General features: G+C 42.9%; 3 protein-coding genes across 7 annotated transcripts; 2 read left to right on the top strand and 1 right to left on the bottom strand.

Moving 5' to 3' along the window:
• The first annotated feature begins 46,850 nt into the window (after positions 1-46,850).
• Positions 46,851-81,249, top strand: kirrel3l (kirre like nephrin family adhesion molecule 3, like). Of its 2 annotated transcripts, none has more exons than XM_080039060.1 (15): positions 46,851-47,366; positions 68,991-69,146; positions 69,840-69,989; positions 71,973-72,130; positions 73,591-73,741; positions 73,940-74,045; positions 74,395-74,543; positions 74,669-74,796; positions 76,171-76,297; positions 76,468-76,568; positions 77,277-77,475; positions 78,334-78,441; positions 78,599-78,708; positions 78,844-78,933; positions 79,056-81,249. In XM_080039060.1, the coding sequence occupies exons 1-15, from the start codon at positions 47,285-47,287 to the stop codon at positions 79,545-79,547; spliced, it is 2,307 nt and encodes a 768-aa protein (XP_079895186.1). In that variant the 5' UTR covers positions 46,851-47,284; the 3' UTR covers positions 79,548-81,249. The 2 variants fall into 2 exon arrangements, with proteins under 2 accessions (XP_079895186.1, XP_079895185.1); XM_080039059.1 differs by having other exon boundaries at positions 78,334-78,453.
• A 584-nt stretch (positions 81,250-81,833) lies between these two features.
• st14 (ST14 transmembrane serine protease matriptase) lies at positions 81,834-105,100 on the bottom strand. 2 transcript variants are annotated; one of them, XM_080039377.1, is made up of 19 exons: positions 104,873-105,100; positions 97,701-97,848; positions 96,881-97,041; positions 95,790-95,860; positions 94,697-94,872; positions 93,951-93,986; positions 93,184-93,412; positions 91,721-91,860; positions 91,507-91,610; positions 90,992-91,101; positions 90,530-90,660; positions 89,928-90,032; positions 88,329-88,436; positions 87,868-87,981; positions 87,115-87,234; positions 86,461-86,641; positions 84,459-84,727; positions 83,758-83,894; positions 81,834-83,621 (listed from the first exon to the last, which is right to left on the bottom strand). In XM_080039377.1, the coding sequence occupies exons 1-19, from the start codon at positions 104,891-104,893 to the stop codon at positions 83,460-83,462; spliced, it is 2,523 nt and encodes an 840-aa protein (XP_079895503.1). In that variant the 5' UTR covers positions 104,894-105,100; the 3' UTR covers positions 81,834-83,459. The 2 variants fall into 2 exon arrangements, with proteins under 2 accessions (XP_079895503.1, XP_079895504.1); XM_080039378.1 differs by having other exon boundaries at positions 93,184-93,409.
• A 2,612-nt stretch (positions 105,101-107,712) lies between these two features.
• aplp1 (amyloid beta (A4) precursor-like protein 1) lies at positions 107,713-143,506 on the top strand. Of its 3 annotated transcripts, none has more exons than XM_080040291.1 (17): positions 107,713-107,979; positions 127,242-127,421; positions 128,546-128,675; positions 130,126-130,238; positions 130,700-130,884; positions 131,328-131,647; positions 132,956-133,083; positions 135,219-135,293; positions 135,399-135,557; positions 135,719-135,847; positions 136,908-137,007; positions 137,596-137,763; positions 137,887-137,907; positions 138,012-138,076; positions 138,252-138,317; positions 139,199-139,342; positions 140,449-143,506. In XM_080040291.1, the coding sequence occupies exons 1-17, from the start codon at positions 107,914-107,916 to the stop codon at positions 140,548-140,550; spliced, it is 2,151 nt and encodes a 716-aa protein (XP_079896417.1). In that variant the 5' UTR covers positions 107,713-107,913; the 3' UTR covers positions 140,551-143,506. The 3 variants fall into 3 exon arrangements, with proteins under 3 accessions (XP_079896417.1, XP_079896418.1, XP_079896416.1); XM_080040292.1 differs by having other exon boundaries at positions 138,009-138,076; positions 140,452-143,506; XM_080040290.1 differs by having other exon boundaries at positions 138,009-138,076.
• The last annotated feature ends 673 nt before the right edge of the window (positions 143,507-144,179 follow it).

Genomic DNA, 144,179 nt, shown 5'->3' with positions numbered 1-144,179 from the left:
ACATTACTGAATACGACTAATTGCTCAGACCTGTGCATGGCCAGTTGACTCCCCAGTTGTTAGGGATTCTAAAGGAGCTTTCGCACCTAAAAGTCCCCACCAAGTTCCAAACCAAAGTTTTTTTGTATACACTATATGGATTTGATCTGCTTAGGTTTGGTGTCACATTGCAGTTTTGCCAGCGCACTAAAGAACTTTCAAACAAGGTAGGTATGAATGTCAATGCCCCTTAATGAATGACAAAGAGCAAACCCGAAGGGATATTGGTCTATTTCTCCATCTATCTAGACATCTAAACGACAGTACATTTATATTAATTTAGGTTGTTCAAGGCTTGTGGTTCCTTGACAGGGGGGTTTTAAGTCAATCATCTACAGTGCAGTACTGTAGATATGGTGTCAGGTTCCACTCTGTAACATTTGCCTCCAGAAGTGTGTGTATTGCTCGCTTTTGATCTGAAGCTGACAAATGTAAGTGTTGTTGTGACACCAGCTCGAATACCCAACCTCAACCAGCTCTCTCTTGTCACAAAGAAAACCAAAATACACAACAACAAAATTAGACATGTGGTGAGTGCTCAGGTGCAGCAGCAAAGAAAGCATTGACTTTGGAGAACTGAATCGTCGATCAGACTGTTTTCAATTTCATTGCCGTCTGCTTTGAGTTACCTTAAGAGTGGCCTACCACAAGATGGAGATTATATGGAGGCCACAGCACTTAAATGAAAAAGCAGCTGGGATGGAAATCCTATTGGGATGGGATTTTGTAATGTGAGGCTGACATACCTTTTTAAATGACTTTAGCTTCTTTATCATTTCTGTGAAAATGTAAGCATTACATAATAGTTACAAGCTCATGGTATATTTATGTTTTCACAAGTGTAATGTCTTTAAGTAAAAGGTGAAGACAATAGCCAGGAGGTAAGCAGAGAGAGTATAGGAGAAGGAAGTGGGCAGAAAAAAAATGAGAAGGGAGTTTTATGTGATAGCTGTTGTCTGACCAGAGGCTTCCTGGGCAGAGCAGAGATGATCTCTGAGTCTCACAGTCTGGATCCCACACACCCTTCACCACACAAACAGCATGAGTTCTGTGCACTGACGTATGCTCCCACACAGTATGTGCCATGCCTTCTAGACACACTCTCACTCACTCACACACACAAACACACACACACGCACGCACACACACACACACACACACACACACACACACACACACACACACACACACACACACACACACACACACACACACACACACACACACACACACACACACACACACACACACACACACACACACACAGAAAGCATCACTAACAGCAAGACCTCAAACTCTTCAAGAAATTGTATCCAGTGCGTTCTTATTATAATCATCAAAGTAGTCATCTTAATCCGGAGCAAAACAAACCATAAATACAATTTATTTCCATTCAGATTAGACTTCGAGGATGATGCAGTTCCTTGTTGTCTACGCGGAAACATCAAATCAGAAACATAACTGTAGTGCAGGGAAGCCGCAGCTGGATGTCAGAAATTGCCAAGCAAGCGATATCTACATTCTAGTATTCAGTATCAGCCTGTGACTGTGACTTTTATCGAGCAGGAAATGACTGTTATTGCATTGGGCTTTGTTTTCCCCTGGACGTAATACCAAAACATTTGCATAAATGTGTGCTTTCACTGCGTGCAACAATCTCTTCAAATTTACTGTCGGACCTAAACATTTTTTTACCTCACCTCAGAAATAATACATCTGCTGGCACTACACGTACTCGCTACGTCTGCTCATGTTTTCTTTTGTACAACGGTGTAATTGTGAGCTATGTTGTTTGTGACCCCACCCTCATTGTTGTTACACCTTCTGCTCGTACCTTGGTAAGGTTAACCCGTCTCTCATGGGGTATTATGTGATGTTCTGTACCTTATACACAATATAACAAAGAGAACACCATCTGTATGGGTTTGGAAGAAAGAAAGGTGAGTGTGTGTGTGTGTGTGTGTGTGTGTGTGTGTGTGTGTGTGTGTGTGTGTGTGTGTGTGTGTGTGTGTGTGTGTGTGTGTGTGTGTGTGTGCGTGCACATGCACACATATATCTGAGCATGAAGGCACACAGCCATCCCCTTATGCCCCATTGTTTTGGAAGGGCATGACTTGTGTACCCCTCCTGTGGATGTTGGGGGAATACAGCACAGTCTGGCTAATATTTAACTAATGACTGTGCCTTCCAGACTCGACCGCCCTCCACTCTCACCAACTGCCAGACCTGAGCCATCTCTGCAGCGAACAGTCGATGAAGTGTGGCTGTGTGAAATAGAATGTGGAGGGATGGGGCTCTGTGCAGTATCGTGGGAGAGGGGGAGAGGGTAGAGGGGGGAAAGTAACTGTTGGAGAGCCCATAAAGGAGCCGTGAGTGAGGAAGAGATGGATGCATGGTGCTGTGTGGGAGGCCAACAAGTCCAGCACTCTGAGAGAATGCCATATGCTACCTTGAGGCAGAGCAGAGTCTAGCAAAAGGCGAAGGAGAAGCACAGTTAGACAGCAGTGGCTGGTTTCCATCAGCGCTGATTATATGTGCCTGGCCTTCACATTTCTCATCAAGGAGCACACTTATAGATGGAGGCTATGCTACTGACAAAGAGGGGAAACCAGACATGGGAAGAGTGAGCAGGAAAAGCACAATTAGACAACTCTGTGTACGTCAAGTGGGAAAGACAGAAGGGAAAAAATGACATCTTTGAGGGCAAAATAACAAAAAAAGATCGGAAGATGGGGAAAGTGAAGAGGGGTAGATACATTTTAAAGATGTAGCAGAGCTGATTATTGTTATGGTGCCACCAATATGGACTGTAGCCCCTGGTGCTGCCAGGCAAATGTAGTATTAGTCACTTCAATAATTAATCACCCTGGGAGCGTGTCGTTGCAGCCTTGCACTGACCCATTTCTCTAATATTTTTTTCTCTAACAGTAACATACCCACAGAGCCCCGCTTCTCCCATATCTTCATTGACTAAGGTGGGGGAGCCGGCCCATATCCTCTTGGGTCAAGCCTGGTCATTTATTAGCCACATTTCTCAGGAGACATAAAAAGTCATCTCACTGCTGGTCTCAAAGGCTGGGAACCATGCAGGGAGACTGAATAGTGGCCTCGGCTGTGGCCCAATGGGCCTTTCTGACTGTCTGTCCTGGTGAAATATGAAGCCCATATGTAGGACGGCCATCTGAAAGAGGGACCCAACAGGGCTCCTTCAGGCTTTGATGCTCATCACCACAAAAGCAGATGGCTGTGTCCTGGTCTTAAAACTTTTTTTGCAACAACCCCCCCTCTTCTTTTATCCAATTCTATCCGGCCTATTAGCCCCCTGCCTGTCATGGTCTAGCAGCCTATGCTTAGCCCCCAGGGGGCTTCCAAAGCTATGGAATGAAGTCAAGCTTCCCCATTGACACAGGTCTCACTGGATAGCTTTGAATAGAAGTCAACCGAGTGAAAAGGCATGTTTTAGAGGACAAAATGGAATAAGGTGTGAGGTGGATCAATACTGCAGGGTTGTTTGGACTTGAAATGCTTTGGTCTCTGTATGCTCAGACAAAGCAGTGCTGACTGCAGGTGGCAAAGAATGTTTCCGGACATTGGGTAAAATGTAACAAAGGCTGTTTAATGGAAGAGAAACCTGCATGCATCTGTCTGAAAGATTGGGATCAAAGCTGAGAGATAACCCGCTGTGTGTGCTCTCCATGTATTCACACCCTCTTCACTTAAACATGTTGGATATGTCACCAAGGTCCAATTCCAACCTGTGTGTTGCTCGCACCCAAGCAATTTCTGAACCAGAAAGGCAATCAAGGACTTAAAGTCAGACACAATGCAAATAGGTCTGCAAGCCCATCTGCAGTAATCCAACAGTCCCTCTTGCACCGGTCTGCTCTTTTCGTCTCAGCCTCTCTGTGGCACAAGCCAATTAACTGTTTGATTCAGAGCCGGTGATGAACACACTAATTGATTACATGGCGATAGTCAATTCAATTATCAATTTAGGCACAAAAAGCTGAGCAGGGATGCAAAGCCCGGAAGTTTGCTGAATGAGTTCCTCAGTACCTTGGCAGCAAAATCGCTGTGTATGTTTGTTTAAGCGCAGGAAAGAAAAGTCAAGAATGAACGCAGGGAAGGGGTGGAAGAGAGGCAGGGAGACTGACAATATACAGTAGCTACTGCAGGTTGTTTACTTGCAGACTCTGACTAACACCTCTCCTCTGCTTCTTCTTCCTCCTCAACACAGACATTCTTCGCTGCCTGAAGCGCACAAAGAAACACACACAGACAGAGAGAGATAGAAAGGCACACACACACACACACACACACAGATATAAAAACACACATTCACACAAATATTTGTATTAATAGAAACACCCAAACACAGAAATAGGCTTAAATATAAGATATTATTGTAAACACACACACACACAAACACACACACACACACACACACACACACACACACACACACACACACACACACACACACACACACACACACACACACACACACACACACACACACACACACACACAAACACACACACACACACAAACACACACACACAGGAAAAACATTTGTATATACACGTATTTAAACAAAGAGAAACACACTCAAGCATTACTACTTCTATAGGCACAAATAAATGGACACACAAACCACACGGGTGTTCAGGGATTTTCAGCCATTGAATAACATCATGCCTGTGATTGTGCTTTGTTTACTCTGTCATGGAGAGTTGCTCCGTTCGATCAGGCTGGAGAGGCACTAGGTTGGGTGGTTGCGCTAACGAAGTCTCAATGTGCCGTCTGTTCGACAGGGTAATTTCCCAGGATAGCTCTGTGTTCTCACTTATCGCCGTTCTGCTGGTAAAGATAGAGGGGGATCAGCACCTGAGTCATTTTCGAGGAGAAACCAAGTGGGTGCAGATTGCTGCCACCATCCACTGTCCTCCCTCAAGGTCTCAGCTCACCTATTTCACTAATCACTATAGCCTGCAAAAAACATGTTTTTCTTGTGGACCTGCTCACACTGTCCAGACTATAAATGTGCACATACTGTGGGGCTCTTATTGTTATAACGGGACCTGTCATTTCACTCCAGCACTGTAGTTGGCGCTGCAGACAGATTTGCAACAAGCACATTTGAAAAAACGTGATCGCATTCCTGTGTTTACATCGTACTCAATTACTGAAAATAATTGAACTAGACATGTTATAAAATATTAGACATGTTAATGCATCTTTTAAAGAGTTAATCAAGTTATCATGTACTGCCACACTCACAATATTAACTATTGATATGAAAGAGCGCAGTATACGCACCATATACTGTGCATTAATAACATGAATAATAAAGTACATCTGATTGCTTGGGATAAGTCCAGAGGGGATAGCATGTGAGAGAAAGCTTATCATGCAGCAGGATGATCATTTAAAGGTGAAGTAAGAGATTTATTTATGTTAAGTGTTAAATCGTTCTTTATTCGTACAGTGATCACTTATATAGTGTGCGCGTTTTATAAAGCCGATCTCTCAGTCACTCGCTCTGCATGTAATCGGCAAATACACTTTTCGGGGATCCCACTTTTAGTAACCAATCAGAAGAGAGAACGCTACAAACCGGCACCCGTCTCACTGCCGGTGCACGTGCAGAGCAACAGATGGGTGAATGTATATACGCCTAAAATGGCGGAGCAGGTAAAACTCCTTCCCAATGTCTGTTTTGATGGTTCATCATGTTTTATCACACTAATGGATCTGAGATGATGCTAGATAACTGGCTACTTGAAGACCGCAGTGCATTAATGCGGTGACCTGGGGACGAGCGAGGGGACTGCTAACTGCAGTCACTGACAGGAAGTTAGCTAAACTGACCATTCCGCTTACAGAACCTTTAACAAGACTAGGTGAACCTAAATGGCTGGACTGCAATTGGCTCTTTTCTCACTTTCTTTCGGATTAGACACAATTCTCTGTTGATAGTTTGGTGCTGTTTAAATTAGTCATCATATATCAAAAAGAAAAGTACATGGAGCTATATACAGATACATTGTTTTTTGTATAAAGACGTTGGTTGCACAGAATTATATGCCAAAGAGCTGCACACAGCTGGAACAACTACAGACGATGAAGTGTAAAATGTTGAAAGGCAAGCACAAGCTGCAATGGTGTAATTAGGATGTTCACACTTAAATGTCCCATAGCACATGGACCAGTAGAGGCATACAGTGGCACTCACTTCCTTCCGTCTACTGTAAAGTGCTGGCTGAAAGATAAGACTGTCTTTCTGTCATTATATACCTGTCTACCACCGATGGCTGTTCACACAATGACCAATAAGTTACGCCCCTTTTCCATTAACAGGGAACAATGGGCTGCACTAGCTGTGCAGGAGGGAGACAAGGAGGTGTGAAAGAAAGAGTACACAGACAGTTGGGTGTGCTCGGGAGGACCTGTGTTGAAACATTCTTTAAAAAAGTTGTTAGAAAGATAAAATAAAACAAAGTGTGCCACAGGGACTTCTCCATCAATCTGACAGGGTCCTCCCTTGCCCAGCATGGACTTCTAAGGATGCTGTGTATGTGGGAACACAAGGGTGCGCGGCAGGGGGTCTCGTGGATATAAAGCACTGCAAGTGGTCCTCCCAGATGGTTGTGTCCCAGTGCCGGTAGGAGGTCTGCAGCCTTTATCTATGACAGGCAGTGGGTCTTAACATCCTCCACACACGCTGGCCAGCTCCAAGCCTGGAGGCCCACTGGGTCCCAAGTTATGAGAAAAGGCATGGTGTGTCCCAGCACTGTAACAATTCCCTGTTTCCCCTCAGTCTTTTGAGAAAGAAAATACCGCAATGACAGCCACTGCTCTGAAAACGCCGGGGACTTTAGGATGCTCATTCTGTTCTTTGGCAAGGACTATCTTCCCCCTAACTGCCGCACAAACATGCCCCACAAATGCCTGCACACATTGACATGCACAAATGCCCCAGCATGGCTTCTTCTTCTTCTTCCTCCTTTGAGGCTTGAAGCTGGTCCACAGAGTCAGCATTGTTGGAGAGAGGCTTAGTGAGGAGAGAAAAGAAAGAATAAGTCTACTGCATGGCTGTGAGAGAGAAATGGAGAGACAGACACAGATACCAGGAGACACTGAACCACAACATATTCCTAATCGACTTGCTGCCGAGTTGCAAATCCAGCGTTCTCATCTGGTTTATTGCAAGGTCAACTGTGAGATGTACTGCAACAAACCGAGGGAGACAGAGGGAAGGGAGATGGGGGACGGACTGGATGAGTAACTGGTGCAGTGAGTAACTGTTGTTAATAGAGAGAGGTGACAGCATCTAGATTTAGGAATTTAGGACAGTGTTTCGGCTGCTACATAAGGTGTATTTTTTTTAAAGTTGTTCGCTTCAGTGTCCTCCACAATGCCACCTTGCTACCACTCAAATCTACGGGAAGTCATTTTTCAGAGAGACCGTTGTGTGTGTGTGTGTGTGTGTGTGTGTGTGTGTGTGTGTGTGTGTGTGTGTGTGTGTGTGTGTGTGTGTGTGTGTGTGTGTGTGTGTGAGTCATAGCAGATAGGGGTTATTCTTTCATCCTTTGACCCAGATTTGAGGCAGAGCTGAACAGGGGGACATGAAAGACACAGACCTCCCAGCAGAGCCAGGGTCATGTGCGAACCTGAACACAGGCGCACACCGGCACAGCCAGCCGAGCAGAAAACACTATTATGCATACTTAACACAGTCCAGGGCAGACACACAGAGCGCACATGCTCGCCCAAAAAAGCACGCATGCACTCACACACACACACACACACACACACACACACACACACACACACACACACACCTTCAAAACAGTGAACAGTGCACCTGACATAGAAATTCAGTCATCAGACACACCTGCCACAGCTAACCACAACAAAGCCCGTTCCTTAAAACCCCCCATTCAAAACGCACACAGCGTATTAGCTTTAATGAGGCTGACATGTAATCACATATGTGTAACACTGATTATTATTACCACAATAACCATTCTCTATACACACAATCTAACCCATTCCCATCCATCCAAATGTCGGCCACAGCTTTAAGCATTTCAGTACATTTTGACGATTGCGGCTCTGCATCCATGACAATTTTCAGTTACACAAGCAAAGCAATTAAATAGCTTTTCAAAACGTGACAAAAGTCAGCAGCGAGCATGGCAAAGGTGAAGGAGAACAAAATCAGTCTTTCCTTATACAACCTATGAATGACTGTTACGAGATTGTCGTGATTGAATAAGTGAAAAGGGTCTAACGACAGGTTGCACAACAGGGCTAAGGTAAGCATGTGTGTGACAGATGCAGTCTTTCCTCTTGATTGCAATGTGAGTAGGATTTGATAACACAGTGTAAAAGGAGAGAAAGGTTGTGGCGGGCAAACAAATGAATGGTTATTTTCTGTGTGCCCTTGCTCGTCAATACCCAAAGGAGTGAAAAAAATAGTGAATATTAGGTGCAAACACATTATTTGTTAGGTGCAAAAATTGCCAAAGCTAAATGAACAGATTCACAGGGCGGAAAATCATGATGCAATGGAGACACAATATTGGTCCTCCGCCAGTGTTAAATATGGTCCCTCACCTACAACCAGATGGTTCCTCACTTCTGACCGTAATCGCCATAATTCTATCTCTCTCCCTCTGTTAATTTTTGTCTCTCCAACACTCTCATATCTTTCCCCCATGGAGGGTAATAGCTAAATGCTGTCATTTTTTGCCACTCTAGGTAGTGCCACAAGCGATTGTGCTGTCACAAAAAAAAGGTCTTTGTTCTGTATATGAGCAACATTCTTTGGCCAGGCTCCCACGACTACAGCTTATGACCACTGAATTCCCTTAAGGTACACTTCTTGTTAGAGGTGACAAGTCTGCTTGGAGAAGAAAGCCATTACCGGGGAAAGAAAGGTATCAGGCAGCCTCCTGCCGATATAAATTGAAACCAAATACAATGGCTCCGAGCCAAGGCAGTATACTGGGAAATCTAATATTGCCATTTCCTTGCCTGGCTGGTAATCTTTACTTTACCTTTGGTGATTAATGTATGTGGAAGGAGTATTTTCCCTTTAGAATTGAAGATTGTGTTTGTTTTTATTCTTTTATTCAATTAATTTATAAAGTATTTAATCAAAGAGGAATGTCTCATGAAGTAGTTCAAGCTAATATTTCTACAATGTGCATTTGTCATTAGCTAACTGAATTTTAGAAATCCCTTGTCACTGACTTAGTAATTGCAGCCCTCCTCTCTAGTCACAGTAAAGCCTGGGAGCTTGGCCACATGGTTCAGGGCCGGGCTACAATGCACAAGGACGGGGTGGGGGAATGAGGAAACTGGTGGGGGTTTAGATGCATAAAAGTTCCTTTCTTCTCCACCCTTTGCCTGCTTCTTTGAGCCAGAACAGAGGGTTGCCACGGCGATGAGGTTGGTCTGTCTCCCACGGCGTGGTCTGGGAAGAGCAGCAGCTTGCTCTGACATTTACTCAGGCTGGAGGAAACAGAGACTATAGAGGGAGAGAGAGAAACACACACAGACGTGCACACATACACATATACTGTACAGAGCCAGAAGAGAGAGGCCCACGCATTAGCCACTGGCAGCTGCAGAAAGTGGATGGATTAAATGATAACCACTGCAACATCAGAGGGCTGACACACACACGCAGAACTGCCTTTATAGAACCCTTTTACCTTCTTCTTCAGTGTCCATTCATCCCCAACTTCTATTCCTAGCCTCTTTTAATTTTTATTTGCTCTCATTTGGATCTGGCCAGCATGCAAGTAAGCCAACAACACTATACTTTCATCCTAATCACACTCACTGCCAAACTCATTCAAAGACCCGATCAAGACACATGTGCACACACAAACAAACAACAACAAATCTATGGCCATCCTACTGAGAAGCCCACTAACGTCAGGTGCCAACAATAATGAAGTCAAAACTGGAATTTTTTTTTTCAATTTTCTTGAAGATTCTCGTGAATGCACCACTCAACAGCTTTTGTTTCTCATTCATGAAAGGTTGATCCTGGAAAATAGCTCTAGAGGAGATTCCTTTAACACTTATCTCCTGTTATGTGTGTGCGCATGCTTGAGTGCTTGTGCACCCATTTCATTGTGCACATTCGTGGCTATCTGACATGTACAGATCATGGATCTTGCATCCTTCAACAAGTCAACGTAGAAGATCTCCAAGCTGAAAATCCTGTGACGCTTGAAAGCCCCCAGCAAGTCAAAAACACCTTTTTTTAATCAAAAGCTGTTCAAACACTGTCTGTTTCTGATGGAAGGAGACAATAGGGCAGCCGTATCAGTTAATACAAGCAAGGAAATGGAGGTGAGAAGGAAATGACTGAAGATAAGCTTGAGTACAGCATGCTGCTGTCACATTTAAAACCGAAATGGCTAAATGTTTCGCCTCCCAATGGATCATTTTGCATTCAATCTACAAGAGGCAGATAAAAAAGAGGAGATACACATAATGCAAGTCATGCAACATTCACCACGCTGCGGATGAAATTGGCAGCATTTTCACATCCATATGCGTCACTTTAGGGAACTTCAGCACAAATATGCTAATGCACACGTCTCTCTGACGCTGAAATAAACAGGGCCCTCTGTCAGTTGTGAATGAGCTGTGTATTCCCAAAGACTGGAGCTCCAGTGGAAATGTTCACTTTAAACCTCCTTCTGATTCTTCTGAATTTAAAAAAAGGGCAAATTGTATTGGGATCCTCCTTGTTACCATTACCCACATGAACACAGAGGCATAACAACAAAGTTCTCCCAACATGACGAGCAAAAGCTTCCCTCTTCTCACTCAGTGGCAGTTTGTCTATGGAGCTCACACCATGAAGGAAACTGGAAAAAACTCAAAAGCAAAATGTTAAAAAAATAAAATAATCCTCAGCGATAATAATCCAGAGACCTCATTGTAAACAGTTTTAAAACTACTTTATATCAACTGTCCATATGTATGGAGTAGAACAACATTGTCAACAAGGTCTGTGGGTTATCACAAGCAACTGTGTCACTGTATTTCCAAAGACACTTTGATTTGTGGCCAAACAGTGAGAATAGAAAATATAACTCCAAAATGCCCCATCGAAATTGAAATAGAAAAGTCCCCTTTATAGGCCATACAGTATATTTTTGCCTTTCAATGCTGCTTTATGATTTTTAACAACCATCAAAATAAAAAGGAGACTGAAAAACCCACTTGGCCATGATCCTCAGTGTATACAGGCTACCCGTTGAATGCACCAAAAGAATGAATAGGCCTATTGAAATTAATAGGCCTATTTGGAAAAAAATAAAATAATAATAAGATAGAATTCTATTAAAACGCTCATCTGTAAAAGAACTATATGCAAGGCACAACTTCATTATGTAAAAAATACACAAAGTTCCCAATATTCACAGCATCGTTGTTGTTTACTTATGCCGTTCAAGATAGGGGGCTTTCACATGTTTGTTTCAAACTATCTGACTTTCCACTCCAAACCTTAATTACAGGTGTGAAACCTTCCCCTGACCATAGTCTGGACCATGTAGAATTTGTTTTGATGAAAAGAGCAGATCTCAGTCCAGAACTAACTAAACCATGGCTCGGTTCGTGTCTGCTAAGGAAAATTTTTTTAATGTGTTGGCCAAATAACATCTGCAGTCGCAAAGACGAAAAACGGGTCGCAGCACATAGGGAAAGGATCAACCAAAGTTCCTATTTGAAATGTTGTCGGATGGCGACAAGGATTTTCATTCGTCACATTTGAACTAGTAGCGGACTGACTTAGTGCCTAAATTTTTCTTAAATCATACACTCAAACTAAGGCCACCAAATTGACAACACGTAGACGCGCGACCATCTGCAAACCAATCAATGTCCAGTATAGGGAGACACAGCCCACATAGATGTTGACAACAGGACATATGTCAAGTAAAGTTTTGTTTAGTGTGCTCGCATAATTACATTGGAAACCAAATACAATACAACCATGGTTTCGGACTCAATGAGTGAAAAGGTTTTGTTCTCTTTCATTGACCAAGACAAGCCAGGAGTCCTCTCCTCACTACTCAAACTATCCCAGTAGGCCTATATTTGGAATACAAAATTAAAATAATTTCTGTTCCCTTAGAGACACTAATTATTTCGTTATTACAGTATATCCATAAATTCCCCACTTTGCACTGTGATTACTGCAAGTGAGTGAAACAGTCCTATGGTTTGGAGCTGCTGATAAGAGGTGCAGTTGGCAGTTGATTAAAAACCCCATGATAATATTAGAACAGCTATTGTCACTGTAGTGTTCTCATGCAGTGTTGAAACTCTGACTTAACACCGAGGTTAAACTGCAGCCAATGAAGACGGAGTCAGAGAAAGGTTGCCCAAACTGTCACACTTCTTCATTAACATGCTGGGGAAAACTGTAAATAAAATAATGCAAAAATAGTGTGTGTACATTTTTGACTAAGCATTACTTTGCACAAAGTTTTAAAGATTAATATTCAGTCTCTACAATACATTATAATTGCCATCAAAAACGTTTTTTACACAACTTATCAAACATAATTTCTAACTAAATCCTAGTAGGCTATAATACTTTTAACATGTCCTCTATCAATAAAGTAAACGCACGGCATTACCTATTTGATGCTGTTGTGGATAATAGCAGATCACATTCAGTCAATGCCATAGCCCATGTCTGTCACTCCCTCTACAGAACCAGGTAAGGCTAAACAGGAAGTGACTACACAGGAAGTGACGTCGCGGCATGAATAAAACTTCAAAATAATATTGATTGATTGTCTTTATTTCGAACATGCGAGCAATACAAAAATAGATGAATAAATTAAAAAAACAAACAAAAGCAAAAAAAAAGAAATAGAATTCTAAAAAAAACAGACACACTTTCTACATGCTCGAAAGGGGGTAGGAGGAAGTAAAACACTTATCTAGTCCTACCCCTTAACAGATCAATTTGGCTTGGATAGATTATGTTATTAGCATGTCAGTATAATAAAAAGCTATAATAATGCATATATACATGAATACCGAATCATGTTGTGTGTATATATTAGAGGTGGGCATAGATTAATTTTTTTAATCTAGATTAATCTAGATTAATTTTGGAATTAATCTAGATTAATCTAGATTAAAATGGCTCATTTGAATTCATTCATAATATGTGTGTGCTCCTAAATAATGACTCAAAGTAAGTCTGTGTGCTCCCTAAATAATGACTCAAAGTAAGTCTTTGAGAACGTGTTTCTCAAGCCAGGTGGCGCATCAGACCAGGGGCTCATCTCCTGTTTCCAACATGCATCACAAACTGCTTGAGGAAGCTGTTCTACTATGATAATTGGTGATGAAAATAAATAATGTTCAACAAGATGTTACATAGTAACGCGTTACCGGCATCGGACCTCTTTTTTCAGTAACGAGTAATCTAACGCGTTACTATCTCCAAACCAGTAATCAGATTGAAGTTACTCATCAAAATCACTGTGCGTTACTTTTTCTGTCATTTTCCTTAGTGAAACATTTTACATAACTGCACAAGTGACTGCGATTGCGATTTTATGTAAATAAATGTGCGCGCATGTGTCTCTAAACTCTCCAACTGCTCCAACCGCTCCTCTCGTCTTTTTGGTAGCGCCCCTCGTCTCTGCCATGCAGCGTGTGTGTGTGCCTGTGTCTGTGTGTGTGTGTGTGTGTGTGTGTGCAGCAGCATTACGGCCGAGTCGAACTGTGGCGCAAAACCCCGATGAAATATAGCGTCTGCTATGGGGATATTTAGGATTCGGGTACGGTGACGTTGACGTTGAAGAGATAGAAGTGTTTAAAACTTGGAAACTTATAGTCACGTGGCGACCGGTGGCCACACACACCCACCCTGCGTTCCAATACCCGATTGTGTGGGCAAGTGATGGAGAGAGAGAGAGCGGCGGGTGTGTGAGAGAAGCTTCGCCCCTCGTCTCTGACATGCAGCGTGTGTGTCTGTGTGTGTGTGTGTGTGTGTGTGTGTGCGTGTGTGTGTGCGTGTGTGTGTGCGTGTGTGTGTGTGTGTGTGTGTGTGTGCGTGTGCAGCAGCATTACGGCCGAGTTTAAGCTGAACTGTACAAATGACTGGCTCCCTGAGCCGAACAGGAGGTGGAATAAGAGATTAACGGCGATATTTTTTTTATCGCCGATAAGAGTCTTGCGTTAACGCAGCACGTTAACGCCGATAACGGCCCACCACTAGTATATATATATATATATATATACATACACATACATACATACCTACATACATCCACAAATCAATATAATCACATACAGATATTATAAACAATTATATATATATATATATATACTATAAACAATTTATATTACATTATAAATACCCATACATGTATAATATGAATTCATATATTGGCTTATTTAACTGTTAAGTAATTATTCACATGGAAATGGACAGGTCGCTGGAGGAGAACCACAACAAAAACCTCTGAAATGAATTGTGAACAGACATATTCACAATTAAACATCTTGGAATGGAAACCAGCAGAGGAGTGTTAGCTGGTTTTCCAGTGCTGCTAATGATATCAGCTACTGTGTATGTGCAAGACTAGCTAGCTAGCTAGCATCCTCAGCAAATAAAGAACAAAGAAGAAGTTGATTAAGGTAAATTACACCCTCTGTCTTTGTCTGCTCAATGTGTCCAGTTATTGTCTGTGTGATAATTTAACTCGTCGCTGTGTTGTTGAGGTTATATCAGACCCTGTTTCCACCTGGGATTAACATCTGACTTTTTGAATCTGGTTACAAGTGGCCAGCTCTCAGTCCGTGTGTTCACAAATGTGACTTCTTTGTCTACTTGTGATCCGATTCCATTTACCCGTGCTGTATTTAAATCAACACGTACATAATTTCAGTTTACATTGCTGTTTTTAACCGGTGGGGTTCAAACAAGTAAACATACAGGGCTGTAGAGTGCCACAGTTTTATCGAATTTGCTATTAACATGCATTACATGCAAAGATAATTATCAGTCTAGGTTGACGAGATAGCTAGCCTACTGTCTCATTTAGACAAGGAGGAGCGATGCACAACACTGCTTAGAGGGCTCTACATTAACACTCGCCAAATGCGGCTAAATATCATAGATAGTATAAAAGTAAAAAGTCTTAGGCGAGGCGAGTAAGGTATTACGCCACTTTGGCTGGTGAAAGATGTGTGCTCGCCGGGTGGCTTTTCTAACGTCTGATACACTCTTCACCAGTACACGGCTTTATGCAGTTAAGTTACTTTACGTGCGAACAGAATATTGCCTGTGCGCCTTCACATTAAAAGCCTGTTACTAGCCAAACGCGAGTTGACTTTTATTTTTAAGCAGATAAGAACAGGAAGTCGTTGCCTTGCAGCTCTCCAGTCAATAGCAGCGATTTTCGTGTTTTCAGATTTACGCAGTGAAATGAAAACAGAGGACAGAAAGCTTGTCATTTGCAATACTGGCGGATGCAACTAACGTTCATGAGGCTTCTATAAAAGCTGCATGAACGCCAGTGATGCATTTTCAACGTATTTTCCGCTCAGGCAGGTGGCGGCAGTTGAGTAGGAGGTCCCTAATGTGGACAGAAGTCACATTGGTGTTCCCACTACCAAATAAATGCGGACACATCCGACACAACCGACGTAAACCACCTCCGAATGTGGTTTTTGTGATCCGATCTCAATGCGTCTTGAGAGTGTTTTCACCTGTAGTTAGAGCTGTATTCACGTGATCGGATCACAAAAACCACATGTTAAAGACAAATGGAAACGGGGTCTCACACACTGTAGCTGTTATAGCTTATAACCATGCATACAGCAAGTAGGCCTACCAAACACCTACAGGCCTTTGAATCATTTAGAATATTCTCAATTTTGCAATTATTTGCCGATGAGTAACCTGTTGACTGTGTTTGATTTGTAAATGCATATGTTTGTGGGATTTTCTACATTCTTCTTTTGGGTTTAAACTGTGCTGTGACTGAAATAATCTAGGCCTTTGTGGGATTTTGTTTTCCAAACATGTCTTCAATACATGCATTGTTTCTGTTCATGTTTGTTAAAATTCTGCATTTTCCTTACTAATTGTGCTGATCAATACAAGTGCTTAGTTCAGAGTTGCTAGTTTTGGCGCTAAATTTGTATGTTTTTGTACTGTTTATGTTTTCTCTTATTTGCCCAACACAAATATAAACTCAACAATGTATTACCATTCCATATCTGTTGGTTACAGGTCAGGGGTTTCATTTTTCATTGTGCCAATTAAAAATAAAAATGACAAATTCAGAATGTTCCTGTTAAAATGGAACAAAACTGCTTAGTGAAAACACACTATACCCCCCTCCCCTTGTTAAAACGCACAGTTCTGCCGGCATTAGGACATTTCAGAAAATATCAAAAATCATAAATTGAACTATGCCTTTAATTTAAATATTTCTCTAACTTTTATTACGATGCTACTTTCTTCATTCTGATACTTAGACTCCCATGATGGACACATGCTGACATGCTCTTGGTTTTATTTGTATGTAATCTGTCTTTTTAGTAGAAGTGGTCACTCCCATGGTGATATGAGGATAAAGATGGACCAACTGATGCTTTGTAGCAGATATTATCATTCATTGTCCATGATCTTATCACTTGCCAAAGGCACTTTGCTACAGACCAACGGGCCTAGTATCTAGCCCTCAGTCTCGGGGGGTCAGTCATTCTGCCGAGGCTGAACTCAGGGGGATAGGAGCAAGATGAGCCTAGAAGGGATCTCCTCACCCTGAGACGAGTGATTACTTCGCTGGGACTAAGTTATGCTAATGCATTCATCTCCAAAAGCATCGTGATTATTTAGAGTTCCTCACCAACTGTTTTAGATTTTGCTCGCTTGCTATTTTATGCAAAGATGCTTTTTTTCCCTCTCCCAGCGCTCCGTTGGCACAGCGCTTGCCGAGCTGAGGGAGATAAGAGGGGAGAAAATTCAGAAGATTGTTGAATTCTTTGCCCTTATTTTAATATGCCCTTGATGTGTGAACGAATGCAAATCAAAATGTCTACTTTTCTTATTTTTTTTCTTGCTGAAAGTATCGTGTGTTGCAATTCCGCAAAAATGACAGTGAGGTTGAATAGAGCAGATGTTATATTGCATACGGTATATAATTTTTATTATTTCTCTGGCCCTCTAAATTGCCATATGTTTTATTAAAAAGGTTCCAACATTTTCTCTTTCAATCTATGAAAACGTATTTCCTTCCTTTCCCTCCATGCCTCACAACTGAACCCGCTTGTCGTCCCTCTTGGCCAGATGCCGTATTCCACCTAGTGCTGTGCATGTTGTTCGCGGTGAAGCAGCGTCTCTGCCTGGCTGTGGTGTTCCTGTGAAGCGACGTCAGGGGATATCAGCATAATACCAGGCTGAATATGTTAGAGCATATTCCCTCTAATCCTTAGCACACTGTAATCAGAGGAGACTGGGCTTCCTACCTCTGCGACCGCACCAACGCATGCCATTGGTCTGCTGAACTATGCAAAGGTGTGTGTGTGTGTGGGTGTGGGTGTGGGATGGGTTCGCCAGTTGGGAGCTTGAGGAAGTTGAGGTTATAGGGCACTGAAGAATTGAAGAACTTTTTGAGGGAGGCAGCAAAAATATAAATCTTAAGAAAGCTAGTGAGAGAGAAAATAATGCTGTATCAGATGTAGGGGAGGAGGAGAAATCGGGAGTGAGGCAAGTGAGGTAGATGGTCAAGAAACACAGGGAGATGGGAGAAAGTTGCAGAGAGATTTAAAAGGATACTGAAGGACTGCAGGGATTTGCAGAGACTTTGGAGGAGATTTCTGGAAATGAGAGCACTGCCCAGATGCGCCACAGAAAGCAGCATCTGCAGCATTAATTACAATAGCCCTCCCCCCTCCCTCATACCCAGCCGCACTCCGCCACCTGTTTCCCTTTCAATGGCCCCACTATACGTGAGTGAAATCCAGGAATCCACATTCAGCACTATGGCTGATGCAATCGCATACAACCTGCAGCCCCCCTCCCGGACCCTCCAATCGCCACCCATTCACCCACACATAGGCAGCAACACACCACCACCACATCCCCTGCGGGTATCTTGATGTCTCATCTATTAGGATGCGAAAGTGAGAAAGAGAGCAAATAAAGGCTCCCTGTCACCTAAGATGTCTTGTGTACGCCGCACATTCCTTCCTCGCCTGCTGAATTGGTTTGGCGAGTGAGCCGCTTCACTGATGGAGAGATTGTCGGCCCCGAGAGGACAGAAGCACCCTTTTTCGTCAGGGCTGTGTTGTGCCAGTGTTGTGGTCCGTATATTGGTGCTATCTGAATCCCAAGATTACATCGGCTCGGCCACGGATTGTTTTTATACTACCCCCATGAAAGAGAAGGACTGTGAATTTTGTATCACAGATTAAACCTAACCTACTTCACGACATGCTTGCCAACGATGAGCTAAGATATGGGATGGATCTTTACCACACTTGTCTTGGGGTGAGAGGAGGAAAGTGTCCATAATGTTAGACAGATGGTGATAGAGTACGTCAAATGTCTCTAAAAAGAAAGGTCTGCAAAGAGGATTTGTGGTAAAAGAGAGAGAGAAAAAAGCATGAGATCAACTCTCAGTGTCGCCAGACCGAGTGGTAAAGGCCTGCATGGGCTTATCTGAATCGAGGTGAAGGATTGATGCGGGGGATGCAAAAGCAGTACAAGCCTCTTATAATTGAAGTTCTCTTGCAGAGAGAGAGAGAGAGAGAGAGAGAGAGAGAGAGAGAGCGAGAGAGCATGCTCATGTGACAGACTGCACCTAACCTGCAGGCTTGTCAGCTGTGTTGCCCTTTCTGGCCCAGATACTGCTGGGCTTTTTCCAACTGATCAATTAAACAATTTATTGGCAATTTAGACATTTTCTGGTTAGATGTTGGATCGATGTTGCATCTGACACGTGGCAGTGGAACCAGCAGGATTCTTTCTTTCCTCTCTCTCTTTTATATTGGCCCACATCTGTGCACCTAGGGATCTCAAGCAGGAGAAGGATCTATAGATGGAGATCAACCACAGACCATGTAATAAGTTAGAGTATAGGCTGCAGTGGAAATGATATCAGCTGCTACAGCGCTAATGAACACCAACGTGCAGGCAGAATAGAGAAAACTACATTTCCCTCCCCCCCCCCGCTTGACCTCCTGCTGAGGCTTTAATTCTCCTGGTGATGTTGGGATCCAAACAGCTACAGTGAATAAACAAGATTACCCATTTGGACATGCCAGTAAATCTTATCATATTGGAGCAGGGCGCGGGGCTGGGAAAACACGACCAAAGCAATAAGGTTGACAGAGGCCAAGACGCAGGCAGCCATGGTTGCTGCACACAATTCCTTTCTCAAACAAATCTTTTTCTTTTTCTTTTGTGACATACTGTAGATTCTGTTCTTCGGTGGCGGGGGGGAGACGTTGATGTTTCATATGTTGTGGCAGCATAAATGATCTCTCTTCATAGGCGTGAGTCATGTGCTACTGTGTCAAATATATTTCCCTGTCAGATATTCATGATCACTTTTTTTTCTTCCCCTTCATTTAATTTCATTGTCAAAACATAAAATCTTTGAAGAATGAAACTCTCTTAGTATATTTGCCGCTATAGGAAAAAGGAAAGCTGTACAACCGTTGTACTTGAGCATATTCTCATCTGTTGGAATCGGATTGGGCAAGGATAAGAAGGGGCAAGTTTCACTGGGAATATGCTCAGATTATAGCCTAATTGTCTTTGAAAACGTAAAGCGATATAGCATGCAAGCCTCTTGTTGTTAAGCGGCCTTGTGACAGATTTGGTTGTTAGCGTGAAGCAAAAGGAAACTGTGCAGAGCACTAGAGGGCTCAGAGCATTGAAGGTCGGGGGAAGTCAGAGGCGGCAAAATGCACCAGTTTCCAGACACATGATTAATTCTTGCGACTGAGATCATCTAAGGCAGTTTTTATAGGACCATAACCTGTAAATAAGATGATTACAACAGCAAACATAATGTGGGCTGTGGGGGTTAGGCAAGAAACATCCCTGCACTAAGCAAACATGACAACAACAGTGATAAAGGATTTGGGGCTTATGAGAGAAAAATATGTGGGACTTGTTACCACAATATATTTGACATGAACATGCAAAAAAAGATTACACTCACACATAGACACACAACCATACACACACAACCATACACAACAAGATTTCTGTCTTTCTCTCTGAGCATACGCTGATCCAACCCTGGCTGATCTTCACAAATCCCTGTGTATTGCTTGTTAAATCCGTATAATGTGTATTGAGATGTGTTGACACACACACACACACACACACACACACACACACACACACACACACACACACACACACACACACGTATACATATGTGGATATATGGATTTAAATGTGTGTGTGCTAAGATTCTGTCACTTTCTATACCTTTGCTAGATAAGCCAAACCATGGGATTCTTCTTTGTTTATTTCTATCCATAAACTATTCCTTTATTGATTCTCCTAAATAATGCATTATGTACCATTTACATGAATCTATCCATGCACCTCTCTTTTACTGCGATACAAGGTAAGGAAAGAGCGTGACTGTGAAACATAGACAAGCACTTAGAAAACATATTCACATGCAGATATGCAAGATGTGCCCCCCCCCCTCCCCTCCCACACACAAACACACACACACACACACACACACACACGCATACACACACATCATTGATGCCACTTAATCCCCATTCTGTGCAGCCTGTCACCCGCTGTCCATTAGGGCAAGCTTTTTTCCCCCATCAGCCACCAAATCCTCTTCCTTTCAGCTTGACACTAAAAAAAGATGCAGCTACTCCATAATTCCCTAGGGAGTCACACAGTCAAAGAGCCATTTCTCCTTCTATCATTCACTCACCTCAGATTCACAAAGGGCATTTTCAATCATCAAATTAAACCCTTCAAGTCAATCAGGGTTCCACTTGCTACTTCCTTATCCCGCATCAATTCTGAAACCTGTGTTCTTGCTGCTATTATCTTATAATGACTTCCATTTGTGTCATGGCCTCCTGCCGTGAACATAGTTATAAAAAACCCACACTGAATTATGACTTGACAGACAAAAACAAAAACATGCTGCTGCAGAAATCGCAGCGGCAAAGATGTAAATATTTTCCTAGCCATAGTAATGAATAAATAACCAGTCAGTCCTTCCTTAAAATGTGTGTTGAACCCCTGCTAGTGGCTGTGATGTTTTCATCCCAGGGATAAATAGCAGCCAGGTGAAAATGGTGTTTTCTACTGGCTCCACCGTGGAGACTGTGGCTCAACCCACCAAAAGAGCTAGCAGCTGTCAGCTGCAGGTGAGCATAAGGCTGGAAAGCCGGTGAAGTAATGAATACACTAGATATGAGAGACTTTCTGAGACATGCTTGGAATATTTTTTGAAAAAGCACAATGGTGCTGGTAATTCTTAGTCAGCGCCCCAACACACACAAACAACCCTCAGCCATTTCACTCAATGTCTGATACCTTATGATCTCTGTAGGAGTAGAGTGCAAGATACAAGAGTGGGAAAAGATAGAAATAGATGGAAAGACTGTTTGGTTTTGGAATATTTTTGTGTGAGCAATCTGGACATTGTGTATCAATCTCATATAGCACAACCACAATGTCTTGTATATCCAGTATGTTCCCAGTAACTGTCTACTCCATGTGCATCTCCAGTGTCACACAAGATCTTCATTATGTGTCAGTGTACGTACAGCAAGATACTACAAATTGGTGTGTGCATGTCTGTGTGTGCGTGTCCATGTTAATATTTGTGTGCACAGGGGGGTCGAATGAATTGAGCTGCTTTTGATACAACCAGTGATCTAGTCTTGGCAGGGAGAATGACCACACTTATTGAATGGCTGCCTGAGGACTCTAATGAGGTAATATTACCACACCAAATGATGAAAAATTCATGTTACAAGTTGGTGTCGGTGCAGACGGCTCTCAGGAATTTCATTTGCTCTTTGATATTCTTACTTGCCAGCTCAGCATGCACTATTGTATGATTGGAAGAGCAAAAAAACACACTTAGGGCTGAAAGCCCAAGCTATTACCGTGAATAGCCTGTAGACAGAGCTACACAAGTGGAAAAGTGTGTCGGGGTGTGCGCCTCTGTGCTTTGTGTATGTGAGTGTGTGTACTGTAGGTGTATGCGTGTGATTGTTTGTTGTATCTGTGGGCAGCGCAGGTGAAGGCATACATACTGAATGCTAAGTGATCATCCTGCCCATCTCATTGGTATTGGAGAGCTTGTACAGGTCTGATAAGTGCATTTATGGAAAAGTCAGCAGAGCTTTATCTCATCATTGCAGGTTAGATCGCAGATAAAAGGATTGGACTCTAAAAAGTAAATAAAAAAAATCAAGCCAGAGATAAGACACCAGCTTCTAAGCTGTACCAGCTTGCTTCAGAGTCACACCGCTCATCAATATGGCCCCTATCACTAACCCCGGGCTCTGTATGGAGCCTCAGTGAGGCCGTCGGGGATGGTTGAGATAACATTTTCCTAGAGAAAGCATTGATGTTAGATTGTGCTGCTTATAGTTGTCTTGGACTGATTTTTGAAGTCTCATGCAAAATACCCCCTCCCTCTCCCTCCCCTAGGCTACAGTGAAGCAATCATCCTGGCTAAATGTTTGCCGGTATGTAAATTCTGACAGCTATACCTTCAAAGCATTTAATAACACTCTCCCATCCGGTTTACAATTATTTCTTCCACACACTCGGTCTATTTCCCGTCTACATTATTCTCTGCATGTTCTTTTCTGCATCACTTTGATACATTCCTTCCTCTCAACCCATTCCTCTGAAAACCTTCTTTCTCCCTGTTATCCCCGTCCATTTCTATGCCCCCAAACTCTCTCTGTCCCTCCTTCCCTCTATGTGTCGAAATAAGACTCCAGCAGTGGACCCTTAGGGTGATGGGGATGGAATGCATTTGGGGGTCCCGCAGCTTTCTCTCTCCAACCTGCATGCAAAATCATCCCAATGGGGAATCGCTGGCTCCTGTTTACTACACTGAAAGGGGTGCAAGCACCATGGTAACACCACTGCTCTCCCTAAAATCCTTGACAGGGAGGTCTTTTACAATCACCCCCAGTTAAAACGTTTTACTTTTGGATAAAGACGAAAGCTGAGAAGAATAAAAAATTGGCTCATAGTATGCTGGCACAAATCCAGCCACATTGAAAGTCTGTTTTTTAATTCCGGTTTCATGTGTTTTTTTCTTAGAAATTTAATTTATGAGCATCACAGAATGCAAAATGCCTTTTATAGTACTGTACACAGAAATCCCCCTGGAATCAAGTAGTAAAGTACACTGTACACACACCCAAAAAGTACAGTCAACAGTGCAAAGGGCACATCAAAGGGCTCATAACAGAAAACCTCGAATGCACATATGCACATGTGAAAAAATGTACTCACACACACTCAATTCTGTCAGGAATTGAGGCTTTTTCTCCCTAGCTGAGTGCTCAAGAGATTAAGCTCAGGGCAATTCATAGCATTTTTTCGTGAGACTAAATGCTTTGCCCAGGTTTCCATTAAAAAGGAAAAACAATTTATTGATTTCCACTGTGGAATTTTGCCGAGTGACCCCGGCAGTTAAATATTCATAAGCCATTAAAAAATAAAAGATGCACATTTTGTACGTTTGACCTGCTGTTATGTATGGCACAGTCTATAATCTGTTCAATTCAGTATACTGTCCCACTCAGAGGTGAAGCGGGCACTGTTTTGCAAACAGAAAAACACCATTAGTTTCCCACATGTTCAGCGTTGATTAGAACTGGATGAAGGAGCCTGGAATCTCCTCATTTGGTAGATAGCGAGGTCCACAAATATCTTCATAGCATTATGTTGTTGCGGTTGTTGTTCAAAAAATGATTTTTCTTTCCTTCAGATTTAGAAAATTGCTTTCCATTACAGCATTTGGACAAAATAACCGAATAGGAATACAATATGAAACTTAGGAAAGCCATAAACACTTTAATTAAGATGTGGATGAGTGTGAGAAGAGAGAATTGCAGTGTATTTATGAGCGTCCCTTTATGGCGAGTGAGGGGAACAAAGGAGAAGACGGAATGATGCAGAAAGCAGGTGAAACAGGAGACAGACAAATAAAGAGGTGAACCTCATTCCTTTTGCAAAACAGAAAATATCCAGCCTCTCTTTATCCAATGAGGAGTATTAACTTGAATTCTACTAAACTGGCCACTCTATCTGACTGTGTCAAAGCAAGCAAAAGTCCAATCTTGTTTTTCCCCCTCCTCTGCTGTGTACTGTCTTATTTAGCTCTCCAATAAGCGTTTCACGTCTGCTGTTGCAGGATAGGGACTCACTGACTCAGTGTGAGTCCCCCCCATCTTGAGAAATTATGCATTGGTTGCGATGCTCCCTGCCGAATCCCTGCTGGGGCTGAGCGGTGTTCTGGGATGCAACCTATGTCTAATCATCCGATACAAGTTTAAAAGTAGCTATGGGTAGTTTTTTCGTTTGGTGGCAAGGAGGGACCACCAGGAGAGGGGCCTGCAGAGATGCTCTGCAGGGGCAGTAGACAGCTCTATCCAACTGCCCTCACATGAAGCAGGGCTACTAATGAAAGGCATCAGACGCAGTAGATGACTGATCTGCTTGCAGGACTCACCGGTCTACTTGATTAGCGCTTTTGTGCTTCTGTGTGTTCCGACTGTGTATGTGTGCAATTTAGATTTCTGCCATCATTAAATCGCTCACTTTCGCTCCAGACGCCTCAATGCCTTATCCATTTCATATGGGAACATTTTGTCCATCTCAGCTGTCTTATACGCATGATGTGACCACTTATGCATCCTGCATTACCATGCAAATGTGTGCACACGTTTGCAACCATGCAAATGTGTGCACACGTTTGCATAATCAGGAAACTGATTTGGATCTTTTGTCTTTCTATGCAACGTCACACTACTATTGTCCACGTACGTAGCAGAAATAGTAATAGTAGTAGAGTTCATTTATTTATTCCTTTATAGACATCTAATGTAATGGTTTTATTATCCTGTCCCTGTTTTGTTATCATAGCTGTAAAGCACGAGTATGACTGTAGCATGAGAATTAATGAGTGCCTGTTCTTTATTCCATATTGTTGTCCTTCTAATACTCTTTTGTCATCAGATTAGTGGCCTCAAACATATATTGTGGGAAAGGGGTTAAAACCAGGGTCAGAGTCTGATTAGTAAAGATGATTAGTGCTCAACCAATGTAATTGTCACAATCCTTTAACCAGTTTTGGTCTGCCACTGGGTCCAGTGTAACTGCTAACTCTGGGCTCAGGAAGAATTTACCTTTTATGTGGGAAAGGGCCCCAAATCAAGATGCTACAGTATTCATGAGTGATGGCATGTGATAAAAAACTGCCTGGTACTGAGCAGCACAGTTCGATTCAGCACTGCACGGTTTGGTACGTAACGGTAACCCTAGATCTGGATTGGGTTTCCACTACTGACAGTACCCATACTGTTACCAGTATGTGATACCCGTGGTCTAGGTCATAGACATTTAGCGGCACCTTGGTTGTTATCGTGACATTGTAGCAGCGGCACTCAGTGTAGCTCGCTGATTAACTCAAGAGGAAAGATGCCACACAATAAACAAAGAGATGTGCGCAAATGTTTTTTTCACTAAACACATAACTCCAGGTGACTATACAGGGCGGTCTATCTCTCACAAGGAAATTACTATTGTGCTTGTTACCCGAAAGTGGGGTGAAATAGGTACTGGAACGGTCTGCTTATGTTGGTACCCTTCTCAACTTTTGACAGTGGAAATGCAAATGAATGTGTGGCGTGCCATACTGACTGCATTGCTCAGTGGAACGAGGCTTAAGTGGGAGCCAGCATTTGCTGACATAAATAATAACCAGTCCACATAGCAGACTAAGAAAGAAATCATTCATAGACCCGCAATACCTTTGGTAGGTCATTGCAAGTAGCCCCCACTCTCTGACTGCAATAAAGTAAGACAAGAAACAGATCACCCTTCCCCACTCCTCTCCTATCTCACATCCCTTTATCCTCTTGTCATTTACTCCTGATCCCTGCTTTCTTTTGTAAGCCGACTTCAGTTGGATAACCCTGTTAATGCTTTGAGATTCAATGAGGTTATCATTCCTGAATATGCTTAATTTCAGGCATGGCTGTGGATAACATGGATGTGTTTACACCAAATCGGGCAAAAACACAAGGACAGATAAACAATCAAGATATAGGGCAGATGACTTAAGATGTCCCTAACATCATGTTTTCGGCCCATCACTCAACAACGGTGAGGAGCTGCACATCATTAATACATAATATTCTAACCCATAGAGATGTCATCAACTGTATGTCTTTCAATTGTGATGTTGTGTTTGTTTATTAGTAGCTGTGACTCATGGAAGCCTACCAGTTGGAGATAAGGTAACCCTGCCTGTCAGGGGCATCAATGTTAGGCTTCTCAAAAAACACAGTTGTGTGCTACTGGACTGGGTCTGAGCTTTGATGCAGGTCCAGTTCCGAAAAGCAATACAACCCATTCCTGATTCCCTCTGCTAGCCGCTCACTTCTACACCATGCAGCAAACACAAACTCATAACACTGAATGAGGTTTCTGCATCAAGGTGTATTTTGGAGCTACCTACATGATGCGTTGTTCACATCCTCAGAAATGCAATTCCAGTAAACATCTGGGCTACAGGGATGTGTGGTGACCGAAATAATTGGTATTGACCCTTGTAAGCTCCTTTGAGTTTACACCACAACATTTCCAGTGCTAGTAGTATTAGTTGATAGTGGAGACAACATGCAGCAGGTCAAGGGAAAGGTTAAGTAATTTTCTCGTTTGCAGTTATGGTAAGCAATTTCGTGCTCAAACCTACCTGCTGCATTTGTTGTTCTCTATCAATAAGTGAGTGAGGTTGGCCATATTTACACTGTGACCATTGCAAGCACATTGATTAGAAGCATAATTCAGCCTTCGGTGTCTTCATGCTGGGGATGCAGCTGCTCAGTGGATGTATAGGCATTTCAACCCTACAAATGATTTAACTTTTTTACAGAGAGTTTCTTTTCATTTTCTTTTTTAACAGCATCTCTGACATCTCTGGTGCTTGGGAGAAATAACAGAAAGTTAATCTGCCCCTGATTCCAATGGCTTGGCCCTACTCCCCCCTTTTAATAAACTAGGTCGCAACTAAGCAGAGCCAATCTTCCAGAAGAAAAGGCCCCAGCAACTAAAAATAAAAAAATGTGGTACAAAAAGGAAAGAAAACAAAAACAACAATGTTAAAGGAATCAAAATTGGATCTCTTTGTTCTAGAATTTGGCTCGTGCACAACTTCATACTTGCGCAGCGGTGTGAAAGGGAGGAACTGCTCGTTGGCCAAGAACACAATTGTCTTTGGACTTAACAACACGAGAAGAAAGCCCTGCATAGCCTACACACCCGCAGCCTTACACAGAAACACCAAGCTGGTTATAACCGACTATAGACATAAGCTGCTCGATGTAATTGAAGCAGTGCTGACAGCAGTGCAAAAGACGAAACACGGACCCGACTGAGGGAGGGTGAAAAAGACAGCAGATGGTAACTTTTTATGTGGTTTGTGATGCTATGAGAATTTGTGTTCAGTTTTTCTGGGGTCATCTGTTCTGTTGAAAATATGGGGGGGGACATTTTCCTCTGTCATCTCTGATAACACAATAGTTAGGTTTGTCTGCTGGCCACCTCTCTTCTCCACTTCTATCCTTTCCTCTCCTCTCTCGGGTCCTTCCAGCACTTTGTCGTGGCAACCCTGCAGGCATGCTGTCTCTTTCCTCCCGAGCTCAAAGATTCCGCTGCACCTTGGATGTGCCTCTCGTGGGAAAGTAGAAGGAAAAGAGAGCCTAAGAGCTGGAGAAAAAAAAGAGTAGCGTGTTGGAGAGGCAAAAGATGAGCTAGATGGGGGGGAAATGAGTTGTGTTTTCATGTTCACAGCCTGTCCTTTTGATGTACACACCAAAACAACCTCAGGCCCACAGCAGCCAATCCCAGTGGCTAACATGACAGTCGGCTTGGCAGCTGCTCAGCACGCTTGAGACTCCACTCCACCTCTACTATCCCACCCTGTCCTGTCCTGCCGTGCGTCGCTGCCATCTCCTCCCCGATCCCCTAACTTCATGGCGTCCCCCCCACTTCCCAACTACCCAACCCCTTCCATCTCACACATGCCAAAGCTCATTTGGCACCCCAGGACCAAGTCTTCCGTTTCTGCCAAGCAGTCTCACTATGATGCCAATGGCTTTGGAAACAACACCGCACCATAAACCTGGCACACCGTACGCCACAGAAAATACTGCCCACACCTACACTCAACTTTCTAAATAAAAACGATAGGCGGGGAGAATCCTCTTTGTGTGAGAGATCTCCTCCATTGTGCTGGTCCAAAAATGGCAAATGAAAGAAGGAGGAGGCACAATGTATGGCGCAGACCCACATCCAGCACAGCTGCACACACAGACACATAGGCTCACACTTTTCATTTTCATTACAGAATTGTAATAACAATGATAAGGCCGGGACCAAATAAAAATAATTACAACAAAGGGAAAGAATAATTAAAATATGGATAGTCATTATATGCAAACGCAGACAGCGGTGTTGTGATCATCACTGTTATTGTTTTTTATTGTCTTTCATCTCTGTTAAGAGGCGATGAAAATCAATGGCAGCCTCTCCCTGCGGCTTGGCAACCGACTGTGCAACCCACTGAAGAGGATGGAGATAGCTCTCTGTTATGGCTCTCTCCTTCAACACACACACACACACACACACACACAGTCAGGCATGTCCACATGTGTACTCACAAATTGTGTGCACACACACACACACACACACACACACACACACACACACACACAGTCAGGCATGACCACATGTGTACTCACAAATTGTGCACATACACACACACACAAGCTCCTCTCCCCATTGGCTGCTGCGGAGGGAGATTGCTATCGGGGTGAGGCAGGGTTTTAATTGATCTTGGTCACAGTTTAATGTGAGGCAAGGATTAGCTGTTATCGTGGAAGGGAAGAGGGAGAGGGAAGGGTTTGGGGTGGAGATATCAGAGTCCCTGACGTTAAAACCCGCCGCCCTTGATGACAGGAATTCTGTGATGTGACCCACAAAGATGTGAGAGCGCTGCTGGGAGAGTGCGAGTGGAAATCTGGGCAGTCGAGAGGCCGGCGACATCAAGCTGAACTTAATCCTGATTTCCCTGCGACGTTTTGGGCCAGATCATGTCTATTTCTATCCGTATGTGGAGCAAAGAGACAGAGCTAAGGGCCAGGGTTTGGCCTGTGCTATTTAAATACACGACTTGTTATTACGTTTTATTCGAGCAAGTATGCACAAGACATGAAAGTGAGCCACGGTATGATTATTGGCAGGTGCATCACGAGAGAGCTAAAGGGCATGAATGAACCGTGTGGGAAGAGGTATGAGACTCTCCCTTCTCTTCATACTCACGCACGACCCGGATCCAGAGTCTTAGTTTCTGCAGCCTTTGCGATTACCTATGGTTCAATAAAGCAGGCTATGAATAAGGAACGGCAGACAGGATCAACATTAATCAGCAAATTAAACAGGTTTAAAACATAGTGGTGTGTCTCATGGGCCCGCCACACATCATTAGGGACACGTATAGCTTTTTTTTGAGCCAATGATTTCAAAGAGTGCTTAAATGCAAGGGCAACATGAGAAAAGCAGTAGTGTGCCAGTTGGTGAAGCTTCAAACTGAATGGAAAAAAACATCATAGCTGAATAGGAATGGCTGTTTCATTGTTTCTCTGTTTATTTATTTTTTTCATCAAAGTGAACATTGTGAAATTCCTGATCAGAACGAAAGAAACAGGGAACTTTTGAAAAGAGGCTGTAAGCATACACAGATAGCAGAGAAGCTACATAGTGGTAAAGCAGCTTACCCACTCCATGACTTTGTACATGGGCATGGGGCTATATGCATGGTTTGGGTTTTACTCAAGTGTTTTTTTCATTGATAGCTGAAGCTGGCGGCTTGAGGGGGTGAAGACAAGCAAAACAAACCATCCTAGCCATGAATCTTGTGCTTCTTCGGCATCTCTTTTCTTCTCTTGGACAGTTTTCTCATTCAGCACTCTCCACTGACAGTAGACAATAGTTCAAGAGCCTCTTAACAGTCTCCCTCACCCCACTCCACCCCCAGCTGCCTGCTTTTCTCCGAGTTCCCAAGACAACGCTTAACCCAAAGGATGGATGAGAAATCAGAGACAGCAGAATGTTCAATTTCTCCGCAGAGGGATCCAGAAAATGAGCCGGAATCTGATTTGAGCGTGTTGTGTTGCATTAGATGCGTTTGTAACTTTGTTGTGCCAGTGTTTCAACACAGTGTATAGTAATAGAATGCCTCTGCAAGACAGACTGAGAAATAAGATAGTATTTGCAATTAAGTCCTTTTTTTACATGGATGTTACACCCTTTATGATGTATAACACACTGGACTATGATTGACATGCTATTGATTTTCATATTGAATAAGCTAATTAAATTAGGAATGTTTTATGACCTCCAGTATAGCATTGCAGTCAAACACACACATACAAACAGACACACACACACACACACATACATGCACGCACACACACACACACACACACACACACACACACACACACACACACACACACACACACACACACACACACACACACACACACACACACACACCTACACACATACACACATACACAAGCGCACTCACACACACACACACACACACACACACACACACACACACACACACACACACACACACACACACACATACACCACACACACACACACACACACACACAGACACACACCTTTATGAGCACCAAACATCTCTCTGTGCCCCAACTCATTCAGGGCCATAAAAACATATTTATGAGAGCATCAGGCCATTGAGCCACAGCAATGTTTGCCATTTTCTCTGCGCTCTATGATTCCATTCGAGCGTCAAGATTGATTCTGAGAGCTCCCACTGCGTCACCCTCCATAAGGAATATGTATAATTCAACATCCTGTCCCCCCCATTTCCCCCCCCCCCCCCCCCCCCCCCTTATATTTTTTTATTTTTTTTATAAACATACACTCATACCATTACCAGCCTTCAGCGACAAAGCCATCCAAGGAAAAAAGAGGATTGTCTGCTTGGGGGATGGTGGGGGGGAGGAGGGAGGGGGGTGGTGGTGGTGTTGGTGGCAGGGAGATGCTGGTGTTGGTGGGTTAGTGTGGCTTTTTATTCCCAAGGATGCCCAGAGAGTGCTGCAAATACAAAGTCCCATGTTGTTCTTCGTGGAGAGACACTAACAGACTGTCACACGGTGGGAAACTGCCAGCTGAACAATCACCAACACCAATCCTGCCTGGAACTTGTCAGCCTGTCATTTCTAATGGCCACGCTGGACCAGATGCTCACAGAAATAGGCAGGGTACTTGAACACGCGCAGTAGCCAAGGCTTTGTACCTGAGCCGAGAGGGGGGTAGCCAATTCTGAGCGTGTGGTTCAGTGTGTAGGCACCGGTGTGCACTGTACCCTTTAGGGGGGGGGGACAACTGACTGTGTACAGTAGAAGTGGTGTTATTTTGTGCAAGTGTGTGTGTGTGTGTGTGTGTGTGTGTGTGTGTGTGTGTGTGTGTGTGTGTGTGTGTGTGTGAATGGATGAATGAATGTGTACACGCATGGTGTGTGTGTGTGTGTGTGCTTGTGTCTGACATTGCAGGCCCGGTAAGTGTGCTTTTTTTCTGTCAAGCGCCTTCCCAGCAAACGGAGGGCTCACTGGGCTAGGCAGGACTACAGTCATTACATCCACGCTCTTGCACAAGCAGATGGCAAAACAGATGATCCTCGCTCATCTCACTCATGACCATCCATATTTATTTCATGGTTGCTGGCCCACAGACTCCCCATGCCTATCACTTCTCCATGAGTGCCTTGGCAGGGAGAGGGGCTGCCGACGCACACAAGTGTTTGGAAAACAAAATAGGCATGAAAAAGGAAGCAAGTGAGAAGAAAAAAAAGGTGTTGAGCGAATACAAGACAAAGCTCTGGAGGCCAAAAAGGGGAAACAATGTTACTCGTCGACGTTTGCCCGTCAACGTTGTTAAATAACTTCACATTTATCAAAGACAGCAGCAAATCCATGTGTTGTTGTGAGCTACTCTTTATGACTAAGGCTCTGGTCGATGCTGGATGATGTGATTTACACTGCTTCTTGGAGTGCCAATAGCTGAAAGGTCTGATTGGGCTCGAGTAGAACTGGACAGAATGGCTCTTTACTCACTGCCTTTGATCGGCTACTTACTTGGGAAATGAGCAACCTAGCCCAAGACAAACTCACAGAAAGCCCATACATTACCATCCTATCCCCTGGAGTTAGGCCAGAGCTAAAAAGCCTAAATTGGTCCACATCAATGCTGTTTTAATGGAACTGGGTATGACAAGGGGCCATTTTTAAATCCACATGACCAGCTCAGTGCAAAAGGTGCAACATCTATGCAGTATAGCTTTTGCTGAGGCAGGGAAGTTGGACGTTTCACCAAGTATCCTAATTATCTTCCTCCTCACTCCTCTGTTTTATATAGATGCATTGCATTAACGGGTGGATTTATTCTGCCGCAATCATCAAATCTTACCTTGGCCTTCTGCTCACCCCTTTCCATTTCCTCTCCTTGCTCTTTTAGTGTGGATGTCTCAACACATACTTCTTGGCCTCACCAGATCTGGCAGCAGTCGTGGACGATGGATGAAATTTAGGTTAATCATAGGAAGTGACACAGAGGTGTCCCCCCAGGGCCAGTGGCTGAGTGAGCAACTCAATTAAGAGCAAAACATCCTCGGACAGGGCCACCCATGCAGGCTTGATCTCTGTGGGCTTCAGGGGAGAGGGAGAGGAGATTTCAGCAAAGTCTTGCCTGCCCTCTCTTAACTCTCCCTGGGCAGGCGATGGATTCAGCACTGGCACTGGCAGGGCAGAGCCAGCGGGCACAGTGACCGTGTGCTCCAGTTACTCTGTCGCAGATGATTCACCACAACTGAGGGAAGTTTGGAGTAGGACATGTGACACACACACAGATGAGTGGACAGCAGCTTTGTTCCATTATCAGTCAGCCATGGGATTCAGGGAGTGGGAGGGTGGGGAGCAGGAAAGGGCAGGGAAGAGCGGGAATCATAAACATGATTCAAACCATCATTTCCCTTTACCATCCTTTCCCTTGAGCCAGACGCAGAGCGGGGGCCATGTTGGGGTAAGTGATAAGGGTAGATTGTGGCCATACTGTTAGCATGGGTATATAAAGAGCCAAGAGGCTCAGCCTAGATAGCTAGCTCTATCAATGCTAAGAATGGGCCCTTGAGTCCAACTGCCATCATTTCCAATAGCAACAAGCAGATAAAAACAGCTGGTGCCCGTGGCAAAACTCTCTTACTGATTTGTTTAACCCAAGGACAGAAGACGGGTAACATTTTTAAAAAATGCTGTTTTTCCAGAGTAACAGACTCCTTTTTTATCATTGCGAATATACTGTATATGTTTCTCTTTTTCCTTAAATATAGTGGAACAATTGTGGTATTAATAATGGAGGAACTCTTGCAAATTAAGCTGTTCAAGCATATTAAATGCATCTCAGTCCGTCTTAATTGTGAATGAGAAAGAAAATAGAATTTTCTGTCAATAGGTGTTCATAATAGGCTGTCCATTAGCATGTCAGTGAAAGTGGGAGGACCAAAGAGTCATTCAACAGTGTTGTGCTCCTGGACAAACAGAATTCAAATAATGGGCAAATTTGACAACATCAAGATATCAGTCTCCTTAGGTGATTGTGGACAGGAGAAGAGCATGCAACCGTGGCTGCTGCCTCATTATGACATATGACACATGCAAAGTTCACCTGAGAGGAAACAGATGGTTCTGAAAGCTACACTCAGAATAACATAACATATCAATTTGTCCTTGTGAATAGACATTTTTGGTGAATTTAGTTTTTTACCCTCATCCATGTAGCTGTCGGAGATTGCATTAAAGTTAAAACCTGCATTTGAAAAACCTTTAAGAAAAATAGGTCTAAGAGATTCAGATGTGCCTAAAGTAAACAGACTGCATTACCATCATTAATGAAAACCAATTCATAGTGACTGGTGCCTGTCTGCTCTTCTCATCTCATCCTTCTCATCTCGTCCTCGCTCATCAGCAAAAAATATATAAGAGCAAAAGAGCGTAATGTTCTGTCTCACGTCACCTCTGAGTTCTGCGGGTCCTGTTGCTGTGGCGATTTGCAGAGGGCAGGTTGTGGTGCCCTGACCTGTAGTCTCTCCAAAAGGATAATGAGCCTCATGGCTCACCAAATGAACAGCGTGGGTGGCCAAGGTTCAGTCTGTTTCCCCATAATGAGCTTCCATCCTTTCAACAAAAAGCCACACAAGCCTTTTATTTTATTGTTTTGCCTTTTTAATTTCTTCCCCATCCCAACCAATTCTTTAGGAAATAACTATGGATGAAAAAGATCAAACATGCACAGAGCCTTAAGCGTGGTCATGCACATGCACCAGTTTGTAGCACGGGGAGAGTAAACAATAAGAAATGCAACACCAGCTGACATTTTGAGGTCGGCATCATTCTGCTCTTCATCTCTGGCTCCTCACCATTTTCTGATTAGCTGCAGTGGCTTTGAGGGGGCCCGTCCTAAGTCTTTGTCCGCAGAGCTAATTAAGAGCGACACAACAAAAGCAACAAACAAAACAACATATCAGCTACATTAAATCTCTTCTGAAGGCGCTGAGCAGTACAAACATGCCACTCACTCAACTCCCTCACTATATAAGCCCCCCCACCCCCACCCATGCCACCCTCGGGCCGTGGTGTGATTGCTGCTGAGGAGACAGAGAAGGTAGATGGTGCAGTGATTTTGGCCATCAAACACATGTCATCTTCCCCGAGTGGGCAGGCAACAGAGGAGGCTGAGGGAGACAGTTGTTGCAACACACTATTGCGAGTGTGTGTGTGTGTGTGTGTGTGTGTGTGTGTGTGTGTGTGTGTGTGTGTGTGTGTGTGTGTGTGTGTGTGTGTGTGTGTGTGTGTGTGTGTGTGTGTTGCGCGGGCTGAGGGGAGCAGATAAGGGGTAGACAGGAGACAGAGAGAGGACAGTCGCTCACAGAACATGGACTTTTCAAGTGCGAGCCTGTCAAGCATGGACTCCCGTGACAGCCAGACTGAACTCCTACTATTTCTTCTTCCATGGTCAAGATTACAATGATTGTCCTCACTGCAAAAAGGCCACCCATAAATACACAGTCACAGATGTTATGGGCATGGCTGAATTCCCTTGCGTCTGTGTTCTCTTGTATTTCTGTGCAGAGGAACTCTCTCAATACATCGTAGGGTAGCCGTGTGACACTTTGACTTTCCTGTGGTGAAGAATACAAGCGCGTATTTATAAATTAACATTCAAGACCATTCAATTATGCTCAGGGTCTTGGGAGTGGAAATAGCGCTAGTTCACCTGAAACCATCCACTTGATTATAAAAAGCCAAGTTGAACTAATACCTTCATGGAAAAAGTATATTTAACTTACCGTTCTGTGTGAGATTCATTACTGTGTCCTGCCGGGGAGAGGAAATGTCCCAATACCAGTTTCATTAGAATAAAGACACCTGTGGAGCAGTGATTGAAATAACGTCTTTGATACCATCATGAATTCAAAAACTGCCCTCTTATTCACCGTATTGACCGATAGTTAGTGGCTGATATCGGTGTGAACTACGCCAAGTTGAATGACTACTGAGCAGCAGTATCCATGGGAGCGCGGTTGGATTGAGGGAGATCTGGAAACTGGCCCCTGCAGACTGTCAAACAGCCCTATAATGACAGCTCTCTGCAAGACTCTGATTTCATTGAGGCTTTGATGTGACCGCTAATAGCTGCTGACAGACCACACCCCCGCACATTGCCTTTGCTCCTTATTGTATTTTCCCCAGCCACATTTTGACTCGAGCTCTAGCTTTACCAAGAATTGATTCAACCTGACCTTTTCCGGAGTTGTGTTAAATCCACATTAACCTGTCTAGGATTAATGAAGGGAGTAAGAAAACAGAATCTATTTGGTATAGTGATCCAACAACGATAGCTGAAGCTGGTGACATTACCTCTGGATGTGACATCCCCACGTGTTATTACATTCCCCTGGTTCACACAGCCTTCAGTAACCCACGGCCTGTACCATCGTCTGCCTCTGGACAGATTTACACCATGCCATTTTGTTTATAAAACGTGCAAAGAAATGTTGAGGAACACTCCGCTGCTGTCATGTTGTATTATGTTTCATGTCAACCGATGGAAAAATACAGACCATCGTTTCACGCCCACATTCATACGAATACAAGCACATGCACACATATAGGCATACATGCTCTGCCACAAATGGACATGCAGTGTCTCACACACAGCCATTGGTTCCATAGTAGACTGTTTATTTATATGTCTCCCACCCTACTTGAGCTGTGGCCTGGCCAGCCAACCATAATATTTGCCATGTGGCAGTCACAACAGGTTTGACTCTTCATTCGGCCCCAGTCCGTGCACATTGAGTTAACAGGTTTCAGCTGAATTGAAGGTATGTCAACCCAAGAATGCTCTAATCAATCATATTTCACTTCAAGCACGCTCCGGCTAAACCGCAGCCTGCCATCATGCACCCTCCCTCCCACGGTTCCCTCTTTCTTTGCTTTCTCTGTGTCTCTTGAGCACATAGTGCGGGAAACACTTAATGAATCAGACAAGCTGTTCACATGCACAATAATGAGCAGGTTTTGGTTGAGGGGAACCACAATTTCTGGTTTCCACTAAGGTACTTGAGCTAGTGTTACAACAATAATGAATAGTACCACAGGGATCACTATTAACGATACTCTTATTAAAAGGTCAGCACTGCACCAGCCATGCATAGGGAGGAGTGTTTGGCAAATGCATACAACATTGTATGTTACTAACTTGACGTCTTAGGGATGTAATGCTTAAACTGTGTTCAGGAATTCCTTTCAGCTCACTAAATTAGGTTATATAATGTAAACAATGAAATAGCATATCTGCAGCAATAAGCCACTTTAGAGCGCTTTGATGTATTCATGGATAAATTGCCATATCCCCCACCCCCTGCAGTGGCCCTCAGGACAACATCTTAACTGATATAAATCAGCTTTACTGCAACTGGTCAAAATTTACTTATTCACATCACAGAGCTTTCAAGTGATCATCTATCAGCAAAGCTAATCTATTTTCCTCTCAAAAGGGGCCCTTTTTCATTTCCATTCATGGGCCCACTTAATTTGAGCACAACCTGTTTTAATACAACACGTTTTATGTGGAACGGTTGTACCCTTGAGCAATGTACTTTACCTGCATTTCTCTGGTGCAAAGCTCAGCTTTGCAAATGGGTTCCAGAATTTGTGAGTCACTTGGGATGAAAGTCTGTGCCAAGCCATGAAATAATAACACTAATATTTACATAAGGTCTCAATTCCTCCAACCTCTTTCATTTTCTACCAGGTATAATGGTTTGGGAACGCTGACTGTCGATTCATGTAATCCATGTGTTATTGGCTGTGCTTTTGACAGGCACCAGGCCACAACCTTGGCTTACAGCCTCCTGTGTAAGATATTTATATATCTATTTAATTAAGTCACAAAGGTAATTGGGGTGTGTCTCGATGGAAGTTTGGGCCATGTTGCTTTGGTGTTGCAAGGGCATTATGAACTTCCTCTCAGATCCTATTTTCGAAAAACAGTCCCAATAATAGTGAGGACGTGGCCTTTTACAGGAACTGCCAGGGAAAGTACAAAGCACACAAGAACCGGGGACGCAGTTAAGACAGGGAGGAAAAATGCAATCAGGAAATACTGTAAGGAAGGAAGAGAGCAAGTGGCCGGCTAATAATAGAGCCGATATGAGAGAAGTGTAACCCAAACAATTCGCAATACGACTAACGGCTTTTAAACTGGTCTCGCAGGGACAATAAGTTTGCATAAACGCGACTCGAGCAGTCCCCATGACCTAGATGTGCTGATGAAATATGACCAATGTTCTAAGGTAGTCTTTTCACAAGATAAGAAGATTAATCTAACAACTTCAGTATGACATCATAAAAATGATCAGAGAAACAGTAAATGTCAGTACAGGGTGATTTCAAATTTGGAAAAAAAAACAATGGTAATGTTTGCTATTTTTTTTTTGCAAACAAAAGAAATTGGTGATTCACATTTTTCCAATCTAGAATCCGCCTACGCAATCTCCCTTGAAAATCATAATTTGTTATATCCTCCACATGGGCAAATAGGCGAGGTCAAGACTAACAGGAAGCCTGTGCAGGAAATCACACCTTCTTTTTGAATCAAAACAACCTTTCCCTCACCCCCCTACACAATCTGTTTTAGGCTGTCCTACAGTATCTTCCAAGATGTCCCCAGTAACAGATGCTTATTTTGAGCCTTTCTAGAAAAGATGAAGCAAAAGGAACCGGCACTCCAGATGTGTTAAAAACAAAACAAAGGCCATGTTTTTTTATTTTATTTTAGACCTGCTGTTTCTTATTAAAAAATAAAACAACTTAATCCGAGCTGGCATCTGTTGTTGAATAGTTGAAATTACGATAGATGATATCAAAGAGAAGCTGGAATCCATTTTTTGACTCGGTGTTGTCTTTCATAACATCGATTTACCAATGCTGACCTGTCCATGGCACAACAGCAGGGGCTGTAGGCTCATTTAGTGGGATGGAAAGGATCTATTGACCCTTAAGACAGCTGAGGTACACTAGTAGATCTTTAGCTTCCTTTCTTGGCTAGTCTTTAGCCCTGAACACAAGGGACCTTTGTGTCTCTCTGTCCTGTGCCTGGCAGCTGTGTGTGTGTGTGCTAGGCGGTCATCCATATATCTAGACATTTGCAACTTTGAAGAGGTAGCAGCCAGCAACACCACTCTATCATATTTGTTTCTCCTTTTTTTCTAATCTTAGAAATCTCTGAAAGGAGGCACACTAAGCACCGCCAGGGGAGGTTGATTATTCAGGCTATGTATTTGCATGTTTTTTTTTCATCAGACATGCTGCTTTTCCTTGCCAAAGAGCTCCAAAAATAACAAGAAGACAGGAAGTGGAGGAATGATGGACGGCAACAGTGATGTTTTCCCTTTACATTATAGACGTAATGGTTTCACTTTACATTATAGTATGTCTAAATAGTCATGCTTATGAGAGATGATTACGGCAAATGCGAGTGGTTATGATAACCACAGGAAAAGTATAGATACGTGTTTACGCTTGCCCTGAAAGGAATGTGGAATTGATTTAGAGCATTTAGGTATTAACTTACAGGCTTTAGACATAAGTAGGGGATATACTTTTGCTGTGGCATTTTGTGTTTATATCTTTGCCATACTCGTACGGCCGTGAAGGTATGTTGAGTGAGTATGTCAAAGCCATTCCAGATGTTACATTTTAAATCATGTCATCTCCACTTAGTGTAACAGTCCAGGGAACTCCATTTGAGAGTAAATGCCCCTTAAATACGGTTTGGTGGGATCAGCAGTATTTGATCCTCTCTCTTCCCTCCCTATACCGTTTTGCTCCCCTGACCTTTCGCAAACCCAATCAGACATCCACCCTTTTTGAGCTATAAGACAATTTGACAAATAAGTGATGACCGCTCACATTTTTTATTTAGGGAGTATGATGAAAAATTAACCATGGCCAACTCAAGACCTTGATTTTCAAGCAAACCGCCGACAGCCAGCCTATCTTTCCCACCCTCCTTCTTCTCTCTCCACCATCGATCTCGTTTGCTCTCTCTCTCTCTCAGTCCCTCCATTTGCGCCCCGCACCTCTGCTGATCATTTCCTCCGTTTCCCCCCAGTCCTCCCTCTCCTGCCCCTTCCTGCCCCATAACTAATCCTTATTATGCCTCTCACATAAACTGTGGATCTGGCACTATAGACTGGCCAGCCACACACACACACAATAGGAGCAAGGCGAGGGGAAGAGATTGGTGGAGGATTCTTGAGTCTGGTTAGGGGCCGGAGTGGCACAAGAGATGCTCCACAGACCGTGTTTCCTTCCCCTTATTTGGTACTTCATCCATTATATTCCTCTGTCATCCCCTACTCAGCATAATAACTCCTGAAAGGTAGATAACTATTAATAGAGTTTGCACAGCACTGCAGTCATATGGATTGCCCCACAGCGCTGTGACTAAGTAGAACTGATGTCTCCTGTGACAAGCGCTCGTGTTGCTGTCATCCAGGACGTGCAGACACTCTGCATACATTACTGACTGCTGCCCCCCCCCCCTCTGTCTCTGCCCCCCCCCCCTTTTTGGATGGCACCACAGCTGTCCCAAAGTGAATCCCAAATGAGAGTATCTGTCAGGGTTTGTTTGCTGCAGGCCTTGATTTGATGCTATTACTCTGCAGATGGAGAGAACCCGGCTCAGTCAGCGGGAGCCGAGAGCTGCTGGTGGACAGCACTTGCCTCAGGCCTGGCCCCGGTGACACCCAACACATTTTGAAACAAACAGAGAACTGAAACTGATAAGGGCTCGCGAACAGTTTTTTTTTTTTTTTGCTTCCTCGCTGTCTCGCCCAGAAACAACATTCTCCTCTGATTCTGATGTGTTTGTATTGCACAGGCCAAACAGCAAAGTCTATCCCTTGCGTTTCCCCTCCAGCCAGATGTTCTTCATTCATATTTCTTAGACTGCAGCTGCTTATGTAAATAATCCATGCTTTTCTCCTGCAGGATGGGTTGTTTCTAGGGGCATATTGTGTGTCTGTGTTTGAGAAAGCAGTTGTGTGCCAGTGTGGGTGTGTGTGGACCTGTTTCTAACTTTAAAGCAATGCTGTTTTTTCATTGGGTCCAGGGGCGACAGATAGTCTGTGTCAAGATGATGAGGTCAATCTCGAAACAAATTCCCTGGCAGCACATTTAGCACAGGTTATCTAACACAAGCAGACAGATGACATCTTAGCTGAAAGTGCTAAGCTACCTGTTCCGGGTCAGGGCAAGATTACAGAGCTTGCTGTATATCAGCCATCTTGTTCCAGGCCTCCCCCAAAGCATCTCTTTGTTCCCTGTGGCAACCATCAACTGCGCTAACCCAGAGAAAGACTGACAGCCGGCCCACTGAAGAGGTGTGCAGGCAAGTCGACCAGAACAATAACAAAACTGGAGTCAGAGGCAGAAAGGGGGAAGAGGATAGACCCTAATAATGGCCAGGCCGTGGCTTGACGTGCTATGAAAAGTGACAGGGGACGAATCATCCATTATTTATAGCCGTGCAGAACTGGGTTATTTATTTTTTCAGCAGCATGAGCAGCAAGGGATCATGGCACAAAACAAGCAGCCAGTCGTGGCCTATTCATGTGATTGTCAGCAGACAGCGAGGTGCTGGGCCCAGTGGTGAAGGAAGCTGTGGCTGTAGTTGTGGCTTTGTGTGGATATACCCAGGACAGGATTTACCTTGACTTTTGCTGACCCTGGGTCTGTGCCTCTCGTTGTGTCTCTTTCATGTCACAGTGAGGAGAGATCAATTGCAATTCTGCATTGGACAAAACAATGTGGCTACTTATCACTGCATTTGTAACGGTACGATGATGCTCTTGACTGCTGCATGAATGAAAGTGCATTGTTGGAATTTAATTATATCCATCCCATTGTTATGGAGCTAACTGCATTAGGGCTGTAACTAACGATTATTTTGATAATCGATTAATATGTCGATTATTTTCTCGATTAATCGATTATTAATCGATTAGTGTTTTGGTCCGTAAAATTTAAGAACATGGTGAAAAATGTTGACGTCCTCAAATGTATTTTTATGTCAAAACACACAGATATTTCAGTTTACTGTCATAATGGGATTAAAGAAACCTGAAAATATTTACATTTGAGAAGCTGAAATCAGAGAATTTGGAATTTTTTTATAAAAAAATTACTCAAAGCGATTAATCGATTATCAAAATAGTTGCCGATTATTTTAATAATCGATTAATAATCGATTCGTCGATTAATCGTTGCAGCACTAAACTGCATTAATGCCTTGGCAGCTTATTTAAGTATTTTGTATCATGACACATACGACTGTGTTGTGCTGGAGTCATAGTGGAAGACTCAACGAATAATCATGAACTGTTGATAGAGTCAACAATCAACTGACACATTCATCAGTGCGTGGCAGAATTGCTGATCTCAGTGTGGGACTACAGTGGCAAATCAATGTGTATGGATCAGCAGAAGTGTTCAATAGTTGTGCCCAGGCAACTGGAGCTCTATGGCTGTCTCAGATATTTATCGTGGATGAGTGTGTCTGGCCGGGGCTTAGTGCAGCAGAGATGCCACGGATGCCATTCTGGCACACAGGAATGCGCATGACATCAGGAACAGATGTTGCACATGGCGAGGCCCATCAAGGGACGACAACTCTGCATCAGCGCATGAATATTTTAGACAGCTTACTGCTGTATTTATCAGCAAAAACACGGCCAGGCTGGCCAAGTACCCAGTCAATCTGATCTTAAATTTTGGGGGATGTTGTCATCACTTTATTGAGGAAGCGGGGGAAAGCGCACACCAGGCTGATGAAGTGCTGGCTTGCAAAAAAAGAGAGGAAGGTGCTCTTTTAGCTCCGATGCATTTTTATTAGATGATGACAAAACTGGTTCAAATTCTGACAGTTTTGTCAAAACTTTGGTCTATATCCTCATAAATATGCATTGGAGCAACAGAGTTTGTGCCTTCACATCCTTTTATGTCGTATTGACTTTATCACCATGTGAGCCTCTACCTTAGAGTCACCATAAACAGAAGTATGGTAATGTCAGACAGTCTGTCCATCTTCCCTATAGATATCTGTAGAAACCAGGGTTCAGAGCAACATTCATGTAATGCACACCTTTGTCTAAGCGCAGCTTGAACCAGGAGCCTCAACCTCTCCTTGACCCATGAGGAAAAGTATCCCTCAACCAGATCCCCAGAGAGACTTTCATTTCAGACAAAACAAAATCCATGGGTGGCCAGAGTCATATTCTGATATTAGGGCAGAGGACACGGATTTGATATGAGGCTGGAAATAGTCGTATAGACTGCAGTGAGCCCCAGGTCCATGTTGAGCTTTAACGGCCCTCCTCCCGCTCGTCAATCACACATAAAGAAAATGCTTAATTGCACATTTCCGACCAGTGCAGTGGACTGACGTCATATTATTGGAATGGGAGAGGGAGACAGGTTTTGAATTGCTCACAAGCCGGGCAGATGGATACCACTGCCTAGCAAAGGTATATGTCCTTATGAGTTATGAGCTTGTAGCGGCATTTAGAGTTATGGTTGACACAGATCAGCTCAACATTCAATATCACAATTACAGTAAAAGCTGGTGTAATGTTTCTCATATGGATAGCTGCATAAACCTTAGACCCCTAGAGGAACCCAAACACTGCAGCGTGGATATAATACAATACAGTATATACAGCAGGATGTTAATATGCATCAATGTAGCAGGTTATCTTTCAAATCCCATGACTAATCTTATTAATTATGATACAGATCCAGTAGGGGGGAAAAAATGTGTTTTAACAATGAAACTTGATTATTTCATATGCTAATACAAAATGTTTGTACAATATGTATTATTATTGAAAACTATGTGGAGCTTTCCCATAGCACTAGAAGGTTTTGAAAGAAAACAAAGCACTCATTCCTGGTCGCCCAGCTCATGTTTTACCAAGTTTACTTTGGGGAGGGGGAAAAAACCGTCTTCTTTTCCTGTGGTACTGTAGATAATGAGGTTGATTTTATTCTGTTTAATATTCATTCAAAACTAAACACACGGTTTGTGTCAGTATGAATACATTTTCCTCCACTCCAACGTTAGATCCTGTTTTCCAGCCATACAAAAGAGAAAAGCTAGCGATTGTAATTTTTAGGCCCTTGCATGCATGTCGTTTACCACGGCTGACATCTCTTTTTTTAATTGACCCCGGGTCAAATAGGGAATGGGATAATATTTTGTTAAATTATTCTCATTTCCCTGTGAATCACATTTCCATATATCTCCACTTCATGCCTTATTTATTACCTCCTTACAATTACCATGCAAACGACGTCTTAACTGTCACCCCTTTCTCCCTCTGAACAGTTTAGTAAATATCAAACCATATTTATTATTAATAAACCCACAGCTGAAAACCCCCTTTTTATGTATAAATTATTCACACACTCAAAAGCTCGGGGAGTATGGGCGCCCTCCGTTCAATTGCCACAGAGGCCGGCATAATTAAGACTATTGGCTCAACCTGATGCTGGTGCATGTTTCATCTGTTTTGCCCTTGTCTGTCTGTCCATCTGTGTGAGCCATAGGAGATCATGCATTTCAATGACAGCATCTTGCCTGGCGACAGACTTTGCACAATGGATGTTTATTTTATTATCACAGCACAACTAGTGAAAGACACCCTGCTGTTTTACTGCTCATGCAAGCCCCCCCATCCTTCAGTCACTCGTTGAAGGTTCCACATGTGCATCCTATGGCTTGAAAACAAACCCAAGAACAAAAAGCACGGTATCTTTATATTACTCTCTGTCTCTCAGATTCAAGCTCCTAAATGTCACTTAAATCGCACTCTGACGTGTACAAAAACGTGCAAAAGCATACACAAAAAAAGAACATGCATCCTTTCCTTCACACATGCGCACAAACAAACAAACATTCAGACGTACTCATTTGCCCATGTGCTTACTCACACTAACCTGGGTTGGCTTCCCAGCTGTGCAAGCTGTTTCTTCCATCAACATGTGTTTACTGGCAGGGGACCCTTATGTTTGCATTACAGGGAGGCAATAAACAGGAAGGCCAGCCCCGGGGTTTGAAAACTTCTGTTTGGGGGGGAACCCTCATGAGGAGAGTGAGCCCTAATCATTGTGTTGTTGAGCCTTTAATTAAATGTAGTGTGAAATGTCACACAGAAAGACTCTCATGTTGGTGGATGAGGTTTTCTGGGATACACACATACTAAAGGCCACAGTGGCCACATTTTCACCCCTTTCCTTCACTGTCTGATGGAGCAATTACCACCTGGTTGAGTAAACAAGGTGCATGTGTGTGTGAGTCTTTGCGTGTGTGTGTGTGTGTGTGTGTGTGTGTGTGTGTGTGTGTGTGTGTGTGTGTGTGTGTGTGTGTGTGTGTGTGTGTGTGTGTGTGTGTGTGTGTGTGTGTGTGTGAAGGGGGGAAGTATAAACATTAAATTAAATACAATACACATACAAGTGAAAGACTGATTAACCAGATGACTGCAAGTCCTATTATTTTGGTTAATCAATAGGTCCTTGAATAACTAATGAACAACATCAAAGAACAAGCCTATAAACAGCCACAGGCAAGTGATTGCACTGTTTTCATCTCTTTATAAAAACCCTAGCTTTTGTTGAAATATGATAATGATTCTGTTCTCTTATGTTCATTTTAGCACCCACTGTATGAGAATGAATAATAGGCTCCTTTTAGATCAAACTGCACCTGAAAAATATTTTCTTTGAGTAAACTTCAAAGAAAATTATCTGCAAAAAATACTTAATAAGCCTGTGAAATCTACACCGCTATTAATTTACCTAAATTAAAAACCTGTTGTTTGTGAATTAACAGAATGAAATACATAGTTAGAAATAATAATGTTTGCTTCTGGGGTGAAGCTAAGTTAACAAAAGATAAGTTAATCAACAAATGTTGAAATTCTGAAAGGGTGTGTTACCTCTGAAAGTTCTACTGGATAGTGACTATTTCACCAGTTGGTAAAGCATCTGCAGCTGATTCTTCTCTAATGCAGCCACTTACACATCATTCACCCTAATTCATTTTCACATCTGTTAATGCAGGAAAGCCAGATGCTTATTTTCAACGTGGCTCAAAAGTTTCAGATACAATGAAGTGTGTTCTTAAATTTCAGCATGACGTTTAGTGACTGAGTACTTCAGCTTCTGTTGTTATGTCGCATGACATGATAAAATCAGAAAGCTGTCGTTATAAAGTGAAATTAAGATTAATATTGAACATTTTGAAAATGTCAGTTTATTTTGAGTTGGTTACAGTGAACGGAATCACAAACGCTGGGATATTTCCATTGGGTTGTATCACAACACTGTAATATTCTCCTTGGATACTATAGCTGATTTGAAGTGGCTCCAATCTCCAGATTACAACAATATATTTTTATGACAAAACACGGACCATAATACATTATCATCATTTCCAAGTCTCCTACAACACCCAAAAATGTTAAGGTAGTCACTCAACTCAGAGCGAAGTGAATACCCTCCCAGTGACCCGCTCAACCAATAAACGGGCCCCTGGGGGCGGGGGCCGTTGGGGCCCCCTCCTGGCAATCATCTGAAACAGGGGGGTCTCCTACGACTCAGCCTCTGCCAAATGTGGTGTGTACCCCCTCTCCCCACCAGATGACTGTCAGAGCGCATATCCTATCGGCAAGAGGGAGTGTGAAGTAAACAGAAGAGACGAGCAGTTGAAGAGACCTGTGTGCGAGAGACGGAGCGAGCGTGTTACAGTGGGAACAGAGCGAGAGCAGAGGGGGCGACAGCCAGGCAACTTCCCCGGGGTTTATCACTACGCACTGTCTAAGAGGAGAGATCGCCTTTAAACGCAGCATGCTCACGCAGGTTCAAAAGTGGACTGTAGAAGAACCTATACTGTTTGAAACACCCGAGTCACTAATGGACTGTCAGTGAGAGGTTTCGCCTAGAAGCTGCGCCAGCGTGCCAGGGAACGGACACTGGAGAAGGGGCAGATGCAGTGGGGAAAGTTACCATCTGCGGAGATGCTTTGTTAACTGAGAGTTTACAGACTGTTCGGGACCATACCAGTGTAATTTCTTTAAACTGGATGCTACTATAGACGAATCCCAGCAGTGCGCGTTTCCTTCCGGTGATATTCTGGTACCGCGGTGGACCACAACCAACCCAGTCTCATATTAGACGGAGCCAGTGAATGTCTTCAACGCCACACAATCAGCGGCCAGAGCTACTAGAAATGACGGCGTTATACTTCATCTTTTGCCTTATGGCCACAGGTAAGACCTGTCTTTGTGCTGCTTTATGTGATTAAGAATGCGGGTCTTTCTCTATCAATGGAGAGGATGGACCGCGCTCCACTCAGGAGCGCTGCGTCAAGCCATCCAGTGCGCTGTTGTGGAGGGGCAACTAATATGCTGCAGTGCTACAGTTCCACTGCTGTTAATTACCAGTAGCCTAAATGTTTAATTAGTTCAGACATTATTATTACACCAGGAGCTTTCACTGGCTTCAAGTCGACCCGGAGCAAGAATGTTGGCACTGCGTAATTTAGCCGTGATGTTTTCTGTTCTGGTTCAGATTTCAGGTGAGTGATAAAGAGTCCATCTCTCTGTTTCAGTGAATGGACATACGGTTACTAATGCAAGTTGCGCGAACGGAAAGTTTAATTTAGACTATAGTTATTTTATATTTTTTTTTACGCGGCGGATTAGTTGTTCCGGACTGCAACGTGCGTGCGTATACCGCCCTGTGTCCATTCACAAGGGATTCTCTATGTGTGAAATGCGTGGGCATTTAAGCATGTGTGTGTAACTGAAGCGCTGAAAAATGAGACAGCGCCGTACATAGCTCTGCATCCCCATTCCCCCGAAGTTAGTCAGTAGCCTAGAATGTTTTCTATCCAACAAAAAAAACGCGATGGTTTAGTCTGATGAAACGATATGCGTTTGGTATTGGGTCTGAAGTTTTTTCTCTTCGAGTCCAACATAATAGTGGTCGACATGCGTAAGCAGATAAAGGTACGCATAGTCTGTATCGGAGGGAATACAGACTTACGGCTTCTGAATTTGTGGTGGATCAACGCAGATACAGAGACAGATAGAGTGAGTGAGAGGGGCAGAGAGATGGAGAGTGAGTAAGAAAGGGATAGAGGCAGAGAGAGTGTGTGTGGGACTCAAAGAGAAAGGGCAGCATTTTATTTTTCTAGAGACAGGCTTAGACATAACACACCTGTCTGCCCCCCCCCCCCCCCCCCCTCCTTACACACACACACCACCCCCTGCTGCTGCCTTTTGTTTGTAGAATTGATTGAAATACAGTAGTTTGTTTATATAAACACCCTTGCTTTTACTCAATACCCATCAATCTTTCTTTTGAAAATTAAAAAAAAAATGAATTACTTTTTGAGAAACCTTTGATTTGTGTGTCATTTGAATGCATATCTGTCTTATAAAGGCAGGTTTTCCAGCTTCATAGGCTACAGTGTCTAGGTTATTATTAAAGTGATCCTGTAATAGAATTAGCATATGAGAGGGATAACTGAACATCAATGTTTTTTTGTTCAGTATAGATATCATCATCATTAACAGGCAGGCTCCCTTAGCAGCTGGTCTAATGATTAAGCACTGTAAATGCCTTGGAAAAAATAAGTCTTTCAGCAATTAACACTAAGCAACTGTTGACTTATCAGCATTTCTCAGAGTTGCTTACTGGTGCGTGGTATTAACAATTTGAGAGAAAATAATGACATTAAGTGGAAGAGAATACATAAGAGCACTACACTGACACAGATCTTGTCTGTATGGGACAAAAAGATGGAATAATCATCCCTTTAAGCTTTTTTTTCTTCTCTCTGACTTGTCTAGAAACAGTGTTTACAGCTGTCAGGCTGAATCCCATGCCGTTTCATACCAGCTTTCAAGACCACAAATGGCAAAGCTTGCTTAATAGCCCATTTGTTGTGAGTAAATCTTTACCTTGAGCTCCGGTTCCGCATGGTTTTGTCATTATTCAAAGCTTGGGGGGAGGGATATGACACCAGTAGACCTCTGCTCCCTGACAGATCAGCAACAGCTGGATAAGACAAGGCGGTAGCCAGACAGTGGCATATTTCCCTCAATCCCCAACATACACACACACACACACACACACACACACTGTCTCCCCCTCTCTCTCTCTCTCTCTCCCACACACACACAAATAATGAAAAATGGTAACAGCTGCCCTAATTAGAACCTAAGAGACCCTAGACCTCATTTATGGTGTCGGTCTTACACGGGAATTAGAATGTGGCCACATCGCATGCAGGCTACACTTTGAAATGTGGTGTATGGCATATAGCATACATTTGTATGTACTATGTAGTCTTGTACGGCACAGATAATTTACTTTTCTCGGGAAGGTCCCCTGGGCTCCCGGAGGAATTGGATTCCACACTGCATCAGTATTCTGAGTGATCTTCAGTGAGCTCTTCTTTGGAACCTTTTGCTTTGGGTCGGCTGCGTCTCATCGGGGCCAAGTTCAAAGGCTGTGAGCTGAGATTACAAGTTTTCACTACCTTCCTCTTAAGTCGGGGGGGTTGCATGTCACGTCTTACTATAGTAGTGGAAACGCCGTGGAAATGTTTCACCTTTCTCCTTCTCACAACTCTTTTTTTCCTGCTTGCCTTAGAATGTGTGACTATGGGGGGGTGGGGGGGAGATACGTATACCTGCTTAATGGGCCGGAAGCAGGTGGCAGACTTTTACCAAAAGGTTGAAAGCTTGTTGTTATACTACACACATAATACTTTCTATCCAAGCACACACAGACACGAAAAGAGAACTGATGGAGAGAGCCCTGACCAAGCTCTCTCCACACCCCCCTCCTCCCATTACCAGGGAGTTATCTTTCCCTCACGCTGTGCCCGTTATGTTGGTGGACGCAGTGGCAGCAGCATTGGCCCCAGAGGTTGGTTTTAGGGGAACTGTGCATATTGTTCTGCTGCTCTCTTTGAATTCTTCTTGTGGAGGGAGATTCCGGATTGGGAAGAGAGGGAAACAGAGAGAGTTGATTCTGAGGAAGGGGGGATGGATGGAGAGTTGGAGGGAGAGTGGAGTCTTGTTGCAGCAGGGATAAAACTCTGATGTGTCACCATTGTCTGTGATGATTGAGCTGACAAGCGGAGCAGGGAAACACCGCCGAGTCTCGTTAACCTTTCCTCCGTCCCTGTTACTCTTGTCTCTCTCTCTCTCTCTCTCTCTCTCTCCCTCTCTCTCTCTGTCTGTCGCACACAAACTCAAACATAAGAAACTAACACAAACAAACGTATGCTCTCGAATCTCGTTCTTTTTAGTTCTGTGTTTGCTACCTCCACTATCAATTTCATCGCTTGTCTGCCTCTGTGATACAAAAAGATTGAGGATTAAGTAGGTAAGTGGGAGGACGCTTGGTGGCAAGGGCCCAAGTGTTAGATACGAGGTTCGCAATAGTGCAGACGCAGCAGAATCCGTACCACAGCCAAGTCTTGAACAGAAGTGTCTTGCATTATTTAGGAGACATATTCATGGGAAAGATATAGATGAATTTTGGCCCGCTTTGATTTCCTGTCTATGTGAGCTCAGTGTAATGGCTCTGCTGCGGGGGCCTTATACGGCGCGCTGTGTCAGGATTAACTAAATTGACTTGTGGCCAGAAAATTGTAAAGATCTTTAAATTTGTTGTAGCTATAGTTACATCTTAATCTATATCAAACAAATGTGTTTCACTCCTCCTGGGGCATTTTAACTGAACAACTAAAAAGTTATAGTTTGAATGGTGTTGAATGTTTCTCGTAGAACGCCTCTAGAGTTTTACATTCACAAATCATTTTGTCCATGCAGAGTATGGACTCACTAACCGTAATGAATCATCAAGATCCTACACACTGCCCGTGCTGTTTTTTTTCTCCCATCCTGAAGACGTGTCCAGTGCACGTTCCATTGTCTCTCTGTCCTTCTCCATAAACAGATATCTCCTCATATCCCTTCCCTTCCTACACACGCACATGTACGGAAGGGGAAGCTGGAAGAAGAAGAAAGGACACAATGGGGGCTTCATAATGTTGCCTGTCTCTAATCAGTGTTGCCACGCGGGTAAACATAGATACAGATCTTGGCAGTGTGTTCTGAGGCTTTGTTATCAGCTCTTCGAAAACTCCGAGTGGATGTGCACGTTGTGGTATGGCTCCACACAGGAAGCCTGTGGTCAGGTAGCAAACAGTGGATGGCACTTGGCCTCTTCCAGTCTTATTTTTACCCAAGTCCGCCCATCCTCTTTTTTGTCTTTGCTTTTTTCCTTTTGTCTGACCATGCACATCCTCACCTTGTCTTCCTCTGAGGGCAGTTTGAGGATCCAGGGAGGAAATGACAGGGAATAAGACAATGTGTGTGTGTGTGTGTGCGTGTGTGTGTGTGTGTGTGCGTGTGTGTGTGTGTGTGTGTGTGTGTGCGTGTGCGTGTGCACGTGGGAGAGGGGGGGAGACATTTGTCAGCTTCCTGCCATTGCCTGGGGTCTAGCTCCTTCCCCAGTTACGGCCCTTGAGGCAGCATCATCAGCATACAGACTGGTGGGGACGGTGCAAACTTGTTTACTCTTTAATTCCTCTGTACAAACACAGTAATGAAAAGAATGGGGAGAGGGGAGAACAGCAGGATTCTGTGCATGTCATTAAAACAGCCCCCCAAGGGAAATAGTCACGGATGTACAATAGCAGCAAGTTTTTTAAAAAAAATACTTGGATTGCATTTATCTCCCCCCCTAAAATGCGTGTCACTTCCTTCCAGATAGATGAATCACCATTTCAAAAAGGACCCTAAGCCAAGAAACCAACATACAACAGGGATAGTAATCGCAGACATACTAGAACACACATTCATTTTTATTTTCCAATCAATTCCTGCCCTGCAAGACAAGAATTTCATATCGCCTGCCGAGACACAGAAAACCAATAGCAAATTGAAATGCATCTTCTGCGGTGCAGCAATATCTGTGTCTGTGTTATCTTCACCCGCCGCACTCCTTAACCCTATATTAAAGATAGTTGTCTTGGAGAATTGGAGATTCTGGCACCTGCGAAGTGGCTAAGGAAATATAAAAGCTCAGATAGGGAAAACCAAACCAAAATGGTATTTAACACTAGATTTATTTCACTTCTCTTTTACTCTCCATATACGACATTTGATTGTCAATAGCAGTGTCTGAACAGTGGCGCATAATCCAGAAATGACTCACAAAGAGCCCATGGAAGGAACACCCTTAACATACATACACATACACTTGGGGGTCAAGGGCATGGGCAGAGGATGACAAGATGAAATTAGTGTTTGTCATCTGTGTGGATGTGTGCCCTTTCCAGAGTGATTAGTCAAAAGTCCAACTGTCTAATTAATGATGCTCCAGCTCTCAGGATATGTCATCTCCTTAAGCAAGGGTTAGAAACACATTCAAGGAATTAAGAGATTGCCATGCCTGATGCCTACTGTATCAGTTATGGAAGCAGTGCATACCCCTTATGGGACTAAGTACTACTTGTTTCTTGAAGGTTCAGCCCCCACCCACTTCCTTTTTCTTTTCATCTCTCCTTCCTGTCGGTTCACACTGCCTGGAACTACAGGGCTAATATTGTTAGTGACTCAACCATTAACTAAAATAGTGGGTTGGATGTGTTCTTCAATCTCTTCTTCCATCTGCACAATAAAAAAAGAGTGCTCTGTGTAGTTGTAGGAGGCTGGGTTGAAGGGTTGGACTAAGTGTAGCGATGTCTTTTATTTCCATTTTTCCATTTCGGACACAGGGTTGAGAACATTTGCCATGGGAGGTCTGCGAAAGGAGGCAGCCAATTTAGCATGGAGTGAAGGGTGTCAGTCAAAGCGTTATCGATTGAGCTTTTAGCTGTGGCTCCCTCCATGGCAAAACATGTTAATGTTATTGAGCCGTGTGGGGACATGGGGAACGGTGAAGCGCGTGGGCGGGTTGAGGTGGGTGGCGGTTGATCCAGTAGGTTGAGATGTCTCTCCCTCTCTCTCTCTCCCTCCATCCTCTCTCTCTCTCTCGCTCTCTCGCCTGCCGGCCTGTTTGGCCAAAGAAAGCCCATGCAAGACAGACAGCAATGAGCTCAGTGTGAGAATAGGGGGAGGGAGGGAGTGAAAAAGAAAAGAGAAGAGAAGAAAGGCAGGAGGGGTCACAGGGATTTACTGCCAGGAGCCTAGCATTTCAGGTAATGGATATGCTTGTTTTTGTTGTAAACCAAAACCTGCTGTTTTTTCTTCCAGTATGGGCAGAGGTGAAAAACAACAAAGGTGTAACGGACTGCAAGTCTGAGGGGGATTAATAAGAAAGCTGATATTTCAACACCCCGGGCTACACGTTCGATCTCAGGTGTACACTTGGACATGCAGAACGGGAGGCTGTGTGCGTGCATGAGGTTGTGTGTGTGTGTCAGAGTGCGAACATGGATATGTAGAAAGGGGGTGCACTTGGGTGAGGTAAAGGAAGGCTTATAGTGTGTGTGTGTGGGGGGGGGGGGGGGGGCTTTTCGGCTTCTGCCACATTCCTGTGAACCTGCAGCAATAAGGGCAAGAAACACATGGCTAAGTGCTTATCAAGCTGGCTGAGGTGAACCTAACACCTCTCCAGGAGGAAGCAGCCCAACCATTGTTCCAGCACATTGCACCCGTCTCACCGAGGCATCCTGCTGCTGCTGTGTGGATCCCAAGGGGGCCGAAGAGAGAGAGAGAGAACGAGGCAGAGGAGGAGAAGAGGGACTGATTGTTCCCCCGCTCAGACTATCCACAGATGGGGCTATACGGCACAGGATGCTTGGCTGTTTGCTTTAGAAAGTCCCAGGCGTTTGCTTTTTGCAGTCGTGGTGTATAGAATGCTCTGGGGGATAGAGGAGGAGAGAGAGTGTGCCAGTGGAGACAACAGCAGGAGGAAAGGGAAAGAGGGAGTGGAGCGGAGAGAAAGAAGGGAGAAAAGTATAGAAAAAGAGGGGACCTTGCCTAATATGAAGTCAGTGTGAATATAGTGTCAGTGCCAAGAAGGGAAGACAGATGATACAGCAATACAATGATAGGGTAGTTGGGGCAGAGAGAGAGAGAGAGAGAGAGAGAGAGAGAGAGAGAGAGAGAGAGAGAGTGCTCAAGTCCTCTCCCCTGTTTCCAAACAGAGACGTATAGAGCTGGAGATAATGGAGAAGGGAGGGAGAGTAAAGAGAGTAAGCGGGGAAAGGGAAAAGGGAAAGGGATGAGTCGCAGGGAAAGCCAGGCTGCATCCATCATGTGGTTTGGTGCAGAAGCCATTTGTACCTATTGTTCTCCATAATTTGTTTTTCTTAGAGCCTGCAACGGGAAGGGTGAGGGGGGGGGGCAAAGCTATAGCAAGCCATTTATTTTTGCACTAATTACATAAGTGAGACAGCATAATTAGACGTATAGCTAAATAGACAATAGGCTGCGGGGAGAGAGGCACATAAGGGAGATAGACAGGGAGGGTGTACGTGAATTCAAATAGATGAGAGGCATGGATGGGCCCTCTCTCTGTTTCACATTCACTTTAGTGCAAGGGAACATTTCTAAAAAGGAGTAAGAGGGGATGGAGTGGGATAAAGGGAGAGGAAAAGGATATGGGGGCGATGGAAACGGATAAAAGATAAGAAGGGAAGGAGCGAAAAGCTCTCTTCACAGGCTGCACTTTGAAAGTGTGGCCCCCGATGCTGCCGGAATAGTCACCTCATTTAATACACCTGCCCAGTGTGAGGGAGAAAGAGAGAGATATAAGTACAAGGGGATGTCGTCAAGAAAAGAGGCAAGGGGGCAAAATGTGTACAGAGGAAAAGAGGAGATCAGATCTCATTTCGGCATCTACAGATCAAAGGCAGAGAGTGGCTACAGAAAGCTGTGGCTTGTTTGGGGAGGGTCTCTGTCTGTCTGTCTGTGGGGTTATGTTTTGACCTGGCCTGATGTTTTTTTTCCCCGGCGCCATTTCACTTCAACACAGTCAGCCACATGCCTAACCCTCGGAAGGCATCACATAGGCTACAGGGCCTGGGGGGCGGTCTTTTTTTCTGGAAAGATCTGGTGACGTTTTCTGAAGTAGTAAAAAAGCTGGGAGTTCGGTCTGTGGTGTATAAGACGAGAATGACAAGTTGAAAGTTTGCTAAAACCACAACCTTAAAGAGGACCTATGATGCTTTTTGACTTGTATGACCTATAAACGTTGTTATGATGATTCATAGTCATGCTTAACCATACTAAATTATCAAATAATGACTTACATGCATTTCGACGTATTCCCTGCTGACCGTCTGGGGTGTCTGTGCAGAGCACTAAACACTATTCTAGCCAGTCGAGAAGTCACGTCTTCAAAGCGGTCTACCCTTTCATAATTTGTGACGTCGCATAAAAATTTGTGACGTGACCACGCGGATGTTTCCATGTATGGTAATGCTGTCACTTCCCTGTTCGCGTCTGCCTCGCGCCCTTATAGGTCCATGCTCGCGCTTCCCGTCACTGAAAGTGTTCCGGAAGGAAGGTAACCAATCACAACGGAGTGGGGTTTGCAGGAGGGGGGGGAGGGTAGCGGAGATGGCCGATGCACAGGCGGAGGGAGCGGAGATTGCCGAAGCACACACACTCAAGTGTTGACAGGACGTGCTGGATCGCCAAAATAAGAGAAAGAGCTTCCCGAAAATCTACATAGTTTTTTGTGATGTGATTCGTGTCAGGTTGCTCTATAGCAGTGTAAAACAAGAAATTAAGACCAGAAAAGTAGTATAATAGGTCCTCTTTAAGAAAAGAAGAGATTTTGGGATGTTTTTCAACTAACTGAAAAGAACCATGCACTCAGCTCTAGTGGATGTTGTGTGTTGTGTTGTGATGTGTGATGTTCGGCGTGTGTGTGCTAATGCAGTTGTGTGCATCTACTCAGGTTTGGTGTGTGTGTGTGTGTGTGTGTGTGTGTGTGTGTGTGTGTAGGCGGTGCGTGGGTGTGTTGAGCATGTCACCGGTCTTTCAGGGCAATGATAAAGTGGAAGATAAATAGGCACTTAATGAAGCCACTCAATCAGGAGCAAGTTAAAACAGCTGACCAAAGATTGAGGGGCAGTCGGCAGCCCGATTGGAGGCTCATTGAAGCCCGGTTGACAGAAGCTCTTGAGCCGTCACACTTCAGATTAACCATTCACTGCACCATAGAGCTCGTCCTAACTATCCTTCTTTTCTCTCTAAACAGTCCTCTGACACCACTATATAGTGGCCCAAGTCAACTCCCTGATTGTGCCAGGGAGTTCTTTAAAAGCCAATTTAAACTCAGTCCTTTGTTTAACTCCCCAGGAACTCAAAGCTGGGGCCATATTGTGTGTGTGTGTGTGTGTGTGTGTGTGTGTGTGTGTGTGTGTGGAGGTGGGTGGGTGGGTGTGTGTGTGTGTGTGTGTGTGTGTGTGTGTGTGTGTGTGTGTGTGTGTGTGTGTGAGTGTGTGTGTGTGTGTGTGTGTGCGCGCGCACGTTCTCTTTTGTGGGCTGAGGTTGAGGTTTTGTGCGAGCAGCCCTTTGAGCATGTGATGTTTGGTTAAAAAAGAACTCGGTGTATCTCAGAACTGGCACAGACTAGTTTGTTGGGTGAAAGCGAGGGTGCATGAGAGAAATCAATGGCTCGATTCAACCTATTTCAGCCATGACTGTTGCTGTAATGGTGTGGAAATGGACAGTGGTCATGTGGATCCCTTTTATACCTCCAGGCTTGGATCTCAACTGAAGCTCCGATTCATTTCCTCCCCAGCTTTGATTTAAAAAAGAAGAAAAAAAAGAAAAAATGCTCCGAGGATTTCAAAGACTCTCACATGATGGTGACGAGGGGAGAGATGCTTCCGTTCTTCTGAAACGGATTAGACCCCTTTGCTGCCAAGTTTGCCCAAGGACAAACATAACACTGGCCTGTAATTTTCCTCAACAAATAATGAGTCCTCTGGTCCTATCTGTCTTCTGGGCTTTGCCTCTTTGATCCCTGGTAATGTGTTAACGAGCAAACGGGTTCACGGAATGCCCATAAGATTGGTATGTGTATTTGCACGTACCAATGTCCACTATACACAGGTGTGAGAGTGTGTGCTTGTGTGTTTTTTCACACTTATTAATGAATTGCTTTTGACGCCCGCTGAGCTGACGATGGCCTGTCTCTACAGCAGGGCATTGCTTTTTTTTCTTCCCTTCTGTGTTGCCCTAAATCCACAGTGGCCCGTGCGCCCTCTCTCTCTCACACACACACACACACACACACTAACACATTAATGAGAGCGGTCTAATTAGTCCTTGTAGTTACATGCGTGGGACCAAGGAGACCACCAAAGCACCATTGAGAGTTGGTTGGACGTGAGGGGACCACTCAACCACACAGAGGACCCACACTGCAGCAGTGAGAAAGTTCACACATATGGGAGACCTGCTGGAACTCACACTCAAATTAGCATCCCGGTTAATTGGTATAGCAGTAAAAAAAACGCACTGGTCGTTATTTCACATATGTGACCACAGAGGTTCAGCTCTTCACCCACTCCTTCCAGTAGTGTACCTCTATGGGGTTGATGCAACAAAAAGTATTCATCCCCTCTCCCTCACGCCAGATAATGCGATCTGTTCAATATCAAATAATCTCTCCCAATTTTGCAGCCTGTTTTAACTTTATCGCTGAAACAGCTACCTCTAGGGGGATGAGCCCCGTTCCACCTTGTTAAAAAAGGGGGGGGAGGGGTTGAAGACAGGAGGAGATGTGGCCCAGGAAAGAGGGATGGCAAATATCTCTCGGAGGAGCGCTTCAAAAAGCCTCTGTTTGCTATTCTCATGGGCCTTATGTGAAAACAGCGAGCGAGTAGATTGAAAGAGAGGAGAGTAGTGGTGATATGGAGACACATAGAGGAAGATAAAGGAAGACAGGACACAATCTAAAGGAAAGGAGGGGAGTGTCAGTGATGCGGCTATGTGGTGGTACTTAAATTCTAGGGGCTCTAACTTGGGTCCCACAGCACTTAACATGCCCCTAGCCATCTCTCCTGGCAGTTAATTAGAATCCAATAAGGTTGCCGCCTGTTGGTCATTGTTCCTCCAGTTTGTTTACCCTTTGCAGAGGCTCCATTCGCTGCCTAATCTGCCGAGAAGCTGAAAGTCAATAGGTCAGGCTAAGACTCCAGAGAGAGAGAGACAGAGAGAGAGAGAGAGAGAGAGAGAGAGAGAGAGAGAGAGAGAGAGGATCTGGAGGGATGAAGAAAAGGGGTCATTTCTCTCTCTCACTCTCTCTCTCCTCTCAATATTTTTCTTTGCTGTTCAATTCTCGTTGTTGTTTTTCCCCCTCCCCTCCCTTCCCTTTTCCTCTCCTCTCCTCTTCTTTTCTTCTCACTTCTAATCCGTCCTCTTGATTGTTCTAAGCTGCTTTCAGACAGCCCCTGGGAGGGTAGAGGGGGTTTCGGAGTCTGTTTTAATTAAGATTTAAAAGACGACTCTCAAGAAAGAGATTTGAGATCAGGATGGACCGAGCTAAAGTAAATGCATGAAGGTATAGGACAGATTGTGTAGGCTCAAGACATATCAGAAATCAGTCAAAGAGTATTAAAAAAAGCTCTTATTTTTAGATGCACACGCTGCACACACCCACGCCTTCACACGAACACAGCCAGACTCCGAGGCATTTGAGTGGCTAAGCCAAATGGGATTCTTTTTTTTTTCATTTGTAATCAAGTGGCACAATCTATATGAATCGATCTCAACGTTCTGTGATTCATACCGTATCCTGCGAGGGTGATATGGGATCAGCGCTTTGCCAGCAGGCAAGCTGAGGGAGTTATCTCCACACTCTGTCTAATGATCGATCATCTCACCAGATGGGCTTAAGAGCATGTAACGCTCCACTTGTTTATCAGAGCCCAAAACCTGAGGCCCCTCAGTAGATGTGACCTGCACAGAAAGTCTTGTTTTGCAGACAGACGATGTGTTTGGAAAGGTTCAAAGTTAGCTTTAGTTTCCTGCGTAGTATGAGCAGCCATGTGCATGGCGGCTGAACTTATTTCCTTGTATAATATGGTTCTGTTTGGGTGGCAGTGTCACCACAGCTGAAGCTTGAGACGTTCCTGTTAGACACTTAATTAACAGTCTTGTCGCACCAGGACAAAAGGAGATTTCTTTGTTCAAGTCTGGCCATCCAAGATACAGCCACTTTAACCGTCCGGCATTGCTTTCTTAACACTTTGTTACTGCCGATGTGTGTGTCAATCTGTGTGTGTGTGTGTCACTGCAGACCAAGAAAAGGCACCTGCTCCTTGTTTTGGCAACAGACATCTGCCCCTATAGTACAAACCATACATTCTTCATCCAGAGTAAAATCCCAAAGAAAACACACCCCAAAAAACAGACTCCACAATGAAGTGTTTAAGTTCATCAAGCCACAGACTTTTGGGGCAGCCTGTAAGGTGTTAAAGGTCAGGCAAGGGTCAAGAGCCCAACCCACGGCATTCTAGGCCTTGATACATCCCAACACACTGCCACCATATGTCCACGGTTTCACAGTCAATGAACAAACCCACCCAGCATGACAAAGACCTATTCACACCCAGTTGACTCGGAGGAAATCTGCAATGCCATGGTATGATTAGGACAGAATGCAGCACTAGTCCAGCCAGTGGCAGTTAGAAAGAAAACAACAATAGAGTAAAAGATACAGAGAAGTAAAAGGGGTGTTAAGGAAAAGCGTGCATAAACAAAGAACTTTACAAAGCTCTTTGAGCAGATAAATGTAAGCATGATCTTGCCCCTCAGCTTGCTGCAGCTCCAGTGCTTTGCTTGCCTCCATCAAAGCCCCCTGAGATTCCCCCAGCACACTCTGCCTCCGTCACTCAAAACTGTTAATAAGGCCAGCAGTAAACACCAGGAAAGATATGCAGGGATGAAAGATCCCTTCTCTCATGTGCTCGCTTTGAGGATGTGTTTCCGGGTGCCAAGGGGAGAGAAAAAATGCAGCTTTATAGAGTAATGCTGCATTTTAATGGAAACAATAAACCCATCTGCTTATAAAATAATATGTGTTGTCCCATATCCTGTTGTTCAGGGGACTTTAGTCAGATATGAACCCCCCCCCCCCCCCCCACCTCTGGCAAGTTAAAGGTATGGAATGAGCCCATGCCAAAGAATAAAGTGTGTGGAGCTCCAGGGGGAGGGATATATCACACATACATTCTTTCACTGCAGCGATTAATATCCGGGAAAAAAAGGTCAAACTTGACTTGAAACGGTCCAGTATATCACAGTTACATTCGGAGCCTGCGTTTCATACATCAATCCCTGCTGTGATCTCTCATCAGCGTGGTCACACAGGAGAGACCCACATGGCACATTATCAAAGATTGATGGTGTGTCCTAGTTAAAGACAGGGGGGAGGAGAGATGACTGCTTAGAAGAAGGGAACTTTGCCTCACTTTGAGCCTTTTCAGATTTGTTTACTGTGGGTCGCGTGGCCTTTTATAGCCCACTGCAAACATCACCACTGCAGTTGGCAAATGTTATGGCAGGCTTCACTGCTGCGTAACCTAAAGACCTTACATCAAGATATATGGGGGAACTTGCAAATGCAGCATTTTGAGGTTAGTGCTCTCTTACACTATAAGCTCAAATTGAGGGCTGAGCCTGCCATCTCCTCCCATCCACCTCCTTCCCCAGCCTCCCCTGTAACAGGAAGACAAAACAAACTGACAGAACAAACAGGCAGATTACCCTAAATCCTTTTTTCTCTAGCACACAACCTAACCATCTCTTATACCCACTGTTCACCGTCATCCTACCCGTTTCTTGTTCAGAGTGCTTGCTTAATAATTAATTGATTAATTAGTTCGCTCATTAATTCATTAATCATTTATTCATTAATCATGGCCTGATTTTTCTAGAGGAAGCGGCACAATCTGAAAAAACCCTGACTTCACATTTCACTCTAATTATGCTCCTATTACTAATCAGCGCTTAAGAAAAGGAGTTTCAGGAAATGAGTTTCCCCCCTTTCCTTCTTTTTCTCAACACAAAGCAGGATGTATTGAGGTCGGCAGGTAACATTTTTTTTCCTTTCCCTTTCTTGTGTCCTCCCAGAAGCTCTTAGTCATCACTAATTTGAAAGGTTTGATTCAAGTAACAGGCAATCTGATGAACAGCATAAAAGTGTGACGTTAAATTAAAACTTGCCTTGTCTCCACCTCTAGATGAAAAGGGAACAGGAATTCTGGTCACAGACTAACCGCGAACATTGATTAATAAATGGCAATTTGAAGGCAGTTTGTAAGAACAGAGAGGTGGCAGCGTTGTGAATCACACACTTATTGTTTCCACTGGATCCCTGGCTCTCCGGGGAGAGGAGGTAATTTGTTTAATCGCCATGAGTTATGTTCTCTGGACAGAGCGATGGTTAGATAGGATAGTTCAGAAATGCCTTCTGTAATGCGGACTGCAAGTGAAAATGAAAAGTGAAAACGCTTTCAAACAGGTTTAATCGGAGGTGTTTTAGTATACCCTTGTGTCCGCGTCAGATGCAGAGAGTTCACGACACAGCTCAGCCCATTTCTCTTAAGGAGCTGCAGACAAAAAAAGAATTATGCATCAAATTAAAGAGAGCTCCAGTGAAATGGAGGCAAGTCGGGCATTAACCTCTAAGCTTTAAAAAGTACACATATTAGGCAACACTAATGAGACTCTCGTTGAGCTAGCTCTGTTTTACATTCAAACACACACAAAAGCACAGCTCTGATTTCAATGTGCCATTGCTGCTTCTGAATGAGGTTGTCTCTCTTATTCATCTCAACAGCAGCGAACACTACAGAGGAGAACAATAGCGTAGATGGCCCTTTTAATCTAATGAGATGCGTACATTTACAACATTACCACCCTCATTAAAAAATAATAATAATAAAGGGGAAAAAAAGTATTAATTATGAAACGCACTACTTCCTATCTTGAAGAGCCAAGGGGGTCTCCAATGGGCTCAATTAGGAAGAGTAGGCCGCAAATCCCTAGACTAAATTAATTGACACCCCAGGGCATTAGGCCCAGAGTTCCAGTACAGAATCTATGTAGAGAATTCCTTTGTTTTCCTTTCCAGCGCTTTTTAGAAAAAGCAAGAGATGGGAGGCAATTTTAACATGAGCTCTTTATTTTTGGATTGTTTTTCTTTTAAACCTTTTATTTATTTGTTTCATTTGCTTGTCATCATGGCTGCGGCAGCGAATGAAGAGTTTGACATTTAAAAGCCAAAATAGATTCTTCTCCCATCTCTGAGAGGCCATTCCGTCACATGTTGCACCCCATTGCTGCTCCATCCACCATGTCAGCTGTTATGCACACACACTAAACCAGGGCTTTTGCAAACAGCACAAGAAGTTAATGATTTAAAAGCACCGTAAATTATACTGAAAGCCCATCCATCCAAACACTGGTGAACTGAGGGGGGAGGGAGCCAGAGTCGGAAATTGGGATACAGGCACAGAAAGAAAAGGCGAGGGAGAGACAGAGAGAGAGAGTAGGGACAGAAGAGGGCTGGAACTGTGACACAGATCCAGCCAGCAGCTGTCTTGCAGAAGGAACACCAGGGGGTAAGCAGGAATGACACAAAATGACAAGACTAGCTCAATCAACATCTTGTCAACATGGCTGGCTGATGTGTACAGACAATTTCATACCGCCACCACCGACTCCCTCCCCTTTTCTCTCTTTTTTTATATGGCTTTTTATTTCCTGTCCTCCTGCCAGCCAGCCAGCCAGTCACTTGCTATCTGTCTACATGGAGTCAGTGCTCAGCTCTTTGGCTCTTGGCTTCAGAGTGGGGGGGTGGGAGCTGTTTTAAAAAGCTGTGCTGAAATTATACTCGGAGAGATGCTTCTGCCCACTAGAAAAAACCCTAAAGATATGGGACTGTGACAGTGAGCGTGCATCTGTGTGTGTGTGTGTGTGTGTGTGTGTGTGTGTGTGTGTGTGTGTGTGTGTGTGTGTTGTGCGTATGTTATTGTCGCAAGTGGGAGAAGACAGTATAAGAATGAGTGTATTTAAGGCATATTTCATGGGCACTGCAGCACAGTGGCTGGGTGAACCATTCACATCCACTCACACACTGACTATGTCACATCAGGACTCTTGTCTCCCCACGCCACCCACCCAGCCCCCCGCCCCCCTTCTCCTTGTATGCATACCACTCTATTACTCTATTCATTGCGTCTGCTGTAGCAGGTACCTGGGGAGACACTCTGCCACTGCTCGCCCATGCGATCAGCCTTGCCGCTGCCCCGATGTGAGCAGTGCCCCTATTCCAGCAGAGAAAAACCTTGTGGTGACAGCCTTGCAGACAGACTGATTACAGCGTTCCATCAATCCCCTCTCATGCCCTGCTCCTTTGCAATTGGATGCTGACAGGAGCCCACTTTTCCATTTTTACCTTTTTCTCAGTTTTTCCGGTCTTTCAAACATGTAGTAGAGTTTTTTTTTCTCCCTTTTTTCTTGCTGTACTTCCCACTACCCTGCTTTCTTGAGTGTTGTGTTGACAAGCTGACACAAACCCCTGTGATTTTCACACCAGGGGATGCACAGAGCAAGAGGTAAAAAAAAAAAAAAAAAAAAAAAGAAGGACAGGGGATACAGAGGAGGAAGAGGGAAAGAGATGGGGAGAGAAAGTGCAATGGAGAGGCTCGCAAGGGATGACAGCTGACACAGAGTCTGGAGAAAGTGGAGTGATGGCAGAAAGAGCCGTGGAGAAAGCAAATCAACAATTAGTAACACCTTATATAACTCTTGAGGGGGGGCTGCTTTGATTTCAGGGATCACGGTTCACTGACAGTGGGCGAACGAGTGATAAACAGAGGAATGAGAGGATGGGGCTGGATTGTGGAGGGATTCAGGAATGGAAGAGAGAATGCCCTGGGTCTGGGTATCAGCAGAGAAGCAGGGGGGGCCTGGGCGGATGAGCGGGCGCACTCTCCAAAAAGGGTTCTAGGTCTGAGCCAAGATTTTCACAATGGAATAAAGGCTGGAATGGGAGGCTAGGAGGATTAAACTCCAGCAAAACAGCTCTTAAAAAGCTGTTAGACTGCAATTTGGGCACAAAAAAACACAGAATGGGAGGAAAGATAGTGAGGCTGGGTGGGAGTGCGGCTGGAATGCAACGTGGGGGAGAAAGGATTTCGAGAGAGGCCGGCGCGCATTAAGGTGTGAGAGAGGAGGCCATCTGCAGAGTGGGGCACAAGCCGAAGCTGTTTGCCACAGTCCAAGTCAAAGAAAAACACAGAGGTTCTCACGCATGTAGTAGTGCATGTGTTGGTGCCATACTGCATTGGTTGGTGGGTGGTAGTTGTTGTTAGCCCCTTTAGAGCCCTTAGAAGTTTTGTTGGGAGTTATATTTTAATGAGCTTAGTAGCCAGAACATACATGAGATGGGTGCAGGGTCCCCCATTGGGAGATACTCTTTTAGGTTCCGCTACCTTAGCACTACTGTTTGCTTATGTATACACACACACACACACACACAAGGAGTGGAAGACAAAAGAGATTGACTCAAAACAAAGGGATAATAATTCCATACAGAGAGAAATGGAGCTTGCATTTTCCAGACCGATTTAGAAGCCTTATCTAGACAAGGCACAATGGATGGCATTTGGGGAAAGGGGTTGTTTATTCCAAGCATGACACTTTTTTTGCCAATTGCCTTGTTTTGTGCTGCGTTTTTTTCTTCTGCTTTCTTTTCTGTGTGTCTGCTTTTCCTCCTCTCCGGCTCTTATTGTGGAGGACTCACACACCAGCTGGGCGCAGGTTTTCTGCCTCCACCACCGGGGCAGAAATGCAAGTAGATATCGGGCGCTATTTTTTAACATTTTGAATTATTACTGCACAGAACAAATTGTCCAGTCAAGTCGAGAGCACTTGTATTTATAGACCCCACAGGACTTGATGTTGCACTCTTTGAACAGGATGGGAATGAGGACATGGAATAAAATCAGGACTAAAATAGAGACTCTCAGCTTGGAGCCTTTTAGAGTGAATGAACATTTGCAGTTGAGTGTCATTGTAAACACACAGGGAAATGGACAAAGTGCATCGCTTGAGCTGTTGCAAACAAGAGACTGATTTTATTTTTATTTTTTTTGAATGCTTGGTTACATTTTTTTTTTTTTTGCATGTTTGTTATTTCGCCAGATTACCAAAATGGCATAGCAGATTATGACTGTGGTGGCTTGATAATAAGTGCAGTGTACTGTGTGTGTTACATCCACATTTGATCTAAAGGTCATCTGGCAGTGCTATTATCTTTCTCAGTCTTTAGTATCATTGCCGGCACTTGCACATTCAAATTCTCCATATACATTACACACACACACACACACACACACACACACACACACACACACACACACACACACACACACACACACACACACACACACACACACACACACACACACACAAACTGGTTCAAACTAATTCTATCAAGGCAGATGTCCAGTGGTGGACAGATCATTGCTGACATCTGTCCATCTCTTCCTGATCCGTCCCGAAGTGAATGAATCCACATCAGTTCAGATGAGAGAGAGAGAGAGAGAGAGAGAGAGAGAGAGAGAGAGAGAGAGAGAGAGAGAGAGCAGTGCCAGGGTCAACGCAAAGCTCTTTAATAGGTTGTGTCCAAGTCGAAGAGGGTGTTATGCACTTAACTCCGACCATGTGATGAAAGCAGCAAAGTCACTGTCAAAGTAAGTGCTAAATGTGCCCTCCAGTGCCTGACAAGTTGCTTTCCCTATTAGGACTGCCCCACCCTCCACACACATTCACACATTCAGATGCACACACATACACACATTCACACACACACACACACACATTCACACACACACACGGACTTAAACATCAATGGCAAATTTTAGATTAAAACAAACACACACACACACACGCTTAGCTCACAGAACCGGGCAGAAATATTCACACATAAACTTAGCTCCATGCATCCATCGGCGTAAAATGATATTCCATTTTGAGAAATCCGGATTAAAAAGTAACAGGCTAAATGTGTTTTGACCTTGTTACTGGGGGATGGAAAAGCACAGAACGCATATATACACACACAAACACACACAAACACACACACACACACACACACACACAGACACACACACACACACACACACACACACACACACAGACACACACACACACACACACACTCATACAAGCGCATACACACACTCAGTAAAGGTAAGAACAAGAGTGAATGTTGGATTTTTTGTCATAGGGACATGTAAATCTCAATTTTAACTGCCTTTTAAAGTAACAATAAGCACACTGCATGTGGTCCAACTAATCTACACGGTACATACAGTATTTATCTGCATACATACATTCAAGACAACAAACATGGTGTAAGTGACACTGCAGCACACCAAGAACAAGCCTCTTCACAGCCTCAGCTCCCTACTTTTTTCTGGCTGCCTCTCCTCCACTGTCTCTTTGTATGGTTCTGTTCCTCCCTCTCTCCCAGCTAGAAATGTATTCATGTAATTAAGCTGCTAATACACCGTCAAAGAATTGTCTAATTCGGCAAGGAGGAATTAAAGGAATCTGGCATGAGTCATTAGCCAGTCGAGATGTTCTGTTGAGCATTTTCAATAAGGGATCTTGAGAGAGCAATGAATCACTCATACGGTGTGAAGACATTCGCTACAGCACATACGCTTGTACCATATATCTGTGCTCCTGCATTTTTATGTGTGAGCGCGCGTGGCGTTAATTGCCATATGCGAGCGTGAGAAATTGTATGTGGGTGAGGTAAAGAGAAACAATTCAATGCATGTAATCCATCTGAACAATCAACCAATGAAGTGAATTATTACCCATTGTAAACCTTTAGATACTCTGGGCCAGATACTTAATTGCAATCAATGTTTGAACTGCTGCGAGTACAAAGAGGAAAAATCCCCAACTCGCTCTGCGAAAAAGGGAGGGGGGCATATGAAAAAAGAAGCGCTCCATTGCTCATAAAGGCAGAACATTAGGGACAGGCAGGCAGACTGTAAAAACAGAATTTTCTGAAGGTATGGGAAAATGCCAGCCTCCACTAAATGCCTAATAGCCTGAGCTAGAAGACGTTTCACTTCTCATTGACGCTCTCAAATAGGCCTCTTTTGATCCACAGTGCGTGACACACATACAGCCTACCTGTTTGCATCCACAGCTCAATACGCCTTTCCAACACTTTAGAATTATGCAATGGGAGACGTTATTACAGCTGAGCTAACACCCATTGTTCTCTGATCTTTGTTTTTTTTCTGCTGGACTATCTATTAGCATCTATTATGGCCCAGATGGAGGGTGAGGGAGAAGTGGGGCGCATGTGAAAATAAAGGGGTTTTGAGGCAGTTGTTGAGAAGAACTCTGAGACGTGGTAAACTCACGTTTCTGATGACCTCAGTGTTTGGCGGCTTTAATTGTGCTGCCGGGTGAAGCAGGAGGAGGGGGGGGGGGCAGGGTTCAGTCCACGGTGCACCCTGAGATGAAGTGGATAATTGAGTGCGGAATAAACTCTGCCAACAAACCTTGGAAGCCCCCTATTCAAAAAAGAAAGAAAAAACTATAGAGCGGGGGCGGAGATGGGGAAAAAAAGAGAAAAGGGGTGAGAGCGAGAGAGAAAATCCCAGCTACCCTCTGGGGGGGAAAGCTGCTATTGAAAAGCTATTAAACTTGCATTTAGCAGGATTGATTGGAAATGAAGAGGCCTATTAAAAGAGAGGGACAAGGGGACAATAGCGCGTCTCTGGCCGCCGTATGTTGCCCTCCTTTCAGCAGCTTTTTTTACTGGGAGGGGGGGGGGGGGCAACCCTGTCTGTTTAAGCGCTCCCACCAAGAGAAGCAGTTCAGGGGGGGCTTAGCACTGCCTGAATAGAACCCTTTTTATCTTCCCCTGTCCCCCTTTCCCTTCCATTCTCCATTGAGCAACAAAGAAAAGAAAGAATGAGGGAGTTTTTTTTAAGTCCTCTTCCCGACGCACACAGACACTCCACTTAGATAACCAACCAACTGCCTCCACCTACCTTCCCCCTGTGGATTAGTTACTCTGGAGTGCTGCCATCTTCCCCCTGCCAGTAGGGTTTGTAATACTCCATCTTAAACATAGTGGCACAAACAGTTGGAAAACGTGGATCCCACATTCACGCTGTGTCTCTGTCTCATGTGTGTGAAGGCGGGCCAGCCAATCCGGTGAGACCGTGTGTGCCATACTTAAACACAGCGGCGGAACGGCGGCAGGTGTCTCCGCTGACTTACAGCAGGCTCAAACGGATGGGTCCTCCGGGAACTTTAATGGAGTTTTGATTGTTTAACATCCATTTTTACAAAAAGCATACTGAAAGAGTGGCAGGTTTTTCTCCCCAGAAGTGAGTTTGCTTCATGTCAGCGAGTGTATAACCATATGGTCTTGGAAAAAGAGTTAAATAAGTTATGAGGCGCAGCTGACTCTTTCTCTTCGGAGCCACATTTGTAGAAAAAAACATGTTCACAAATGCCATGCCTTGTCCATTCTTTCAGCATGTTTAAAAAAAAGGAGAGCTGACCGGTTCATGGGATTCTGCTCTCTTTCATGCCTGCTTTTTTCACACCCCTTACAGTGCAAAATTCCACCGTTCTCGTGTATACACCCCTGCTAGCACTGCAGAAACGTAGCCTACTGCCATTACATTCACGGGAATGCCATTAGCAGTATTCGGTGTACCTTTTTGTTTTTGATGGACATTGTGTGAATATCAGTCTTATTTGCCCATCTGTTGCATTAATACAAAGTGTGAATTCCAAGAGATGTTATATTCACTTTGTGCTTTTTGCTCTATGTTCTCCCATCAGCAGCCACCCAAGCAGCCTACTTTTCCCAGCAGCCCCAAGACCAAGTGGTTGTGTCTGGCCAGTCGGTGAATCTACCCTGTGTAATTGTGGGTTATCGGGGAATGGTTCAATGGACCAAAGATGGCTTGGCACTGGGCGGCGAAAGAGACCTACCAGGTACTATCACTGTCTTCTTTATATCTGGCTGTCTCATACCCCTCTCCTTTTCTCTACAACTTTCTGTGCGTGTCCCTCTGTCTCTGTCGGCCTCACCGCGATCAATGCCAGGTCTCATTAGAAACATAATGTGGGCATTAAAGTGTCCCTCTGTCAAACGTTGGAGTTTTACAAAAAAATATGTTTAAAGAGAACAATGTGCCGCAAACAGGTCAGCCACTGTGCTGCTACACACACAAGCTTTAATTTGTTGCTTCAGTATTTTAAGGTCTTGTAAGAAGGTAGATAATCAATTGGCTTTTGCTATGCGCTGACATTTAAATATGTGGCGGATAGAGAGAGAGTGGAGAGGCTTGCTCTTGACCTTAGCCACCCCATCTTTATTGTGTCTGTCTTTTAAAGGACAGTCTCCTCTTGCAGCAGCATGCAGTCCGTATACTCTCACCACGTGTTGAATTCCCAGCCTTCACGCTGCTCTGCTAACACAACGGCCCAATGCATGACCGGCCCAGTTTAGGAGATGCTGCTTTGCTTTTAATTCATGGCTTGCCTAGCCTTGCCACGTTTCCCTACTCCTTTGTTGATGGCACAAGTCTGTTAATTTTATAGTCCACCTTTCATTATGTGTTTGTTGTTGTTGTCGCTTGGTTTGTTTGTCTCTGACTCTCTATTCTCTGTGCCGGCTTCACGCAGGGTGGACGCGCTATTCCTTAATGGGCGACCCGCTATCAGGCGAACACAGCTTGCTGATCGATTCGGCAGACTTGGTGGATGACGCGGTGTATGAGTGTCAGGCTACACAGGCGGGCCTGCGCTCCCACCGTGCCAAGCTCACTGTACTAGGTAAGATACACAGCTCACGCATGATCTGCTCACAGCTGGCCCTAGTGACAGGGCCTGCAGGGGGGTGTCTTCATCGCAAAACACATGTGGCCAAATATTGAAGCACAATACACAAAACATAACCACATTCAAAACCCAACCTATCCTAGACATATACAAAAATACAAACAAAACACTATTCAGGTGATTTTCCATTTGTTAAGCAATCTCCTATGAGTCCTTAATATCCTCACTCAAAGAAAGCCACCCATTGTAAATCTAGTTTACTGTCCTGAAAGTAGAATTTAAAACCAAGCAAAGGCTCAGCCAAGAGATTCGGTAAAAAAAAAAAGAAGAAAAGGGAAAACTCTCTGCTCTTATAGCAGTAATCAAGACTGTGTGGACATCTGAGATAATTTGATTGCTGCTGCAGTCGCAAATGACTTGCGCAGTCGGTCTGAAAGTCAGGGTCTGCACAGTTAGCACATTTTACAGTGAGCCACAACATTTGTCAACCGCAAGGCGTTTTTTTACATTAACATGATGTGAGTGATGTACTTCTCCACACAGACATTAAGAAGTGGAGTGGGAGAGAGGGACGGGTGGTGAGGAGGAGGAGGAGGGCCAAGTCTTGTGGGAATTGGAATCGGCAAAGCACTGCTGGCATCTGGTGGCATGCAGAGGAATATCACTCTGTTAATTGGTCCTGTCAATTGTCCCTGTATTCACCTACAAGCGAGTATTACACAGAGAGAGAGGTGTAAAGTCACTGGTGCCCTTGAATCTTTTCTGTTACCACAGAGGTGTTCATTGAGGCAGGGTGACGAGCGACAAAAGGGTTGCCATGGAAAGGCAAGCAGATTATGGATCACAAGAATATGTAGGAACATTTCAACTAAATGAATAGACTCAGAGAGCTCACCTGTGTTCATCAGAACCCCATTATATGGTGTGTAGTGTCGCTGTCAAACTAGCACCGAGCTGCCCCAAAGCGGTTTGGTCATTACATGCCCACACACAGCCATAACGATGCCAGCAAAACAAAGTTGCTAAAACAGTTTTTCTACATTAAATCATTAAATGCACTCTGAATGACCTATAGGCGCATGAAGCGGGAGCATTTTATGAATTTTATAAACATACAAATGAATTCAGGTGCACCGATCAGGAACCTGCTGCGTATGCTTATGTGGGGACATAAGGAGCGCTAAAAAGAGTAAGGGGGCTTTTTCTGTGTGTGTTTGTGTGTGCGTGTGCGTGTGCACAACATGCCTGTGCGTGTGTGTGTGTGTGTGTGTGTGTATGTTTAAATCAATGTGGCCAGATGAGACCAAAGCAATCCTGCAGTCAAAAGAGTCAACGGGCGGGAGTGCAGTCAGGGGAATCGGCATGGAAATTAAAATCACCTAGCACTCGGATTCCATTAGTGTCCGTGCTGCGGCGGCGGAAGGACCTCTGACAATTCAGATACACACAGTGAAATTGGTTCGTGTTGGGAGCGAGAAAAGGCCAGCACAAACCCCCATGTTTACGCCTTCTGTTATTGGTTGGGGAGAAAGACGCCTTCATCAGGGGTTGGCACGCTTGGCTTGCCAGTGGCGCGTGCGAAACCATGCAAATAAATGAACAAATAAGCAATTCGGTTGAAAACATCACTCTGCAACAGTAAGAGCAAATAGACTCTAGAGTAATAACGCTAGTTCCCCAGAAAGGAAATAAATAAGGTTGAGTTTTGTTTTTTTTGGTACCAAATGACAACTGTTCCCTGTGTTTGTTTCCCCATGTCTGAAAATGACACCTTGTTAAACAGACACAGCTATAATCATAAGATAGTGTTTGCCTCTTTGGCTGTTGCGATATATATTGATGCTGAGCTAAGAGCAACAGCAACACTCAATATATCAGTATGACTTCTTTGTAACTCTGTACAGGCCCGGAGCTATAATGAGTTTTTCTTTTTTGTATTGAATTGTGTGATTGTTTTTTTTTTGTTTTTTTTTACAGTTCCTCCTTCAGACCCTGTGGTGGAAGGTGGACCCGTGGTTCGTCTCAAGGCCCACACAGCGCACAACCTCACCTGCAAAGCCTCAGGAGCCAAACCTGCTGCTGAGATCACCTGGTACAGAGATGGGGAGGTCATGGAGAACGCAATTTATTCCAAGGTATACAGTCAGCGAGAGCAGCAGATCTATCGCCTGGCATTATCATTTAATAACTTTAACACCTACACAATATTACAAAACACAACAGTGGGCATAAATAAATTCCTTAAGCTATTCAATGTAGAAATATTTTCTCTTAGGGCATAATGCTCCTCTTTTTTTTCTCATCTTTATTCCATGCTCTTGCAGTTTTTTTTGTTGTAGCGCCATCCTACTCTCTCGCACGATTTGTTCACTCACTCTTTTTCTGCAGTCCCCCTCCCATTTTCACTCATGCCTGACCCCCCTCCCCGCACACACACACACACACACACACGCACACACACACACACACACACACACACACACACACACACACACACACACACACACACACACTCCCACTCCCTAAAAAACCCTCCACCCCCCTGTGCTCGCTAATGCAGCGACACTACAGCATAACTGGAGCATGCCAAAGCTCAGACAGGCATGAGTGTTTCATACAGTGGAGTTTCTGCTGAGGAGAAATCACCCACAACAATGCAGAAACACAATGGGGGGATGCGCCGGAGCGTAAGCCGGCCACGGCTGGGAAAGTGTCACATTTTTCATGCTCCCTGACCACGCTAAATGCCGCTAAACGCCACATTTAAAGGAGGGGAGAGCCCGCAGTGGGAAGGGAGGGATGAGCATCTGAGGTGGGAGGAGGGAGAGGAGAGGAGAGAAATGGAGAGGAAAAGAGGAATACAGGGTGAAAAAAGAATATAGAGAGATCTAGTGAAAATGCTTTGTGAAAAAAACAGGGAATTTACAATATTAGGAAGTGAGACTAGGGGGATTAGAGAGAAAAACGTGGTAAAAGAAGGGACATCTGTGATTTGATCTAGCATCAAAATGCTTTTTGTGTGTCTGGATAAGGAAGTGGAAGCCTGCGTCCATTGGCAGTCCAGGGAAAAGGCTCAGCTTGCCCTTGCTCTTTTTTTCAAATTTGTGCAACACCTCTTCCTCCCTATACTGTCACCCCTGAAAAAAAACAGACACACAGGCGCCCTGGCCATCACAGTTTTTATTTTTGCGCTCGTGTGCATGAGGAAGAGAGGGGAAAAGTAAGAGAGCAGTGAGCCATATCCTCAGAATCTACACCTTTCCTCACTTAGGCGTATTGATTTCTGTGAGCAGTAAATAGATTTAAAAGATGATGACAAACAACGAGCGCTGACGGGGAACACTCTCAGAAATGTGGGAACAGCACAATATCCCCTACTGCATCATAAAATATATGATTTAACTGCCATGCCAAAGAACGGGGGATGGCAATTTTAATGCATCACACATGAAAAAATAAGACCTGCTGCAGTGTCATAGAGATATTCCAAAGTGGTGAGAAATGGCAAGTGACTTGGGCAATGGGCAACACTGAGCTGAGCTTCCGTTTCTACTCCATTGTTCTAACAGTTACTATGCATTTTGTTATTCCACAGACACTGTTGGAGGATGGAAAGAGGGAGTCAGCTGTCAGCATGCTTCCAATCATTCCTGAGGATAGCGACTCTGGACGCACCTACACCTGCAGGGTTCTTAACCCAGCCGCCCCTGCTGGACGACAGACATCCGTCACTATCAATGTCCAGCGTGAGTGTCACGGCATTAGCCTTTGTATAAAGATTCGCCTGAATATCACAATACATTGTTGCAGAGAACATGCTTTCTACGGTATAACCCATGAAGCAAATTTTACTCCTTAAAGCACTGTTTAAATATCAATAAGATTTCAAATCCCAAAGAATTGTTTTTCCGTGTCAGTAACAGAACATGTTTTCTTTCTCACAGACCCTCCTTCAGTGACACTATCAGTCCAGCCTCAGACTGTGACTGAGGGAGCCAAGGTTCTCTTCATCTGCTCTGCTTCGGCTAATCCCGAAATCACTGGATACAGGTATCCATCCTTTGCTTTAATCTAATAAACTCAGAAATTCAGAGCTTGCCACCATATAGACAGGCATGCAGCAAAAAAAAAAAATATATATATATATATAGCTATAATAAAAAGAAAAGAAAAAAAGATGACGATACAGTACCACAGTAAAGATTCCATCCAGAAAAGCAGAACACAAGCATGCATGTCTTTCTTAGATCCGCTGGGTTAAACGCGGGCTGCTTGATTGGCAGTGTTTGATTATGACTGGCACAAGCCATGAATCAGCTAATAGCCACTTTGATACGCACGGCTAAGTACTCTTCCTGAACTAATGCGACTGTAAAATGTGATTATTCATCCCTCCCAGGTGGTCTAAAGGAGGAGTGCCTATGTCTGAAGCAAACGGGGACAGCCTGGAGGTGACGGTCGACTACTCTTACTTCACAGACCCCGTCTCCTGCGAGGTGTCCAACTCTGTGGGCAGCACCAATGTCAGCACTCTGGTCGATGTCCAATGTGAGTTTAACATTAGGCTAAACATTCTACCGAGATTTCTCTCTAGGCTTTTCTTCTTTTTTCCCCGTGAAAGCAATCGACTATTGATTGTAACCAAGCTGTCTTGTGTTGCTTTCATCGTATAGTTGGCCCCAGACTGCTGTCGGAGCCAAAGCCGATGACGGTGGATACCGAGATGGATGCAGCCTTTACTTGCGCGTGGACTGGAAACCCTCCTCTGACCCTGGCCTGGACCAAGCAGGGCTCCAGCGTGGTAAGGGCAACAAACACATCAAGTGTAGTCGCCACTTTATTTTGATGGCAAAGGTGTGGTTTCAAATCCCACCCCTCAACACCAACCCCCTCCTGAGAGAAACATTCACACATGGCCTTGAGGCATGAATCCCTCACACTTTTCCCCCCACACACATTTATTTTTTTCTCAGTCCGAGTTCTCAACACCTACTCTCTCTCTCTCTCTCTCTCTCTCTCTCTCTCTCTCTCTCTCTCTCTCTCTCTCCACGCTCCCCAAGGGCTAAAGCCTCTGGCAGAAAACTGTCTGTCCACTGAAAGATTCATACAAGCATCATCAGGGCACATAATGTGCTGTCGTGGGTCTCTAACTCAATCAATCGATCAGTCAGTCAGTCAGTCAGTCGACCAGTGCACCGAGGTGTGGTTGAAACTAACAGAATAACAACAACTGCCTGGCCGCGTGCAACCTTTAAGAGCAGCGTCTCTGCCCTCTTTTTAGACATTAAAAGGGCCTGACTGCACTTGAGTATCCATTTCCTTTAAGTAAATTTCATCGGTGGAACAAATGGGACGTTTCCACCCTTCACTTTACATCATCCTGGTAAAAGTGTTTCAGCTTGCACACCATCAGTGGTGGGTGTGTGGGGGAACATCCCATAGGAGCTTCTCTCCTGGCAACTAATATCATTGCTGAGGCTGAGGCTTGAGAAAAACACCACCGGTAAAGAATGCCGTGCGATGCTGTCATTTCGGAGAGTGAACGCCCTCAGCTCCCCTTAGGAGGAAAAACTGTGCAAGGCATTTTTCTAATCTGCCCACTTGCCACTGTCCCCCTCACACAGCCACGAGTAATGGATTAATTGGGTTACTCCATAAGTGTGTTGAAATAAAAAATTGGACGGAGCAAGGGTGGGGTGGGGGGATAGAGAGTGCGGGATAAAGGGAGGGGAGGAGAGGTTGGAGTGGGGGTAAATGGATTAATCACAGCTTGATGGAATGACAGGATCAATGAGCTAAGGAGTGAGTGAGTGTAGCGGCTCCAAAGGGCTAGGGCCCACTCACACCATGCTATGCACCGTATCCGTCCCCGTTGTTTAATTACAACAATCTCCCCGGCAGCACGGTCGCTCAGCGGTGGCTGGAGTACTTAATGCTGTGATTAAAGCTCTTCACAATGAAATTAAATCAAAGCGCTAGCATTCGTTACAATGGTCAAGCCCACCTCGGCGCTGCCTCCACAATGGAGTGAGCCACTGATAAAGGTCCCGGTGTCCATTGTGTATGTGCCTTTTTTTCTCTTCCCCTCCCCACCATCGCCTGCTGGCTCTTTCTCGCTCGTCCACTCTCTCTAACACATCCTTCTCACTTGTCTCTCTTGGATTTCTCACTATAGGTGCTCAGTAATGGTAACACCTTGCAACTGAAGGGTGTTACCCAGGAGGATGCTGGAACATACACCTGCAAGGCCATCGTACCCCGCATCGGAGTGTCAGAAAGAGAGGTCACTCTGACTGTAAATGGTGAGTGGGCTTCTTTTCAGAATGTACAGGTTTTGCTACTAGTGAAGTTTGGACTTATTCAATGATCTCATCTGACAATTTGGTATTGATTAATTAACAAACGTTCTTTTTCTTTTTTTCCCAATTCTCTGCTCTGCTCTCTCTCTGTCTGTCTTTCTTCTTCACACCAGGCCCGCCTATCATCACAGCGGACGCCACGCAGCATGCTGTCAAACACTCCAAGGGCAAGCTGGAGTGCCGGGTGGGAAGCAGCCCCCCGCCTGATAAGATTGTGAGTGAGCCCTTTTTATTTGTGTTGTGCGCCGCTATTTACTTCACTCCAAATTTCTTCCTAGCCTAGCCACGCCCATGTGGAGAAAGGATCACTCAGTGTAGATTTACCCCCGACCTCACTTTCACACCTTCAGACCACCCCAATGAACACATCATTCTCAAACTGTAGTTGCACATACGCACATTGACTGGCGGCATAGTCGTCTTAGGGGGAACCGTGGGAGACAGGCTTCTCTGGCCAAACCGCATTCAATTAGCGGCCCGAGAGAGGCATCACTCAACTGACCTCCGTTGAACTCCTGAAAGTACCTTGACTGGAGAGATGGTAATTAGGGTGTGAGGAGGAGTGAGAGACAGGTGCCCTGCTTTGGCCCCTGCGTTTGAGACACAGCCTCATTTCATAGAGCATGCTATATACCTAACCCTCCTTAGGCCTCACCTGCAGGGCAGACGTGGGAGGCAGCTTAATACATGAGCCCTGTGAGCTGTGGCAGGCACACATCTTATAGAGGTCAGAATGAGAGAAAGCAGAACAGCAAGGGGAGAAACTGGTATTCTGGTCAGTGGCAGGCAGGCAGGCAGGCAGGCAAGGGATCTGAGGATAAACAGCCATGCCGCGCCTCTTCTTTTCTAGAATTCTTTACAGAGAAGAACTGTGACTAAAAGTCCCTCTGTTGTCTGTATTCTCTTGTTCCTCTCTCTACAGGTGTGGACCTTTGGAGAGGTGAGCCTGTCCTCTGGTTCATCCGGCCATTACTCAGTGCAGACAGTAACCAGCGACCACGGTGTGCTGTCTACGCTGGTGCTGTCGGAGACTCTGGCACAGGACTTCCAGCTGCGCTACAACTGCACCGCTTGGAACCGCTTCGGCACGGGCACCGCCCTGGTCACACTGAAGGAGCAAGGTACACATACACTGACTGGAAAGCTCTCTCTCTCTCTCTCTCTCTCTCTTTCTCTCTCTCTCTCTCTCTCTCTCTCTCTCTCTCTCTCTCTCTCTCTTTTGGTTATGCTCTCAATCTCTTGCTGTGAAAGGGGCCCAGCCGGATTGTCCCGTTGCTTGTGCTTATCTTAATTATACTACCCTAATCGATATGATTTAATCAGCCGATGGTTTCCTTTTAATGAATATGTTTGCCCCATAACATAGATATTGATTGGGGACAAAAGTCAATTAGAGGAAGCCACATGTGTTTGCGCTTGGACTCATATTCTCTATCACTGTCGGTCTCGTGCCAAGTTCTGCATCTTAGGCTGGAGTGAGTTAAGTGATCTTAAAGAAAGGCGCTATAGTGCTGCCACACGGATGCTGGTAGGAAATCCTTTGTTGCAGTAGCAGACACCAAAAATAAGGCCCTCTCCGGTAATTTACATCAACGTAGCAAGAGTGGGGTCCCCAGAGGAATGGGCAGCGGTATCTCCTGGAATCTCTAATTAGATTACTGTCTGTTGCTTCATTGCATGTCAGGCCTTGTTACCCTTCTTTCAGAGAGATTAGAGACAATAGCCAGGCTGCGGGTTGTCGGATTGCCCACGAGAGTACACGCTAGCTGTGAGCTGGGACAGGGCTCTACTGCAAATACATTTATATAAGCACTGACGTTTCTGGGATTAGCAAGACAAATGAATGGATCTCTTTCTTTTCTTTTGCTCTGATCTGCAAGTTGTAGGGGGCTGACACTGACTGTCTCTCATCTCATCCCTTTCCCCTTCTCTTGACAACCATCTACCCCCACCCCCTTCTATCACTGTTCTTCTCACAGAAGCGCTGCCTATGCTGATCATTGTCGGCGGAGCAGTGGGCGGAGGCTGTGTCCTGCTCATCTGTGTCATCACCCTGGTCTCCCTCTGCTGCAGGCACACTGGCAAAGGTGAGCTCAACGGTCAGTATAATGGGCAAGAGGGTCAAAAGCCAATTCCTAACATCGAACCGATTTCAGTCTTTTGTTAAATTTTTCGGTGCAGTTTAATTCTGTGTTTGAATAAAAATGTCTGCCTGCTGATGTCAATTTGTTTCAATCCCCGCAGGTAAACGGTGCACTCGTCTCTCCAAGAGTGACATCAGAGTTCAGATTGTTCACAGTGATCACAACGCTACACGTGGCAATGATGATGAGGAGGATGTTAAAGAGCCCATGGTAATTTATTTGTTGACTGACAATGTCATGTTATACTCAGGTGTTTGTTTATTTATCTATTTTTTTTTTATTCAAGTGAGGTCTTGTTCATCCTATTAATTCTACAAAAACATATTTTTTGTCGGATTCCCTCAGGCCCCAAACAGCAGCGAGTCTCCTGGGACATCGCGCACAGAACACAGCGACCTCCTGGAAGAGGAGGAGGATGAGAGATCAGACGTCAAGGTAAAATATTTAAATACACTGGCAATAGCAATAGAATGCATTGTTTTCATCCGTTATGCATAGCCTCATATGGAACACTTTGCAATGTTCATGAGTTTTTTCCCCTCTGATCTGCCCAATAGGATCCCACCAATGGCTACTACAATGTCCGTGGCAATGAAGACCGCAATATCCGCAGCAGTGGATTCTCTGAGTATGTGCCCAACACTCGTCCCGTCTACACTCCATCACAGCTGCCCTCCCCCAGCCCTGTGTACGGTCAGCAGGCCCCCCAGCCTCGTGTCTATGACTTCTCCCACCGATACGCCACCACCACAGCGGGCAGAACCGCATATGAACAGCAGCAAGCGGCCCAGCAGCAGACCGCCCAGCCAGCCAGCATTTATCCCACTGATCCTGGCTACAGCGGCTCTGCTTACCTACCGGCAACCTACGGTCGCGCCTTCACCAGCTACGTTAAGCCTGCTTCCTATGAGAAGGTGGACGCTTACGACCAATCAGATCAGGCCAGCAAGGTCTCCAGCTCATCTCGCTTCTCCTATGCCTCCTCACAAGTGTCCTCCCAGCAGTCTGACTATGGCCGGCCCTCACAACGTATGCAGACACATGTCTGAGCAGAAAAAGGAAAATTGAAAAAAAAAACTAAGAGTACAGGAGGTGTGAGTAGATAGCCATTGGTCACCTCCACATACATGTGTGGCTGGACTAACATGAACAGAGACTTTCTTTACTCAGAAGGTCTTTCAAGGACATGTATGGACTATACGGAGGGAGTCATGTGATTTAGGTTATGGAATAACCAACCTTCATTTGTTGTGACGGTTGGCAGGATGCTAACTGTAGAGCTTCAGAAGTGGAGTATTCAGCAGATTGTGATGTTCAAGTCAAACTTTTGATTACAGTGTAATACCTCACCAGGTTATCTCTACATGATGACCACCCAAACCTGTGGAGATATTCTGTCAGCGCAAGGGGCCAACTAGAAAATCAAATCAAATGCTTCTCCTGAATTTGGGTGGCCAAAATGACTGGGGTATCTGTTAACTTGCCTTCCAGAGTGTACTTTTTTTCAACGCTAAATGTCTTTTGTCAACGCTTAATGTCTAACATGACCTCTGACTTACTTTGAAACAAGATATGACAAGCTAAGACATATTTGAGGAAAAAAACAGATTGGACAACCTACTGTTGTCTATCATTTGGTGTTTTGTTGGCATGCGGACGGAGTTCTAAGCACATCTGTGTCTCTATCATCAACAAAAGACTGGGCTATCCACAGAGATAGACATAAACTATTCTGCACAACAGGCTAGCTCTACTGACCAACAAGTGCTACAGGCACTGTACTGTATGAAGAGTCTAATCAGTGGTGGAATACTTTCAGCCTGAGCTGTATTCCTGGAGCTTCTTCTGATCATAACCCTAACACGTTTGACTAAGCAGTGTTGCTCCCCGGTGGATTAAAGAGGGAGATATGAAGAGAATGTGTATGATAGCCTTCATTGTAATGGAGGACTATATGTTAACTGTATGTTGTACCAAGGCGGACACGTTAAGGCCATGAAAACCCAAAGATGGTGATAATTTTATAGGGGGAAAACGGGATGAGACTGTCCTACTCCTGGTACTGTTTTCTGCTGTGTTTTCTGATTGTAATATGAAGAGTAGACTATTACCAGAACAATCAAAAGTGGTGGTTGGGAAAATGGTGGCAATCTTGAACTTTGAAATAAACTTGAATGCAGCGTCAACTTCAGCTGGCTCGGGTGGGGAAAGAAGTGTAAGGCAGACCTAACGTGAACCACACATTCTCAAGTTTAACAACTCAATCAACTTGTCTCAATATGTTTACAAGAAACAGTACTACCCTGAAACACTAAGTATCTGTACAAATGGCTGAGCCCATACTTTCTCTCTGTTGCATGCAAATACTGTGTCTAGTGAAAACCTTCAGCGTTTATATTCATGTCCATTTCATGTTTGAGACATTCTGCATCCGGCCCAGTTGCATTCCAAATCCTGGTTGTTTCAATGTGGACGCCTGTACTGCCATTTGTCTAAAAAGCTGTTACAAGGCAGCCTGATGAGAGAACAAATGTCACTTAAAAGTGAGGAGGCAAACATCATCGCTTGTCTTTATTTTTATATTTTATATAAGCCTTAATGTACAGCGTGTAAGCTGCTTTATTGTAAATGATCTTTATATACATATGTATCTATCTTGGTTGAGATTTTTTGGGTCCACAATTGTTTCTTCTCAAAGTTGTTCATCAATCATTGAATGCAGTTACTATGCTTTTTTTGGAACACAACTAATTGCCATTTGTTTGTTTTTGTTTTATTTTAATTTCCTTTAATAATGTATTCAGAATTTTATTTGCTAAAAATGAGCTATCGTTGCTTGTACCTTTGTACACATATTTATATTTAAATAAAACCATTTCCGATAAAGAACCGGCTGGTTGTGAATCTTGGAAAGTTGGAACAGTGACAAACGAATCTTCCCATGTAGCAACAATGATGAATACATAAATTAGCAGCACTGTCTATGTTGGTTTTCCTATTCCCCCAGTGGTGTGCTGCCTTTTAATGAAGACAGATGAGATAGTAAAAAAAACCCACTGCATGTGTCTCTCCACCTCCCGATGTCAACATGCCCATCTCGTAGGGTAATAGGATAGAGCTGTGACAAAGGCAGGTATTATTTGACAATACGATTTCATCTCGTCACCTCTGTTCCCCAGGTAGGCACGCTGCTCACGACGGGGAGGAGCGCTACATGCTCATTACAATTCTGATGTGAGAGAGGACAAGGTCTCCAAAGACGAGCATTTATTATGCACAGCCTAATACAAAACGAGACCTCATCCAAGACAAATGAGACAGGTGATGCAATTAGGCAGAGAGGAATCCCATAAAAGATGTTTATTATAAAGACTCTTTCATATAAAAACAATACACAAAAAGCACACAAAGAAAAGCTGTAAAAGTTTGTCCTTAATCCAAATCATAGTCACAGTGAACAATGGTTATGAGAATATATTATAGCTAAAGGTTGTGGCATATCCCTACTTTGTGGAAAATAACATTTCATCTGGGATAGTTTTCTTAATTCCCCCTGCCCCCCCCTCAATAAATAATACTTTAGTTTCCTTGACTTGTATATAGTATTTCCAGAATATATATATATTCCAGAGATTTTGGCCAACAGAGTAAAACTCAACTAATTGCTCATTGCTTTGGCAACTATAGGCAAAAACCCAGTGCTTTGCTTTGGCTCTCAGGTGTGTGTGATTGAAGACGCCAATCACCATGCGCTTAACTAGAGACCTGTGCAAAAGCCAACTGGATTGTATCCTCTTCATCCTCCCCTTGCCCCTTTAATATCACATTTAGGATAAAATTTACAGATCAACCAAGGCAAGTAAGCATCTGTAAATATGCAATAGATGTAGTGATCTAGGAGCCGTGCTCACATCAATAACCACTTAAAACAATTTGAACATCACTCCAATCTCAGATTCAAAACATTCTTCAAGGAGCACGCTGGTGTTTTTGCCTGTTTTAGCCCATAGACTATACACATCTGGTACACTTAGAATCCCTGCAGGCCATTTTCCAAAGCAAACCACAGGCTTTTAGATTGATTAATGCCTTTTCTACCATCCAGGCATGTTCTAGTTTTCATTCATTTTAGTATGATATGAAAATGCTCCTTTCCTTTTCGTCTTAACTTAACCGACTTTGTCTCGCTACTAAGTTACGGATAATAAAAAAAAAGGAAACTAAAGGCAAACCAGTAGAGAAGTAGATGAAATGCTTTAATCAATTTAAAAACCTATACGCAGTGCTTTGGAAAATTAATCAGCATTTATGTACGAGTGTTTTATAGCAAGTACGCTGGGAATGACATTATGGTCCTTACATACAGATAAATAAAACCCCATATTTAAAGCAATCAACAGCATGTTCCCCCTGGCACAGTGCAACATTCACTGCAGCCCAAAAGGCATCTCACCCATTTAGAAATATACAATACTTAAGGCTTAAAAACACATTAACTTTTTCAGGAAGGGATATTGTATTAAGAAACACACTTAAAAATAATCTGTAAAATGGTCATATTCTACATCCATCTTAAACATTTACATTGGGACAATATTTACCAGAATATGCCCATTTTATTATTTGTAAAACGGTTTAATTGCCAGTTTACCGTGACAATATTGATGGTGGTAAGAGACAATGTGCTGACGAATGCCTTTTAAAATCTATATAAAATGTGTGTGCAGGGAGTGGGGAAATATGGAGTTGGCAACCAAATAATGTGCTTTCATTTGAGAAGCTGAGTCCGTGCAACGGCATCTTTGGTCTGTTGCTGAATTTAAAATATAAATATATCTGGGAGACTCGTCCTGAATCGGACTCAAATGTTCCGTCTCCGTTATATTTTTAAGCACGTTGTCTTTGTTCCAAGCTCTGCATCCCTTCCCTTGTTCCTTAAAAAAAAAAAAAAAAAAAAAACATCAAATCCCGGTCTCCTTCTTGATCCAGTCGACTAGCTTGGTGACGCGCGAGTAGACACCGGGCTTGTTCCGGCGAGCACAGCCCTCGCCCCAGCTCACGATGCCGGCCTGGAACCACTTTCCATTCTCCTCGAAACACGACAGGGGGCCTCCGGAGTCTCCCTGGTAAAGGACGGTCAGAGGGGCAACAGTTTTTAGATTGGGAGGTTTGGATGTGAGAATGGGATAATTATCTATGGGGGGTGAAAACCTACATCCTCCCCTTTGGGCTGGAGAAGACAGGTTGCACAAGTCTCACCTGGCATGCGTCGACTCCTCCAGCCAAGAATCCACTGCAGAGCATCCTGGAGGTGACTTGGCCCTCTGTGACTATGTTACACACCGTGTCGTTGATAATTTTCACCGACGCCTTCTGCAGCACCCTTGCCTTCACACCTGTAAGAGCAAAGACAACCGGGAGGGGGTCAGCGCTCTGCCACGTGACCTCTGTGTTCGTCAGCGACATCAAAAGGTGTTAATGGGCTAGATTAGTGTTAGCTAATGAAGGTTTAAGAGGCTTCCCAGGAGAGCCCACGTCTGTCTTGATATATGGATATGGAAGAGCAGCTTAATGGAATAGAGCAGATTAGAAAAAAAAGATGAGAGGGAAAAAAAGGAAGGAGGGTTTGAGTGGAAGAGAAGTATGTCATGATGGGGGAGAGATAATCAAATGGGAGGAACATTAAAGAAAAAGGAAGAAGAAGGGATGAAATCACAAGTAGATGAAGGGAGGGAGAGAGAGAAGATGAAGGACGAAAAAGATGAATGGGGGTGGGGGAGAAGAGGGATGGCTTATTTTGATGCAATATGCAAAAATAGGCAATTATGTAGAGTGGGGCACCCTTAATTGAGGAATAACAGTATAAATATTCAAAATGTGTATAAAAATCAGTTACAGTGTAGAAACAAATAAATGCCTGGATGTCTAACTCAGAAGCACCAGTTCCTGCATAATAATACCTCCTTCTCGGACCAGGCCCCAGCCTGTGACCCAGCAGGACATGCCAGCAGTGAAGACGTGGGTGGGAGAGGGTAGGCAGATGGGTTGAATGCGGTTGGTGAACTCCAGCGGCTCGCTGAGCTCCAGCAGTGCAACGTCATAGTCAAAGGTCATTCTGTTGTAATCTGGGTGGGAGATGATCCTCTTCAGTGTGCGCCGCTGTACGCCCTCCTGCTTGAACTGGTCCTGCATGCCACTGTAGGTTTGCCAGCTGCTTGCAATGTGGTTCCTGTGAATGTGCATCATAGGAGCAAAGGTTATGAATATGTTCCCTTACACAAATAAAAGCCAAGGTAGGTGGAAACAATATCATAAGCATGTGTCCAATTGAGTACTGGTCACATAACAGCCCTGCTAACATTTGCTACTATATGTCTGCTGAAAAAAAATATATATATTATAAGAACAGTAGTAAGCAATTCAATATAACACCAAGCAATTCAATATAACACCCACTGAACATTATAAACTACAAAAGATAGCATTCGTCACACTTTTTTGGGGATGAAATTGCATTCTACTTTGTACAAAAAATAGAACAAAATGACATACTTCTTAACTTCTAATGATTTAGGACGGGAAATAAAACGTTTCTAGTGGCTTTTAAGTAATCTGGAAAATGGGCTTTGTGTCTAGCAAATATCAACATCAATTGTGAATTTGTGAAAATGAACACATTCCCTGCTCAATAACAATAGAGGTGTCTAAGGTCTTACAGCATGCTTATTGCTCCACCTACAGTTCACCCTGATGACTACAGCTCCATCCTTTCATGGATGAGGTGTACATTTAGCATCCCCAAATGGATTTTCTTTCTTAATTAACTGCATCATCAGGGGCCTATTGTTAAGACTGTTGCATTTTGTTTACACATGGTTCACTCTTGTGCACATTTCCCAGCAGAATTAATATGAAAATAATGCATAATGAGTAGGGCTGTCAAATTAACGCGTTAATTTCGATTAATTAATCACAGAAAAATTAACGCGATTAAAAAAATTAACGCAGATTAATCGCACTTCTATAATGCCCTTTGATCCGGTGCAAAAGTGGTGCGGAGCTGCACCTGTAGCTTTTATATGTCCATGTTGCCGGGCCGGGCGCACGGGTAAAAGGGAGAAATGTAAAGAGTGAAGCAGGGGAAAGGGGCCGACTCGAGGGCTCTATGGACGGTTTATGGGATGCTTCGGCAAATAAACATGAAGGTAGGAAGACATCTTACTTAATTATCCGCAGTGTCCGTGCATTATTGATTTAGTGGGTGCAACAATGTAGGCTATAGGTTCCAAACAGTAGGCCTATCTCTCAATCTTCCTCCAATTTTGTTTGCTAGCTGTCTCGCACTTAAACGAGTGTGTGTGTGTGTGTGTGTGTGTGTGTGTGTGTGTGTGTGTGTGTGTGTGTGTGTGTGTGTGTGTGTGTGTGTGTGTGTGTGTGTGTGTGTGTGTGTGTGTGTGTGTGTGTGTCAATATTTTTGCGAAATGGTGGCAGTGCAGCGCTGTCTGTTGTGGGAGATGGAAAGTCGTCATTTGTCAGCTTGTTTTTTTGAGAAAATTCGGCGCTAGTTCATGTAGCCTATAAAGCTGGCTGAGGGGAGGAGACAGAAGTTACGAGAGACGGAGAGCGAGCGCGCGCGAGAGAGAGAGAGAAAGAGAGAGAAACAAACAAACAGTAGTAGGCTATACAGCTGTTTATAAACAGGTATAAAAGTGTCATATAAGTATGCGATTAATTTAGATTAATTAATCACAGAGCCTGTAATTAATTAGATTAATTTTTTTAATCGCTTGACAGCCCTAATAATGAGATCTTATAACATTTTAAAAAAACAGGAATAACATAAGATTGGATACAATTACATTTTTGCACACAAAGATATGTGAGAAGGAATGTGTTATTTTATGTACAGTAAAGTTTAGTCCTGCTCTTTGTACATGTGTACGAGTGCTGTGGGTGACTCACATTGGGTCTGCCGTGACGAAGCAGTGGGAAGCCGAAAGGAGCCACCTCTCAGAAATGATTGAGGCGCCGCAAACATGCCCGGAGGTCTTGAAATGAAGGCTGACCTGCCAGGGCCACTCCCCCAGGTCAGCGCTCTGCCCTCCCACGATGCGGTTCAGTTTATAGGGCCTGGTGCCACAATCTGACATTTAACAGAGAATATTGAGAGAGGACGGTGAGTGCGAAATTCTGAGACTGAAGGATCAGAGATACAAAAATATGAAAATTAGATAATGTTGACTTGACAGTCATCATGATGCCAGCCTTGGTTGTAAATGCTATACTATGACTCTTTGGAATCGTAATAAGGCACGCTGGCTGATCAAAAAACAAAATGGTGAAAGAATAAAAAAAACACAGACACCCTGAGGCTTAAATAAAAAAGGAAACAAACAAGAACTTCAGAGATGACAAGAGCTGCTTTCAAAGAAGAGTGAAATAAATAAAAGTAGTCCAGGCCTGGGGCTCTCTTCTAACAGACGTGCAGCTCAGCCAGCTCTTCCATAATGTATTTGAATGACACTGAAGAGATTAGATCCACTTCCAGCCGCTTTGAAACATTTAAAAAGCTTGAAAAAAGAAGCTTGTGTTAGACGGAAATAAAACATTTCTTACTGCAGAGCGCCTCGTCAGACTCATCAGAGCAGTCGTTGACGTGGTCACATTCGGCATTCACCTTGTTGACACAGTCCCCGCTCTTGCACTTGAAGCTGAAGTCATTGCAGATACCCGGGGCTACAGTGGGGTGGAGACAGGTCTCAGGATCAAAACACATTGCGTATTTCATTCAAAGTGTTAGGAGCATTGCTACGTTTAACCTGTAAAATACTATACAATCAGCAAGGCCTCAAAGTGAGGCTTGAATGCACAATGCATAGTGATTGAGGAGCAGATTGCATTGATTGGGGGTATTGATTGGGGTTGAGGTCTGATATCCCTCTTCATTCACGGAAGTGAAAATCCAAAGGAAATGCGCGAGTGCCCCGAGTGTGTGTGTGTGTGTGTGTGTGTGTGTGTGTGTGTGTGTGTGTGTGTGTGTGTGTGTGTGTGTGTGTGTGTGTGTGTGTGTGTGTGTGTGTGTGTGTGTGAGAGAGAGAGAGAGCGAGAGATCGAGAGAGAGAGTGAGAGAGATAGAAATTGATAAAGAATGAAGTAGAGAGTGGGAAAAATCTACAAGAAAGTGAACGATGAAAAATATGTTGAAATAAAGAGGAAGGCTACAAAAAAAAACATAAAGCTTTACTGAGCTGTGGGTAAAGGTTAAGTGCTTAATGGTTTGTGTAACATGTTTGTTAATCACTCTGGTGGGTTATTTTCCTTTAAGTGCGTGACTAGCTGGGAACAGGGGGGAAAAGTGCTGCCACTTACAGGTTTTACAATTGGCCTCGTCGCTTCCATCTTCACAGTCCATCTTCTTGTCACACACAACATCCTGAGGCATACAATCCCCGTTACCACAGCGCCACTCATTCTCATCACAACCTGGATTGGAGCAATGACACATAGTGATGAAGAAATTATAATAAGAAAAAGATGAAAACTTTACAGAGGGATATTAGCGATACAGCCACGGTGGATAAATTAGCATCTGTCTCCCTTCTTCTTGTGTGTATTACACATGATTAAGCGTATGGACGGATGCTGAGCAAATTGGGCAAGGCTTCAAACAAACTCCATTAGGCCTACTGCATACAATAATGACTGCACACAGCCGAGGAGTCAGTGACCAGAGCATTAGCAGTGATGTGCCTTTAATGTTATCACAATTAGCATAACATTAGATAGGGGGTTGTGTCCCCTTAAGAGTGCTTTAAGACAGGAATACTTACCGCATGCTTTCTCATCGCTCCCGTCGCCGCAGTCGTTGACGTGATCACACACCCAGATTTTCGGTTTGCACAAGCCATTCCCACAAGCAAACTGGTCCTTCTCACAGCCTGAGTTAAAAGCATAGATAACATATAAAAAGTTAAAAGAAAGACCATTTATGAAACGGGGCAACTGAGTAAAGAGGGAAATATACGAGTGATAAGTAGGATTTTTTGTTGTTGTTTTTGTTTATAAGGCTGGTACAAAAAAGCTTCATGTAGAAAGGTGTTGGGACTAGTATGCCAAAACACTTAAAGAATGTTTTGTATTTTTGATACGACTGAAATAAGTAATTGTGATGACAAATAAAATCTAACTAACCTTTAAAAGAATCACGCTTTCTTGCGAGCTTGACGAAAAGATTAATACCACTCATGTTTGTAGGAAGGTTAGTTAGCTTAGCACTAAAATGGAAATGGATGACTTTACTCCTGTCTGAAGGTAACACAATATGTCAGTCTAAAACCCAACTTATTACAACATACTGTATATCCAGTTTACACTAAAGCAAAGTGTAAACAAGACATGCTGTAGTTGAGGGTAATGCCGTACTGTTGGTAAACAATGATGACGCTCATATCACGTTTATTGATACACTATCAAACCAGAATTATCACACCATTTCTCAGAGGAAGTTTGTTTTGTAGAGACTGCAATAAAGATTTCAACTCTTGCTTTAGCCAATATCTAGATTTTTGTTTTTTAAAGATATGCAAATGTATGCATAATTTGTGAAATATTCTAAATTTGCATATATATTCAAAGATTTCTGAAAGAAACTTCAATACAAAAAATGATTATTTTAATGTCAGTAATCAACTGGCAAAGTTCATGATGATATCTTTAAAAGTGAAGTAAGCGATTTATTTATGTTAAGTGTTCTCTTTAATACAGTGATCAATTACGTAGTGTGCACGTTTCATAAAGCCAATCTCTCTGTCACCCGCTCTGCATGTAATCGGCAAATAAACTTTTCAGGGATCCCGAAACTGATATCCAATCACAAGGGAGAACCAGCACCCGTCTCACTACTACAATGGCGGAGCAGGTAAAAATCCTTCCCAATGTCTGTTTTGATGGTTTTTAATCATGTTTTATCACACTTACTTATCTGAGATGATGCTAGATAACTCACTGTTTGAAGACCGCAGTGCATTAATGTGGTGACGTGGGGACGAAAGAGGGGACTGCTAACTGCAGTCAGTGACAGGAAGTTAGCTAAACTGACCATTCCGCTTACTGAACCTTTAAGTTAAAAAAATTCAATTTTACCCTCGCATTAAACCGTGGTTCCGATTTTCTATTTCGGCCCCCTGTAGCTTTCCAGCAGGTACTTGACCAGGTTGTGATCCTTGAAGGTCCTAGATATCATTTCTGGTGAACAACCTTTTACAACAACCCATGTCCAAAAAAAACACTTTGCCCCCTGGGTAAGTAGTCTAGTACTGGTCAAGCTTTTCCTTTAAAAAGTTAACAGAGAGGAGGATATAAAAAACAGAATAAGTAATGAGGAGGCAACGAAATACAGAAAATGGCGGTTGGAACAAGGAGGCACTTACTGCATTTCATTTCGTCACTCATATCTCCGCAGTCGTTCCAGCCATCGCATTTAAGATGTTTTGCGATACAGGTGCCATAGGAACAGGTGAACTGGTTGGGGCAAGCTGCTCATGTAACAAGAGAAAAAAGGGAAGTAGCCGAAAAGAAAAGGAGAGAATTACGCTGATGACAAAATGAGCGAGAGGAAGTGACAGTGTGTGTTCGCAACATCCATCATGTTTACCAATGCTTGTCCCTGTTGATCAGAGCAATTATAAATCCATTTCGGTCAAACTGGGAGACAACTTAAAGAGCGGTGGGTATTGAAAGTGGAGAGCTGCTGACAGACAGAGGCAAATAAAATGGACCCAATAAACAAGCTCTCTGGTGATCAGTCTCGCTCTTGAGTTTTTCTCACTGTTGCGGTTCCTAAGCTGCTATCACTAAACGGCTCTATTTGACTGTCAGTCAGTTACCGTCTTGTAATCTCTACACACAGTAACTCTCCGTGTCTTGTTTCTGTTATGTCAGGCCATGGGTGTCACTGCCACGTCGCAGCACTTCAGCCATCTCGCCGAGTGTTTGGTAAAATGTGGTTGCTGGACCAGACTTTTTAACTCACGGTTTGCAGGATCGAAGTCGCTGTACTCGGCTCTGAAGCCTTTGTCAGTGAATGACTCATCGGAGTGGAAGATCACATCTAGCGAGTTGCCGGTACTGGTCAGGGCCAAAGAGGACAATTCTCCGCAATACCTGAGACACAAGACCATGTCCAAAATGGAAACGTTTTATTTGATTTTTTTTTTCTGTTTTATTACAACCTCTAGCAGTTATGATGATGTGCTTCCTCGCGTAATTGCTCAGATTAGAGAAAAGGGCAACACTGCTAAAATATTGTCTGAAAAAGAGCAATAACACAAGAGATAAACCTTATATGCGAGTGATAGCAAAAGGAAAACTGTGAAAGATAATATGGAAAAGCCAGCTCAAAGTTCCATAAAAGGTCAAAACAGTGATGGATCTGTAAGACATGCAGCTTAGGGCATCACTGAAAGGTGTCATTTAAATTGAGTTAAAGTCTTACTTGACACCCATAATCTCCACATAGTCTTTGTGACACACACGCATGTCCACCCCAGGCTCTTTCATGCGGAACAGGGGGAACGTCACCCGCACCTTCCTCCCAGTAGGGACCTAAAGCACAGGGGAAGAGATGATTGGTTCATACCTCATGTACCATGCATGTCACTTCTCCACCTACACACAAAGACATGTATCTGCATCCAATGCAAATACAAGCAGACAAGCTGTCACACACCCATACAAGGCGTGGGTGCACACGCACGCGCGCACGCACGCACGCACACACACACACACACTAGCAAGCAAGACCAACACACAAAACACTGCAGCTCAGCTAGAGCTGCAGCAGCACCAGCGGTCTGACAGATGAAGATAGAAGAGGTACTGAACAGCTTGGCTTCTACAGTGCTGCCTCAGCATTCCTCTCATGGCAGGCTGGAGATGGAACAGGGGGAGGTAGGTGGAGGGGGTTCAGGTAGAGGAGGGGGCCGGGGAGAGGAGCAGTGTGTTACAAACCTTGATGGTCCACTTGCAGTCCACGGCAGGAGGATAGAAGCTGGGGTGAAGTGGGGAGGAGAAGACTCCTTTCATGTCAGTGAGGACGCCACCACAGAGATTAGCTGAAAATACCACATTCACATTGGTGCAGAAATGAACGAAAATAAACAAATGTAGGTGAGCATATATATAGTACAGAATGCAGTTGTAGTAGAGTAAATGTCCTAATTACTCTGACTCTTGGGGATGGCTCTATATTCTGCCAGGAAGCCTGGCCTCTGGACCTCGCTATCGGTAATCAAGTTGATCAGCATGATGTTTCCGGAAGATACCACCTCCAGAGGGTTGGAGGGGGGCCTCTGACCACACTTTCTGTGTGTGGAAAATGAGTAGTCAGGCAAGATGGTACACAAATCCGGTACGATTATAGAATTGTTTAAACCAAAAAGTTTTTTTTGCAAAAAACTGTAATAAATACAATCATGAAACATTAGCTGAGAGGTCTGATGCATTTACTGAAAAGAGCTGAGATGTTCAAGACCATGGGAACGCAAATTAAGCCGTACTCCAGAAGCCCTTAAACGTCAATTGAGCAAACGGGTTTAAAATGCTTGAAGAAAAAAATTATTTGAAAAGAAATCGATCAATAGATAAGCAAAGAGGTAAAGGAAGAGATAAAGAAGGACATATGTTCTGGCACAAAAATCTAGTTTGAAAGTTAAACATTAGGTATATTAACAAAAAGTTTCAGCACTGCTGGCGGCAGAGCAATGTAAATGACGCTGCAGGAGCAGCAAATACCTCCACCTCCAGTACAATAATGTTATTATAGAGCATTATATTATGGCTCTCATAAACCCCATGTCACCTTGAATAAAGCTGATCGCTCAATAGCTTTATAAAAATGTTATGCATCGCTTGGTAACGCATATTTATTTGGCAACGGTTTCTGAGTTTGGAATTGCCTGGAGCTACAACTGATGTGACATTCAGGAGCCTGTAGTTTCAGAATCATAGCCCACCCCCGTAGACAAAGTGCAATTACACACAGGGATGTTGCAGGATTCCGGTTGGCACCAGTAACAGATTTGAAAGGAGAGGTCTTTTTGAGCCAACTCAATCTGAGAGAGGTCTCAAAAGTTAACAATAGAATGGGATATGCAGCACTAGAGGCTACAGGGCCACCCAAAAAAAGTTGTCAACACAAATCCAGTGAAGGAAGGAAGTGGAACATGTTTTCCACCCACATCAAAAAAGCCCTAACTCCTAAATCCCTCTGCAATGGCTCAGTCAAACACAAAGTGAGTCCTAGCAGTTTTCCTCTGGGAATCATGTTAAACTATATTTTCCCTCTCTCTGATCGTCAAGGCTAAATAAATTAGACAAGTGTTGGCTGAGCCCTATACAACAAATCCAGCTCCTACGGTTTAAAAGGCAAAATTAGATTTGTGTCACAATTTGATACACCGTAAGAGCAAAAATTACCCAATTTATCGGTTTTCTTTTAAAGAAAATTCCCCTCAAGGGGGGAGGCATTAGTGCAAAGAAAAACTGCATGGCATCTATCATAAGTATGAGGGGAAAACCAGATCCATCCACAAAAATGTAACTTTAAAAAAGCACCAGTATGACCTTGTATCACGGACAACAGGGTTTTTTATAACCCCTCTGGACATTCACAGCCCTATGACTTACTCTGTAATGGCCTGGGAATCGTCTGGACTCAAAGAGTCATAGATGGAAACAAAGTCATCCGAGCAGTCATCTTCGATGTGGAAAAAGGGGAAACGGACAGAAATTGCATTGCTCTCTGAAGCGCGAATTTGCCACTGACAGCGAGACCCTGCAGGATATGCATTGGGGTAACCAGGTGACGAGAATGTCTTTGCAGTTTCTCCAGCTTCCAGGCGGTAGAAACATCCTTCTGGGAATAACACAGTCATTGGTCATATCATACAGTGAGCACGGACATGTAACTTGGCAACATCAGTTTATAGCTGGTGAATTCAAATCTAAATCATCATCATGTTTTCCATCTGCAACTGCTCATTTTTATGTTGCAACTTTTTTCTTAAAATAATTGATTGTAGGTTTTTTGGTTTTCTTTTACATATATTTTTCTTAAATCACGCAAAGCAATGGCTGATTTGAACACTATGTAATTGAAAGTTAGTCCATGCTTTATGCTAAAGATATATGCAAAGATGGATTCCTGTAGGGATAGTAGTACAGCCACTATGATAATGTAATGTAGTCTAATCACCCTGACAAGGTATGGTTATAAATCATCAAACGCTGTCAAAGGAAAGTGTCCGATACAGGGTTCTCAATCTCTGACTAGAGCCGCACGTGTACAGTACGGGCCAAGCCGGCCATTCGTTACAGACTGGCAGGAGGGTGAGCATCTAGCCAGCTGGAAAATTACAACTGCGAGTGATTGAAATGGGACACGCTGTACTCACTGGCTCTGGGGTTCTTGGCCATGCGAGGATCCGTGGCTAGAGAGGAAGAGAGAGAGAAAAGCAGAGAAACAGGAGGAAAGGTAAGAATAGGTCACTAACATTGGGAGGCTGATAGATTTGATGCATGAGCCTAAAATATTTGGGTTGCACATTTTCTGTTCCATTTCCCTGCGGTTAAGGGAACTGGTGATGGTGTGTAGCTCTTTCTGCTCCATCTCACCTTGCCCTGCAGCGCCAACGCATACATCTCTGTCCAACTATCTGGGACAGCAACATCAAATCATAGCCACAAAAATCAGTTTTAAAAGGGAGGACCAAAACTACTGAGTCACAGGGCCGGCACTTGGCCAGTGGCCAGGATGTGGACAAATGCTAGGCGAATGCTGAGAAGACAGAAGGAAGAAAAATGGCTGTCTCGAAGCCAGGGCCAGGGCCCAGCTAATATCATTAGAGCAACCAAACAGCAGAAAATGTGCAATCTCGGATGCAGCACAAGCAGAGAGGTCTGGGCCCATCTGTTATCATCTTATCAGCAAAACTCAAAAGAGAGCACCTATAATCCAAATAGATAGCATACAGAATACCAATGCTGATAGCAGATGACAATGACCTTTTCCAGACGTGTATTTGCACTGCTATATCTGTTGTTGATTTTTAAAATGTCATTATCTGGGGCCAAGCTTTAGTAAACACAAGAGTTGCCCCCCCCCCCCATCTTTCTGGCCAACTCGGCGTGACCCACTCACCTGAAGCAGTTATTTCCGTGATCTTGATATTGCTGGGGCTTCTCATGCTGTGCCACGCCTCCCTAATGCCAATCTCCAGTGTCTCCAACACCCGCTCCTCCGTGAACTCCGGCACACTCTCCAGGTCATCAGCTGGAACATCAAACTGGGACCAATAGTAGGCTATCACACCCTCACTGGTGCAGGCAGAAATTAGACAGAAGGGGAGAGCAGAAAAAGTAATATTCAGTAACAAGCTTCAACGTTGAGTGGATGACAGGTGATATGATATGATATATAGCTCTGGCCACACTTTGTCTAGTACAGCACAACCATAGATGTTGTGAACTGTCCTAACCTACTGCTTCTGTTAGTGCAGAACTTCATTTTTTTACATTTATATACATTGCATTGCTTAACATAACAGGGTGTGGTCACATTAAAGGTGAAGTAAGCGGTTTATTTATGTTAATATAAGTGTAAAATCGCTCTTTATTCATACAGTGATCACTTACATAATATGCGCGTTTCATAAAGCCGATCTCTCAGTCAGCTACTTTGCATGTAATCGGCAAATAAACTTATTGGAGTATCCCGAGATTTTTATCCAATCAGAAGAGAGAACGCTACAAACCGACACTCGTCTCACTCATATATAGTAGTGTATACACTCCATGGTCTCACTGCCAGTGCACGCCAGAGCAACAGATGGGTGAATGTGTATGCGCCTACAATGGCGGAGCAGGTAAAAATCCTTCCCAAAGTCTGTTTTGATGGTTTTTATCATGTTTTATCACACTTATGGATCTGAGATGATGCTAGATAACTTGCTGCTTGAAGACCGCAGTGCATTAATGTGGTGACATAGGGACGAGCGAGGGGACTGCTAACTGCAGTAACTGACAGGAAGTTAGCTAAAAGAACCATTCCGCTTACAGCACCTTTAAGTCGACAGATCACATGAAAATGCGAATTAGCATGCTTTGAGAAATGTACCTTTTAACACCACAGGAGGGTCAGCACAATAAAAGCTTTCCTTCTTTTTTAAATTAAGTTTTTACAAACTGTTCAGCGGTATAATTTTTTTTTGAGGGACTCAAGATCTCAACAGTACCTGAATGCAGTGACCACGGACTTGGCGTAGTATTTATTGAGCAATTCATCGTTCTTGTAGTTTTCCTTCAGCTGTGTAGAGAGAATTCATTTTTACTAATAAGAACATGTACAAGATTTCTGCTCGTTTGCCTGAAGACAAAAGTACAAATGAGTATGTTAACATAAAAACTGTCTCATGAAAAGCACACTACAATGGTACTCTCAATTAACTGCCTTGCCTCCAGCTGCAAACTGTAGCAGACCCGGCTGCAGTCATGCAGTGCTCTGCAAGTGCAAGTCACTGCCTGATTTCAAACATTTACACTGTTACCTTACTTCAGAGCAAGTGCGTTTTGTGAAAAGGAAACGTAAAAAAAAAGCGGGAAGCACCAAATTCACGTGCAGGTGCAGGATTAATTTTTTTATGGTTGGCCATAAAAACTGAAAATGACAGAGGGTGAGGAAAAGGTTAATTTACAGGAAAAAGTTGTTATTAGCATGAAATAAAATATTAGGTCTGAATTCAAAATGTCTCTTTCCAAAGTTTAAGTCAGCAACATCGAACCAATCTAGAAGACGCAGAGCAGATCAAATATGTTTTTTCAGATTTACGTTTACTCAAAGCCATACTGTACATGTTGTAGCTGTAAACTGTAACCTAGGTGACATTCCTTAAAGACAGGGCTTTTTGTTGTATGCATGTTCAAACCTAGCTTATCATAAAACTCACCCTAAAAATTAAATACTCCGGTCGACCACATCAACCGTAATCCTCACCTAACACTCTCCGTTCTCTAGCTTTTCACTGAGAAAGTGAGCCCATGATCAGGGTTTGTCTTTCCTATCGAATGGTGCAACAAACATCAGATGCAGTTGAGGAAATTACTCAAAGGGAATAAACAGCATTTCTTATTCCACCCCCGCAAATGTGCCTTCAGCTGTTGTTGTGCATTGGGAGGGGCATTTATATCAATGAACTAAATAAATTAAAAACCTTTCCACGATGCCAAATAACATCCAAAACTAATCCTTAGTTCACAATAGACAATGAAGACGATAGAATTGGAACATAAATAGGAATGTCGTCTTCTCCGGGTTTGTCACACTCACAATTGCCTCCAGGCTGTCCGCCAATTTCTCAAACTCCTTGCTCGTGGTATCTTCCAGCTTCTGGTTGTACGGTACACCGGCCAACTTCATATGCCCACTGAAGACCTGTGCTGCTGGGAGGACCCTCTTACTACTCTGGCCTTCTGAATCGGCATCTTTGACTTGGAGGAGAGAAAGAGGCAGGTGTGAGTTATGCATTTGAGCAACAAAATGTTTTAAGATGGCTGCCTTTGATGAAAGAGGAGACTGTGGGGGTTTAACTAGCCTTGAAGTGCTTTTTTAAAAGTTGTACAGTGTGATCTCATACCAAGGCGACAGTTTTGGCTCTCAGAGCAATTAAAAACAGCCAGTCGAATCAAGAGGCTGTTTATCAAGACTTCAGACGCCTTTTTTTGAAATTAGATGTTTTTGTAAATGACAAGGATGCAGTGCCATGGACTCTGTGACATTTTTTTTACTCCTTTGCATTATTAAAAAGGAAAGAGTTGGAGCCGTCAAATAGGCCTACACTAATGGGAAATTACAAAGTCCAAACAAGCCACTCTCATATCAAAGAGCTGTGCCTTAATAAATGGAAATTATCCACTTTACAGTCTCTGATGTTACGCCTGTCTTGGCACTAACTGATGTTAGGAATGCAACTACTCGCAACATTTCTCATTTAATTCCATCGAGAATCACCTTGATGTATGCAAAGAAATATACCAACAACAACTAATGTTTTTCTTCATCTTGAATATATCTAAATACATAAAAGGAATAGTGCTTTACATCACGGCTCTACACTGGATGACATGATAGTGGAGGATAGTGTACTTACAAGCAAACAGCCAAATGAGAATCCCCACAACAGCCCCGAGGATGAGAAGGCCCAGAACAATCCCCACACAGCACCAGGTCTTCTTCTTGGATGAACCCTTCTCTTTGCTGTTCAAGAAGTCAACCCGCTCGTCTCGGCCATTATGGCCCTGATGCAGAAAAAGAGTAAAACAACACGGTCAACGGCGAGTTATTATGCCACGTGCTGGATGTAGATAACATTTCCTCTGATTACACTGTGCACACTGGGGAGAAGTGTGTTCCTGCAGTGTGTCTTTCTTGCATCTAAAAAGGTGAACATAAATTGTGGTCTCAAACTAACTAACCTCTGATTTAGTTTAAGACTGAACAAATCACAGTTTCACCTCATTTCACACACATAAATAGTGCAGGTGGTTAGTTAGTTGGGAACCTCCAAAAGATTTGTTTGGATATGTGCATCCACACATCACCACGCATAAATGAATTTGCTTCAAATGGCAGGATAAAGATGTCAACCACATGCCATTGCTTTCTTTATAACCAGGCGAGGTCTTCCCTCAGCATTTATATAGCGTTTTGGAATGGCGAATTAGATGGGATTTTTCATGACTGCAAATATAGACACTGACTCCAGGAATGTAAAAAATGCTAATCCCATAAAATAAATGATAAATGCATCACTGTCACCCAATAATAGAATTTGATCAATCTCTAAACCCGTTAACACATTTCGTTTTGAGCTGTTGCCATGAACCAACTTCAAAGAAATGTACTTGTCGTAACGGAGGGAGATTGTAATTTTTTTGTTGTAAAACACACACAATGAGTTTGATTTCATAATATCAAAGTGATTAAAGGGAATGCTGAATTATGACTCCATATCAAGAAAAAAAAAGTGATGTGAAATGTCTTAAACTGGTTCAGGAGTGACACGTTCAAACAGGCAGCACGTTTATTGTGTGTTTGGAAAACCTGTTCAGTAAATGTGACAGCTACACACACATACTTTTAGATACACATACAGTGCTTCAGAAATTGCAGATTGTAGAGATTATGGTTACGGTGCTTCAGGCTCAGTGCGTGTGTGTGCATGTGTGTGTGTGAGTGCGAATATGTGTCGATATTATATGTGTGTCTGTTGTTGAGCGCTCTCAAGTGGGTGGACTGAGAGAAGGATTTCAGCTTGGTTAGCAATCAACACACACAATGAATTCTGTGCCTGTAGCCCATGAGTGAAGAAGCCCAAGTGCCATTAGGGATGGAGAATCACTTTGGTATTAAATCAATTTGTCAGATGTGCTGCCCCTTAAGACGGGGGCTCAATTACATGAGTCTAGATGATAACTCACGGCAATTAAGGCCTATTCTTACCCGGCTAGTGCTTCCACACATGCTTTCTAATTGGAATCTCTAACAGCAATCATGGGCCAGAATGAGAGGAATCGTTAGAGATGGGGTCAGCAAATGCTCCGGGGTCTCAGTCACCCTGATCACAGCCCTATAAAACCATTACATGCTCTTCATTGTATCCCATTCTTCAGTCCTAAAAAGAAATACTATCCCGTTTTTGAACTAGCATATCTTTTTCATATATATATACCAGCTCAGTGTGCTGTGCCATTTAATAACCGGGAAGAAGTGCTGTCCTTGTCTCAATATTGAATCGAGAAGAAAGACCACACCATTTTGACGTCAACTAAATTGTTAAATTGTTGACAAGACAACCATCTAGTGAGGGAATGATTCAGTAGTTTGTTTCTACAGAGTATTTTGAAAGAAGTCTAACCAGTTTGGCAACTGGGTAAACTGATTCACACTGCTGTGAGGTGTGGTTTTAGAGAGAGGGAAAAGCAGATCACTCTCAAGGAAAGTTGCTATGTAACTGCAACACTATAGTCGGACACAATGATCTTAAAGCTCTCATATTATACACTTTTCGGTTCTATTATACACCATATTATATGGTCTTAGTGGTCCCTAATACGTTTTTCTTTAATTGTTTGCTGAAAAAAACTTTCAGATAATTTATTGTACTATGCTGATGTTCAGCTAATCTCACAATGGCCTATTTTTTTAAAAGAGCTGCAGCTCCCCTCGTAAATATACAATCTTTGAGCTCCCCCCGCCCCCTGTCCGAAAGCGAAGCCAGATACGCCTCACCCTCTGTCTGTCAGGGCCGTGGACAAATAAGAAATAGGGGTGTGGGCTGCACAGTGGAAGCTTCTGGCTTTCCAGTTTTTGAGGTCAGAAACGAGGAGAATTCTGACTAGAGTATATTGGGGGGGAGGGGTGGAGGTTTCAGAAAGGGGGAGAGTGAGAAAAGGAGAGATTGTTATTTTTTTAAATATTTTGGCAGTCTCTAGGCACACCATGGACCCATGGATATGTTAGAACACATTTAAAAAGTGCATTTAGCATAATATGTTTTACTACTCAATTAATCAAACATCAATGCATCATTCTACAGAGCAAAGGGCTCCAAATAATTAAAAAAGCCTAGTGGCCTGGCTTTTTTGTTTTCAGTTTGAGAGGTAATAAAGATGAACCAAGAGCAGGTTGGAAAGAAATTGAAATTGAAATTAAACCAATATATAAGCTGCTATTCTATATTTCAGACCAGCAATATGTCAGCGCTGTCAGTGAAATAAAGTCAAATAAATAACTCAATATTCCTACAAAATGACTGACAAAGCTCCATTTAATTGGCATTTTTTTGGTTCCACAATGTACTTCTCGGTGCTGTGCGTGCCAAAATGTCACGGTGACAGACAGCACAACCTACCAAAGTCCAAACAGTCTATAGGGACATTACACACAACAATGTATCAGGTTTCATGTGGCTTCCTCTATATAAGGCTATACAACTTTTTTCCCCTTTATTCATAAGTGCTTCCCAAGACCTGTATACAGACTCTGATGCATATCATCAGTGGCATACCCCTTTAAAAAGCTCTCTCACATGCCTTCCCCTCAATCACCAGCACCGATCTGTCCCATCTAAATAAACCAGCGCCGCAAAACAAAAAAGGACCAATTAAATTTGACAGACAATCAATGTAATCTAGGCTTCAGTGGCTTCATATTTACTTTTAGTGAACAAACACATACCTCTTACCTGACAGTATAGCCCTAAGCGGACATTTAGCAGTTAGTCTATTATACTCATAACTACTGCAGCATCAGTACACTATAGTCATGCAGCAAGAAGAGTAGTGCTACAGCCTAGTGGCATATGAAGACCTTGCTGCTCACAGTGGGAGCTAGGCGGAATACCGGGAGTAGATCGACAAAACCCTCAATTACTTCCTCTGTATAGAACTGAGAAAGACTGATTGAAGACCAATACCATCACGGCCCCTATTCAGCAGCACCCTCCATCAGGTTGTGCACACGTATTGTCTAATTGCATGTGAATGTATCATTCAGTGACGACATTCACATAAACATCACATCCAATTGGCTTCCCTTGCTCAGTATCAACATGACTGCCCTTGACATGTTGCCTGGGATTCACTATAGATTCAACAGGAAAAGCAGTATTCCTGAGGAATTATTTACTCGCTCCTCCTATGAGTCACTCACTAAATAAACAGTCTAAATTCATCATAGTATCGATCCAGTATCTATGACTGGGCACATTGTGTGTGTGTGAGTAATCAACTACAGTATAAACAATGGTAAATATTTTCATTTACCAACAATTTCACTTTCCTAGCTTTCACAACTAAAAAATAAAAAAGGTGCTACACCTTAATGTTCTTGTATTATAAGTGACTGTATTTGTAAAGTGTTTTAATGGCTGTTCCTTCTGTGTTTTTTCAGCTTTAATTCAAAAATATTTATAAGATAATAAAATCATATCTTTCCATATCATGTTCTATACTAGGGTATGCACTGTAGAGCGATCATTGAGTTTTGAAGTTACTTAGGTCAGGTACTTCATCAAAGAGGAAAGAAAATGTATAAGCAATTCAACTTTGGAAAATTGTTATAGTATGAAAAATAAACCTATAGCAGAGGGGCCAAGTAAGACATGAACTGCTTGTTTTGTCACGTCATATTAAGAGTGAAGAGTGTTTATTTTGCCTGAATCCTGTCACTGTTTGCTCACGGTCTCAGCAGTACAGGCATACCGGTACACTGCAGTGTGTGCTTCCCCAGGCATTAAGACTGTCTTCTCAAAACTGTCAAATAAAAAGGTGCTAGAGAGCTGGGTGAACTTCAGCAGTCTACTGACCAAAGCCTTGTAACCATTAATGAATCCCTTTGCAGAGTGAGGTTCACCTTTGGCCGTCTGACACCAATTTTCTGCCCACATCCTCTGCTGGTATTTCATTCGTCTCCAACTAGAATATTGTAGTGACAAGAACTGCATGATGGGTCATTTGCATAATGTATGAGCGCTACAGGAGAATTTGACCTATGGGTAAGGCAATATAAGCTTTCGGCAGTTTTCACATCCTATCTTCACTTTAAATACAATACACGAAAAAAAAACTAAACAGTCCAAGTAATAAATAAATACCAGCAGTTAATCCAGACACAGTATGTCTGAATAAGGTTTTCATCATCCCTTTTATGTGAGATGATGAGTGGTGGGTTATGAAAATAGTTAACACCATTTTAAGAAATCTACTCTATAATAAACTAAAAAAAAATATATCATCTTAAAACAGTTAACTTCAAAGAGAAGTCCACAAATAGCATCAAAGTCTGGTGAAGCCTTTTTCCTCCTCCTTCACAGAACTGCCTTTGAGATTAGAGGTAAAATAAGTAGTTGAGTTAAGAGCACAAAAAGCATGCAAGAAGAGATCCAATTGGAAATTGGAAATGGGGAAAGAAAAATAAAGATGACTGCAGGATGTAAAATGAAGTTTTAGTACTTCACTGATTAAAATAGCTCTGTCTATTTCTTTCTGATGGCTGAGTAGATGGTAGATTTTTTTATTTATTATTATTATTACTTATACTATTTAACCCTTGGGTAACCTTAACTTTTTAGTTACACTCGTTACCCTAGAGGACAAAAACGTCCTCTCCCTATACACTGCCATAAAAACAGTATACAGTAATATTTTTTTCTACAAACCTTTTATCCCACTTGACCTCTTTACATACATATCAAATATTCATTCATTTGTAATTGCTTTTAACCCTTTACATGCAAGCTTATGTGATGACGTGAGCCATTTTTATTTTAAAAAAGCACAATAATTGAAACATTTCTCATATAATAGATGCAAAGTGGATTTTTTTGAGTGGTATAATCAGACTCTAGGATATGTTAATGATTTGCAATAAAACTGCTTTTGATACATGTTTAGTATTTGTGCAGTCACAGATGCAAATAAATAATCACACTCGTGACCCTAGAGGACAAAAACGTCCTCTACCTATAAACTGCCCTAGAAACAGTATACAGTAATATTTTTTTCTACTTTTTTTTTTACAAACCTTTTATCCCACTTGACCTCTTTACATACATATCAAATATTCATTCATTTGTAATTGCTTTTAACCCTTTACATGCAAGCTTATGTGATGACGTGAGCCATTTTTATTTTAAAAAAACACAATAATTGAAACATTTCTCATATAATAGATGCAAAGTGGATTTTTTTGAGTGGTATAATCAGACTCTAGGATGTGTTAATGATTTGCAATAAAACTGCTTTTGATACATGTTTAGTATTTGTGCAGTCACAGATGCAAATAAATACTCATCCTCTCCCTATAAACTGCCCTAAAAACATTATACAGTAATATTTTTTTCTACTTTTTTTTTTGAAAACCTTTCAACCCACTTGACCTCTTTACATATATATCAAATATTCATTCATTGTCAGTTGCTTTTGACCTTTTCATTCCAGTTTCTTTGATGATGTCAACAAAGTACTAAAGTAACAAAGTGAACCTGCGCAGCCACCTGAAAACCCACAAATTGCACCTTACAGCTGCACACATATGCATGCGCACAAAGACACACACACATACACACAGTAATTTCACAACACACACACAGCCACAACCCTAAGGTATCCATATGGATCCACACTTTCCATTAATTTCTCATATTTATTATGTTTAGGCCTGCAACTCTAAAAAATTACAAAAAAGTACAAAAATGGTTTTAGGGAGCATATTTGATCCTCAAAAAAACCAGGAGGAAATAAATGATTGAGCTAGATAGGGCTACAAAAAGCAATTTTGGTGTCTTAAGTGTTGATTATTGCCTAATATCATCAAATTTACATGTGTTTGTCATCATGGCTATGGTTTGAGAAAATAAAGTTTAAATTGGGCCATTTTTTCCATACACGTTTGAGTTTGTAAAGTTTGGCTGCGTGTACACAAACACACACACTATATTTTCTCAATACACACATATGCACCACACACTAGCATCCCTACCAACACACTCACACCATTTAGGTTGAATTTTTTTTTCTATTGCACTGTGGGGGGCAGGACCGACAACCTGGAAAATTGCTTGTAATTCAACCCTATGCCAAATATAGGGAAATGGTTCAAAATTGTGAAGGTGTTGAAAATGATAAATTTTGATGCTTTATGTTGAGGATGAAAGCATAAAATCATTGAAAAAAATATTTTATGCTGTAATGACAGCAGGATCAAATTGGTAAAAAAAGGCCATTTTGAATGGGAGTCAATAGGGGACAAAAACGTCCTTAGGGAGCTGAGTGTAACAAAAAAGTGTACAGCCTTTATAATAGATGGTACAAAGTTGCTGAGTAGAAATTCACAAAATATTTGAAAAAAAAAAATCCCTGGTCAAAAATATTTCAGTTAACATAAGCACAGCCAAAGTTATAGACAAAAAGAGCGTAAAAAAAGTGCGAAAGGACAAAAACGTCCCCAAGAGCATGTCCTTCCCTTGCTTAATCTTTCATTCAATAAATAAAAGGGGGAATTCGATCCTAACATGAGAGTGAGACCCATACACACTGATGGCCTACTACGGGCTAAACGTGTCACCCTTTATAGGCCAGATCGTGTAAACACACCCAGTGCTCCTAAACAACACAGATTGTGAGCAGATCTAGGTCCAAAGCAAACCAACCTTGGGTGTGTGGTCAATCGGTGCAAGTCTTTGGTAGGTTAAAGCGATAACGCACATTGTCATTAAAATAGAGGATTGTGTTAAGAAGCGTGAAAGTTGACCAAACTTACGTCGAATCTGGCGGAATGCATCTTCCAAAAGGGCTCCCGACTGAAGTCCCCTCTCCGTCACTTTTAATTTACCTTCCCGAGGGTGATGGACAGGTGCGAATCTCTGTATATTTATGTAACCTATTCTTGCAAAAAGTCAAAGAGAATCTGTCTATATTTGCACCATTCAATGTTAAGCGCTCTTCCCGATTCGTCACGAGCATAGACGCTGACACACCTGAGTAGACCTCTTCCTCACACACCTATGAAGTAAACCACGCCCACAATACCTGCCGCGGCTGCGCAGTGACCGTCTCGCCCGGCTGCCCTTCAATGAACTCTAAAGCCACAATAAATCATCACCAATGATCATCAACCACCCACCCACCCATGTGCCTCCACTGACATGTAAAAGGTTGCAGGTGAACATTGTATTTGTAAGCCCCTACCACATGCTGCTCGTCGTAGTTGGGACCTGCTGTGTGCATGGAAGAGGAAGTTGCTTTCTTTATTTCTATTACTTGTGTTCCCCCTGCTGACCATTCGCGGATGTTGCTGCCAAGGAAATATATTAATTTATTTTTAAATATCACATATTGCAGTTTTGAAAGGGTTGCTTTAATGTAGCCTGAATTAAGAATAACAAATATTATACTTCTCCCCTCACATAATATTTTGTGTAAAAAAAAATACTGTAAATAACACTGAGTTGCAAACACATACAAAGTGTAACCTATATAAGTTTTACAAAACATTTATAGGTATTATTAACACTATTTATTATTAACACTATTTATTATTAACACTATTTAGGCTGTTCAATATTTGTATTATTTTGATTGATTAAGTTGTGTATATTTATAACTCAGTGCTCTTATAATCACATGTTGTGTGTTGGTGAAGGGTTTTGTTATGTGTTTCTTTAAGCCTGCAGTTTTTCCACAAAAAATATGTTATGAACACCATTTAATACTTCCCAAAACAACAGCACCACACACATAAATGACCACAGAGTTGATTCGACACTGTTCTGTTTCGTATTGCATAAGGGTTGTAGACTGCTTCATCGGATTGCAGAAAGAAGAGTTGCCATTTCCCACTCACATTGTGTTTGTTTATCTGCTCTCCTGGTGGTTTCCAAACTTTTTGGAATAAAAAACATTTTGCTCTTCCCAGAATGTGTCATTTATTTGAAGGCTTTTATAGCGGATTTAAGGATGAAGTTGTTCACAAGAAAATAACACAACATTGATAAAAGTCCTAGTAAATTGATAAATGCAGTTGACATTTTATAAGGTGTACTTATCTAAAACTAATTAGTTTAATGAAACATCCAACTAATCAGTCCTAAACCTTCATTAATATCTTACATTGTGTATATATGAGCATGATTGTGTGACATCACAACTTTAATTGTTGGTCAAATAGTTCAATGAGTAAACATGAAGCTTCCAGTTGTGAGAATAATCTTAATTGTATACTCTTGTGCTTTTTACACTTAGGCCTATACACTTTTGTATGTTTATTAACTTCACATTAATTCACCATTTTGTAAGTGCACATAACACTGTATATACAGAGGCAGGCCGTTTCAGTAGATACTTTGTCCAAGGTATTTGTGTGGGATGAGCCTGCACATGACAACCGGCCTAGCAACGACCCCGCACCCTCCCTTCACCTCTCTTATGAACAGGGTATAGCGTAAAACATTAAATGTATCTTGTGAAGACCAGCAAGAAGAATACGTCATCGGGAAGCCAAGCCTAACATCTACGGCCAGCCTCTAACACATAGTCAACCAATCAGAAATAATGTATTTGTTTCCATACAACACTATGTCCCACCATTTTATCTTCAGTCTTACTGGGGACGCTTTTTGAGAACCAGTAAGCTCCATGTTTCTGCTCACTCAATTTAGATAATAAACCTTTAAGCTTTGAAATAAATAGTCTACTTGTTTTCCTTCTTCAACTCTGGTTAAAAGAACAAGAAATATTGTTCTAACACAGTGCACTGAGAATTGACTTATTGTGTCAAGCTTTTTGAAATGAATATTGTACCGTGTAAGTGTTCCGTGGAGTAACTTTGGATTTTTTTCAATTGAAAGGATTTTACTTGTCAAACATGTATTGCTATATTTATTGTATATATCAAAATGTTTGTTGCTGCAAAATATTTGTTGCTGCAGATTATCCAGAATACAATATCAAACCCCTGTAAAGGACTTTGTATCATTGTTTTATATTGTCTTTCATATGTCTACACTAACAAAGTTTATATTTTCAGTCAGGACGTTTAAATAGAGAAGGTTTCTGACATTTACATTCATGAAATCTAATGTATTTTTTACATCACTTGTTAAACATTGTTATTAGGTTTAAACCTTTGTGAAACAACACGATGTAGCTATTTCTGTAATACCGCAGCAGGACTTATTTATAGCCTACATTTAAAAATGATCAAAACCTCTTCTTAAAAATCAAGGAATGTATTCAAAGCCAATGGAAATCTAAATGCTTCACCAGGTCACTCAGATGGATTCTTCAATTAGTGTAAAGGGTGGATGTAGACATTGGTTACTAGATGGATGGGGAACCATATCAGACATTTGTTATAGCCTAATGTTTAATATGTCTTAAAACATTTTTTTCCATAAATAAAACTGTAGGCCTACGTAGCTTCTATTTTATAAAATAAATAAACATCACCATCCTAGGGCGCGCCGGGCCGTGCATTCACCCGTGTCCACCAGATGTCTCTCTTCACCAAGCCACACGCCAGGACTCCATGAGTAAAAGTCTGTGATAATAAATACCCGCAGAAACAGGGCTTGGTTCTGTCAGACACACACCACAGAAAAATCCCAGGCTGCTATTGGAGAGAGCCGCCCGTTGGCAAGAGCGAACAGGACGCAGACGCAGGAGATATCGCAGGAAGGCACTTGACGAACGCAGTGTCCATCACTTCAGCCGATGTAACCAGACAGCGTAGCCTACGGTGGAAGCCAGTTGTCTTTCAGTAGCAACTTCGTCAGGAAAAAGAGACAAAAGAAAGGCGAGAAAATGGGACATACCGCAATACCTATATTGATGGCCGTATTGTCCTACTGCGCGTGGGAAAACGTCGAGGTAAGAGAGCGACATCAGCTGAATCATCTGTAACCATGGCGCATTGAAATCTTGCTGTATGTTTAGCTCAATGTCGATTGTTGGACTGTAGGACAAAATAATGTATTTGACTTTTATGTCGTCGTGACGAGTGCCACGCATACAGTTGCCTATGTTCATATTGCTGACACTCGCGCTTATCTGGGGCAGGTTTAATTTGCAAATGCAACCCCGAGCACCGTCCGTATGTCAACAGGAGTAATGACTCACACAGCCAGCACTAAATTTGCAGTGATGGTGAAAGGATTTGAGGTGCAAATACTGCCATGAGAGATGTGAATGGGAGACACGAGAGGCTTCATAAAAAAAAATTGGTTTACAGTAGTAGGATATGTGGCCTCGCTGCGTCAAGCCCGGGCCTGTATTGGACATGACAAATGTTCCAAGGGCCTTTTTTGCTCTGTGCATCTCGTTGCAGCCCTGGCTGTCAGAGGAAAGAAATCAGCTTGCATCCTTCCTTTTTTAAAGGAGTGGTGCAGCTTCTCTCTAGCAGGATTGAGTCATGCATATTCAATTGTCACATTTGGTCTCCATGAAAGCACACTTGAATAGATGAGAAAGCTCCCAATCTACAGTGAGCATTCAGGGCACAGTGGCTCACAGGTCATCATCATTGACATGCTTTTCACGTGGCATCTGTTTCTAAATATGTTGCATTTCAAGACCACAGGAGGTTCATCCAAAAAGAAGGTGACTTTGAGTGTGAAACAGAGTTCACTACAATGACAGATGTGGGGGTCATCCCTATTGGCATCTGGCTCCCATCAATAGGTAGATAGGAGATAGTGAAATTCTCTACAAATCAATGGGCCACTCGCTGCTCACCATCTCCATTCAGTCTCATCCCGAACCCACGGCCACGACAGTTTGATGGACGCGACCTTAAACATCTCAAGAACTATGCAGTCATCTTTCCAAGGGCCTATACGTTTGAACCGACGAGGCACGAATCCAGGGTTGGATTATTGGAGGTGTGTGGGACGATGAGTCACCATGTCCCAGCTGCAGCTGACTGTACTGTAGGAAGCTCAGGTCAAACCTACTTTGCCACCTGGAAATGAAAGAGTGGACGTGTGTGTTCTTCTGAGATAGAGCATGGAGCATCTTCACTGTTGGTTTCAGACTAGTGTTGCTGCCGAGCTCCTATAATAGGATTTGTGAGATGTTTATTTATTAGCCGCATCCTCCGCTGTTGCGTCTGTAACAGTCATATAAAACCCTTTTCCTTTTCATTCTGAAATGATTTGGCTACTCTAAGAGTCTTAGTGGGATTACTGCTATGCTGAGGAACGGGGGGGCCCTTAGCTTCATAAAAGGAGACCTGACTGTGAAGGTTTACACTGAAGATTACTCAACGCGAGAGGGTTGGCTGGCTGGATTATACTGTGGTATTATAGGCCTAATAGAACTGTCAGCTTTCCCTTTAATTTAATCAACATTCATTCAGCCAAAAAGTGTGAATCGGACAAATTTTTTGATCTCTCTCGCGCTACAGTCAGTGTAATATTTGCTAGTCTGCTGGGATGAAATTGAATTAAAATGAAATAACACTTGTCAATTCAATTGTGGTGTGGGTGAGGACAGTTAGTAATTTTTCTTTAGCAGGAATACACATTCAGCATTGTACTGTGTTGTTGTCATGATTGCACACAGATACATTGATGGCAGGTTGTCAAATATGTCAAGTCCAGTTATGGCTTCCCTTCCCAGGTACCTCAGCTGTAATAACACTTACCTCTGGTATCTGCCAAAGCATTTAGCTAATTGACAAACTGAACAGGTGTCATCCTGATACAGAAAAGGTCAAGCGTAAAAAGACGACAGAAACAACCCACTTTATGTGAAGCCTGTAAATGTATATTGTGTTGTCAGACATTCAGGAAGCAGCAGAAGACATTTGTTTATATTAATATGTCAGAAGTCTTTGTGTGGGTTCCCTTTGCTTTTATCTGTAAATGAGAACAGGCTATATGAATCACGCATCACAGAAAATCACATTAGAATTTCTGATACGCATAATAGAAGTCTAGAATCCGCGATACAACAATTTTGTGGGAGGAGATGATATATATTTGTCATTTAGCTCTTGTACACATTTGTCTGGAATGGGTCATTGGTGCAAAGCAGTACGCAGGAATGCTTCATTTACTGGCAGTAATAGATTTGTTATATAACTTTTGCATTAAAAATGATAAAGCACTTAGGTATTCAGTTTGATGGGTTTGTCAATAAACAGACAACCCTGAGACATGTATTTCCTATGTATCAACTGAATTGTTTGAATATCACATTATTTATAAAGTAAATATGTTGTAGGGCCACAATTATTTCCCATCACCTGTTAACTGACGTTTCTCTTTTGGTAGTAAAAAGTCTGGAAATATAGTGAAAAACGCCTATCACAATTTCTTAAAGCCCAAGCTGACATATTCAGACAACCTTTATTTGTCCAACAAACCCTCCATAACCCAAAGGTATTCACTTTGACAAACACTAAATAGATTATTTTCATGGATAATTTGCTTAAAAAGGGTTACTAACATGAATTTATATTTAAAAAATTCTTTGTTGATTTGCTTTTTGATGGAACCACTTCTTGTTTCAGCTCCTATTATGACATGAAATGACATATATCAATATAGTGCAGCCCTGTCATTATGTGGCTAATAATTCTCCATTTAGAAAGTGTTAATGGATGAAATAACCAGATAGCAATTACTTGTTTGGTGTAATCTAATCATTTAAATAATCTAAGGAATCAAAGTACTGCATCACATTGAAGTCATTAAAATCTAATTGTCATATAGATGTACTGGGCATGGAAAAGGTTTGTCAGCATCTCTGTACACAAATGTATATCAACTATATTGTGATACGGTCTTCTTTGTAATCACAAACATTAGGGAATAACAGTGCTATTGTGAGCACTCACCAACAAAACATAAAGCCAGACTGCAGGTAGTGAGTTATACATACCGAAACATCTGATTTAAAAAAAAAGCAATCTTAAAACACCTGTGCTTGTGTATATTCCATATTTCATAAAAAGGGGGGCTAGGGACTTCTACTGTGCTCGACATTAGTCAACCAGCTCTGTGTTTATCAAGATAAATGACTGCAGTGTGAGCCATAGCCCGAGCACTCGAGAACAGTAGTGGCAGGCCCAGAAACAAAGCGACTTGTACTTACAGGTTTCAGGAAGTGCAGAAGGTCTGGCGGGGGAGCACAAAGCATAAAGGGAGGGATGGGAGGGAGGGATGGGAGGGAGGGAGGGAGGGAGTGGGGAAGGAAGCAGTAGGACAGGATACACATTTGAGTGTGGCTGAAAAATTAGATGGAAGTGGTGAGTCACAAAATTTCTAGCCTCGTGCTGGAACACAGCCATACAGATTCATGCACCTCCCACCCCCATCTGGCTTTTCAATGCAGTAACGCAAAAGGATTTAACCGACAAAAAAAATACAGGGAAGAAAGATAAGGACAACCAGATCTCCCCCTCTCTCTCTCTCTCTCTCTCTCTCTCTCTCTCTCTCTCTCTCTCTCTCTCTCTCTCTCTCACTCTCACACACACATTGTATCCTACACTCACTTAATGAATTTTAGAGCCAAGAGATAATCGTGTTGCACTAATGGATTCCAGTGTGCTTGCTGTTCTCTACTACATCTGTGTGCCAGTGGGCATAAAACGCACCATTTTATCTTGTCACATGTTTTGTCCCCCTGTTCTCAGTAGTACGTGGCTTCCTCTCCAAAAACTGTTTTCAATTGCATCACACACACAGGGCCCGGGTTAAATCCTGCAGAGTCATCGTGAAATGGGAGCTATATACACCGTTCCGGAGAATGTGCCTTAGCAATTGAGCTGTTACTAGAGGTGACAAACTAATGAACGATATTAATACACCCTTTGGGCCATTCTGAAGAGGGAATCTATGCCTTGTGTTGTGTGGTGCACAGGGTTATTGGGGGTGTTTTTCATTATTCGCTGCTAGTCCTTTAGAGAGTCTAGGGTGGGAGTGAAAAAAAGTATGTGTGTCTTTGTCTCCAGGCAGGTATTTCATCCACATGAATAAATTGACATTAATTGCACATTTGGCTTCCCAGACTGTACGGCTGTTTCTAGGTAACACGTGACCAAGGTATGATGTTAAAAAAAAAGAATGTGGGATTGAACCTACCTTGAGTGTCCCAAAGATTACTTCATCCACTTACTGGAGGTCAGATATCACAGACATGTCCTGTATAATGTAGATTAATTAGTACTCCAATCTGACTGCCAGCTCCTCTGTCTGTGAAAGCTAAAGCCTGGAAGCCCATGATGTGTGCAAGTGCTTTCTCTGTGTGTGTTGCACATGTCATAAGGTTGTCCAGTGTCACCTATAGAGGGAATTGAGATACTAGCATAGCCACGCTGATCACACCCAGCTGTGGCTCCTCCCCAGAGTCTTGCAGGGCTGAGATATCGGTAAGCTTTAATGGGTTTGGATTTCTGTGGTAAAAAGTAAAATTTTCTCGAAGCGAGATGTTTACCTACCACCAGTGGTAGTTCTTCAGGACCCCCCCCCCCCCCCCCCCCCCCCTCCCACCTCGAAAACATCTGCAGTGTGGTGATAACACTTGCCGTCTGTGTTTCGGGAAGGGAAAAAGAGACGGATTGAAAGCTGGTGCGGAGGGAGAGATAGAGAGGGGTTTGCCCTAGCAACGAGGATGATTTGAGAAACTGTGAGGGCGCAGGAGGAGAACGAGTGTAAGTGATGTAGAGAGCATGTAGAATGTTCGGTGGGTTGCAGGGTATAGGGAGTGCATGCTAATAGAGGGAAGCAAGCCCCATATTGCTACTCAGCCATGAGAAGCTAGGAGAGCATAGAGATCCATCTCTGTCATGTGTGTGTATTCACAGGTGGCCTTGAAATGAGAAAAGGGGAGGGGGCCGCAAGTCAGCAGCAGCAGCAGAGGCAAGGAAAGCCATTGTGGAAAAACCCTGTGGCCAGAGTGGAGCACTGAGTTGTGTATGAAAGCAGGAGTGCAAAATCTAATTTCCTTAACGGCCTGGGCTGCAGGGTTTAAGAGAGTGTGTGGTGGGGTTGCTGTTGTTGGTCCACTGAGACTGATCAGGCCGCCTGGTATTAACATTCTACACGAAAAACAGTGGAAGAGCTTTCAGGGAGAGAGAAAAATGGATGTACTTTATTGGCAGGTTTCGTTATCGCACTCTCACGCCCATCATTTGCACAGCATTGGCTGCAAAAGCTAACATGACTCTATCGGACTGGGGCGGACTAAAAGCTCATTTTCCCTAACACATCAATCCAAATGTAACAAAGGTGCAGCAGTGGTATTGATGGATGGAAATCACTTACATACACACACACACACACACACACACAAACACACACACACACACACAACACACACACACACACATTCAGCATACACTTGCTGCTTTATATGGACGACACACGGGGCAGAAGAAGCTGCATCAATTATTGAAGGCCATGGAAAGGTCTGGGCTCTCTCGCTCGTCTACGTGGCTTTGGCACTTGTCACGCACCCTCGCAAACACTATGATTCTCTCTCTCTCTCTCTCTCTCTCTCCATGCTTCCTGCTTTTTCATGTACCACTCCCCAGCCCCGCCAGTTTACAGAACACAAAAGAAAAATCCTCACGCCGCCTTTCTCCTCCTTGCCTCTGCCCCCTTCCCTCATCCCCTCATCTCTCCTTTAATGACTCCTCCCAAGCCCTCTGCTTCCCCCTGCTTGCTTCATCCTCATCCCCCTCCCCTCCCCTTACCATTACTCCCAGACACTGCTGCTCCATCTGCCAGCAGCTTTCAGTGGCCAGTGACATCTTTTCACATCCCTCCTCGTGATTCTTCTTCAATAATTCATGCTCCAAACTCAACCTTCGTTTTCGTAGTTTTTTTCCTTTTTCCCCCCTTCATTCATGATCTTTTTTTAGACATCTGACTCTGCTGTTCTTTCTCTTTCTATTAACATTATATTGATAGTTGGGCCGATCAATTTTTGATCATTCTGTTGTTATTGTGTGAGGATTGTGTCCTAACTCTCCTGTCTACTGTACCCATTGTCCCGTTAATCCGTGCTATTGAATTATCTTGAAGTCATTTCCAACCTCTCCCCAGAATGGTTTTGATAATCTACTGATAGCTGGTGTGAACAACACCATGCATTCAGCTGTGTATATATAAGAAGTCAAATTAGCTCGATGTTGAATGTAGGATGTTTACTACTTTGGTTTGACATTTAACAGACCGTAGGGCAGGTTTTTTTTTGCACGGAATGCACGCATTTATGATCACCCCGAAGATAAACTGCGTTCTATATTTGAAAGTGTAATTTGATATTTTCTCTAGTAGGCCTGCAGCAACCATAATCATTGCTAGCAGTTATTTATGTACCAGTGGTAATCTGATTTAGGGTGGATTTGTTGCAGAGGAGTGTACACTTCTTCCAGCAAAGGAGTTTCAAACGTACCCTCCCTTTTCCCATGAGGCAAGATGTTCCCACAGCAATTGACTCAGTATTCCGCCGCCCAAGCATTCTCCAAAGGCTTCCTACAATTTATTCTGCCTCAATTTTGTACAGCATGCACTGCACACACAGATGCCATTCCTACTGTAAACTGCAAAGCTGGTACAAACTGCTATGTGTGACAAATAGACTCAGGTGATGCTGTGGCTGTTGTTAATCATCATCATAAAGATTCAGCCCTGGAATGAAGTATTTCACCCTTTTTTCCTGAGCTCAGGGTCAGGTTTGTGTCACCAACAAGGCCAAGCTGCGGCAGTTAACAGCCCATACTCGCCCATGCAGGCTCGGCTGACAAATTGTATACTTCGCACGAGTCTCGCGGTGGCCCGTAAAAAAAAGAAACTTAATAAAAGCAGTATGAAGCGCAAATGGAGGTTCCAGACCCCGGCGAGTGGGGTCTTTTGTACAGATCACCCTCAATGATTAAACCATTTCCCCTTCAGTTGGACAGTCTGTGGAGACTTTATGGCCCGAAGGAAATGAGATAACGCTAATATTTAATCTACTGAGTGATTCTGCAGCACAGACTGGGAGACTGCGCAGCCAGCACACATTATCTTACCAGAGTGGCCCCAGTCCAAAATACCACTGAGGCAGCAAGAGCAGGACAGGAGTCAGGACATTGTGTCAACCTGACATGATCTTAGTTGTTATTATTATTTTTAGTGCCTTTGTCAAACTGTGCTTTCCCCATACTGCTGGACATGTCAAGTGCCTATGCATTACACAGACACCTGGAGTTTAAAGGGTAAAAAAAGGGAGATGATAAATAAGAGAAAGTACTGCAGTGCCTTCAAGATAAGCACTGGCTAGAACAGCTCTTGCACCCCCTTGTTATTAAGATTACTTTAGGTGAGGTGTGGTTATCTCATGTACATTTGATTGACTGATGCTATGAGGAAGGATCAAATTATTTAAATGTGTTCATATGCTATCTTCTGTAACATTGGGTGTGAGCATTGAAGTAAGTCTTGAAAGGACAGACAACAGAAGTTGGACAAACAGAGATATTCAGTTGTGTTGTAACCTGCAGGCTTTGTGGCTCTTTAAGCAGAGGGATCAGAGGGACATGTGACCATTCATTACATCAGCAACAGATTCACCAAAAGAGATCCACCAAATTCAGCTAGTGATATAATACAATGCTGTCACTGGTAGAGGTCTGATACGTTATTGTTTATAATAGTGTTAAAACGACCATTTCTTTTTCTTTTTTGAATTATGAGTGTTTCTATCAGAGAATACATTTTCTGAAATGAATTTGTCCAACTAACATTCCAACCCAGATATATTAAATGTACAATTATATGAAACATAGAAAAAAGTAGCATTTTTTCAAATGTGACAATCTAAAGCCAGGGAATTTTGACTCTATTGCCTAATAAATGTATAATACATTTAATTATTGTAAATTTATTATCAACATAAATGAGTCAGATGCCTTAAGGGTTTCTTTTTATTCAGATATTAGTATTCATGATTTAATGTATTGCTGTTTGCACTACTGTATAATAAGACATTATACACATCATAGCAGAAACATTTCTACAATATACAATACAATAAAGTTTTTGCTCGTTCTGAAGAAACATGAAGCTCAGCAGGGCCCAGTATTGCATAAGTTATTTAAGTGGTGTGTAAACAACCAAGAGACAGCAATAGGCAAAGCTAACCAACCATTAAGCCAGCGATCAGCGACTTACCGAGGAAGGAAAGTGGAACCAAACATATTGGGGACTATTTCATGTGAGGAAGAGAGAGAGAGAGAGAGAGGCAGACTGATAACAAGCAGGAGAGAGAGAGAGAGAGAGAGACTAAGTGACATGCTTGTAATTCTGTAGGGAAACAGTTGCTACGGTAACAGGGAAGGTAGCCGGCTCCCGTGGGTGGTGTTACCACGGCAACCATCCTCAGTGGCCAAGGGATGCTGAGGAGAGAGCTTCGACAAAAAAAATGTGTGTTGTTTATGGCTTGGAAGGGAACAAGTGAAACACATGAAAAGGATGGTGGGGGACACCAGCCGTGCCGCAACACTGATCCATCTAGTTTGTCTGTGGCAGAAGAACCTTGCTGGGTTTTTTTCTTGTATGTTTGTTTTTTTATGACTGTGCTGGTCCCAGCAGACCAGGCATTAGCTATGTATCCTGCTGTTCATTAACACAGCACCTCATTACCATGAGCAGTAGGCCAAAGATGCTGTGCAGGGCAAACTACTCTCTGGAGGTTATACTCCCTCAGTATGTCTTTGCAGTTCGTCGGGTGAGAGCTGGCCATGCTGGGCTATTAATATCAACTATGGTGTTAAATTCTGACCTCTCACTGGGTGTTAAAGACCAGTTTGTTCCCACTGTGGTGATACCACATGCCTCCAAATTAAAGCAATGAACCAACATCTTGTGAATATGAGTTCAGTGTTACACTCACATACCATTAAACCTAATGTGGCATATGATATATTGTATGTGTGGTATGGTTTTGGGGTCTCCACCGCTACAAATGTGAATGATTGCTTTTAGCTTTATGGTCACACTCTCACCTCAACAAATACATGTAATGATAATGTTAATATATACAGTACACACAACCACACTCACCACTCCTAATCAAGCGTGTGAGGCTGCCGCTCACACAACAGATGTATAAATCTAACCTCAAAGCCTCATTTCCATAAGATGCGTCTTAGACGAGCTCCTGGGAGAGGTGGCACGATGTGATTAGAATTGTATATGTGCATGAATAAGAGACAGAAGGAAAGAGATATATACCCCGATTCCATCTCCCTTCTCCCCCTCCTCCACCCCCTCTGTCGCCACCTCTTCCCTTGCCACTCTTCATTCACATTCAGTTAAGCAAAGCTGTATTTGTTTTACATGTTTCAATTTGAAAGACTCAATTAAATCCTAAAATGCAGCAGAAACAAGAGATTAACAGATTAACTGTGCTATTAAAGTGCACATCATATAAGGGGTCGTAGGTCATAAGGATGAAACGCATCCCTGTCCCAGATAACTTAGTATTATAAAGACATCAACTTGACAGATCATGATGTCAGTTCCAGTGCATTCTACAGTATGTTTTTCCATGAAAGTACCTCAAGCACAAGATGCAGTGTAGATAGATCTGTAGAGAATACACGTATACCAATGTGTGCAATGCTCAAAAAAACGAGTATGAAGTGGAAAAAATAGAACTGGGGGAAGAGATGACGAAAAAAGAAAAAAAAGGAGAATACTCAGGAAGAAAAACTTCAGAAGGGTTTGGCTGCAAAGAGACTCTGCAAACGGAGTCAAACGCAGAGCAGGTTGAGTTTGTGGCTGTGCTGCTTTGCTGGCAGGTATTGGGAGGCTTGATTGTTTAACCACACCTTCTTTAGGCGGGGCCTCCAGAAGGCAAAAAAGGCCCAACAGTTCAGTCTCCCATCCAGGCCTGCTGCACCACCACTACCACCACCAGCCGTCTCCCTTCGTTTGGTTTGATGCACCATCCAACACGCTGACACCATAGTACTTTCACTCATACATACACTGCTAACAGAACAAACCAACGAGAAATCACCATTGGAATCACATGTTTTCATGACAAAATTGTTACATTTAGGATAGTAAAACATAGGACAAAACCACAGACACACACACACACACACACACATGAACAAAGAGACAGACAGGACAGCACGCAAACTAGAGTGTAGTAAAGAGGAGAGGTTGCATCTCCTGGGGGAGAATGATCCAGATCCAATCGTCTGGACCCGACCGCCAAAGGACAAAGAGAGGACCCAGAAAGACTGATGGAGTGAGTGGGGGGAAAAGAGGACAAGGAGGAGAAAACTAGAGTGAGAGGGAGATGCAATATAGTTTGGCAGCTTGTGAGAAACAAAAACAACAGTGTTTGAGTCGGAACTGATATGAGAAAGATTTTTTATTTCTATTTTTTTTATTCCCTGGAACCAAGCCGAAGAAATATAAATACTCCTGTAAAATACTGCCCTTGTTGTCGCTGTGGTCTCATGATAATGATGCAACTGTATTAATATGCTCCTTGATTTTATCAGAGGTTTTAAAGTATGTGAGAGGAAAGGCAACAAAAGCCAGTAGAAAGTAATGCTCTTTAGTGTTAAACATATTTCAGCTGTAAGAATGCACCACTTGCACTTGCTATAGTATACATGTAAACCTTTGAGTCCCAGATATGAGCCCTTTCTCAATGTTTATATACCACATAAATACCGATAAGGAGAGCTTGTTTGCATTGTATGAGACTCAAAATCCCTGATTCAGTAGCAATCGTGTTGACATTAGGATGTTTTAGATGGACTTGTGCAGTGCTCAGAAACCCACTAAGCCTTTGATTCCTTCAATCCCTCTGAGGTGGCTCTCCCGCTTTAAATCATATCTGCAGGCACACACAGTGTTTGGCATTAACATGTTGGCATTCCCATGTTGTCTTGCTTAACTGTGAAAGAGGTTTGGGCGGTGTTATGTAACGGGAGAAATTCATCAACAGTGCTAGCAGAAAACAGTGTCACCTTTTGTCTCTGCTCTTGCTATTTGGATGAAGCGAAATCTTATCTTGCAGGCATGACGTGTTTCCGGACTCTGTTATTTCTGGCTGGATTTAGAGACATCATTACGCGGATGTTTTTTCTCCCACATATTTGCGGGAGGCTGGGGAATAGAGAGAGTTGTGAAAATGAGCAATAATACTTTGTGTTGGCTGTGTTGTGTTATCTGGAGAGAAAGCATGCACGGTGTAGCCGCGTCATTATGGCGTGTGACTCAGTAACAGCATTTGTTGAATGTGGGTGGAACAGAGAGGCAGACATGCGTATATATGTTCAGCCCACTGACTCTATGCACCACAAGAAGTATCACTTGTCTCATTCTTGAATGTTTTGCCTGATAGAACCTTTCCTGTGAACCGGGAGCTCCGCACAACACACAATCTGTTTTATGTCTGTCTGTGGACAGGTTTTCTTCTTCTGTTCTTCCGATTGCATTGGGCAACTGGATCATGTTTTACCACGGATGCTGCTGCTGAAAGGCAGGGTGTTTAATAAAAGAAGAAAAGATCACAGGAAACATAGCTGTAACAATACTGCCTTCACAATGGGAGTACAATTCAGGCGTGTGCAAGACTTGAAGCAACGGCAAAGTGACCCAATTTCCCCCAATATCAATAACGTATTCCTTATTCTCCTTCTCATTCTCATTCTAAAGAAACAAGCAGGATAAGTATGAACATGATATGTACTTTGTCCCCAGTTGGGAAAGGTGAAGGCTCTGTTCCAGTGGGTATGAGGCTTCTGTTGAGAGAGCCATAGTGCAACCGTTCATCAGTGGATTCTGTATCCAACTAAGGTCAGGTGATTCCAGGAGGAGTTGGTGACCTTTAACAGTACAGTAAAAATTGCTCTCTTTCGAATTACCCAGCTGTAGCAGCCTGTGGCGTACTCATTGTAAGGAGCATTGATAAAGGTTCTGCCGTTTTTATGATATATATGGAGAGAGACTTCATTGGGCTCAGCATTGAATAAACATGACCCCTAAATTCCCACAAATATGAAATGATTGGCACTGCCAGCCTCTAGATCAATGGAGTCTCTAGCAGTGATGCCATCTGACATGTGCTGCATTTTAAGCCATGCTTGAAATGAAATCAAGTATCGGAGGCTGGTATTGGCTGCTGTGTCAGCCGTAGATGAACCCTGGTGATTACGAGGCCATCTGCTCCCCGTGTGCCCAGCTGGAGGCTGGACCGCTGTAATCTGGACTGATGAAGCCTGACTTAGAGAAGGCTGTGATGTTTGTTTGCACATCTCTGCCACCGAAAAGCCTCCGTGGGGTATGGTTGGCCGACCGTGTATTGAAACGAGGAATGCTGTTTAATATTGAATAAGCAAGTGAATAGCTACTGTATATAACAGTAGGAAGCTGTAGAACAGTACACACAATGCAATTATTTTTTTTCTCTGCACATCAGTCTTTTATAATAGAAAATGAATGGCTTCAATCAGCCATTACTCAGAGATGCATATAAAATGTATTATTACAACTCTCTCACATGTGCAGTGCTAACCTGTATTGATCTCTTTTGTCCCCTCCTGCACCCCGAGAGTCTGGCAGACTGATGTTGCGTCCGCCTTAATAACTACACGCCACACCAGGAAGAGGCCTGATGGAGACCTATGAATAATTAAGCAAGATGATTACCATGATGAATGCTCCCAAATCTATCTGGCCATTTAGCACTGGCCTGGGGAGGGAGGCCGAACAGCAGCCACGTGTCATGCATTGTGTGAAAGCTGTTAGGGAGGGAGGGAGGGAGACGAGAGGGATATCAAGGATAGGGCGGCTAGGGTGGATGGAGCTCAGCCTTGAGAGAGTGGAACATAGAGAAAGGAACGTGAAGGAGGGGCCACCCAGAGCAGGAAGGCACCCACTATTCAGCCATCTGTGCTGCAGAGAAACACAAAGACGTGCTCAGGAAGGCCTGTTTGATTGTGTGTCTGTGTGTGTGTGTGTGTGTGCGTGTGCTTGCATGCGTGTGTGTGTTTTTAGTTTTGTAGCATACTTGTGTTATGCATTGATGAGGCCTGTTATGTGTGTTCCCCTGCGCTAGTGATGGCAATTGGCCACTGCACAAGGTTGTACTTAAAATCCTTAACCAACCAGGCTTTTGACCCCAGAAGCTCCTATTTTGAAAGGAAACTATCTGTCGAGCTGGAAGTATATTTAATAGTATCTCATTTGTGAGGGGGTTTTAATTGTTTGTATCACCGACATAACCTGATAGGGGTTTCTTTGGAAATGTAATGAATTAAAGTGTTGTACTTTTGCAAATCGATTAGTATTGAGTAGCTGAGTCCTATTATATGCCGTGTGTTTGAGGCACAGCTGGAGTTGTGTGATGTCAAATCACAATAAAATAAAAAGACAGTCAATAGCATCACCCAGATAACTATCAACTGGATTTCCTATTTTCCTTTTTTATTGTGTTTTCGATGTTAGTTGTTTGATTACATTGTCACTACATGGTGTTTCTTGGTTAAATGGGATATCCCAGATCCCTGTTGCTGAGTAGGGATTAGCTCCTCGGGGGTCTGATGTCTCTAGTTAATTATCAGGTGTCAAGCAGCCTGGCCTGCCATATATCTCTGTCTAGAGGAGGGTCTGTATTTATGTAGGAGCTAAAAATATGAATACACGGGTCACATAACTCAGATAATCTCAGAGTTTTAGAACATGTTCTATATTATATTTATTTTGTTGTCTGAAGACGACATAAGAAGTGTAGAACAAATTCATTGTAGATGCAATGACTTTAGAAAACATGGAAGGATAACGCAGATTCAAAAAACATGACATCTCACAATTTTTTTTGCAAGGGGGTAAAAAAAAGGTGATCTAAAAGGCCCCATTGTGACTGTGGTTCCATACATAACATGACATGTTGCTCCCTGCTCAGCAGCAGCACTAAAAGACATCTACTTCATCATGTGGTTCTGCTATGTACAGTACAGTCTGGCAGCAACTTGTAAAAGGTGACAAATGATGGGTGGGTTACCCCCCTCCGCCTCTACTGCTCTGGCTTGCCTGCCAGGGCCAGGAGATTGCATCATTACAGAGGGTGATGTCATCCTGCAACAGAAGGGTAGAAACAGGTGCTAAAATTTTAATTAGAACAGGACCGAGGATGCTGGAGGAACATGTAAATGTATTCCCCTGGCCCAACCTCAGCCCTGACTGACAGAAGAATTTATGTTGCTAGATCATATCTGTTGGGGGATGTTTTTTTCTTCAAAGTGCTCCACACTGCCGCATATTTTCAAATACTAGAGGCATATCTGTGAAAATATAACTAAATTATTATACCTGCATTGACTGTTCAACGTTTTGGTCTCTCTGTGGTATCACTTAGGGCAATTGTTATGGTACACATGTGATTACCAAAGTGAAGCGGCGCAGTCAGTATGCAGCGGATGCGGAGAAGCAAAGCAGAGAGAAAAATAGAATATCAAGGGAGCTAATGGAGGCGAAGGACCTGGTGAAAAGGCAGAAAGCCAATCGATGCTTAATATCGCCAGGTCATTATTAATGATGCAGCATACTCTGCAGTGGGGAGCTGCCTGCCAGGCTTCTGGGCTGTCTTCCTGTTCGGCCTCATCAGCACTTGGACATGATATGTGGGACGCTGGATGGTTGAACAGCACTGCCTTACCAATCTCTAAATCTCCCCCCTGCCTCATCCCCCCTCCATGTGTGCACACTGCACTGAACAGAGACGCTTATTAAGTACTCTACAGTATTTTCTCTGTCGCCTTTCCTTTACTGGAGAAAGAAGCATAATTGTTGACCGATTGGGAAGTATAATTTGGAAGCCAACTGGATCAGTGTGCCTGAGCTCCTCATGGAGAAGTGTTGTGAGAGACAGTGCCATGTTCACGGCGCACGGGTCTCATGTATAATTGGAATCAAAATGGGAGATTGCATAAAACCAAGGCACCGAAAATGTTTGACTGCATGTTTATTGGTCCAAAGAGAATTACAGCAATAGATTGTAAGTATAAAACGTGAACAAAACAGCTTAATCGGGGCACAAGAATGAGATTCATTCTCTGTAGCAAAAGCTATTTTTAGCGGTGAATAAAAAGCCTATTTCCTTCACCACAGACGACTATTGTCTGTGTCTGTTTATTCTGTATCTAATAAAAACAGAAGCTAGTCTAGTAAAGACTTCAAAGACAAGGAAAAACACCTCTTACTCTTTGATTTTATGTAAACACTACATACCTGCTTTGGTGAAATGAAGAACAATATTAAAAGAGCAGTAGAAAGGAGTCTGTTGGCTTTATCCGTCCATACAATACTTAAAGGCAATCCACACTATAGTTGATTAAATACTAGGTTGGACCAAAGTGGTGGACCAACTGACTACCAGATTAACATTGACATTTGGAGAGCCACGTTTCTAAATGTAATAATAGATGTTACATTTTTACCTTAGATGCAGTCATTGGTAATTGATATGGCTGACAATTTGTCATGTATATGTTAGGTCTGGACGACCAAAAGTTGTAGGTGTGTTTAACTGATAAAAAGTGTGCAGATATTTTAAATAATTTTTTTTGTAGCCTACAACAATACCAAATGCTACATCACTTCCCTTCTGTTTTCCTCTCATCCACCACCTCTCGCTGGCAGACCCTCTCCACTGTACTGTTGACCAAACATGATCACATAAACAAAGCAAATCAAAACGGGGTGCTCTTGAAATAAGTACACTAAATAACAACATTCCCTGGAATGGAATCAGGCTTCTATCGTCACGCCCGGGGTCAAGTACAGCCTCTTGCCGGATGTTTCCCAGGCTCTTTAGTATTGCTTTGACTGATGTCCTCAGGCAGTGTGTAGTTATACAACAAAATGACCAATGAAAATGAGGCATTTTGAAAATAATAATAATTGTCAAATACCACACAAATAACCTTTCTCCCCAGCAGCTGATGCCTCCTAAAGGTTTTTTTCTGTTTTGGTGGGATGAGATTGAATAGGACTGACGTATTATGACGACAGTCTCTTTTATTACTGTGAGAATACAGTGACACACCACAATAAAAAACCCACAAAAGAAGTGTGACTGTAGCAGAGCAGATTGGCTCTATGTGACGTCAGCCACTGTTGATGCTGACGCTGTGTAGTTCTGTAGTCCCGACCGGTGTGACAGAGTGATCATACTTCAAACTGGCTCAAGAGCAAGCAGGTGTTCGGCAGCAAATGAATGGAGGACCAGACCAACGGGAGTGGACATCTTACAAAAAGTGTTTTTTTATTAGAGGTTATCGCAGCAGGGAGATCTAATCTGGTCCTAGATCAGGCTAGTGATTTGGCGTGCTGGAGGTCAGGGCCTCAGGCTCCTGATGGACTCCTATCGATTCGGAGGGAACGTGGCGATACAGTTGCAGTCGCTCAGCATTGATTTTCTGCAAGTGCAGTAGTGGAGAGCAGGCAGAATGAGAGAGCTGGACCAGGGGGAGCTGCCAGGTTATCTTCTCAAATATCCGGAAGTTTTTCTCTCTCTCTCTCTCTCTCTCTCGCTCTCTCTCTCTTCTCTTTTTTTGTCTTTGTTGCACTGACCTTCCCTGACTCAGAGATATATCTATTTAGACATAAGATCAGCAGCTACACTAGACAGACTGTTTCAGCAGCTTATTCAACAATATACTTAACGAATGGAAAAAGCTCCATTACTGTAAGTCATTCACTTTTCAGTCTAGGAGCATGCAGCATTTCTTATTGAGAAACTATGGTCATAATAGAGTCAGGTAAACATTTTTCTGTGAACTTACGACAAATAATATATCAAAACTTCCCAATCACTGTGGGGGGGGGGGGGGGGGGGGGTGGACCATTAACTTGCAGGGACATGAGACCTGCCTGATACGGGTAATCCATCACAGTGCAGATGTCGGCAAGTGATGACCGCCAAAGCTTTTCTATTGGCTGCAAAACAGCATTGTTTTAGAAAGCAATTTTTCAACAACAACAAAAAAAGACAAAACAATGGAAAATATGCACAACAGGAAAGGGACTACTGTGTACCATTTATAAAATGAGTTATGTTCAAAGCAGATAAAGTAATCGTTTCCATCTACACTGTAGCACATGAAAGACTTTCAACTACAACTAACGCATAATGAAAACATGTTTACACCCTGTGACTCTAAGTTTGGTTGGAGAAATTCATTTTCACATCTGAGAACCCCTCGTTTGCTCTAGGGAACGCTCATCTGTAATGAAAAGTAGATTCAAAATGTGTAAGAAATCTGCTAGGACATGTAGATACACAGACTTCTGTAGCGTAATCATAATGCACAGCATGCTGAGGCCTTGTTACGTTTATTGTACATAAACTCAAAGGGGTTATTATATATTTATTTGATTCGGTGAGAATTTTAATTAGAACTTCAAACACTTTGAGCTCCGGTCGGCCAGAGCAAGGGCTTCCCTTTGATCAGGCGTCACTCTCCCATATTTCTTCCCCTTTCCTGCTTCTTCCCTTTGGGCAACTTCCTTCTAATTGGCTCAGCGCCGCTCGCCTTGTCTGTCGTCAGTAGGTCTATCTCTCTGTCTGTCAACGCAGATGAAAGGATATGAGCTATACACAGTCTCCGGGGGGGTGTGGGATGGCTTTTCAATTAGCTTTGTAAGGGTTGGACGGTAAACATTATGGCATGCTATCTACCATGAATGTCAATGTCAAAATGATGCAATGAAAAAAAACAGCCTTTTTTACTTCAGCTAAGTGACCTGCAGAAGTCTCGAGTGCACGCCGCCTTTGTTAAACAACTCGTCTTTTTGCACCCGTGATGACTCAGACATCCAGTGGAACATGATATAACGCTTGTTCTTTCACATTATACTTGAGGGGCTCACTGCTGAAATGTTTCAGAGAAATCTGTTTGGTATGTAAGGGTGGAGAAAGTAAGAGAGCTTTATCCTCCCTACTGTACCTAACCCATCCACTCATTTATTCCTCCCTGGGCTCTCTCTCTCTCTCTCTCTGTCTCCGTGCTGTGTGTTAATGTAGTGAAGTGGCCCATCGGTCAATGAGCTTGTATTAACACCTGACTCCCAGCCCTAGCTGCTGTTTGTTCCTGTGTGCGGGTTCCCCTGGGCCCTCCCCCCAGGCAGAGGCAACATATCCCATGATCAATAACAACATCCTCAAAGGCTGCTGGAGGAGGCTGGGGGGAGAGGGAACAATCTTTTGCTTACTAGTGTATATTCTTTGCAATGCAACCTCCTCTTTATCCGTCATCCGTTCTATCCTTTTGTCAGCTGTCAGTGCTGTTAGCAAACAGGTTGCATAGGTTACTACCAGGCTTTTTATTGGCTATTATTGTTGGTCACCTCAGGGTTATATCACAAGGGATTCTTCTTTTATGAATAATTTGAAGGAGTTTAGGTCTACCGCGTGTTCTCCATTCTCCTGTGCATTATAGCTATTATTTTCGCTCCTCTTCTACATGCTTGCCTCTGTGTTTCCAATCTTTCTACACTCTCTGTGAGTCTCGCACCCTTGCTTACGCTCTTGGGCTGTGTTCCTTTCTCGAAACTTTGCTGCTATAAAGCATGGTAGAAAAGAGATTTAGGATGTCCCAATACATGTAGTTGGATGTAGCATGCTAAAAAAAATATCCGGATGCCCAGCCTACTACATCCGGTTGTGATAATTAGTGAGGGAAATCAGCATGCTTTTTTCGGGACAATTCTGACCCACAATCCTCTGCCCAACCGGAAGTTACATCACATCGACTGAGCCTCTGTGTGAAAACAACCGGTAGCAATGCGACGGATATATAAGCAAGGGGCAAGTTCAAGGCGTGACGCTATGATGAAAATAAATAAGTGAAAGTAGGACCCAATTGTGTGCCTACTAGTACTGCATGCTAGATAATGACATAATCTGTATGACCAGCGGGCAGTATGTAGAATTGGTCTGATGTAGAAAAGTGCTGGAGTGGCATCTAGGAATGATTATTTTACCCGCCCCTAGATCAGCTTCAAACACAATAATACGTGGCACTGTGTTGTGTTGTGTATGGGTAATCCTCCTCACCTCATCTCTCATGTGTCCTTTCTCTCTCCCCCCTTCCCCTCCTCTCTCTCCAGGCCCTGGCCATGACCGAGGTGAACGGCCCGGACCCCCAGATGGCAGAGCCGCAGATTGCCATGTTCTGTGGCCGTCAGCTCCTGCACATCAACCTACAAACCGGCCAGTGGGAGCCCGATCCTCAGGGCCGCCAAGGCTGCTTCAAAGAGCCCGGCGAAATCCTGTCCTACTGTCAGGAGGTAGGCGGGTCTATCTACCAAAAAAACCTTGCAAAGGAGAAATAACACGAAACAGAAAACAACTGTAATGAACACCGGCCCAGAGATCAATACGCCTAACAGCAGCATTATCAAACTCTGAATCAACCCTTAATGGCAAAGTAGTCCGTTGCTGGTTTTGAAAGAACATGGCCACGAATTAAACAAGTCTCTGTAGAACGAGTGGAAAGCAAAGGTCAAGTAAATGTCATCCTTTTTTTTCTCTAATTTGGTTTGTGTAACACCTGCCCTATACATCTATATATTTAACCATATATAGTGGAGTGATGGTGGCTTGTTGGAATATTTCCAGTATTTCAATATTTCATTTGTGCCACCATCCACGTATCTTCCTCCTGTTACCAGATATGTGTACTCTTTAACATCTACTCTATGGTGGTGATGATACACATACTCTCCACACACACTCCACCTTCAAAAATGTTTATTTGAAGTAGAGGAAACCAAGCGCCATCTGGTGGTAAAAAGTACGCACAGCGACTACAGAGCACAGCGGACATGAGCCCAGAATTGACTGTAATGCGATTAGCTGCCACATTACGCATCTGTGATGGCTTTTATTCAAATGCCTCCCTTTTTTGTCCTCCTTGACATATCCCGAAGAAAAGCATTTTAATGTGCATTCAGACCCTGGGTCAACTACATTTCTCTCACTAATAAACCTCATTATGAGTTGTTTTGCTTCAAATGATTGGCCCCTATTTTAAAAGAAAGTAGTTAGATGTGAAATTGAAAATATTGAAAAAGCACAAATGTTCATTGAAATGATAACTGCGGTATTCCATGTCTAAAGTAGCGTCAGATTTTTTTTTAAATGACTTAAACTGCTTATTATTATAAGTAGTTAGAAATTATGTTGCATGACTCTTTCCCTTGTTAGTCTTCGCCCCACTGACCGTGCTCTCCCCCCTCTTCTTGCCTGATCCTGCTACTTTTATTCTCCCCCTCCCCACCAATCCCCAACACTTTTTTCTAACCAACTTTCCCCATGTTCTCTGCTCCTCTTGTCTTCAATCCCTCTGTTCTGTCCATCCATCCATCTGTTTCTGTGTCTCTGTCGTCTCTGCATGTGCCTGTACGTCCAGGTGTACCCAGCGCTCCCCATTTCCCATATAGAGGAGTCAAAGAGGCCTGTCACCATCCCCGCCTGGTGTAAGAAAGGTTGGGGCCACTGCCAGCCACACCCCTTCATAGTCCTGCCCTACCGCTGTCTAGGTAAGAAGAACGCACCTCACTGCTATTAGACAGTACACCACTGAGAACACATATGTTTAGATTTACAGTTTGTCCTTGCAGATAAAGAACCTCCTCAAGTTTGACCTTTATTTGATAGTGAGAAAGACATGATGAGGGAGACGACATGCAGAAAAAGAATTTGTCCACTAGACCAACAGGAAACCACATATTTAGTAGTCGTCATTTTGGGAAATACACGTATTTGCTTACTTAGATAGATTTATTAAATTTGAGGCTACAGCCTGCAGCCGGTTAGCTTAGCTTAGCGCAAATAATGATAACAAAGGGACACAGGTAGCCTGGGTCGGTCCAAAGGTAATCAAAACCACCTGCAAGCGCCTTCAATTTAAACATGCAAAACTTTAAATGGCAGATGATCATTTTTAAATTTTGGAAATTAAACAAATGGTAACAGACCCCACTTGTTTGGTGGTATCTTTGTTCTTTACTAACTTTCAGCACAACAATTTTCTTTTCTTGGTTTATTGGATGAGATTAATAAGACTAGGCCACACATTTAAAAAAAAAAGACAAAACAGTTAGGTAACATTTCATGATCACATTCCCTTGAGATGTTGTCTGGTCCAAACATACTATGTGTCTTGTATTTAGACCTGTAGAAGTGTGTTTTAACTAGAAGTACAGTATATTGAATAAACAGTTACAAAAAACATGATTTTATGTATCAAAGCAGAAATACAGTGTAAATTTGTGCTTATTATATTTATTCAGGAGCTAACAAGATAAGCATGGTAATACCACCACATTTTGACTCAACACTGATCTCAAATTTGGCATTGGACATAACATTCCCTTTGCATTCCTCTCAGTGCCAAAGCTAATGTTAGAATGAACACAAAGCAGGATGTACAGTTTAACAGTATCTCAGCCACTAGGGGGCCAGATAGGCTAACAATGCATGATTGAACGAACAAACGGATGAATGAGTAATGAACAGTGAGTCACCCTGGATTCAAGAACCGCTTTTATTCGTATGCACGGCGTTGCATAACTGGCTCTAGCTTGCTTTATTTCTACTGCTGTGGCTGTTGGATGGGTGAAAACTCTGCCTTATGTATAAAACCTGATGTAAAACATCATGTAATCAGAGTGTTCTATGAAGAACCGGTTTGAAATGAACATAAAATATAGAGCAATACAACCTCTCCTTCATTTCTGTACGGCTTCTTCTATAAAACAAAATAGACATCCGCATTCTTGATCTCCTCAATAAATGTTTTATATCAAGCTAAGCGCATTTTTTACTTTGTGTCATTGACTTGCCACTGTAGCTGCAGTTTGCATTACATTTATGATTTCTGTCAGCCCTACTTTATGCACATCCGTGTTTGACGAATCATATTCAAACGCATTATTATTTTTGCTTAAATCTTCACACGTTGACCTCACCTCTTCCATCCCGCTACAGGGGGCGAGTATGTGAGCGAGGCCCTGCTGGTGCCCGACCGCTGCCGCTTCCTGCACCAGGAGCAGATGGACAATTGCGAGAGCTACGTGTTCTGGCACAACATTGCCAAGGAGGTGAGAAGGACGGCTGAAAGCAAGTGTTCAAATGTTAGATTTAGATGGAAAAGAGAGGGCTCTTCATCCACTTTGAAGCAGAAAAGATTATTCCTATGATGACATTCCATTGTTGCATTCAGTCAAATCTTTCTGGTACCCAATGAACTTTAGCCGCACAGCCCTAATAGCACTAGCTGGCTAAATTAGACAAGTTTACCCAATGGTGTGTTGTGTTTCGCGACAAAGTTAATCATTACGTCTATACCTGAGGTGGCTGTGGCAGAGCAGAAAGCTCTCAACACTCCTTGGTGTCACTTCCTGTCAGCTTTTTTATACACAGAAAAAAGTAGGGCCCTTTCTTGTTACAATTAGCATTCACAGTATTTTTAAGCAACTTGTAATATGAAAACCTTAACAACATTTGCATTATATAGTGGGGAGTTTAACCTTGTTGCTGTGTTTGCGTGTCCCTCTCTTAGGAATGTGCCGCAGACAATCTAGAGCTCCACAGTTACGGGATGCTGCTGCCATGTGGAGACCACTTCCGGGGGGTGGAGTATGTGTGCTGCCCCGGCCGAGGGAGTTCCAGCGCTAAAGCAGAGACGGAGGAAAGAGAAGTCCCCGCAATCACCTCCCAGACCAGCGGAAAACAACTCAATTCTGTGTAAGAGGTTTTCAGTAGGAGTAGGAAAATCAAAAAAAAAAAATCTTTTAACCAGGGTATTTTTTTTTTTTGCCCCTTTGAAATATGTTTTCAAGGCCATTTTTGGATCATCTCGAGGGCAAATTGATCAAATGTCTGGAAATATCGTTTCCTCTATGGGGTTTTTCCCAGTCAAAATGTAAGAATTCTTAATACCACTTAAATTGAAATTTCAATTGAAATCTTTTATCGCATGTTGGTCTATTTTTCCAACGCGATCCCCATCTGAACTCAGACCCAAGTCAGTTGTGTTTGAAATAAAAGAAAAAATACCGGTAATATACTACTGTTCAAATGAACCCTTACCCTTTCTTTTCATGGGGCGCTTCCCGAGCCCCCACTCATTTCCTACCCTGGTATACAACACTGTCATCTAGCTGACATCTACTTTTTTTCACCTACAGCACCAAAATAACAGCCCCCACTCCTAGCCCCTCTCCCGATACGGACGTGGACGAGGCAGATATGGAAGAGGAGGATGACGAAGTGGTGGAGGAAGAAGAGGTGGAGGAGGAAGAGGAGGAGGAGGAAGAGGAAGACGAGGTGGAGGAAGCGGAGCCGGAAGAGGTGGAGGAAGAGGAGACGGTGGCCGTGAAGGATCCAGAGGAGTATGAATACCCCATCGACTCAGGCGCCTACCAGACATCAGACTACCTGGACTCCTTCTACTACGACAAGAGCCACAAACCCACCACCTCTTCACCTCTGATGAAGAGTGACAGCTGTGAGTGTCCCTGTGTCCCTGTATCCTCTCATTAGTTTGTTAAAAAGGAGCTGTTAGCCTGCGGTGATTTTTTTTTTAGTAGCGGTGGTTAACAATGCAGACACATGACCTGTTTAATCTAATAGGTTATAAATTGTAGTGCGCCTTCACTTTGTCACCCTTTAATGGGAGGATAGCTCTGTTTTTCCCCCACATCATCACAAATGCCCACTAGTGCACCTCATGAATGCATGTGGTGTAAGCAAGTCTCTTTCTAAATAAACACAGTCAATGGAACAGTTGACCTCTACACAAAGCGAGCTAAGTTTAGAACTGGGTGGGGAAACAGTGTAACGATTAATAGAAAGACGGTTTTGGGTCAGATATAATTGAATTCAACAGTACAAGTACAAACCCTTGTGATACTTTCTGTACACTAAATTATGTATATAATACTATATGTACTCTGATGAGGTTTAAAAAATAGATTGTCATCGTCCATCCAAAGTCTCTCTAGGACAGGTAAGATGGAGTTAATTATGTAAATGTTTTGATTCTCCCCATTCCTCCAACTCTTCTGTAAAATGGCCTGCCATCCCTCCCTCGCTACTTTTGCTGTGTATACATTTTGTCAAGTCAAGTTTATTTATATAGCCTACAAACACAATTCGCAATTTGCCTCATGGCCTTCCAATGTGTACATTGTACGACACCATCCATCCTAAGACCCCTGGTTTGGATAAGGAAAGCTCCTATTAAAAAAACATTTAACAGAAGCAAGTCTACCAGGACAGGCAGACATGCAGTAGATCAATCAATCAAGCTTTATGTATACTTGAAGGACACTGAGGTTTCCCTCATATGCAGTGACGAGGAGTTTAAAAGTAACAAACAATATAATATGCAGAATCACAAAGAATAAAAGGTAAAAGAACACATGATGTAATAAAAAAATACATATACAAAAGATAAAAACAGGAATAAAACAATTACAAACTGAAGTAGTAACCAGGGATTTGAACTACGTAAAAACTAAGGACAGCAGTCTTAAAAGTGCATATAAATCCCTTCCATTAGCTTGGAGTGCTGTAACTTAAGGCGGACTTTCCAAGATTGAAAAAATACTCTGGGGACTTTCAGCATGAGTTAGTCACTTTAGCGAGTCAGACAGATGTTGTGTCTACAGAAAAGACTAAAAATAAATTCAGAGTATGGAAGCATCATGGTGGAATTTGAACCGGTATAGTAAGTATTTTACCTCCAGGGTAATTACTCTCTGGCTCTTGGAGTCGAAAGTAATAGCCTACGTTTTCTGTCTTTCCCATCCAGTGACCACACCTCGGCCCACAGATGGCGTGGATGTGTATTTCGAGAAGCCAGTGGATGACACCGAGCACGCAAACTTCTTGCGCGCTAAAACAGACCTGGAGGAGCGCAGAATGAAGCGCATCAATGAGGTGACTTTCACACGACTTTTGTCTGACTTTTGACAGTACATACATTCATCTTAGATTTGGCTCTTGAATCCTTTTATGGATACCGCCTCCTGTTTGCGTCTGGCCACATCGCCTCATCAACATTACACTCAATGTCATCTTTTGAGAAGCAACAGGGAAATGATCACCTGATATCCAGTCTAAATCTCCTAATTATGGAGCGACTCAGGTTGGGCTGCACTCTCTGTCCAGGCTCCCTCATTGATAGGCCATGATCTATATAACATGGTCCACTAAAGTGTCCCTGTTGTATGTGTCTCTGTCTGTTGCCTTCTTTGTCCTCGTCCTCCTGTCACTCTTTCTCCTCCTCTTCCCCTGACTCTTACTGTCTAAGAAAGGAGCTGAGCTCACCTGGGGTCTATTTTTAGTGCTAAGGTTTAGACTGGTTGGTATTCAATTAGTTTTTTTTTTCAAGAAGTGTGTTGGAGAATTTCAAACACAGTGCAAAGCATACATCGTGTTTGTAGGGTTGGTGCTTTGGTTTAGGGCATAGTTACAAAAGTTAGAGGTTGTGATGTGTTCATAGCAGTCACTTTTAGTGTTTACAGTATTCGGCAAAAACTGTATTTGTACCAAAATGTGCAGTCTACTGTAAATCACAGCAAACAGGAGCTCATCTCTAAACCCTTCTATAGCTAACTGCACAAAAGAGCCTTTTGAGTTTAGAAATTTGATTGGCAGTGTGTTCTGTGTGAATACCAAGAGAGAGAATTCAGGAAGAGTGTGCAAGATATAGAGAATTGTGTGTAGTGTTGTGAAAAATTTGTGTTTTGGAATGAAAATATGAGTCTAAGGCAGGAAATGTGTTTGGAGTTCAGCAGAATTGGTTAAGCAGTTGGTAAATTAGTTTCAGATTGTGCACATTGTGTCTGATGTTCCAAAAAATGTGTTTAAACAATTGTGAAAAACTGTAATAAACATACAAAAGTGTATAAGTTTAAAAAGCACAAGAGTATAAAATTAAGATTTATTCTCACACAGTATTCGGCAAAAACTGTATTTGTACCAAAATGTGAAGTCTACTGTAAATCACAGCAAACAGCTCATCTCTGACCCTTCTATACTGTAGCTAAGTGCACAAAAGCCTTTTGAGTTTAGAAATTTGTTTGGCAGTGTGTTCTGTGTGAATACCATGAGAGAGAATTCAGGAAGAGGGTGCAAGATACAGAGAATTGTGTGTAGTGTTGTGAAAAATGTGTGTTTTGGAATGAGAATATGAGTCTAAGGCAGGAAATGTGTTTGGAGTTCAGCAGGATTGGTTAAGCAGTTGGTAAATTAGTTTCAGATTGTGCACATTGTGTCTGATGTTCCAAAAAATGTGTTTAAACAATTGTGAAAAACTGTAAAGGAATTCAATATTTTGGTAATTAGCTGTATTTGCTTGCTTCTCGATTTCGTCGTATTGCAATCAGCAGTGTCTGAAATGCACCAGGCTAAAATCCATTCTGTTTTTTATGTGTGGTTAACAGTTTTGAAAGCAGTGTGTTAGCGTTTGACAGTGCTGTGAATCCACAGAATTGTGCAGGTTGTGGTTTAAGCCATGGTATAAGTGTGTAGAGTTTTGAAAACTGTATTCAAGCAATGAAAAACAAACTACAGTTTGGTCCACATGGACTGCTGCTGTGCAGACTGTGGTTAGAGTTGTGTGTGACCACTGTCGTTAAGCAATCGAAAAAAAAATGTAAGATGTCATTATTGATTTCCAGCTCCAACAATCGATATTTACATATTTTCTAAAATAGCATTTTAAACAGGTCGTGAATGACAACATCCGCTCATGTAGATCTGTAGATGTCACACTATGTCTATTTGTGGTGAAGTGCTAAGTGCCATTCCGGGTGTTGTGGCAGAGTGAAAACTTGAAGCAGCATGGCCGACACGGATTACAAAATGAGAGGGGCTCCTCATTCCAAACACAAAGCCAAATATCATAACATATCACAATATGCATCATATTGCAATTTATCATGATATATGTCCTCGTGATGCTTGTCCTTTTGTGAAGTCCTTACCAAATCCTAGCCCATATCATCATATACAGTATATGAGAAGCTTTTATAGAAATCAACTGAAATCATGTCTCTTTAATTCCTAAGATCATGAAGGAATGGGCAGAGGCTGACAACCAGTCCAAGAATCTGCCAAAGTCAGAGCGACAGGCCCTGAACGAGGTAAGCAGACATTTGTTCAACCTCTTTATATTGGCTAAATTATCCTGTGGCAATGTCTCTACTCATCATTGAACCTGCCTATTCCCATTATCTTTCCTCTGCCAGCACTTCCAGTCTGTCCTGCAAACCCTGGAGGAACAGGTGGCCGGAGAGAGGCAGAGGCTGGTGGAGACTCATCTTGCCCGAGTGGAGGCCATACTCAACAACAACCGCCGTCTGGCCCTGGAGAACTACCTGACTGCTGTACAATCTGATCCCCCTCAGGTACGTCTATCATGGGGTACAGAGGATGGAAAGACAATCCTAGATCTGCTTTTGATTATTTCACTGTGATTGGGTTGGCAGCATATGGGTTGTTGAGACAGTGCCTTCATCTCACTGTATAGCATTTGCTGACCTTGTCCTCTCTTCATTTATTCTTTCAGCCGGAGCGTGTGCTGCAGGCGCTGAAGCGATATATGGCCGCAGAGCAGAAGGACCGCAGACACACACTCAGGCACTACCAGCATATTGTGGCTGTCGACCCCCAGAAAGCTGAGCAAATGAAATTCCAGGTGTGTGTGTGTGTGTGTGTGTTCCTTGGAGTGCGTAAAGCATTTTGTTCTGCTTTTTTATTTTTATTTTTAATTTTTTGCTCAAGCCTTCGCTCTTGAAGTGAAGGGCTCCTTTCTTCTGACCGTCAAACATACAGATTATTTATGTGCAGAAGAGTTAGTACGTGCCTCAGATACTTTGATAAATAGTGAAATCATAGAGGAAAACCAGCTACCAATCTTCTTTTCAATGTATGCGTAGATCAAAGAAGTCTTTGCCGACTTCAACCAACTTCAAACAGCTTTGGACATACAAAAAGTCTATTTGGATTTTCTTTTTTCATTAATTGAAGGAGCCAATTCATTGTTTCAAGTGAGATACACAAACTGTTGGCTATGTCTCATTCAAACGCACAGATTGTCAAAAGAATATTTTGTTTATTGTCAAAGTTAATGCGTTATTAATGCATTTAGCAAATTCCTTTGAACGCCACGCATTTTTTTTTAACAGGCAATTCAATTGCTCGCATTCTGTGATTATGACCCTCGGTCCGCCTTGTAGTTTGGGAAATCGGGAAGTGCAGAGCCCTTGAAAGAGGGCTCTGAGGAAGGGATTGAGCAGAGCAAAGATCACAACCAGAAACATGCCTCTGTGAGAAGAAATTCATAAGTTACTGCCGAGTTACTGCCAGAGCACGTCATGTCTTAGATAATACTAACTGGCCAAGCATACAACTAATGCAGAGAGCTCTTCACCCCCTCGCCAAATGCATCATTTTTGAGCATGCAGTAGCCTACCTTTTGAGGTAATTCTTGGGAATATTCTGGACAGTATTTGTTGTTGTTCTGGATTTTTGCAATTATAATAAACATACATTTGTATAAAGCAAGCATATGTGTCCTGTCCCATGTTGACAAGAGTATAAAGAACTTGAAGAATGTCCATTTATAACAGATACAAAATGTGTTAACTTTTAACTCTTTTTAGCTAGTTAACTCTGGACAATCATGCAATGAATCGCTATTTTAAATATTTTAATCGATTGACCTCCCGATTTTTTTATATATATTTATTTTGCAGGTGTACACACATCTTCATGTAATTGAGGAGAGGATGAACCAGAGTCTTGCCCTGCTGCACAAGGATCCTACCTTGGCTGAGGAGCTGCATGATGATATCCGTAAGCCAAACTACTGTTTATTTTATTTATTTATTTGACCTACCTTTATTGAACCAGGAAGGTCATTAAGAACAAATTCTTAATAACAAAGATGTCCTGGCAAAAGACAAAAGCCCTTTGAGGTGATGGTGGGTGGGTGGGGGGTCAAATTAAATGTTAACTCCGGTGGCGTAGTGGGTAGAGCGCGTACCACGTACTGTAGGCCCAGTCCTTGTTGCAGTGGTTGTGGGTTCGAATCCGACCCGTGGACCTTTACTGCATGTTATCACCCTCTCTCTCCCCATTTCCACTCTACTGTCTGAACTTGAACAATCAAATAAAGGTTAAGATACTTGAAACAAAAAAATCTTAAAAATGAAATGTTAAAAGGACAAACGGCACACATTCTGGTCATCCGAACACTTCAAACAGCAGCATGCACATAAACACAAATTTCTCAGCACAGTTATAAAGACGGCAGTGCGAGGGGGGGCACCCATCTGCTTGCAAACAGTCACAGTTACAGTAGGTCAATACTGACCCCCCCCCCCCCCCCTCCCGCGTGTGTGGACTCACAGTTTTTCTCTTTTCTTTATGCATCACCTGTAGAGGAGCTGGTGAAGGCAGAGAGAGGAGACATCAGTGAACTTATGACCACCTCCTTCTCTGAGACTCGCACCACTGAGGAGCTTCTGCCGGCCGAGAGCGAGGAGGAAAAGGATGACGAGGAGGAAGAGGAGAGAGCCTTCCAGAACAGGCCCTATCCTCCCCGCATTGGTATATATATCCTCACATGACTCACGCACGCACACACACTCAAAAATTCAACATCCTTAAACCTGATTCTGTGATGTAATATAAATGTTGATCATGCTTTTTTCCCTCTTTTTTTCTCTAAAGATGTGCAGTCTAATAAGAAAGGTGAGTTAAATGACAGTTTTCACAGATCACGGTGTTTTGTAGTTTTTCCATTTTTTGCTCACAGCTAAATGTTTAACTCAATTTTCCTCTCTCTGCCCTAGTAGCCACTGTCGATGAATATGATTATACCACATCCGAGAGAGGCCCTACTTATGAATATGAGGAAAAGGTAAGATGGTGCACTTTGTTGTGCCAATCTTAAAGACTAATGTTATTTCAAACAGAATCCATCCCAGTCCAATGCTTAGAGACTGAAAAGATCAAATACTCATACACAAAGCAAATAATTCTATATTTCTGTGTCAAGGTTTTTCCTTATTCTCACACATTCCCTGTCCTCTTAGATCAACACCTCTGTAGAGCTCAAGCAGGTGGTCAACAAGCCTCCCGAGATCGAGAGAGATGAACTGGTAAGGGCTGAGTTTAAACATCATCATTTTTTTAGTGTTATTATGTATGTATAATATGTTATATGCAGTGCTCGAAGTGGGCCGGTATTCACGCACTTCCACATTTTACCCTTTGGTGTACCGGTACTTCTACATGCGTACCGGCACTTGTCACAGGCTGCCGGTACTCTTCTCTGCCCTCCAACGCCGGCTCAACCCACCCAAATGTGCGTCTTGCCCACCCAATCAAAAGTGAAGAAAATGTATTTCTATTTTTTCAGCCAATTAAAAAATGTGTATTTAGTATACCATTGCCATTTCTAGCTTCTTATTGGGTGAGCACGGCAAAGTCACCCATTATCTTCTTTTCTGTAGTCAACCGTCAATCACGTCCACAGAGCGCAGTGTCTCTTTTGCAAAGGCAGTTAGAACCCAACTCGGCAACTTTTTACAGCAACAATCAAAGTCGAATGCATATTGTGTTTTTTTAAACATTTGTTTCCATAAATTAGATTTTTTCTCCCTTGCATCATCATCATTATCTTTTTATTATTTTCTAAGACAATTTGAGAATTAAATACTTTTGCTCTTCATGGATGGCAGCAGCTGGTTGTTATACTGATGTGGAAAGCTTCTATCAGTGCTATCATGGTAAACCCCCCATGCAGCATTGATGATTGATGATCTAAATACAGTAACTGTATCAAAAAGCAGGCGCGAATATCTTGCAAGGGCAAAACATTTCCGCAATAAGGGAGTACTGGCACTTTTTTCTCCCACTTCAAGCACTGGTTATATGTAAAGAAATGAGCTTGAATGCGATACTGAAATGACCTATTTAAAGTTGTCCCTACATGTCTTCCTTATTTAGTGTCTCACCATACATTTTTTTCTTTACTCAGCAACCTGATGCCTTGGAGACGTTTAACCGTGGCGCCATGGTGGGGTTGCTGGTGGTGGCTGTGGCTATCGCTATGGTGATGGTCATCAGCCTGCTGCTGGTGCGCAGGAAGCCATACGGCACCATCAGTCATGGCATCGTAGAGGTACGACCCCTTATAGGCCTAAACTTAAGCCAAAAGCAGTCGTTAAGGACCAAACCTGTAGTCTTACACATTAAGGTTTTACCACAAAACTGTGTATTTACACATAATTTATGTATAGGCCTATATATATATATTTAGAATAATGATAAGTGGACATTAGAGGTTCTGGGAGGCAGAGTTTGTTCAAGGTTGGCAAGATGAACCAACTGTGAACCAGCAGTAGCCCAGACCTAGAACCCAGTTCGCCTTGGGAAAGGGGTATGACTGTCAATTGTGCCTCGTTTCCACCAAGTAGAGCGGTTCGGGGCGGATCGGAGCAGTTGGTCGAAAGAATCATTTCCGCCGTGTGTAGTCACCTCGGCTAGAGTGAAGAGAGTCTTGTGTTTTGGTGAAAATGTGAGCGCGGCACTGTTTATTGTAGTGTTTTTCCTCGTCATTAAATGAATCAGTTGGCTGCACTGTGTCCCACTGCTACGATGTCACGTAGATGCCGCAGCCAGCGCTGTTTGCTCACTGTCTCTATCAGTTGCACCGAGCCGTCTCTGTGCTCACAACAACACGGGGGGAATAAATAAAGAAGCGGCTGGTTTGACCCTACTATCTATGGTTTGACCAAGCAAAAACGAGAGACCGCTGGCTTGACCACAGTTGTTCCACAGCCCGATAGTTTGACCCACATTCTGGCGGCGGCTATCGCAGTCCAGCCTAAACCCCGCCCTACCAGTAAAGGTAGGGTCGGCGGTGGAAACACCACGAGATTCTTAAAAGTGAGCTGTCCCACTCTACTCGGTGGAAACGAGGCATAAGTGGACCTGCTAAGGAGACTCAGATTAATTCATCAAAATAATGGCCTTTTAGCCAACCCAAGCCTACTAAATGTACATTTGCAATAGTCAGTTCTCTCTTTTCGGGGTCTTTCGAACCCAGGAACCATGGTAGATCCTTCCTGAGGCCTCCCAACACCACAGCTGTTCTCCTGCTCCACTATTTTCCCCCACTAGCCAATACTCATATACTCCATTAAGGAACAATGTATTCACATCTGAGTTGATGGTGTTGTCCTTGCTCTTCATGTGTAATAATTGGAGCTTTTCTGTGTCTCGCAGCAGGTCGACCCCATGCTGACACCAGAAGAACGGCAGCTCAACAAAATGCAAAACCACGGCTATGAGAACCCTACCTACAAATTCTTTGAACAGATGAACTGAGGTACCAGGGCTGCCAACAACTCATGCCTGACCACATGTTTTGTCCCTCCCCCCCACCCCCCCCCCCCCCCACCCCCCCCCCCCACCCCCACTCTTCCTTACAGTGGTGTCTCAGCTACACTCTCTTTGACGGAATTTATGATGTGTTGCAAACGTAAAGTAACTGAATAAGTACGGGGTACGTCCTAAACCCATTGTAAATTACCAACAATCATCATTACCAGAATGTGAATAATGAGATATGATTGAAAACTTACATCTCCCATTGTAGTGTAATACTCGTCTGGGTTAGAGTCCGAGGATTGTTCTTTCCATTGGCAGTGCCACAGCATTTCATATTCCTGAAAACATTCACCTCATAGATAGTAGAATCATCCCAGTGGCATGACTTGACCTATTGCCCCTCACTAGAAGTTGAACGGTGCATAATGCTTTATAGTATTTCTTTTTCAGTAGTAGTCTCTATGTTCAAAATTGTACCACAGTTCGATATAATGTATCTGTGTAGATGAGTGTGAGTGACAGCCTAGTTCAATTACGGTGTAATTCTCAATTCAAAACCCACTCAGTGATCAAAGGGCAAATACAAACGTATTGTCTAACTAACCTGTTACATTGGAAAATACCTCTATAATTAACACTTGAACATTAAGTGAGAATGTGGAGGGGTTTGCTTTGAATGTGTTAGAAATGTAGACTTTAATTTAAAACATAGAAAGGCCAGAACAAAATACTGCACAAGTTGATACGGAACTGCTGTATGTGCTGATGGTACCAAAAAAAAACATAAAGTTTTGGACTTCTGAGGATCTGCCCTCAATATTATTAATAACTATTTGGCAAAATATACCAACTATTCCAATTACTGTAAGTCATTTAGTCAGTTTCAATCTTATTTGTACTGCTACCTAAAAAGCTGTAAAACAGAATAATCAAGAGTCCGTTATTTTAATGAAAGCATGACAACTTGGTGTATGACGCTGCTGTATTTATTTGTCTTGTTCTTGTCATTGCTTTTGAAAGGTCGGAAATGTCACCGTTCAAAATGGACACTGTAAATAACGTGAGGAATACGTACTACTAGATGTAGACATTTCTATGATTAATTTGCATTGATGTAATGGATTAAAACATAAAAATAGTATATTGTGCTGTAATGAGAGGGAGAAACATTTTCCTAACATGGCTGATTGAAAACGGACTGTTGTAAAAACCAGCACAAGACAACGACACAGTAACTACTTTCTGAATGTATTTGAGGTAGACATTGAGATTCCACCTTTTTTTACAGTAATGCATCATTCCCCTAGTAGAGCGAGTATAGCGAAGTTCAACACATGCATCGGACGGACTACATGTCTGATTCCCATCCTCATCACTTGCTGTAGCAAACCTGTCCGGGTTCACATTTGGCAGGTGTGTGTATCAGGGGCAGAGGGACTTTTGAAGCTGAGGCATATTATACTGTAGTAACAGCACAGCAGAGTGTAAAGAGGCCACAGCTATAATGTGAAATGTCAGTGTGTGTAGTCTGTCCTAAAAATACAGACCACACTCAGGCATGACAGCAGAAAAACATGCTGCATGTCTTTAAACCTGCCAGTTTTGAAAATTCGGAGATTAAATGTTAGTACTATAGATGCTTTATTTAAGTTACTCTCTTCATAAGAAGCTTTTCACTGAATGACTCGTCGTAGTTTGTCATATTTATGATCAACATAGTACCCCTGTATAGGTAAGTAAAAAAAGGGATTGCCCCTTTTTCCTGGCTGTTATCTGCTTAGTGTGTCAGGTTGATTGCCGTTAGCCACTTAATTCTATCAGACCATCTTGGTTAAGGAAGGTCACATTGTGGGATGTTGCTTTTTTGTTCATCAGTCTTAACTATATGCTAAAGCATAGATAATCCATACCATAATCAGTTCATACTTTATTAATTTTCGCACTGGAGAACGTTTTCTTTTTTTTAAAAACCTCCATTTGTTCATTCAGAGAAAAAGTGGTAATTCCTTTTTTTTTCTTTTTTTTGTAAAGTTTGCTTTGGAATGAGCAAAAGAGTTTGACTATCAGAGTTATGGTTTAGCGTTATTCTTTTGTTTCTCTCGATAGGCAGGTTAATTGCAGGTCGCGGCGGTTGTGTTATGACAGGTGAAGAGAAGTCATAGCCCTTGTATAATTTGTACAGCTACCTTAGTGAATGAAAACGTTGTATGTTCACAGTTTAATTCAATTGATCTTGCAATGATACTACTGAAACCAATAGATGAGAATAAGCTTGCCTGTGTTTCCCAAACCACTGAAGGTTTCCTACCAGCATTTAGCAGACTTAGAATGGTGTATACTGTAGTTACTCAAATCACATTTGTACGTACGTCCTCTGTCAAATTCTAGACTTCTTTGTTGGTCTGTCCCCTTACTTCCCGATGAAATATAAACAATGTTATTGAGATTTTAATTGCTGCATAATTGCCTTTTACAATGCTGTGTTTTGGATGTAATTATTCTGTATTTTTTATTTATATGTAATAATCAGTTGGATTAAGGGTCTTGCTTTTCACCTGTAATGTAATTTTTGAGGCTTGTATGAGAAAAACATTACCAAGTTTATAACTTGGAGAATTGTGAAATAGAGACAGACACATGGCCTCTGCCTAATTGACAAGGGGTGGCACTAAGCACAAGTAGAACCAAATGACTCAATTTGTGTACAGGATGCTAAATTGATTCAGTCTGTCTGATTTTAAGTATACTGCATTGATTCTAGGGATGTTGATAGCATTCATCGAGAGAGCTGTTCTTCATTTTCATTTAGACCCTTAACCAAAGACATGCTCCACAAATAGGCAGACAGATATTCCAATTTGGCAAAAATGTTCTCTGTTGTGTAACTGTACTTGCAAGCAATCGGAGAAATGTAAAACTGGTCAAGCTAATTAATAGTGTAATAAAAATGAATGACCCATAAAATGGTGCGTCTGTGCTTATTCAATCACTTCAATCACACATGCATATTTGCTCTCGGTTAGAAAAGGTGACATTTTCAACAAGCAGGAGTGAAAATTGACCATGATGTAACCTGTGTAGAATTCAAAGCCACAGTTGAGTGGGGGAAACCTGTGTGACTTACTCATACTGGAAAATTTGTTTTTTTCTTCAGTTGAATTTCTGTGGAAGAAGAAACTTAAAGAAGACAGTTGTCTTTTTATTTTCCTACATTACAATTTGTTCACACATTTGTGAATTGTAATGCATTTGATAGCAAAACTTTCTACGTGATACAATTCTCTATCAAGATAAAGGTATGGTGCAAGATAAGGTTTTAACCTCTGTTCTCAGTTTTGACTTTCAGGGACAGCTAAAACCACAGTGTGACTTCTGTGAGGCTTTAATTGCTGTCTACTTCCTATGTCAGAAAAAGCTACATGTGATGCAACACCTCATTAACCTCAAATAAAAACGGAAGAAGCCAAATGTATGTATGTTTGAATTAATTTATTAATTCTGTAACAGTCTGTTGGAAGTTGTTTACCAATGCTCAAACAATAGAATTATGAAAACAATGACACTAAGAAAACCAAGCCACACCACCAGAGACAGTACATTACTAATAATTATCTGTGAAATCTCAT

The sequence above is a fragment of the Ammodytes marinus genome (assembly GCF_949987685.1).
Source record: "Ammodytes marinus genome assembly, chromosome: 13".
In the NCBI taxonomy this organism is placed as follows: Eukaryota; Metazoa; Chordata; class Actinopteri; order Uranoscopiformes; family Ammodytidae; genus Ammodytes; species Ammodytes marinus.
This window is presented reverse-complemented; position numbering and strand designations above follow the sequence as displayed.

Coding starts and splice junctions, on each gene's coding strand:
- kirrel3l (XM_080039059.1), top strand. CDS start 47,285: ATGTCTTCAACGCCACACAATCAGCGGCCAGAGCTACTAGAAATGACG. Junction 47,367..68,990: donor CTTTTGCCTTATGGCCACAG/GTAAGACCTGTC, acceptor TTCTCCCATCAG/CAGCCACCCAAGCAGCCTAC. Junction 74,046..74,394: donor CCCGAAATCACTGGATACAG/GTATCCATCCTT, acceptor CATCCCTCCCAG/GTGGTCTAAAGGAGGAGTGC.
- st14 (XM_080039377.1), bottom strand. CDS start 104,893: ATGCATTCCGCCAGATTCGAC. Junction 91,611..91,720: donor AGCCATCCCCAAGAGTCAGA/GTAATTAGGACA, acceptor TGGTATTTTCAG/CTAATCTCTGTGGTGGCGTC. Junction 83,895..84,458: donor GGGCCTGGTCCGAGAAGGAG/GTATTATTATGC, acceptor TTGCTCTTACAG/GTGTGAAGGCAAGGGTGCTG.
- aplp1 (XM_080040290.1), top strand. CDS start 107,914: ATGGGACATACCGCAATACCTATATTGATGGCCGTATTGTCCTACTGC. Junction 107,980..127,241: donor GCGCGTGGGAAAACGTCGAG/GTAAGAGAGCGA, acceptor CTCTCTCTCCAG/GCCCTGGCCATGACCGAGGT. Junction 128,676..130,125: donor CCTGCCCTACCGCTGTCTAG/GTAAGAAGAACG, acceptor ATCCCGCTACAG/GGGGCGAGTATGTGAGCGAG.